General features: G+C 43.4%; 2 protein-coding genes and 1 long non-coding RNA gene across 7 annotated transcripts; 1 reads left to right on the forward strand and 2 right to left on the reverse strand.

The window, feature by feature from the left end:
* Positions 1-5377: 5377 nt before the first annotated feature.
* Positions 5378-17325, reverse strand: LOC135544255 (interleukin-13 receptor subunit alpha-2-like). Of its 2 annotated transcripts, none has more exons than XM_064971724.1 (10): positions 17024-17325; positions 16233-16338; positions 11360-11511; positions 8700-8853; positions 8357-8477; positions 8011-8195; positions 6843-6994; positions 6480-6621; positions 6165-6270; positions 5378-6069 (listed from the first exon to the last, which is right to left on the reverse strand). In XM_064971724.1, the coding sequence occupies exons 2-10, from the start codon at positions 16321-16323 to the stop codon at positions 5955-5957; spliced, it is 1218 nt and encodes a 405-aa protein (XP_064827796.1). In that variant the 5' UTR covers positions 16324-16338; positions 17024-17325; the 3' UTR covers positions 5378-5954. The 2 variants fall into 2 exon arrangements, with proteins under 2 accessions (XP_064827796.1, XP_064827795.1); XM_064971723.1 differs by having other exon boundaries at positions 6480-6624; positions 17024-17324.
* LOC135544256 (uncharacterized) lies at positions 11511-15590 on the forward strand. Its single transcript, XR_010456314.1, has 3 exons — positions 11511-11579; positions 14877-14933; positions 15118-15590. It is a non-coding gene; the product is annotated as an uncharacterized LOC135544256 (long non-coding RNA).
* A 1830-nt stretch (positions 17326-19155) lies between the features above and the next one.
* LOC135544257 (leucine-rich repeat and calponin homology domain-containing protein 2-like) lies at positions 19156-111209 on the reverse strand. 4 transcript variants are annotated; one of them, XM_064971725.1, is made up of 22 exons: positions 110947-111209; positions 81656-81800; positions 79247-79373; positions 79046-79151; positions 73901-74037; positions 73288-73418; positions 72684-72771; positions 72433-72529; positions 72216-72310; positions 71505-71572; positions 71053-71157; positions 60153-60221; positions 56858-56920; positions 56358-56406; positions 45678-45716; positions 45138-45275; positions 44154-44204; positions 43959-44022; positions 38196-38302; positions 26128-26265; positions 25897-25974; positions 19156-25529 (listed from the first exon to the last, which is right to left on the reverse strand). In XM_064971725.1, the coding sequence occupies exons 1-22, from the start codon at positions 111179-111181 to the stop codon at positions 25410-25412; spliced, it is 2250 nt and encodes a 749-aa protein (XP_064827797.1). In that variant the 5' UTR covers positions 111182-111209; the 3' UTR covers positions 19156-25409. The 4 variants fall into 4 exon arrangements, with proteins under 4 accessions (XP_064827797.1, XP_064827799.1, XP_064827798.1 ...); XM_064971727.1 differs by lacking the exon at positions 60153-60221; XM_064971726.1 differs by lacking the exon at positions 45678-45716.
* Between the last annotated feature and the right edge of the window lie 4532 nt (positions 111210-115741).

Genomic DNA, 115741 nt, shown 5'->3' on the forward strand with positions numbered 1-115741 from the left:
AGGCACTGTATATGGGGCGTTGGTGACAAAACGGATGGCACTATGATAGCAAATTGGATGCAGTCTGAGTAGAGTGTTGGAGGATATTTTGTAAATGACATGGCCTAGGTCAAGGATCAGTAGGATAGTAAATTTTACAAGGGTATGTTTGGCAGCATGAGTGAAGGAGGCTTTGTTGCGAAATAGAAAGCCGATTCTGTTGGTAAAATTATAATTAAATGACTGAACTAATCATTTTAAATGGAACTGTAACTAAGTAAAATGTATACTCTGTTATTGTATCTGATTAGCAATACGAGTTCATAAGAAGGGATTGTGTGACACGGACAAGGAGTAATTCAAGTTAATAAACACCATTCCAACTAGGAAGAAACAAATGGGTTGGGGACTGTGTAAACACATAAGGTCGTTAACCTAGTGTTGAACTTACAGAAACATAGCTCTGGGGTTTTTCGATAAGACAGTGAGTGCATTCCTAGGTTCTGTTAATTTGAACTGTCAGCTCAGTGGTGTTCGATAATGTTGAGGGGTCAAAAGTTACCTGGGAGTGTGTTTGTAAGTCAGAATGAACTTTTCACCTCACTTTGTCCCGGTCGAGAGGAGGGGATTCTGTTAAAGCAATGAAATGACGTCATGATCTGTATATAAACTGTTGCTCGTGGTTAAGTGTCAGCACGCTCCGAGAATAAATTCTGTTACCTATTATTGAAAGATTGCTCTGCATCTATTTTATGCAAACAAGAATATTATAAATTCTCATAATATAGATTAAGGGTTTTCAATTGATGAAAGTACATTGGCATAATTAAATTACAGTAACAGATTCTAGATTTAATTTTGGATTGGAGATGCTTAATGTGAATCTGGAAAGGGATTTTACAGTCTTACCAGACACCTAGGTATTTGTAGTTGTCCACATATTCTAAGTCACAACCATCCAGAGTAGTGACGCAGGACGGGCGGGCAGGTGCGGGCAGCGATCGGTTGAAGAGCATGCATTTAGTTTTACTTACATTTAAGAGCAGTTGGAGGCCACGGAAGGAGTGTTGTATGGCATTGAAGCTCATCTGGATGTTTGTTAACACAGTGTCCAAAGAAGGGCCAGAAGTATACAGAATGGTGTTGTCTGTGTAGAGGTGGATCAGAGAATCACCAGCAGCAAGAGTGACATCATTAATGTATACAGAGAAAAGAGTCAGCCCGAGAATTGAACCCTGTGGCACCCCCATAGAAACTGCCAGAGGTGCAGAGAACAGGCCCACCGATTTGACACACTAAACTCTATCTGAGAAGTAGTTGGTGAACCAGGCAGGGCAGTCATTTGAGAAACCAAGGCTGTTGAGTCTGCCGATAAGAATACGGTGATTGACAGAGTTGAAAGCCTTGGCCAGGTCGATGAAGACGGCTGCACAGTATTGTCTTTTATTTATGGCAGTTATGATATTGTTTAGGACCTTGAGCTTGGCTGCGATGAACCAATGACCAGCTAGGAAACCAGATTGCAAAGCGGAGAAGGTACGGTGAGATTCAAAATGGTTGGTGATCTGTTTGTTAACTTGGATTTAGAAGACTTTAGAAAGGCATGGTAGGATAGATATAGGTCTAGAGTGTCTCCCCCTTTGAAGAGGGGGATGACCGCAGCAGCTTTCCAATCTTTAGGGATCTCAGACGATATGAAAGAAAGAGGGGTTGCAACAATTGCGGCAGATAATTTTAGAAAGATGGTCCAGATTGTCTAGCCCAGCTGATTTGATAGGGGTCCAGATTTTGCAGCTCTTTCAGAACATAAGCTATCTGAATTTGGGTGAAGGAGAAATGGGGGAGGCTTGGGCAAGTTGCTGTGGGGGGGTGCAGAGCTGTTGACCAGGGTAGGGGTAGCCAGCTGGAAAGCATGCCCAGCCATAGAAAAATGCTTATTGAAATTCTCGATTATCATAGATTTATTGGTGGTGACAGTGTTTCCTAGCCTCTGTACAGTGGGCAGCTGGGAGGAGGTGCTCTTATTCTCCATGGATTTTTTGGAGTTTGTGCAACAGGATGCAAATTTCTGTTTGAAAAAGCTAGCCTTTGCTTTCCTAACTGCCTGTGTATATTGGTTCCTAACTTCCCTGAAAAGCTGCATATCGGAGGCTATTCGATGCTAATGCAGTACGGCACAGGATGTTTTTGTGCTGGTCAAGGGCAGTTAGGTCTGGAGTGAACCAAGTGCAGTATCTGTTCTTAGTTCTACATTTTTTGAATGGGGAATGCTTATTTAAGATGGTGAGGAAAGCACTTAAAGAATAACCAGGCAACCTTGAGGCAGTGATCGCTGAGATCCTGGTTGAAGACAGCAGAGCTGTATTTAGAGGGCAGGTTGGTCAGGATGATATCTATGAGCGTGTCCGTGTTTACGGATTTAGGGTTGTGCCTGGTAGGTTCCTTGATAATATGTGTGAGATTGAGGGCATCTAGCTTAGATTGTAGGACGACCGGGGTGTTAAGCATATCCCAGTTTAGATCACCTAACAGTACAAACTCTGAAGATAAATCGGACGCAATTAATTCACATATGATGTCCAGAGCACAGCTGGGGGCTGAGGGGAGTCTATAACAGGCGGCAACAGTGAGAGACTTATTTCTGGAGAGGTGGATTATTAAAAGTAGAAGCTCAAACTGTTTGGGCACAGACCTGGGTAGCAAGACAGAACTCTGCAGGCTGTCTCTGCAGTAGATTGCAACTCCACCCCCTTTGGCAGTTCTATCTTGGCGGAAAATGTTGTAGTTGGGGATGGAAATTTCCAGTGGCCTCCCTAAGCCAGGATTCAGACATGGCTAGGACGTCCGGGTTGGCGGAGTGTGCTAAAGCAGTGAATTGAAAACACTTAGGGAGGAGGCTTCGGATGTTAACATGCATGACACCAAGGCTTCTACAGTTACAGAAGTCAACAAAAGATAGCGCCTGGGTAATAGGAGGGGAACTGGGGGCTACAGGGCCTGGGTTAACCTCTACAACACCAGTGGAACAGAGGATAAGGGTACAGCTAAAGGCTATAAGAACTGGTCGTCTAGTGCGTTGTGTCAACAACAAAAAATCAATGTGGCTTGGTTGGGTTTCGGAGGACGCACGGCTCTCGACCTTCGCCTCCCCAAAGTCCATACAGGAGTTGCAGAGATAAGACAAGACAAACTACCAATTGGATACAAAAAAAATAACTATGGTCCACCACCCAAAGGACATTGGAGTGAACATTCACACAACTGTGAACATTCAGCCAACTTCACACAACTGTTCGAAGCATTGGAGTGAACATGGGCCAGGATCCCTGTGGAACGCTTTTGACACAAGACTTGACACCATCAGAAATCACACAGTGTCCTATCTGACAGATAGTCAAACCACATGCAAGAAAGCCTGATCCAGGCCTATTTCCATCAGCATTTGAATGAGAATAATGATCAACTGTGTCGAAGGCCTTGGAAAGGTCTACAAAAAAGGCAGCACAATGGTTTTGATTATTTAAGCAATTTAACACTAGAACAAGCGTTGCAGCTGAAATAGTGCTATGTCCAGGTCTAAAACCAAACTGGTGTTCATTTAACCTCAGCAAATAAATAAACATCCCTTTTCAGGACCCTGTCTTTCAAAGATATTTTGTAAAAATCCAAATAACTTCACAGATCTTCATTATAAAAGGGTTTAAACACTTTCCCATGCTTGTTCAATGAACCATAAACAATTAATGAACATGCACCTGTGGAACGGTCATTAAGACACTAACAGCTTACAGACGGTAGGCAATTAAGGTCACAGTTATGAAAACTTAGAAAAGGCCTCTTTGGTGTCCTACAGACTCTGAAACACACCAAAAGAAAGATGCCCAGGGTCCCTGCTCATCTGCGTAAACGTGCCTTAGGCATGCTGCAAGGAGGCATGAGGACTGCAATGTGGCCAGGGCAATAAATTGTAATGTCCGTACTGTGAGACGCCTAAGACAGCGCTACAGGGAGACAGGACGGATAGCTGGTCATCCTCGCAGTGGCAGACCACGTGTAACAACACCTGCACAGGATCAGATCATCCGAACATCACACCTGTGGGACAGGTACAGGATGGCAACAACAACTGCCCAAGTTATTGCAGGAACGAACAGTCAGTGCTCAGACTGTCCGCAATAAGCTGAGAGAGGCTGTACTGAGGGATTGTAGGCTTGTTGTAAGGCAGGTCCTCACCAGACATCACGCCAACGTCGTCGCCTATGGGCACAAACCCACCATCTCTGGACCAGACAGGACTGGTAAAAAGTGCTCTTCACTGACAAGTCGCGGTTTTGTGTCACCAGGAGTGATTGTCAGATTTGCGTTTATCGTCAAAGGAATGAGCGTTACAACGAGGCCTGTACTCTGGAGTGGGATCAATTGAGGTGGACGGTCCGTTCTGAGGCGGTGGGTCACAGCATCAATCAACGGACTGAGCTTGTCATCATTGCAGGCAATCTCAAAGTTGTGCGTTACAGGGAAGATATCCTCCTCCCTCATGTGGTACCCCTCCTGCAGGCTCTTCCTGACATGACCCTCCAGCATTACAATGCCACCAGCCGTACTGATCGTTCTGTGCGTGATTTCCTGCAAGACAGGAATGTCAGTGTCCTGCCATGACCAGCGAAGAGCCCGGATCTCAATGAACACATCTAGGACCTGTTGGATCGGAGGGTGAGGGCGAATCACCCCCCCCTTTGTTCAGGGACACATTATTCCATGTTCGTCACATGTTTTGTGGAACTTGTTCAGTTTGTGCCTCAGTTGTTGAATCTAAGGTTTATGCATATATTTAAACAGGTTAAGTTTGCTGAAAATAAACAGTTGACAGTGAGAGGATGTTTCTTTTTTTGCTGAGTTTAGAATAGAATGAGAAGTTTAAGAAAGTTCTTAGCTGTGAGTTGGCCAGGGATTTTAAAACTTGAGGCAAGATAACTACCATCCAATTTATCTAAGTCGGAAAGATCTCCTTTGTGTAGAGGGAGGACATGCTGCTTTCCAGGTCTTAAGGAGAACACCAGAAACCATTGTGAAGTTAGGAATATAGGTCAATGATTCTGCAATATGTGGGACAGAGATGCACTTAGTACATCAGATATAAAATGTTAGAAATTAAATGGTTGAAATTAAAATGTGTATCTGGGAGCGCATCATTCTCTAGTCTGTTTCGAGGTGGATAAAGGACTCCTACTGGAATTAGAGGAATTTCCAGAAACTTATTTCAAATAGATGGCCAGTTGAGGCAATGAAATAAAGACAGTTCAGCAACATGTCATTGTAAAAGCAACAATGTCTACTCAGTCGCCATGGACTGGCCACATGGTACCATACCTCTCAAGCGCTCTGAAACAGCAATCACTACAAATGCAAAACACATCTTTATAGGTATAGATGAGAAGCATAATTTTATAAAACATGACTTCACAACATCAAACACATTTAATGTTAACAGGCTTGGGAATTCTAGACAAAGGACTTAAGATACATTCAACTTTATACAATGGCATCAAACTACTACAAACAATTATTTCAGTATAATTTGTGATTTAAAATACATGTAGTAAGTAAACAAAATGGGTATAAAGAGCTGTGGCATTTTTTAAAAAGGATATACTGTGTAACTTAATGCCTGGAGTCTTACATTGCATAAACAGTATGACAAGACTACTTAATATTGTATTGAGCAGCATTAAGTTGAACACATCAGTACGTAAGAGATTAATATCAGTATACATATCAATATTACTGTCTTGAACATGACATTGGTTATTTACTGTCTCTTCCTCATTTTTTGTGCATAAAGGTGTGTGGGTGCGTAGGAGCATGTGTGGGTGCGTAGCAGCGTGTGTGGGTGCGTAGGAGCGTGTGTGGGTTAATCACCTGTGTAACTTCTATGTCATGGTTTGTGTGCCCCCAGGTAATGCTTGCAAAGGCTACTACTTGTTCCTTGTTTTATTGGGAAAAGGATCACAAGCAGTGAGTCCTTTGGAGTATTCCATCAGTTTGTGCAGGGGACAGAAATGCATCGTTTCCCCCTCTCTGCCTTTACACCTAAGAGAGAGTACATTAAGATTTGCAATGATTCTTCACCAGTCTTTCAGTGTTAGCAATGTGGATTGTGTGTGTGTGTGTGTGTGTGTACTCACTTTGTCCAGAGTGCCAGGCCACACAGAGACAGGACCACCATGGAGATGACCACGATGACCAGCGCACAGACAACCACAGCATCTGACACAAAACCAGGAGGTTGCTCTATATCAAGGGAAAAAGAGATGGGTTCAAATATCCATTCTTACAGGGGGGAGGGGTCCAAACGTGGAAGAAAGTGCATTGATCTAGTAATTAGTATGAGTTTTGTTATGTAAAAGTGAGGAATTTGCATGGAAGAGGAACAGGCAACTCTATAAATTGCATTTAAGGATATAATTTCTGTATGGAGAAATGTTTTACCACAATGTTACCTGGGTGACAGATCCAACGACTCCAATCACTCCAGAAGCCTCTGTCAGCACAGTAGTGGTGCACCCTGGACCTGACCCGGAAGCAGTGGGCTCCATCCATTGAGAGGAAAGTGAGGGTCATCTCCCTGGTTACATTCCTCTGCTTCTGGTGACAGGAACAGTATCAGATTTGAGGAACACTTCAGAAAGTTTGTTCTCTAACCTATAATAGAATTTGCTTCTACAAAGCGTCATCTAAGTACCTATCAATTATTCAATAATGTTATGCGTCAAAACATTAAAAGGTGTGAAAAGATATTGCTATATGAACTATATGAAGTTAATCCAGACATGTCATAAACACAGGGCGCGGTAAGGGCATACCAACAACTGCTGCCCGCCTGCGCCCTCACTGGTTTCCACCTCATACTCCAGGCAGTGGCTGGGGATACTTTCATGGGGTAAGTCCCAGCGCACCTGGAGCCTCCTGTCTAGACCAGCCTCCAGATGCAGTGCATCTATGGCTGCAGGCTTCACTGCAGAGTACACACAAAGGAGTCATGTTTTCACAAAGAAAATATGTCATCACCAGTATCGTTCACTGAGAAAAAACAGTTAGTAGGAAAAACAATTACTCAAGCCTCTTGGAACGCAACACCCTGCGACACTCAACTCCCCGTGGAGTGAAAGAGGTATGTGATTGTAGGTGCGGGTAAGGATGGCAGGGAATATGACTGTTTCCTGGGAATTTATTTCCTTAACATGGTAATTGTGGGGAAAAGGGGCTGGATGGAACCAAAGAAATTAGAAGTTAAGAGTCCCCTCTCCTACCTATTTTAACACCACCTGGCACGCTATCCAAAATACACAGGGTGCATAGACAGAGTACATACTAAGGGTATATGTATGCCCACAGGCCTCTTACCTAAGCACTCCCAAAGGTGCCTTCCCCCCTGGGAACAAATTAAACAAAATAATACAAACTTAAAGTGAACAGTTTCAATAACGAAAGACACTGAGTCCTATTGGCACACACATACCTCAGAAGTAGCAGCTACAAAATACTTTAAACAAGACTGTGAGCAACAACCAACACAGGACATCCAAGAAACACTCTTCCTTAATGGAACACTGGCTTTTCAAGCTATGAAGGAGTCGGTAATTGCCGACAGCTGTATGCCCTAACAAGAGTGCGGGACCAGAGCTCCAATCTGCAATGGGGCCAACCAATCAGCTGTTTGGAAATATCCAGGAAGCAATTTCCTGAAATATACATATACACAAACAAAACCAAAAACACAGAAACTGGGGAACGTTACACACTCACTGCAAAATCTGCAAACTCCCAGTTTGCAACAATAAAAAGCAACGCGAATTCCCAGTTAATAAAGTAGATGATATCTGTTTGGATATGTTAACACTGATCAAAAGACGTTATGGAAAGGAATTGTATGGCTGGTTGAACAATGTTTATGGAAAATAGCAAATATCCAAACAATAGCAGTATTGCATTGAAAAGGTGAGGCATATCATGGCCTGATGTGAGTGTTACCGTGGTTCTGAACTTGCAGGGAGAAGAACGCCGACCTCAAAGCCACCTTGGGGGAGGAGCTATTCACACATATGTTGAAAGCACTGAATTCTGGGAGTGATTCCCTGGTGAATGTGCAGCCAGTCCTGACCCCATTGGAGTGGATGTACTGAGGGCACTCCTCAGCCTGCTCCATCTCCCGATGCCTGGAGAAGCACACAGACACCCACAGAATGCAATTTAGGGCAGCATTCACAGTGATTATATTCATCCAGTGGAACCAGTCTACACAGGTACAGACATTTAGGTCGTTTATATGGCAGGAGATATGTTATGATGTACATAATGTCATGATAGGGTGACATACCAAAAGTACAGACTGTGCTTGGAGTGGGCTGGCTCCTCTAATCCCACCTCCCAGGTGCACTCCATGACCTCCTTCTGGTAGAACACGCAGCCAAATCCCTGGACCCTGGAGTCAACTGGACCTGGTAGTAATTCAAAAGAGATGAAGGGATTCATAGATTATCATGATGGCGCCTGTAGAGAATTCCATCCATACAGCACTCCCCTATCATTGATAATTTCCTATATATATAGGATAATGAGATGAAAGAAGTCTCTCCCTCTTTCTGTCAGGTTATCGGTGTCATTTCATCCGAACCAAACAACTCCATATCTACAAAAGAATATTGTCCTACTGACCTCACCTGTGTTATTGGGTGGCAGGACCATCTTTGTGAAGGGGCTCTTTAGCTCAGTGCCATTAGTGCAGGCTCCCCTCAGTATGGTTGAGATCCGTACCCTGACCTCCTTCTCCAGGTCAAACTGAGCACGGTACCATGTCCGTACAGTCCTGATCACCTATTCATACACAGACAATATTACATTCATGTTATTCATACCTCAGGAACTTGGTCACCACTCTGGTGTAATAGCTATAGACACAGATCATATTGAAAATATTGGCGAAATCTGAAAATGTAGTCATGATTCTCTCATGAACACAACAGTATAATTTAATGGAATCTAAATGTGGTTGTCTAAGTAACCACAAATCTAGAGCCAAAGGATAACATTGTAGGGAAATATTCCACCATGTGCATCATCACAGACACACTTTGATCCACTCCTCTTCCCTGGCTCCATGTCCTGGCAAACATTACTCCCCCCACATATCCGGAAACGCTAAACTACCCACAGAATGATTGGAAAGGTCCAAAACGCCCCACAACTGCTGCTCCGTAAGACCTCCTCAACCCACCAAAGATATGCCTCCCATTAAGTAAGCCAATCTGGGAAGCCCCACCCAATGACGACTTCAACACATATCTGACCTGGACACAATAATGGGGGTTAATGGACCTGACAGATAAGCACCTCATCACTATCCTCACACAACATCAGTCTGGTTTCACCCACCCCAGGAAGGAGTAGTCCACCTTCAATATTTTCAGGACTGGCCCATGCGTCGCCAACCTCCACGACGGAACATTAAATAAAGCCCCCAATGTGCCTGTGGGGTGGAGAAAACCATGCGCCACATTCTTGAAGTCTGTCCAATCTACAAACTCAGCGGAGGCCTACTCACCCTCAACACAGCAGGACCGGAAGCAATTGCTTGGCTAAGGGACTCTGCCTTCTCTAAATAAAATACAGTGCCTTGCAAAGGTATTCATCCCCCTTTTTCCTATTTTGTTGCATCACAACCTGTAATTTGAATGGATTTTTATTTGGATTTCATGTAATGGACTTACACAAAACAGTCCAAATTGGTGAAGTGAAATAAAATTAAAAATTAAAAAATAATAATAATAATAAGAAAAAATATATATTTTTAAGAAAAAAAATATGTATTCACCCAATTTGCTATGAAGCCCCTAAATAAGATCTGGTGCAACCAATTACCTTCAGAAGTCACATAATTAGTTGAATAAAGTCCACCTGTGTGCAATCTAAGTTTCACATGATCTGTCAGATCTCAGTATATATACACCTGTTCTGAAAAGCCCCAGAGTCTGCAACACCACTAAGCAAGGGGCACCACCAGGCAAGTGGCACCCCCAGGCAAGTGGCACCACCAGGCAAGTGGCACCACCAAGTGGCACCACCAGGCAAGTGGCACCACCAGGCAAGTGGCACCACCAGCAAAGTGGCACCACCAGGAAAGTGGCACCACCAGGAAAGTGGCACCACCAGGAAAGTGGCACCACCAGGAAAGTGGCACCACCAGGAAAGTGGCACCATGAAGACCAAGGAGCTCTCCAAACAGGTCAGGGACAAAGTTGTGGAGAAGTACAGATCAGGGTTGGGCTATAAAAAATATCAGAAACTTTGAACATCCCACGGAGTCATATTAAAACCATTATTATAAATTGGAAAGATTATGGCACCACAACAAACCTGCCAAGAGAGGGCCACCCACCTAAACTCACGGACAAAAAAATTATCCTGAAGGAGCTGTAAAGCTCCACAGTGGAGATTGGAGTATCTGTCCATAGGAGCGCTTTAAGCCGTACACTCCACAGAGCTGGTGTTCGCCAAAAGGCATGTGGGAGTCTCCCCAAACATATGGAAGAAGGTACTCTGGTCAGGTGAGACTAAAATTCAGCTTTTTGGCCATCAAGGAATAAGCTATGTCGAGCGCAAAACCCAACACCTCTCATCACTCCGAGAACACCATCCCCACAGTGAAGCATGGTGGTGGCAGCATCATGCTGTGGGGATGTTTTTCCATTGGCAGGGACTGGGAAACTTGTCAGAATTGAAGGAATGATGGATGGCGCTAAATACAGAGAAATTCTTGGGGGAAACCCGTTCCAGTCTTCCAGAGATTTGAGACTGGGCTTGAGGTTCACCTTCCAGCAGGACAATGACCCTAAGCATACTGCTAAAGCAACGCTCGAGTGGTTTAAGGGGAAACCACTCTGGGAAACCACCATTTACCATTTCTGTCTTATTTCTTGTTTGTTACACAATAAAACATATATTGCATCTTCAAGGTGGTAGGCATGTTGGATTATTACAATATTACAACCCCCCCACCCACCCCCCAATTTTTTTTATTTTAAATTCCAGGTTGTAAGGCAACAAAATAGGAAAAATGCCAAAGTGGGTGAATACTTTCGCAAGTCACTGTATATGGGGAAATATTAACATTACTGGTATTGGCAGGCTGTTTATGGATGGTGTACCACATTGTTTTCTGTTATTCTGTGTATAAGAACATAGTGTCCTTGGCCAGGGCCTCAGTGGCCTTAGGACACACAGTCCTGACAGACAGGCAACACGGTACAAGTGTTTCTAGAATAACCCTCCAGTGTGTCAGGTACACATTTGGCAATGTCTAGTTATGTGTCCAGTAACTTACAGTCCATCTGTTCTGGTATGTGTTGAAGTATTCCAGGTGGTATCTCATTGAGCAGTCAGTCACGTTGGTCAGGCTGACAGGAGATGTCCAGTGGATGTCGAGCTGCCCAAGGTGGCCAAGGTCATCAACCCCAACGTTCTCAGGAGGATCCACTGAAAGTCAATGAGATACACAGTATTTCCAGGTCAAAGGTTGATAGAGCAAAGGCACCAAGCTTGCGGTAAGCATTAATTGGTACATACATTTCTTGACATTTAAATTATTTTTTCTTTATTTTTACTATTTTCTACATTGCAGAATAATAATGAAGACATCAAAATTATGTAATAACAATTATGTAATCATGTATAATATTTAAAAAAGTGTTAAACAAATCCAAATAGATTTTAGAATCTGTAAAGTAGCCACCCTTTGCCTTGATGACTGCTTTGCACATTCTTGGCATTCTCTCAACCATATTCACTTGGAATGCTTTTACAATGGTCTGGAAGGAGTACCCACATATGCTGTTCACCCCGCTACCATCCAGAAGGTGAGGTCAGTATAGGTACATCAAAGCTGGGACCGAGGGACTGAAAAACAGCTTCTATCGCAAGGCTATCAGACTGTTAAACAGCCATCACTAACACAGAGAGGCTGCTGCCTACATACAGACTCAAATCATTGGCCACTTAGGTGTCCCGCTAGCGAGATAATTCCCCACAACATCCGGTGAAATTAGAGAGCGCCAAATTCAAATGACAAAATTGTAATATTAAACATTCATGAACAATTTAAAAGCTTAACTTCTTGTTAATCCAACTGCGTTGTCAGACTTCAAAAAGGCTTTACGGCAAAAGCATACCATACGATTATATGAGGACAGCGCCCTACCAAAATATATTTTTTTCAACCAGCACAGGCTTCACAAAATCACAAATAGCGATTAAAGAAATCACTTACCGTTGAAGATCTTCCTCTGTTTGCAATCCCAAGGGTCCCAGCTACAACATGAATAGTTGTTTTGTTCATTAAAATCCTTCTTTATATCCAAAAAAAGTCAGTTTAGTTGGCGCCATTGATTTCAGTAATCCACTCCTTCAACATACACACAAAGAAATCCAAAAAGCTACCGGTAAACTTCTTCCAAACAAGTCAAACAATGTTTCTACACAATCCTCAGGGACCCTAATATGTAAATAAATAATAATATTTCATAAGGAAAGAACGGTATTCAATAGGAAAGGAAAATAACGAAGAGCGTGCCCTCATTCACGCGTGCCAAAAGACTACTTTTCCCTTTGGAAAGACTACTATTACTTGTTCGTTTTTCAAGAAACAAACCTGAAACCCGGTATAAAGACTTGACATCTAGTGGAAGCTATAAGTACTGCAATCTGGGAGGGATTTTCATATATAGACCCATAGACTTGCATTGGAAAGGCTTGTGACCTCCCCAAAACAATTTCCAGATGGATTTGCCATATCAATTCTGTTATACTCACAGACATTATTTTAACAGTTTTAGAAAACACTTTGAAGTTTCTATCAAATACTACCAATTATATGCATATCCTAGCTTCTGGGCCTGAATAACAGGCAGTTTACTTTGGGCACGTTAGTCAGGCAGAAATTCAGGACACAAGTTAATAAATGGATCACTAGTCACTTTAAATAATGCCACTTTAATAATGTTTACATCTTATACCATCTATTGCATCTTGCCTATGCCTCTTGGTCATCGCTCATCCATATATTTATATGTACATATTATTATTCCATCTCTTTAGATTTGTATGTATTAGGTAGTTGTTGTGGAATTGTTAGATTACTTGAAAGATATTGATGCACTGAACTAGAAGCACAAGCATTTCGTTACACTCGCATTAACATCTGCTAATCATGTGTAAAATTTGATTTGATTTGCTGAGCACTTGTTGGCTGGTTTCCTTCACTCTGCGGTCCAACTCATTCCAAACCATCTTAATTGGGTTGAGGTTGGGTGATTGTGGAGGCCAGGTCATCTGATACAGCACTCAATCAATCTCCTTCTTGGTAAAATAGCCCTTACACAGCCTGGAGGTGTGTTGGGTCATTGTCATGTTGAAAAACAAATTATAGTCCCACTGGGGCGGCAGGGTAGCCTAGTGGTTAGAGTGTTGGACTAGTAACCGAAAGGTTGCAAGTTCAAATCCCCAAGCTGACAAGGTACAAATCTGTCGTTCTACCCCTGAACAGGCAGTTAACCCACTGTTCTTAGGCTGTCATTGAAAATAAGAATTTGTTCTTAACTGACTTGCCTAGTTAAATAAAGGTAAAAATTTTAAAAATTAAAAATGGCAAACCAGATGGGATGGCAAAGTGCTACAGAATGCTGTGGTAGCCATGCTGGTTAAGTGTGCCATGAATTCTAAATAATTCACTGACAGAGTCACCAGCAAAGCAACCCCACACCATCACACCTCCTCCTCCATGCTTCACAGTGGGAACCACACATGTGGAGATCATCCGTTCACCTCCTCTGCATCTCACAAAGACATTGCGGTTGGAACTAAAAGTCTCACATTTGGACTCATCAAACCAAAGGACAGATTTCCACCGGTCTAATGTCCATTGCTCGTGTTTCTTGGCCCAAAATTGGAATTTCGACCATGAAGGCATGATTCACACAGTCTCCTCTGAAAAGTTGATGTTGAGATGTGTCTGTTAATTGAATTTATTTTATTTGGGCTGCAATCTGAGGTGCAGTTAACTCTAAAGAATGTATCCTCTGCAGCAGAGGTAACTCTGGGTCTTCCTTACCTGCTGTGGTCCTCATGAGAGCCAGTTTCATCATAGCGCTTGATGATTTTTGTGACTGCACCTTCATGTCTTAAAGTAATGATGTACTGTCACTAGCCTGCTATTCGGTATAGTGGCTGTGTGGTCCCAAATTTGGGATTACGGAGCTTTTTTCCAAGTTTAAAATGATAAACAATCAACATTGGCCATAGTGTCCATGAAGCTTTGATTTGTGCCGCGGTCATAACAACTCGGAACTGCGACAACTTGACTTCAGTGAGTTCAAGACGCACCTCTCCGCGGCATCGCCGGACAGAGCTGGGGCTCTGCGCCTATTGTGGCCAAGAGGGACACCAGTTTCATTGGTGCCCGGTGTGTCCTAACCTGGGGTGCACGAGAGCAGAGGGGTGGCCCGTGACCTTCTGTCTCCCAGTGTAGGCATGAGTATTCCATCATCACCTTCCACCAAATCCTTTCTGATGTCAATTTCACTGGCTGGCTATCCCCCATGGATCTCCCTTTTCTGATGGATTTACCACTATTCTGGTTGTTGTTGACAGATTTATTGCCACAGGAGCCCACCTCTTGCCTTCAGAAAGCATTTATACCCCTTGACTTATTACACATTTTGTTGTGTACAGCCTAAACTCAATATTGATTAAAAAAAATCACCCATCTACGCACAAGTGAAAACATGTTTTTAGGAATGTTTGCAAATTTATTGAAAATAAAATGCATAAATATCTCATTTACATAGGTTTTCACACTCCTGAGTCAATACTTTGTAGAAGCACCTTTGGCAGCAATTACAGTGGTGAGTCTCCAAGAGCTTTCCACACCTGGACATTTGCCCATTATTCTTTTCAAGATTCTTCAAGCTCTGTCAAATTGATGTTTTGATACACCATCCAAAGTGTAATTAATAACTTCACCATGCTCAAAGGAATATTAAATGTCATTTTTTTTCTTCTTTTCTTTTTTTACCCATCTACCAATAGGTGCCCTTCTTTGCGAGCGGTTGGAAATCTTCCCTGGTCTTTGTGGTTGAAACTGTGTTTGAAATTCACTGCTCGACTGAGGGACCTTATAGATAATTGTATGTTTGGGGTAAAGAGATGAGGTAGTCATTCAAAAATCATGTTAAACACTATTATTGCACACATGTAACTTATTAAGCAAATGTTTACTCCTGAACTTATTTAGGCTTGCCATAACAAAGGGGTTGAATACTTTTTACTCAAGTTGTTTCAGCTTTTCATTTTTAATTCATTTGTAAACATTTTTAATAACATAATTCCAATTTGGCACTGTGGGGTATTGTGTGTAGACCAGTGGAGAAAAAACATCTAAATTGAATTCATTTTAAATTCAGGCTCTAACACAACAAAATGTGGAAAAAGTCAAGGGGGTGTGAAAACTTTCTGAAGATATTGCAGATAAGGGGAGGAGTTGATACTCAAAGTAAAGTACATGGGAGGGATCTGAAATAATCTATTAAATGTCTGTTAAAAAATAGTCTGCATGCAGGGATTCTGCCTCACATCCATGACCTTCACAACAATTTATTTGGGACCAGCTGTAACGGCTTTCTTTAGGTGAAAGAGAGTTGGACCAAAATGCGGCGTGGCTATTAAGATTCATGTTTTAATGAAACAAGGAAAACATGAATCAATACAAAAACAACAAACGTAACACAAAAACCGAAACAGCCTAAACTGGTGCAAAGTAACACAGAGACAGAAACAAGGACAATCACCCACCACACACAAAGAATATGGCTGCCTAAATATGGTTCCCAATCAGAGACAACGATAAACACTGCCTCTGATTGAGAACCACTTCAGACAGCCATAGACTTTGCTAGCAAACCCCACTAAGCCACAATCCCAATACCTATGAAAAACCCCAAGACAAAACACACCACATACCAAAACCCATGTCACACCCTGGCCTGACCAAATAAAGAAATAAAACACAAAATACTAAGACCAGGGCGTTACACCAGCTTTTGTTTTAGATCAATCTGATGTAGAATGGAAATCTGCCTGTGATTACAAGTTATTACAGTAAGACAATGATGAATGAATAGAAAAATACACCTGCAGAGACTAACCTGTCATTTCTTGTGGCTTGATGCACTGACTCCAGTCAGATATAAGCATTAACATGGCTGTCAGCCACCACCCTCTTCTACTCTTCAGCATTCTCTTAACTGGCCCCTGGAACATCATGAGAAATGAATTGTACAATTTAGTATTGATAAATCAATCACATATATCTTATCATGAATTATACTCTCAGCAAACACCAGTATAGTACAGTACAGTACAGTAAAGTATGGAATCTGAAGGGTATGGAATAACCCTGATAAACACAATATTATGTGGATGAAAACAAAAACATGCATTATTTAAAATAAATGTGTAATTGTCTTGATATAAACCTCAGTTACAGTGCATTCAGAAAGTATTCATAACCCTTGACTTATTCCACATTTTGTTGTGGGATTAAAATGGATTTCATTGTAATTTGTCAACCATCTACACAAAATACTCTAATGTCAAAGTGGAAGAAATCTCCTTTACTTTCTGAAGGCACTGTACCTTTTAAGTCTTTAATAATGTGAAGAAGATACATTGTAGACATGCACAAGTTATAATCTATTGTACTGAATGCCATTGAATTCTCTATAGAAATCAATATACATATACTGTTATTCATGTACAAAGTAAATGTTTTCAAGCATGTACAGTAGGGAATCAATTAAAGCATGTGTTTACAAAGGCAACCCACAACTTGCTTTATATCAACAATTTAGCAGAATATAAAAATGCTATAATTTGGATACAATACAGAGAGAACAGAGAAGATAAAAGTGCATAGCCACAGACAAGGAGTACTTACTGTGAATTGAGTGAGAGAGCTTCTGTGTAGATGTTTGACAGCCTGCACCAGCTAATCAGGGCTGTGCGAAGTGCCTGCTTTTGTATTCTCTGGTGAACTACAGCGCAGCAGAAGCAGCAGGGAAAGACTACAGTATGTCTCAGGGGTCATGTACTGTACTCTGTAAGTCTGGATTCTCTACCAAACAAGGAAGCTCATATTTAGTGTGAATCTGCAGTTTGATCAGATTCCTGATGAACAGATGTATAAATAGAATGCGAAAGCCCTGTCAGCCTGTCCACCCAGCCTGTGAGTGTGGTCATGGATGTGGTTCTGTGGAAGGGGAGTCAAATATGCTGTTGCTCTGACCTGGATGGGTGGGGGTTGCAGGCTGAAGGTCTCTCATACTAACGGATGTTTTGTTTCCCTTTTCCCTTTTCCCAGGAATCATATATATATATATATATATATATATATATATATATATATATATATATATATACACACACTTTAAGTGGCGATATCAAAAATATACAGTATACAGTTTGGACACATTTACTCATTCAAGGGTTTTTCTTTATTTGTACTATTTTCTACATTGTAGAATAATAGTGAAGACATCAAAACTACGAAATAACACATGGAATTATGTAGTATCCAAAAGAAGTGTTAAATAAAAAAATATAGAGATATATATTTGAGATTCTTCAAAGTAGCCACCATTTTCCTTGATGACAGCTTTGCACGCGCTTGGCATTCTCGCAACCAGCTTCATGAGGTATGAGGTCACCTGGAATGCATTTCAATTAACAGGTATGTCTTGTTAAAAGTTCATTTGTGGAATTTATTTGATTCTTAATGTGTTTGATCAATCAGTTGTGTTGTGACAAGGTAGGGGTGGTTTACAGAAGATAGCCCTAGTCCATATTATGGCAAGAACAGCTCAAATAAGCAAAAAGAAATGACAGTCCATCATTACTTTAAGACATGAAGGTCAGTCAATGCGGAACATTTCAAGAAAGTTTCTTCAAGTGCAGTCGCAAAAACCATCGAGTGCTATGATGAAACTGACTCTCATGAGGACCACCACAAGAAGGAAGACCCAGAGCTATCTCTGCTGCAGAGGATAAGTTCATTAGAGTTACCACCCTCAGCAATTGCAGCCCAAATAAATGCTTCACAGAGTTCAAGTAACAGACACATATTAACATCAACTGTTCATAGGAGACTGCATAAATCAAGCCTTCATGGTCAAATTGCTGCAGAGAAACCACTACTAAAGCACACCAATAATAGTAAGAGACTTGCTTGGGCCAAGAAACACGAGCAATGGACATTAGACTGGTGGAAATCTGTCCTTTGGTCTGTTGAGTCCAAATGTAAGATTTTTGGTTCCAATCCCTGTGTCTTTGTGAGATGCAGAGTAGGTGAATGGATGATCTCTGCATCTGTGGTTCCCACCGTGAAGCATGGAGGAGGTGTGATGGTGTGGGGTTGCTTTGCTGGTGACACTGTCAGTGATTTATTTAGAATTCAAGGCACACTTAACCAGCATGCTACCACAGCATTCTGCAGCGATACACCATCCCATCTGGTTTGCACTTAGTGGGACTATCATATGTTTTTCAACAGGACAATGACCCAACACACCTCCAGGCTGTGGAAGGGCTATTTTACCAAGAAGGAGATTGATTGAGTGCTGCATCAGATGACCTGGCCTCCACAATCACCCGACCTCAACCCAATTGAGATGGTTTGGGATGAGTTGGTCCGCAGAGTGAGGGAAAAGCAGCCAACAAATGCTCAGTATATGTGGGAACTCCTTCAAGACTGTTGGAAAAGCATTCCAGGTGAAGCTCGTTCAGAGAATGCAAAGTGTGCAAAGCTGTCATCAAGGAAAAGGCTGGCTACTTTGAATCATCTAAAATAAAAAATATATTTTGATTTGTTTAACACTTTTTTTGGTGACTATAATGATTCCATTGTGTTATTTCATAGTTTTGATGTCTTCATTATTATTATACAATGTAGCAGATGGTAAAAATAAAGAAAAACTCTTCAATGAGTAGCTGTGTCCAAACTTTTGACTGGTGCTGTATGTATGCATGACTGTAATAAAGTTAGACAATTATTTCAAAGAAAAAACTCTAAAGTTCGAAAGAATTTCACTTTATTTTCCTTTGCCCTTGAAACAATGTTTCTATTTCCTTTATATAAAAAGAGAAACACTCCACAATTTATAGAGGATATATATTTACATATGAGGTTCAGTCATCTGGGATCATTGCATGCATTTAGTTTCTTTAAAATACAAAACTTGTATGTACAGAATACATCAGAATGCTTCCTCGGCAGTATAACGTGTAGATGATTCTTCACGTTCTTTTAATCAAAGATTGAAAGTTTAAAACAGCATGAGCGATGTAGATGTGAGAGACTTGGGAAAGCAGACTGACCTTGTAATGTGGTTGGATGGATGGATGGGGGGGGGGGGCAGGAAATAGCTGCAGGGTTTATCTCACATACAGTACACCATGACACAAAGCTTGTACTAATGTTCGGACATGGAAACCACTAGGAAATTACAAATTAATTTGCTATTAGGCTTACAGAAGTATAAGGCTTGTTTGAAAGTTGTTTTATGTAAAGGATAAGGAACAATAGCTGATATGTTCTGTCAATAAACAATTGTACATGTTTGTGTCTTGTGTCAGGATATGTTATCAAAAAAGCTCAGAGAATGGGTTGTTGTCTCCCAAAAACAACTTGTAGAGTCTTGTCACATTGACATTGACTATGAGTTGGCTACTTGATGCCTATAATTACAAGTATGCCTTGTTGAAGTGTTGCCAGATTTTCTTGGCACTTGTCAGTAGACGAGGGGATTGGCTGTTGTTACATGTTTCTGGAATGAGAATAGAGATAGCAAAATGGCAACACAGTCACCTGTTTTTGAGTCAGAGACATCAACAGCTCTGGTTATGATAATGTCAATGCAGTAGGGTGTGGTGGGCGGTCACAGACAGGTGAATGGCCTTCTAAACAGGGGAGGCAGCAGAACTTAATACATTACAGAAACCACCAATCATCATATCATAGAAAATAAACTATACAAAGGAAATTTAAATACATCAGAGATTAATTCCCATAAACCTGTCAGAGCAGGGTTCTGTGGCCAGCTCAAATTTCAGTGTGTATTTCTGTATAAGCACTTTGTGCTGATGTAAAAAGGGCTTTATAAATAAATGTGATTGATTGATCCAAGCATGTTCCAATTGACAGACACAAAGCTAACTAAAACAATGCAATGTTCTATATTTGACATGTAATGTACTATATATAGTTCCAGCTTCATGTCATTAGTAAAATACTTGGTACATTAAAAACCAGTGATAACATTCATGAGTTGTACAGGCACTACTAATAAGAGATATGTTTCACTGACAAAGTTACATAAAAAACAGACATCAACACGGGAGTGGACACAACAGAAACACCAGCAACATAAAGTGTAGCTGGTGTGTTTCTGTATGAGGAACACAAATATAAATGCAGTGAAGCTCAAATCTATAATTTGGATCTATACTCAAGCATTTTGGATTGGAGATAAAAATGGATCATATGAGGCAACATTAAATCATTTCACCTTTTATTTGAAAGTATTTTCATACATATCGGTTTTACCGTTTAGAAATGAAAAGTACTTTATGCATCTAGTCCCCTCATTTGAAGGTGTCATAAGTACACTGAACAAAAATATAAACTCAACATGCAAAATGTTGGTCCCATGTTTCATCAGCTGAAATAAAATATCACAGAAAATGTTCCATACGCACAAAAAGCTTATTTCTCTCCAATAGTGGGCACACATTTGTTTACATCTCTGTTCGTGAGTATTTCTCCTTTGTCAAGATAATCCATTCACCTGACAGGTGTGACATATCAAGAAGCTGATTAAACAGCAGGATCATTAATTACATGCACCTTGTGCTGGGGACAATAAAAGGAAACTCTAAAATGTGCAGTTTTGTCACACAACACAATGCCACAGATGTCTCACTTTTGAGGGAGCGTTGCACCCGAGCTCTTGCCAGAGAATTTAATGTTCATTTCTCTACCATAAGTCACCTTCAACGTTGTTTTAGAGAATTTGGCAGTACGTCCAACCGGCCTCACAACCGCAGACCATGTGTATGGCATCGTGTGGGCAAGTGGTTTGCTGATGTCAACGTTGTGAACAGAGTGCCCCATGGTGGCGGATGGGTTAGGGTATGGGCAGGCATAAGATACGGACAATTGCATTTTATTGATGGCAATTTGTGGCCCGTTTCAAGAAACTATGTCTTGTCACACATCACTACTTGAAATGTGAGGGATAAAAATAAAAATAATAAAAAATGTTTTTTTTTTGGTCAGAAATGCCTTCTGGAACATTCATTTGCCTTAATAACCCACTTGTATGCAATCTGTAAATACATATATATTTTTTTAAATAACGGGCCTAGTTGGTTTAGCTACAGAAAAATACAGGAACTTTCCCTTTAGCCATGATTGGCTGAGATAATGGCTGGGCTGGACATGCCGAGAGATGAGTTTGGATTGGTCTGCCATGTAGCATGCTTCTGTCTATAAGTATGTGTGGATAATCCTGTCTACCGCTGCTTTTTTTGAAAGATATCATGAACTGAAAAGGTTTAGCTACTGCTCTCAGCATTGCTGCCCTGAAGTTAATAGCGCTATCAACAAAGCTCAGTGGGAAAATGTTGTGATAGACTACTTTCTGGAGGATGATCGTGCCATGCTGACTCTCTGACTCTGAAAATGACACTGAGACACTGAGGAAATCCCTGATTTCGGTAAAAACATTTTCATTGAACCAGACAGTGTAGTCTTCTGATGACAAAGGTGGGGAAGAAAGGGTGTAATTGTCACGGAAGAAGTTGTCAGAGTTTTGAAATCAGTGGAATGCCCGGTGGAATCAAAGAGATGATTGCCAAATGCGTAGGGAGTCCAAAAAGGGAACACAGAAAGAAGGCTGTTGTATAAAACACCTCCCTCCAGATTACATCTTCAAACTAAGCGCAACCATAGCATCTATGACAAAGGGAGAAGCGTTCATCCATGTATATACGGGTATATGTCTAGCTACATTTTCAGATATTATACATTTCTAATTTTGTCAGAAAGTCATTTTCAATGCAAGTTAAAGCATACTGTTAGCTAGCTAGCTAATGTTAGCTGGCTCGCTAGCTAACATTACGTGTATGAATTGTGCAGGAGCTCTAGAAAGAGGCCCGAGTTCAAGAGTTGGAATTCCGAGTTGGATGACCATTCAAATGGATTTTTCCCCGTCTGAGTTTTTTTTAGTTCCCAGTTGTTTTGAACGCAGCAATATAATTTGGATTATGGTTTATTGTTTAGCTAGCTAGCTACATGTCTAAACAACAGACTCCACCATGGATGTAACCATTTCGCTCTACCGTTTACACCTTCTGTATCCTGTGCATGTGACAAATAAACTTAGGCTTTATTTGATATTGTGTGGGTACACCAGAGACGGTAATGTGAAGAACAACATGACCTGCACCAAAGTCAGATTAGGATATAGACCAAGGACTAGTTTATTTTTACTATTACTTTTTGCTACTACTTTCACCACTTTTAGTCTTGAAATCTTTGGTTGTTTTCTACACAGTGAATCCTTATAGAGATGGATGGGGCTAAGGCTTAGGAGGGTGTGAATGATGCTGAATGGTTGTAGTCACAGAAGACCCCTCCAGTAGGTGTACCAAAAATATTCACAGACCATTTCCTCAAAAATGGGGTTACAAGTTTATCAACTTTCAAAGCAGAATCATTTTCTCACTGTTCCTCAACTGCAGTGTATTATATACCATTTCCTAGCTCGGAGTCTCTACTTCTATGTAAAAAACATCATTTTAAATTTTGCCACATAGGACTGAATCCAGGTGGTGGGTCACATTTGAATGCATAGTGATACCGCGACAAGAGCCCATAGTTGTGCCATTCATATGCCACCATCACCTCATGTTTCAGCATGATAATAAATGGCCCCATGTCGCAAGGATCTGTACACAAATCCTGGAAGCTGAAAATGTCCCAGTTCTTCCATGGCCTTCACACTCACCAGACATGTCACCCATTGAGCATATTTGGGATGCACTGGATCGACATTTACAACAGTGTGTTCCAGTTCCCGCCAATATCCAGCAAATGGGACAACATTCCACAGGCCATAATAGACAGTCTGGTCAACTTTATGTGAAGGAGATGTGTCACGCTGCATTAGGCAAATGGTGATCACACCAGATACAAACTGTTTTTTTTTAATCCACACTGCTACTTTTTTTCTTTTTAAGGTGACCAACAGATGCATCTGTATTCCACATCACATGGAATCTATAGATTAGGGCCTAATGAATTTATTTAAATTGACTGATTTCCTTATATGAACTGTAACTAATTGTTGCATGTTGTGTTAATATTTTTGTTCAGTATAAATATTTATCAGTGAGCAACACTGATTCAATCAAACAGACATTGCAGACAAAAATACCATTGTTCCTGTACCACACAAAAGCATATTTGAAGTCTACATTTACTGGCAGAAACAAAATGAAACTCCTTTAAGTGAAACTGCATCTGGAATTTCCTGCAATGTGAGGTTAATTGAATCAGACTTTTTGAGACAATGAACATGTAAACTGTGGCCAAGAACAAACACCAAAGCTTAAAGCAAGAAAATATCACCAGTTTGGAGCTGCAAACTCTTGTCACATAACTTAAGGGGTCGTCAGGGGTGAAAAACAAACAAACAAAGCATATAAATAGAATACATAAATAGATAAATCATTTTCCTGATTAAATTAGTTCAGTGGTCCAGATTCATCTATGGCAGTGCTTGCTAACTCCAGTCCTCAAGTACCCTCAACAGTACATATTTTTGTTGTAGTCCCAGACTAATCACCTGATTCAACTCATTGAGGGCTTGCTGATTAGTTGACAAATTGAATCAAGTGTGTTGGTCCAGGGTAACAACAAAAATATGAACTGTTGGGGAACTGGAGGACTGGAGTGATGAACGATGATCTATGGGATTTCCTCATTATTTCTGTTGTGTTCCTTACTTTACGTTTTGCAGTTGTGAATCCAACTAGAGGAGTGAGTTATAAATGTAAAGAATAAATATGTCAACATTAAAAGAGAACTGTTTCACTACATCAAATTACCAAAAGATACCATCTCAGCATTATAAGTGTATATGGTACAATATCCAAACTAAATAACCATGTGCTTTCAACAAGTCCTATTCAAATAAGCACACGTGGTATGATCAAAGCAGTGGGATGACAGTGGCAGTGGGATGGCTCTCTCGTATACCGTACAGGGGTGAGCTACTAATACCACATCTGAAGCACCTCAGAGCAGCCTCCCTTCACCACAGATGTGCTGCAGGAGAAAATCGGAATCATGGATACCATGCTTTTAAAAGTAAGCTTAGCATTCTTCCCTCGAATGGCACTGTTATTGGTAGTACAATAATTATTCTCAAATGCAGACTGTAAGAAGTGTGTATAACCTGTGCTTGGCTACTGCTGGCTCCTCTGAGGTAAAGCACCACTTAGGATGTCCCAAGCTTTACCTCTGGGATATCATAGGTATATTGTGATATAACACAATGATCTTTACAAATATATCCCCTTTGAAAACTAATTTGTTCTAAAAAGAAAAGTCAGGGTGTCAGGACCACTTGAGTGATGTGGTGTGGCTGGTTCGCCCAGCATGCAGTTCAGTTCTGAGTGAAAGAGTGAGTACATGCCTTTAAATCTGCTATCACTTCACTACCAATGTCTTCAATACTGAGTGCTGTAAACCCAGTGAATTCAGTGTTCGCACCACGAGGTTCAAAAGTGTCTGAGCATGGGCCAATCAATATCACCATGGGGACAGACAGGTCTTCATCTTCACTGTGATTCATTCCTTAGTCTGACCTCTGATCTGGCTTTGGGTTCACCAGCTCTCATAAAGTCCACACTGTGCAGGTCACACAGGTCACACAGACAGCCACACTGGTACGCTACACACACAGTACAGTAGGGTCCCCTGGGGGAGGACATGACAGTAGCTAACAATCCAATGGATGGGAGGCAGGTCCCAGCTGACATCATATAGGAAAGGTGGAGGATCTTAGTTAACCCCTCCCTCTCTTGGCTCAGTCAGCTGGCAATGGACTCCCTGCAGCCCCCAGCCCTCGCCCCCTAAGGGGTCCCTGGTCCCTGTGATGAGCGGAGCAGGCTGGAAGCCCCCTCCTCTGTGGGGTGAAGGGCTGGGTTGTGGAAGGCTGGACTGGGCTGGGTGGGGGGTTGAGGCAGTGTCCAGACTGCTGTTAGACAGCAGACAGCTGGGTGGGCTTGGAGGCCGGCAGCTCCAGTAGAGCCTGCACGGTCATACCCACCTTCACCAGCCCACGCTCCTCTAGGATATGGTGGGGTAAACACAGCTTGTCCTACCAGGGCAGAAACACAACACACAGTCATCACCGGTCCTTTCAAAACGCTTTCAGGTCAGTACAAGTGAATTGACGTTTGGATGCCAGTCTGTTTCTTTGTTAAAATACATTGTCAGCAAGACAACAATAAGGCAGTTGTATGAACCAAAAACAGTGGCACCCAAGCTCAACCTATCCTCTTGAGATTTCCACATTAGGTTCAGGACACATTAGGTTCAGGAGTTTATCTACAAATGGTTATCTGTAGATCTTCTACTGATAAGGGACAGGGACTGCACCATAACTGGGAAAAGAGGAGTATCAGATTTCTTGCTGGTAATTGAGAGGACTGATAGACCGTGGTGATTTGGTGATGTGTGTTTACCTGTGACACACCCAGCTTCTTACAGGCATCCAGGAAGTTCTCCACATTCCTGCGGCACTTGGCCATGCTAAGCTTTGGCTGGGGAACAGAATTCGTCAACAGTTACATGGAAAAATGTTACATTTTTTTATCCTTATTTGTTCTAAATATTCTTGCCTTTTTTTTCTTCTTGGCAGGTGGTTTGATTCGGCCTTAGGGATTTAAAACAACAAGTTTTCAACAGGTACTTACCACTGCTGGGGAGGGTACATGGATGCTGGCCACTGACCGAGGACGAATGTGATTGGCCAGATGGCACAGGACAACGCCATCCATCAGAGCAGCTCCCACATCGTCCGGCAGCAAGACCTTCAGTCTGGACTCCAGGTTCTGAAAGGAGTCACAGAAATAACACATTCAACATGGATCCTGTGGAATAGATCACTGTGGAATATTGTACAACAACTATTGCAACCACTAAGGTAAGATATGTATGAACAGTCCACTATAGGATGTGTTTGGAAATTATATATATTAACAATATAGCAGACACTTCTTTCCAAAGTGACTTACAGACCTACACATCCATGTATAACTGACCAAATTATGAAAGACAGGCATTGTAATTTTGTATTCCGTAAAGTGAATGTGGAAGTGGTGAAAAAAGTGTTGTTGTCTACCAACAATTACAAGTCACCTTGGCCTGACAACTTGGATGGAAAATGACTGAGGATTTTCCAAAAGAAAAATATGTGCCCTCAGGCCTGGAGGGAAGCAAATGTAATTCCGCTACCCAAGAATAGCAAAGCACCCTTCACAGGCTCAAACAGCCGACCAATCAGCCAGTTACCAACCCTTAGTAAACTTTTGAGAAGAATTGTGTTTGAACAGATACAATGTTATTTCAGAGTAAACAAATTGACAACAGATTTTCAGCATGCTTTAATGGAAGGGCATTCAACATGTACGGTGCTGACACAAATGTCGACTGAGAGAAATTGATAAAAAGATTGTGGAATGTGTTTTGTTACACTTCTGTGCAGCTTTTGACATTTTCGATCATAATCTGCTGCTGGAAAAACATATATGTTATGGCATTACATCCCCTGCTATATTGTGGATTGAGAGTTACCTTGTGGCAAAATCCTGCATGGAGCCTTCAAATCAAATACAGTTTTTATTTCTCACATGCGCCAAATACAACAGGTGTAGACCTCACAGTGAAATGCTTACTTACAAGGCCTTAAACAACAATGCCGTTTTAAGAAAAATAAGTGTTCAGTAAAAAATAGATAAGAAAAAGTAGAAAATAAAAGTAACAAATAATTAAATGGCAGCAGTAAAATAACAATAGCAAGGCTTTATACAGGGGGTACCGGTACAGAGTCAATGTGCAGGGGCACCGGTTAGTCCAGGTAATTGAGGCAATATGTACATGTAGGTAGAGTTAAAGTGACTATGCATAGATAATAAACAGAGAGTATCAGCAGAGTAAAAGAGGGGTCTGGGTAGCCCTTCGATTAGCTGTTCAGGAGTCTTATGGCTTGGGGGTAGAAGCTGTTAAGAAGCCTTTTGGACCTAGACTTGGCGCTCTGGTACCACTTGCAGTGTGGTAGCAGAGAGAACAGTCTATGACAAGGGTGGCTGGAGTCTTTGACAATTTTCAGGGCCTTCCTCTGACACCACTTGGTATAGAGGTCCTGGATGCCAGGAATTTTGGCCCCAGTGATGTACTGGGCCGTACGCACTATAGTGCCTTGCGGTCAGAGGCCGAGCAGTCGCTATACCAGGCAGTGATGCAACCAGTCAGGATACTCTCGATGGTGCAGCTGTAGAACATTTTGAGGATAGGTGGACCCATGCCAAATCTTTTCAGTCTCCTGAGGGGAAATAGGCTTTGTTGTGCCATCTTCACGACTGTCTTAGTGTGTTTGGACCATGATAGTTTGTTGGTGATGTGGACACCAAGGAACTTGAAGCTCTCAACCTGCTTCCCTACAGCCCTGTCGATGAGAATGGGGGCGTGCTCGGCCCTCCTTTCCTGTAGTCCACTATCATCTCCTTAGTTTTGATCACGTTGAGGGAGAGGTTGTTGTCCTGACACCAGACGGCCAGGTCTCTGACCTCCTCCCTATAGGATGTCTCATCGTTGTCGGTGATCAGGCCTACCACTGTTGTATCATCGCCAAACTTGGTGTTGAAGTCGTGCCTGGCCATGCAGTCATGAGTGAACAGGGAGTACAGGAGGGGACTGAGCACGCACCCCTGAGGGGCCCCCGTGTTGAGGATCAGCGTGGTGGATGTGTTGTTACCTGCCCTTACCACCTGGGGTCGGCCCGTCAGGAAGTCCAGGATACAGTTGCAGAGTGAGGTGTTTAGTCCCAGGGTCCCTAGCTTAGTGATGTGCATTGAAATCACTATGGTGTTTAACGCTGAGCTATAGTCAATTAACAGCATTCTCACATAGGCTTTAATTTTGTCCAGGTGGGAAAGGGCATTGTGGAGTGCAATAGAGATTGCATCATCTGTGGATCTGTTGGGGCGGTTTGCAAATTGTAGTGGGTATAGGGTTTCTGGGATAGTGGTGTTGATGTGAGCCATGACCAGCCTTTTAAATCACTTCATGGCTACAGACGTAAGTGCTAAGTGTCGGTAGCAATTTATGCAGGTTACCTTAGTGTTCTTGGGCACAGGGACTATGGAGGTGTGCTTGAAACATGTTGTTATTACAGACTCAGTCAGGGACAGGTTGAAAATGTCAGTGAAGACAATTGACAGTTGGTCAGCGCATGCTCAGAGTACACGTCCTGGTAATCCGTCTGGCCCTGCGGCCTTGTGAATGTTGACCTGTTTAAAGGTCTTACTCACATCGGCTACGGAGAGCGTAATCCCACAATCATCCGGAACAGCTGATGCTCTCATGCATGTTTCAGTGTTACTTGCCTCGAATCGAGAATAAAAGTGATTTAGCTCATCCGGTAGGCTTGTGTCACTGGGCAGCTCACTGCAGTGCTTCCCTTTGTAGTCTGCAATAGTTTGCAAGCCTTGCCACATCCGACGAGTGCCGGAGCCGGTGTAGTACGATTCAATCGTAGTCCTGTATTGAAGCTTTGCCTGTTTGATAGTTTGCAGAGGGCATAGCGAGATTTCTTATAAGCTTCCGGGTTAAAGTCCCGCTCCTTGAAAGTGCCAACTCTACCATTTAGCTCAGTGCTAATGTTGCCTGTAATCCATGGCTTCTGGTTGGGGTACGTACAGTCACTGTGGGGACGACGTCATCGATGCACTTATTGATGAAGCCACTGACTGATGTGGTGTCCTCCTCAATTCCATCGGAAGAATCCCGGAATATATTCCAGTCTGTGCTTGCAAAACAGTCCTGTAGCTTAGCATCTGCTTCACCTGACCACGTTTTATTGACCGAGTCACTGGTGCTTCCTGCTTTAGTTTTTGCTTGTAAGCAGGAATCAGGAGGATAGAATTATGGTCAGATTTTCCAAATGGAGGGCGAGGGAGAGCTTTGTACGTGTCTCTGTGTGTGGCGTAAAGGTGGTCTAGAGTTTTTTCCCTCTGGTTGCACATTTAACATGCTGGTAGAAATTAGGTTAAATTTAACTTTCCCTGCATTAAAGTCCCCGGCTACTAGGAGCGTCGACTCTGGATGAGCATTTTCCTGTTTGCTTATGGCCGTATACAGCTCATTGAGTGTGGTCTTGGTGCCAAAATCGGTTTGTGGTGATAGATAGAAAGGTATGAAGAGTATAGATGAAAACTCTCTTGGTAAATAGTGTGGTCTACAATTTATCATGAGATACTCTACCTCAGTCGAGCAAAACCTTGAGACATCCTTAGATTTTGTGTACCAGCTGTTGTTTACAAATATACATTACCGCCACCCTTTGTCTTACCAGAGGCCGCTGTTCTATCCTCCAGTAAGGGGTGATTAATTGCCATCCTGATATCGAGAAGCTCTTTTCGGTCAAAAGACACAGTGGCAGAAACATTATTCACCATGCGCTGCCACTTTAAGAGTGCATCAGCAGTCAGGAATGAGGAAATAAGATAGCTCTTCTGGAGTAATAGCAACATTGTTGCGAAAAATTTGAAAAACAAACCATCAGCTGTATCAGAAGGACAGACAGTGTAACTGCAAGCCTGAAGTCAACAGCTAAGACCCCGCCCCCCCTCTCATTTTCCCTCTATCGTTCCAGTGTGTTTCTCTGCAGCAGACTTCATTTTTCCCCTGTGTGCTCCTTTTGATGTTCGGCGTCGTCGGACTATTTGTCCCCTGACAGTTGTATTTGGTGTGACATTTTAGTTAAAGGGAGTATGCATGAGTTATTATTAATTGTTGTTTGAACTGTATGGATTTTCTGTCGGACTATTTACATTTGGCCGAAAAGATTCTAGGACATTTTAAGGCCTTTGTTTTGTCTATAAACAACCCCCCCCCACACACACACACACAAACCCATTCATACCCCCATGACTGTCCACGAGAATCCAAACAGGTCAGATCAAGTTTGCAATGAATAACTTCAATAAGACCCCCTCTCACCCTAGAGGGGGAAGGAAAGAACTAGTGGGGGTTAACAACTCATGCCCTGTTGTAAATCAGGGGAGAAGATTCAGGCCTGCGCTCTCAAGATTCACCAAAAGAATGTTCTTTGTTTCAACAAACTGGCAGCTTCATTAAATAGTACCCGCAAAACACCAGTTTCAATGCCAACAGTGAAGAGGCGACTCCGGGATGCTGGCCTTCTAGACAGAGTTGCAAAGAAAAAGCCATATCTCAGACTGGCCAATAAAAAGAAAAGATTAAGATGAGCGAAAGAACACAGACACTGGACGGAGGAACTCTGCCTAGAAGGCCAGCATCCCAGAGCCGCCTCTTCATTGTTGACGTTGAGACTGGTGTTTTGCTGGTACTATTTAACAAAGCTGCCAGTTGAGGACTTGTGAGGCTTCTGTTTCTCAAACCAGACACTCTAATGTACTTGTCCTCTTGCTCAGTTGTGCACCGGGGCCTCCCACTCCTCTTTCTATTCTGGTTAGAGACAGTTTTATCTGTTCTGTGAAGTGAGTAGCACACAGCGTTGTACGAGATCTTCAGTTTCTTGACAATTTCTCGCATGGAATAGTCTTCATTTCTCAGAACAAGAATAGACTGATGAGTTTCAGTATAAAGTTATTTGTTTCTGGCCATTTTGAGCCTGTTGTAATCGAACCCACAAATGCTGACGCTCCAGATACTCAACTAGTCTAAAGAAGGCCAGTATTTTGTGTTTTAATTAGCTCGTAAATAAATAATTAAACGAATTTGTGTCGAGATGAATCATAAGTAAGACGTACTGAATCATAAGTAAGGTTTTTGCAGATGCAAGGAGGTTACGACTGTTCAGAATTATGATATGACACGAGGTTATGATTAATAAATTGACTGTTTATAGATGTGATAGGTAAAGATCTTTTCGAGTTTCATTTGGGAGATGGTAACTCTTTAAAGAACCGCTCTCATGGTGCCCCTTATCCTAATTAGTTAATTGTTACATGATTAAGTTAAATCGGGTAACAATTAAACATACTTAGTTAATTAGATAAATAACAGTCTTAAGATTAATGTTAAAGTGTCACGCCCTGGCCATAGAGAGGCGTTTATTCTCTATTTTGGTTAGGCCAGGGTGTGACTAGGGTGGGCATTCTATGTTCATTTTCTATGTTTTGTATTTTTGTTGTTGTTTGGCCGGGTGTGGTTCTCAAACAGAGGCAGCTGTCTATCGTTGTCTCTGATTGAGAACCATACTTCGGTAGCTTTTTCCCATTGGGTATTTGTGGGTAGTTGTATTTATGTTAAGTGTTTGATTCACCTTGCAGGACTGTTTCAGGTTTTCCTTTAGTTATTTTTGTATTCAGTGTTCAGTTCCTTATAATAAAGATGAACACGTATCCCGTTGCATTTTGGTCTGACAACTCCTATTCTTCCGATGAAAGCCGTTACATAAAGTCAAGTCACAACACAGACTATTGCAAATACTCTCATGTTGATGACTGGATCTTTCTTGTCAATTGTTTCTATGAAGTTGCCGTTAAATTGCTATTGTATGAGGTATTATTGGTTGGGTTACCCCTGTGCTGTGACGTGTGTTTTATATGTTGTGTCTTATCTGTTCTTTCCACTTGCAATCTGGCCGACAGACTACACTGTAGGCAGTCTATTCTGCTGATGTGTGTGTGTGTGTGTGTGTGTGTGTGTGTGTGTGTGTGTGTGTGTGTGTGTGTGTGTGTGTGTGTGTGTGTGTGTGTGTGTGGTAGCCCTACTGTCACATCTTCTCCTGCTCCTCCCCTCTGGCATACGACATCGCCAGAATACTAGCTACCGGTCCTGGGATTCATCATTACGCACACCTGGCACCTATCATTACACTCACCTGTTAATTATTATGATTCACACTTGGACTTCATTATCTTCATCATTTCCTCCCTTATGTTTTGTTACGACTTCCTCCGAAGTCGGTCCCTTTCCTTGTTCGGGCAGCATTCGGCGGTCGACGTCACCGGCTTTCTAGCCACCGCCGATCCACTTTTCATTTTCCATTTGTTCTGTCTTTGTCTTATCACACCTGGCTTCACTTATCCAATTACTTGTTTATTATTTAACCCCCTGTTCTACATGTTGTATTTGTGAGTGATTGTTTGTTGTACTGTGGTCCGTATTGTGTGGCCATGTGTATATTACGTGTTATGTTTGAAATTGTGAGTAAAGTATTTTATTACTCATATCTGATGTCCTGCGCCTGACTCATCTCACCAGCTACAGACGCCTTTACACGTTTTCTCACCAGTTGGTATTGCTCTTGTTTACCGGCGTGTAGCATTATGTAATAGTCTCGTTACTGGTTTTGTTGTTTTACTAAACGTTTCACCTGCACCTGCTTCCCGACTCACAGCTCCGTATTTTACAGCTACTCTATCTATCCTACTCTTTTCCTTTCGGCAGGGTTAATACCTACTTGGCACCCCAACAAAAATGCTATCTTTACTCTCTAACAATACCACTACAACCTGTTTAACAAAACACAGAGGGTGTTCTTTCATGGAAGCCTCTACATAACAATCCAGGTAGAATCAGGATTCCCCCTTGGTAGCTGTCTAGGCCCCTTACTTTTTTCAATCTTTAATAATGACCTGCCACTGGCTATGAGTAAAGCCTGTGTGTCTATGTATGCTGATGACTCAAAACTATACACGTCAGATACCACAGCAAGTGAAATCACTGCAACACCTAACAAAGAGCTGCAGTCAGCTTCAGAACAAGTGGCAAGAAAAAAAATAACTAAACAGAGGTCGACCGATTAATCGGAATGGACGATTAATTAGGGCCGATTTCAAGTTTTCATAACAATCGGAAATCGTTATTTTTGACACCGATTTGGCCGATTGAATTTTTTTACACCTTTATTTAATCTTTATTTAACTAGGCAAGTCAGTTAAGAACACATTCTTATTTTCAATGACGGCCTAGGAACGGTGGGTTAACTGCCTCGTTCAGGGGCAGAACGACAGATTTTCACCTTGTCATCTCGGGGGATTCAATCTTGCAACCTGACAGTTAACTAGTCCAACACTCTAACTACTTGCCTCTCATTGCACTCCATGAGGAGACTGCCTGTTACACGAATGCAGTAAGCCAAGGTAAGTTGCTAGCTAGCATTAAACTTATCTTATAAAAAGCAATCCATCAATCAATCATAATCACTAGTTAACTACACATGGTTGATGATATTACTAGTTTATCTAGTGTGCCCTGAGTTGCATATAATCGATGCTGTGCGTATCGTTGCTCCAATGTGTACCTAACCATGAACATCAATGCATTTCTTAAAATCATAAGGGTCATAAGGAGAGAATCAGTCTCTTCAGTCTATTCTCCTGCGTTTCCTGTGGTGCTGGGCTTACCCTGGTTGGCCTGTCATGACCCCACTATTTCGTGCAGTCTGGAAAGTCCAGACCAGGTCTCCACCATGTGCATTCCCTCAGAATATGCCGATTTGGCTCTCGCCTTCTGTAAGAAGAGGGCGACTAAATTACCACCTCATCGACAAGGGGATTGTGCGATAAATCTCCTGGTAGAAGCAGCACTTCCTAGGAGTCACATGTATCCTCTGTCACAGGAGGAGACGGTGGATACGGAAACACATGTCTCCGAATCCCTGGGGCAGGGATACATTCGGCCCTCCACTTCACCTGCCTCCTCGAGTTTCTTTTCTGTGAAGAAGAAGGATGGGGTTCTGCACCCGTGTATTGACTATCGAGGGATCAATCAGATCACTGTGAGGTACAGCTACCCACTGCCTCTCATCGCCAGTGCGATAGTCAATGCACGGGGCGCGCTTCTTTACAAAATTGGATCTGAGGAGCGTTTACAACCTGGTCGTATCCTGGAAGGGAATGAGTGGAAGACGGCATTAAGTACCACCTCAGGGCAATATGAGTACCTCGTCATGCCGTACAGGGTGATGAATGCTCCATCAGTTTTCCAGGCCTTTGTTGACGAGATTTTCCACGTCAGTGGTGGAGATGAAGAGGGACCGCATTTCAGCCGTGCGTAATTGGCTGACTCCCACCACGGTAAAGGAAGTGCAGCGGTTTCTGGGGTTTGCCAACTACTACCGGAGGTTTATCCGGGGTTTTGGTCAGGTAGCAGCTCCCATTACCTCACTGCTGAAGGGGGGACCGGTGCAGCTGCAGTGGTCGGCTGAGGCGGACAGGGCTTTTGATCACCTGAAGGCTCTGTTTATCTCGGCTCCCGTGCTGACTCATCCGGATCCCTCTTTGGCGTTCATAGTGGAGGTGGACTCGTCCGAGGCTGGGATAGGAGCCGTGCACTCTCAGCACTCGGGCACGCCACCAAAGCAAAACTATGATAAACACCCTTTTCTCATCTGGACTGACCACCGCAATCTGGAGTACATCCAGGCGGCGAGGAAACTGAATCCTCGCCAGGCAAGGTGGGCTATGTTCTTTAGCCGTTTTGTTTTCACGCTATCCTACAGACCAGGTTCCCAGAACGCTAAGGCAGACGCACTCTCTCGGATGTATGACACAGAGGAGCGGTCCATGGATCACACTCCCATACTTCCAGCCTCTTGCCTGGTGGCACCGGTGGTGTGGGAGCTGGACGCGGACATCAAGCGGGCGTTACACACAGTGCCCACTCCCCCCCAGTGTCCAGCTGGGCTCCTGTACGTTCCGTCTGCTGTCCGCGACCGTTTGATCTATTGGGCCCATACGTCACCCTCCTCTGGTCATCCTGTCATCGATCGGACGGTGCGTTGCCTTAGTGGGAAGTACTGGTGGTCCACCATGGGCAAGGACATGAGGGTTTATGTTTCCTCTCGCTCAGTGTGCGCCCAGTGCAAGGCTCCCAGGCACCTGCCCAGAGGGAAATTACAACCCCTACCCATTCCACAACAGCCGTGGTCGCACCTGTCGGTGGACTTCCTGACGGATCTTCCTCCCTCACAGGGCAACACCACGATCCTGGATCGGTTTTCTAAGTCCTGCCGTCTCCCCGCTTTACCCGGTCTTCCTACAGCCCTACAGATTGTGGAGGCCCTGTTCACTCAAGTTTTCCGGAACTACGGGCTGCCTGAGGACATAGTCTCTGATCGGGGTCCCCAGTTCACGTCCCATGGTCTGGAGAGCGTTCATGGAACGTCTGGGGGTCTCGGTCAGCCTTACCTCAGGTTTTCACCCCGAGAGTAACGGGTAGGTGGAGAGAGTAAATCAGGATGTGGGTAGATTTCTGCGGTCATATTGCCAGGACCAGCAGGGGAAGTGGGCGACGTTCATCCCCTGGGCAGAGATGGCCCAAAACTCACTCCGCCACTCCTCCACTAACCTCTCTCCTTTCCAGTGCGTACTGGGGTATCAGCTGGTTCTGCCACCATGGCATCAGAGCCAGATCAAAGCTCCTGCGGTGGAGGTATGGTTCAAGCCCTCGGAGGAGACCTGGGACGCCGCCCATGTGCACCTACAACGGGCCGTGAGGCGGCAAAAAGCGAGTGCCGACAGCCACCGCAGCGAGGCCCCGGTGTTCGCACCGGGGGAGCCGGGTCTGGCTCTTGATCCGGAACCTGTCCCTCTGCCTGCCCTCCTGGAAGCTGGGTCTGCGGTTTGTGGGGCCCTTTAAAGTCCTGAGGAGACTGAACGAGGTAAGCTACAAGTTACAGCTTCCCCCAGATTATCGCATTAATCCCTCGTTCCATGTGTCTCTCCTCAGGCCGGTGGTGGCTGGTCCACTCCAAGAAGCTGAGGTACGGGAGGTTCCTCTGGAATTTCCACCATAATTTGCAAATAAATTAATAAAAAAATCCTACAATGTGATTTTCTGGATTTTTCCCCTCATTTTGTCTGTCATAGTACCTATGATGAAAATTACAAGCCTCTCTCATATTTTTAAGTGGGAGAACTTGCACAATTGGTGGCTGACTAAATACTTTTTTGCCCCACTGTATATGCAACAGTTTGTGCTGCCTAATTTGCCAGAATTTTACATAATTATGACATAACATTGAAGGTTATGGCAAGCTGCTCTACTATGCTGGAAAATTGCATTGTTCATCACCAAACTGTTCCTGGATGGTTGGGAGAAGTTGCCCTTGGAGGATGTGTTGGTACCATTCTTTATTCATGGCTGTGTTCTTAGGCAAAATTGTGAGTGAGCCCACTCCCTTGGCTGAGAAGCAACCCCACACATGAATGGTCTCAGGATGCTTTCCTGTTGGCATGACACAGGACTGATGGTAGCGCTCACCTTGTCTTCTCTGGACAAGCTTTTTTCCGGATGCCCCAAACAATCGGAAAGGGGATTCAGAGAAAATGACTTTACCCCAGTCCTCAGCAGTCCAATCCTTGTACCTTTTGCAAAATATCAGCCTGTCCCTGATGTTTTTCCTGGAGAGGTGGCTTCTTTGCTGCCCTTCTTGACACCAGGCCATCCTCCAAAAGTCTTCGCCTCACTGTGTGTGCAGATGCACTCACACCTGCCTGCTGCCATTCCCGAGCAAGCTCTGTACTGGTGGTGCCCTGATCCCGCAGCTGAATCAACTTTAGGAGACAGTCCTGGGGCTTGCTGGGGCGCCCTGAAGCCTTCTTCACAACAATTGAACCGCTTTCCTTGAAGTTCTTGATGATCCGATAAATGGTTGATTTAGGTGCAATCTTACTGGCAGCAATATCCTTGCCCGTGAAGCCCTTTTTGTGCAAAGCAATGATGATGGTACGTGTTTCCTTGCAGGTAGCCATGGTTGACAGAGGAAGAACAATGATTCCAAGCACCACCCTCCTTTTGAAGCTTCCAGTCTGTTATTCAAACTCAATCAGCATGACAGTGATCTCCAGCCTTGTCCTCATCAACACTCACACCTGGGTTAACGTGAGAATCACTGACATGATGTCAGCTGGTCCTTTTGTGGCAAGGCTGAAATGCAGTGGAAATGTTTTTTGGGGAGTATATGCAAATTGCCATCATACAAACTGAGGCAGCAGACTTTGTGAAAATTAACATTTGTGTCATTCTCAAGACTTTTGGCCACGACTGTATGTAAACTTCTGACTTCAACTGTATAACAGGTATATTTAATTTAAACTATTTCACTCCACAGCTACATATAAATGTGGGCATGCAATGTGCATGCCTCTGGGGAGCCCTGCGGGACCCACTGGGATGGTGTCGAAAGCCCAACGCTAACTGTAGCTGTCTGGAAGAACAAGTAGTGACACGTCGAGAATTCTGAGGAAAACATGAAATAGCCCATTCAAGTCTCATCAAATGAGGAAAACATCTTAGAATTAGAGTAATTCTCCTGTCAACTCTGCCAATACAAGAGGCATTTGTTCACACCTGATGAATAGCTGCTGATTGTCCTTAAAACTCTTGACATATTTTTTATAAAGGATTCAGTAAATTTAGTGGAGAATGAAAAGGACTGTTGCAAGTCTAATCGGACTACTCAAGGTTAGAGCATTGGGCCAGTAAACAAAAGGCTGCTGGGTCGCATACCGGAGCCGACAAGGTGAAAAGTCTGCTGGTGTGCCCTTGAGCAAGGCACTTAACCCTAATTGCTCCAGGGGCGCTCTACAATGGCGAGCCTGGCCGTGACCCCAGGGGGAGTTGAGATATGCAAAAATAAAGATAAAAAATCCATTACACACATGTGTATAACAGGACAAATATAAGCACCCCCCCTCCCCAAATGATTATTATTTGTGTTGATCTTAGTCATTGTTTGTCATCTGGTGTTTCGGGGTGTCCTGACCTGCCGTAGGACGCCAATCTGCTCCATCTCCTCTCTCAGGTGTTCCATCTTCCTCCTCATGGTGAAACTGGGGTCTGACAACTCTTGACGGCTGCTTCGACAGAATGCTACACCAACATATAAGAAACATATAGGTTGTGACCTACAGAAATCACTGAAATTACACATTTAGGGCACTTTCAAACAATGGACCTCTGGGAATACCATTGAGCCCTGCAGAGATGAGATCAGAGTCTAGACCTTTCACTGACTATACTCACAGTCTTCCTTCCAACAATAATTGTAACTTTGGAATGTTCAGACTAGGGCTGTGATGGTCATGGAATTTTGACAAGAATATGGGAAACCCTGTTTAAAAACAGTTGTGACAGTTATTTTCATGACTGTCTTCATCCATAACCATCAGTTACACGGGATATGGTAGTAGGTGCCAGGCGTACAGGTTTGTGTAAAGATGGGATTTTCACACAACAGTTTCCTGTCTGTGTCAAGAATGGTCCACCACTCAAAGGACATCCAACCAACTTGACACAACTGTGGGAAGCATTGGAGTCAACATGGGCCAGCATCCCTGTGCAGCGCTTTCGACACCTTGTAGATAGAGTCCATGCCCCAACGAATTGAGCTGTTCTGAGGAAAAAAGTTGGTGCAACTCAATATTAGGAAAGTTTTCTTAATGTTTTGCAGTGGTGTAAAGTACTTTAAAGTACTACTTAACTCGTGCCCCGACAAAGTGAGGCTGTTCTGAGGAAAAAAGCTGGTACAACTCAATATTAGGAAGGTTTTCTTAATGTTTTGCAGTGGTGTAAAGTACTTAAGTAAAAATACTTTAAAGTACTACTTACCCTGAAAAATGGGTTATCTGTACTTAACTTTTTATATTTTTGACTACTTTTACTTTTACTTCACTACATTCCTAAAGAAAATAATGTACGTTTTGCTCCATACATTTTCCTTGACACCTAAAAGTATTCGTTACATTTTGAACGCTAAGCAGTACTGGAAAATGGTCCATTTCATGCCCTTATCAAGAGAACATCCCTGGTCATCATATTGTCTCTGACCTGGTGGACTCACTAAACACACATTCTTCATTTGTAAATTATTTCTGAGTGCTGGTGTGTGCCACTGGCTATCCACACATTAAAATAACAAGAAAATGGTGCTGTCTGGTTTGCTTAATAAGGAATTTGAAATTATTTTACTTTTGATACTTAACTAAATTTTAGCAATAACATTTACTTTTGATACTTAGGTATATTTAAAACAAAATACTTTTAGACTTAATCAAGTAGTATTTTTACTGGATGACTTTTACTTTTACTTGAGTCATTTTCTATTAAGGTATCTTTACTTAGTATGACAATTGGGTACTTTTTCCACCACTAATGTTTTGTATACTCAGTGTGTAGCATTATGTACTAATTATACTATGACTACTTCTAAGGAAATCTCCTTACATGCTGACCACACTGCTCGAGAGTGTGCGCCATTAAGCACATGGTTGGTTTTGTCCACCCACACCAGATGCGATCAGGACACACAGGTTGAAATACCAAAATGAACTCTGAACAAACTATATTAATTTAGCTAGCTAGATTGCTGTTGCTAGCTAACTTGTCCTGGGATATAAACGTTGAGTTGTTATTTTACCTGAAATGCACAAGGTCCTCTACTCCGACAATTAATCCACACAAAAGGGTAAACCGAGTTAGTTTCTAGTCATCTCTCCTCCTTCAGGCTTCTTCTTCTTCTTTGGAATATATGTTGGTAACCAACTTTAAGGTGTATTTCCACCATCAACTGGACTGGAGTGTGGACCTCAGTTCATCTTTCAATCACGCACATGAGTATGTGCTCCTAAGAACCAATGAGGAGATGGGAGAGGCGGGACTTGCAGCGTGTCAAGCATCACAAATAGAACCAAGTTCTATGCAGACGCTCATTGACGCGCACGAGCAGTGTGGGTGCAATGATTGAATAACATGTTGTATACATTTATTTTGCAACGCTCGCGCACACGACACGGGCGGAGTGGTCAGCATGTTAGTGTCCTTTCTGTGGGTTCAACACCACATTGCTTGGATTTTGTAAACCATTTATTAATAGTGAAATACCATGAAAATTCCGCTGAACTCCACCATTTGTCTTGGAAGGAAAGTTGAGAAGGTTGTCTCACACATCATTGTTATCATGGCAACAGAGACAAAGTAATCAGGAACTAAGGTCAAAGGTCCAGTGATTGACCGGGAGTGCAAGACAGATTGCAACTCTGACAGGGACACCATGTTCCTGTTTGTTGGATATCTATGACACCCATTAATAGTTTGTCTTCTCTATTTTATATTTTGTTAAAAGGGAAATCTGCGATTCAAACAAAGCAGTCACCCTGCCACTGAATTGGTAAACAGCTGAAGGATGGGGCTGGAGAAATGTAACCACTCTCAAATTCATAGACAGAGCTATGGATGCAAGGACTGAGATGAGATCAAAATGATAGTTTTAACCATGTTTTGAGGCTATACAGTGTTTGTTTACGATGACATTGTTTACAAACAATGGAGTAAAAAAGCAAATACGACAGTAGAACTAAGATCATGAAGCATTTATACATTATCCTTCAAGAATTAATGGGTATACACTGAGTAAAACAAACAGGAACACCTTCCTAATATTGAGTTGCACCCCCGCCCTCAGAACAGCCTCACTTTGTCGGGGCACGAGTTAAGTAGTACTTTAAAGTACTTTACACCACTGCAAAACATTAAGAAAACTTTCCTAATATTGAGTAGCACCAACTTTTTTCCTCAGAACAGCTCAATTCGTTGGGGCATGGACTCTATCTACAAGGTGTCGAAAGCGCTGCACAGGGATGCTGGCCCATGTTGACTCCAATGCTTCCCACAGCTGTGTCAAGTTGGTTGGATGTCCTTTGGGTGGTGGACCATTCTTGATACACACAGGAAACCGATGAGCGTGAAAATCCCAGCAGCGTTGCAGTTCTTGACACAAACCAGTGCGCCTGGCACCTGCTACCAAATCTTGTTCAAAGGCCCTTACATTGTTTGTCTTGCCCATTCACCCTCTGAATGACACACATACACAATCCATTTCTCAATTGTCTCAAAGCTTAAAAATCCTTCTCTAACCTGTCCTCGCCTTCATCTACACTGATTGAAGAGGATTTAACAAGTGACATCAATAAGGGATCATAGCATTCCCCTGGAATTTTAAACAGAGCCTCCCACAAGAAAATTAAGCCTCTAGCACTGAGGCACATGCTTGACACACAGTTGACATTGTAGAGTGCCTTCATAAAGTATTCAGACCCCTTGACTCATTCCACATTTTGTTGTGTTACTGAATTCAAAATTGATGAAATATATTTTTTCTCATCCATCTACACACAATACCCCAAAATGACAAAGTGAAAACATGTCTTTAGACATTTTTGAAAATGTATTAAATGAAATACAGAACTGTATAATTTACACAAGTGAGTCAATACATGTCTTTCTAGGTAAATCTCTAAGACCTTTGCACACCTGGATTGTACAATATTTGCACATTATTATTATTTTAATTCTTCAAGCTCTGTCAAGTTGGTTGCTGATCCTTGCGAAACAGCCATTTTGAAGTATTTTCCTGCAGAAAGATGAATTTGTCTCCCAGTGACTGTTGGAAAGCAGAATGAGCCAGGTTTTCCTCTAGGATTTTGCATGTGTTTAGCTCTATTCTGTTTATTTTTATCCCCAAAAAAATCCCTAGTCCTTGCTGATTGCAAGCATACGCATAACATGATGCAGCCTCCATCGTGCTTGAAAATATGAAGGATGCTACTCAGTGGTGCGTTGTGTTTGCCCCAAACATAACACTTTTTATTCAGGACGTGAGGTTAATTTCTTTGCCACATTTTTAGCAGTTCTACTTTAGTGCCTTAATGCAAACAGGATGCATGTTTTGAAATATTTTTTATTCTGTACAGGCTTCCTTATTTTCCCTATGTCATTTAAGTTAATATTGTGGAGTAACTACAATGTTGTCAATCCATCCTCAGTTTTCTCCTAACACAGCCATTAAAAACTCTGTAACTGTTTTAAATCCCTGAGTGGTTTTCTTCCTCTCCGGCGAGTTAGGAAGGATGCCTGTATCTTTGTCGTGATTGGGTGTATTGATAAACCATCCAAAGAGTAAATAACCTTGTAAGGATACCATTTCAAAGGAAACACTTTGAAGTTTGTGGAAATGTGAAAGGAATGTAGTATAATATAACACAATAGATCTGGTAAAAAATAATACAACGAAAAAAACAACTGTTTGTTTGTTGGACCATCATCTTTGAAATCAAATCAAATTGATTTAAATAGCCCTTCTTACATCAGCTGATATCTCAAAGTGCCGTACAGAAACCCAGCCTAAAACCCCAAACAACAAGCAATGCAGGGTGGCTAGGAAAAACTCCCTAGAAAGGCCAAAACCTAGGAAGAAACCTAGAGAGGAACCAGGCTATGAGGGGTGGCCAGTCCTCTTCTGGCTGTGCCGTGTGGCGATTATAACAGAACATGGCCAAGATGTTCAAATGTTCATAAATTACCAGCATGGTCAAATAATAATGCAAAAGAAAAGCAAGAATGTATTATTCAAGCCCAGTTGTAATTTAGATTTTGGGCTCTAGATAGCATGTGGTATGGTATGTGCAAAGTTTTAGACTGATCTGATGAACCATTGTATTTCTGTTCAAATATTTGTATCAAGACTGCCCAAATGTGCATAATTTTGTTTATTAATAACTTTTCATGTTCAAAATTGTGCACTCTCTCCAATAGCATGGCATTATTTCACTGTAATAGCTACTGTAAATTGGACAGTGTAATTAGATTAACAAGAATTTAAGCTTTCTGCCAATATCAGATATGTCTATGTCCTGGTAAATGTTCTTGTTACTTACAACCTCATGCTAATCGCATTAGCCTACGTTAGCTCAACCGTCCCATGGAAGGGACACCGATCTCAAATAAGTTTTAATAACTTCACCATGCTCAAAGGAATATTCAATGTCTGCTTTTTATATTCTTACCCATCTACCAATAGGTGCCCTTCTTTGCGAGGCATTGGAAAACCTCCCTTGTTTTTGAGGTTGAATCTGTGCTTGGAATTCACTGCTCAACTGAGGGACCTTACAGATAATTGTATTTTTGGGATACAGAGATTAGATATTTGTTTATGACCATGTTAAACACTATTATTGCACACTGACTGAGTCCATGCAACTTATTAAGAACATTTATACTCCTGAACTTATTTAGGCTTGCCATGACATCGTGGTTGAATATTTATTGACTGAAGACATCACAGCTTTTCATTTTTTATTAATTTTTAAAACACTTTAAAAACATAATTCCACTTTGATATTATAGGGTATATAGGCCAGTGACACAAAATCTCAATTGAATCAATTCAGGCTATAACATAACATTTGGGAAAAGTCCAGGGGTGTGCCTGGGACAAGCTGTAACAGGTCCATACTTACACAGAATCACTCTATTACTTTCTAGAATGCCATTAATATTATACCCCGCCTCATACTTGCACAACATGTTCAAGCTCATTGCTCCATGTTATCTGTTTTAAAGTTATTTAACGGGTTAAATACCTTAACTTGAAGACATTAAAATGTGTTAATTGTATGTGCGACACTTAATAAATAAAAGCCAGATAAGGAATGACTGTAACCACTGAAAGATTTGATTAATTCAGGCTTACCTGATCTTGGCTTCAGACCAAACACTGTGAGGGTGCTGCTGAAATCAGCATTCCGCATCCCCTCCTGCAGACAAAACACATGACAAGTTTATCAGAAAGATAGATCAGACAATTTAGATATTTGCTTAAGTATGTGCTAATATAATTTGGATGAATGCGATTTTACTGTGCATTTGATTGAAAAGCAATTCACACCTCACACTCGTCATTCCCACTGGAGTTTCTTCGGGCACTCTGGTACTTGTACTGTAAGAGAAGACACGTCAAGACAGATATTTACTCCATGATCTAGCCTGGAACCTAGTGTAGGCTACTAGCTGAATCCTCTCATATATACTGAACAAAAGTATAAACACAATATGCAAACTTTTCAAAGATTTTACTGAGTTACAGTTCATAGAAGGAAATCAGTCAATTGAAATAAATAAATTAGGCCCTAATTTATGGATTTCATGGCTGGGCCTGTGATGGCATAGGCCCACCAGCTGGGGAGCCAGGCCCAGCCAATCAGAATGAATTTCCCCCTTCTTTAATTTCAGCTCATGAAACATGGGGCCAACACTGTACATGTTGCGTTTATATTTTTGTTCAGTATAGTAGAACACAGCCCTTTGTCGTCTACCTCCCTGGACAGTCTGGGATGTATTTGTTCCAGCCTGTGAAAGAAAAGTTGTTCATTTCATACAGTGGGGAAGATGAAACCTTGAGTAATATGTCCAGCCATGTAGCAGCCATATTGAGGTATGCATGGGGTAAACACTTGAGCTTGCTCTTGGCATTAGTGCTGCGTCTAAAACAGGGATCATTAAGATTCGGCCACGGGAGAATTTGTTCTTGAGCAGATGGTCAGGTGGCCAGAACCCAATTACACATAATTTGTAGACTACAAATTAACCACAAGAAGCCCAAGCTGATATAATTTTTGACTAAAACATAATAATTTCAAACCTTGCTTTACATTTTTATAAAATCACATATCTCTCAAAATGCGTGGAACAGATTTCCAAAACTATTTTTACAGTCTTGTATGTCCAACAATTAAACAAATTAAACTTTTTTAGGCAGTCTCACTAAAAACTATTTTTTTTATCACCCAGTACCTAGTATGCTGGAAAGCTGCTTTTGATGGCAAAGGTATCAAGTAAGTAAGACTGCATTGTGAAAGTCATGGTTTCATACCTTAAGATAATCTTTCCTCAGATACTTGTTCCTCCTGCGTTCCTCGTTCTGGTTGAGTACGGGTGGAACCTCTGGCCATTTTGGCTCTGTGTCAGACTCTGACTTTAGACTGCCATCGAAAGAGCAGGAAGAGGACGGCTGAAGAAAGACAAAGTTGAAAGGCCAAAGTACTGGACACTGTACTGATCAAATGGCAATGCAATAATGGACAACAAAAAAACACTTGGCTTAAGCAGCACAAGCCTTCAATATAAATAGATGAAGACTAAAGCCTCCCCTTACATCACTAAAGGTAACAAGGTCACATGCACACCAGTGGAGGCTGCTGAGGGGAGAACAGCTCATAAGAATGGAGCAAATGGAATGGCATCAAACAGCTGGAAACCAATTGATACCATTCCACTGATTCCGCTCCAGTCATTACCAAAAGTCCGTTCTCCCCAATTAAGGTGCCACCAACCTCCTGTGGTATACACAGACACATCATCACATGCATGATGATGAGGGTGAGAAAACAAAGGCATGAATGAAATGGGTGACCTCAGAGAAAGCTGTGTCATCGTCTGTGAAGTCAGGGTCCTTTTCGGAGAAAGACAGAGAGAAAGAAAATAGGAATGAAACCCACACCTAAACCAAACAACAAACACACACACATGCACCCGCACACACTTTAAAAGTGAAACTGAAAATATGACTGCAAATTTGGCAGATGAGATTAATGAGTGAAAAGAAGGAAATGATTGCTAGTATTACATACCTTAAGGTAACATTTTGACACTTGCCATATGGTTAGTGAGAAAGTCCACATTGCAAATGTACGGTCCCTTACTAGACGTCTGACAACGTTTCTAAAATTCGCGGACGGTGTCGGGCCATGCAGCAGGGCCGGATCTTCCAGGAAGTCATCAAACGAACTCTCTCGGACATTTGGTTTCTGTTTTATAACATTTTCAAATTTTGGTAATTTTGGTAAATCCCACAAGTGGGCGAATGGAATCATATTGCAAATGTACAAAACATCACCAATCACGACGTGGCCTTATCTCCTAAACGGAAAAGATTTCCAAGACGAAACTTGATGAGCATAGATTTGGCGTAATGGGCAGTTGGCCCTGAACAAGATGGCGTCTAGGCCTCAACGGTTTTTGAGTTATGGCCATTTTTCTGGGATTAAAGGTCAAAAATGAAAATAGAGCAATAATTTTTCCACTTCACGTCAAAGTAAATCATCCTACGGTGTCTATTGTAATTGAAGAGAAATCATACAATGTAAAATTGTTGATGTTCTAAAATAGTTAATTTTATTTTATTTAAGTTACAGATCCAGTTGCAGCGTGTTCAGACAAATCTTTTTAAAGTGTGCTTCAGAGCTCTGCGAGATTTCTGTGATTTTCTGAAATAACACACACTCACTAAACCCTCCGTAAATAAGTCAGTTCTTAACATAAAGACTTAAAACTCAAAATTCTATAAGTGCCTACCCCAAGGAGGATATGTGTTCACTTTCAGCTTCATGTGCCAACCGGAAGTACCTTTAATTGGGGTCATAGTTGCTGTTTTGAAGGGTTAAAAAGGTCTGATCTTTTCAAAACGTTATGTGTTATTAGGCAACCCTCATGAACTGTAAATCAGTACTTTTTCCCAACAGATGACAAAGAAAAGCACACACACACACACACACACACACACACACACACACACACACACACACACACACGCACACACACACACAGCAAGGATGGAGTGACAAAGTGCGGTGCTTAAAGACACTCAGAGCCTGCAATGGTATTACCAGAATCTCTGGGCTGTGCCGAGTTCAACGAGATGCCATGCTTGACCGTAGCTCGCTCGGGTCTAAACACAACGATCATGAGAAAAAGTAGGCCCAAAATGAAGCCTGGCCCTAAATGTAATTTGCTTTTGGGTGACAGTGAGAGAACCGTTAAGGTGAGAAGCACAATTCGACCTCAGGTACATTCCTGAGGTCCTCCCGATCTGTGCAAGGTAACCTTGACCGCGTAGCATTAACACTTAACAGTTAAAAGAAGGTGTCTACATCAAACCGCTTTCACGGACTTCTCTCCCCATAGGAATACATTGCCTGCACCCCTAAATTAAACATGAAGCCTATGTGGGTTATGAATGCCGTATGAACCTGTCTTCAATGACAATCCATCAGGCCACTATAAGGTCTACCTGTGTTGATTCTAAGCTTCCTGAAGCAACCGGGAAGTGATTAAATTCACCCTAAAAGTGTTTTGATATACAGTGCCTTGCGAAAGTATTCGGCCCCCTTGAACTTTGCGACCTTTTGCCACATTTCAGGCTTCAAACATAAAGATATAAAACTGTATTTTTTTGTGAAGAATCAACAACAAGTGGGACACAATCATGAAGTGGAACGACATTTATTGGATATTTCAAACTTTTTTATCAAATCAAAAACTGAAAAATTGGGCGTGCAAAATTATTCAGCCCCCTTAAGTTAATACTTTGTAGCGCCACCTTTTGCTGCGATTACAGCTGTAAGTCGCTTGGGGTATGTCTCTATCAGTTTTGCACATCGAGAGACTGAAATTTTTTCCCATTCCTACTTGCAAAACAGCTCGAGCTCAGTGAGGTTGGATGGAGAGCATTTGTGAACAGCAGTTTTCAGTTCTTTCCACAGATTCTCGATTGGATTCAGGTCTGGACTTTGACTTGGCCATTCTAACACCTGGATATGTTTATTTTTGAACCATTTCATTGTAGATTTTGCTTTATGTTTTGGATCATTGTCTTGTTGGAAGACAAATCTCCGTCCCAGTCTCAGGTCTTTTGCAGACTCCACCAGGTTTTCTTCCAGAATGGTCCTGTATTTGGCTCCATCCATCTTCCCATCAATTTTAACCATCTTCCCTGTCCCTGCTGAAGAAAAGCAGGCCCAAACCATGATGCTGCCACCACCATGTTTGCCAGTGGGAATTGTGTGTTCAGGGTGATGAGCTATGTTGCTTTTACGCCAAACATAACGTTTTGCATTGTTGCCAAAAAGTTCAATTTTGGTTTCATCTGACCAGAGCACCTTCTTCCACATGTTTGGTGTGTCTCCCAGGTGGCTTGTGGCAAACTTTAAACAACACTTATGGATATCTTTAAGAAATGGCTTTCGTCTTGCCACTCTTCCATAAAGGCCAGATTTGTGCAATATACGACTGATTGTTGTCCTATGGACAGAGTCTCCCACCTCATCTGTAGATCTCTGCAGTTCATCCAGAGTGATCATGGGCCTCTTGGCTGCATCTCTGATCAGTCTTCTCCTTGTATGAGCTGAAAGTTTAGAGGGACGGCCAGGTCTTGGCAGATTTGCAGTGGTCTGATACTCCTTCCATTTCAATATTATCGCTTGCACAGTGCTCCTTGGGATGTTTAAAACTTGGGAAATCTTTTGTATCCAAATCCGGCTTTAAACTTCTTCACAACAGTATCTCGGACCTGCCTGGTGTGTTCCTTGTTCTTCATGATGCTCTCTGCGCTTTTAACGGACCTCTGAGACTATCACAGTGCAGGTGCATTTATACGGAGACTTGATTACACACAGGTGGATTGTATTTATCATCATTAGTCATTTAGGTCAACATTGGATCATTCCGAGATCGTCACTGAACTTCTGGAGAGAGTTTGCTGCACTGAAAGTAAAGGGGCTGAATAATTTTGCACGCCCAATTTTTCAGTTTTTGATTTGTTAAAGAAGTTTGAAATATCCAATAAATGTCGTTCCACTTCATGATTGTGTCCCACTTGTTGATTCTTCACAAAAAAATACAGTTTTATATCTTTAAGTTTGAAGCCTGAAATGTGGCAAAAGGTCGCAAAGTTCAAGGGGGCCGAATACTTTCGCAAGGCACTGTACATTACCTGCAATTATGAAAATCACTGCATTCAACCTTGTGTAGATCAGTCAATTATAAACATAAAGACTTAAAACTCAGGATTCTGTAAGAGCCTACCCCAAATAAGATATGTGTTTACTTATAGAGTCCTGTGCCAACCGGAAGTGCCTTAAAATTGTGTCATAGGTGCTGTTTTTAAAACATATGTGTGATTAGGCAACCCTTATGAACTGTAAATCAGTAATTTTTCCCAACAGATGTCAAAGAAAAGCTCTCTCACTCTCTCACACACACACACACACACACACACACACACACACACACACACACACACACACACACACACACACACACACACACACACACACACACACACACACACACACACACACACACACACACACACACACACACACACACACAGCAAGGATGGAGTGACAAAGTGTCGGTGCATAAAGACACACAGAGCCTGCAATGGCATTTCCATATTCTCAAGGCCGTGCCGAGTTCAATGAGATGCCCGGTTGACCGTAGCTCGCTCTGAGTGCAGCGACCGTGAAAAAAGTAGGCCCAAAATTAAGCCTGGTCCTAAATTTAATTTGCTTTTGGGTGACAGTGAGAGAACCGTTAGGGTGAGAAGCACAATTCGACCTCAGGTACGTTCCTGAGGTCCTCCCGATCTGTGCAAGCCTAACCTTGACCGTGTGGCATTAATCCTTAACAGTAAATCAGTTTTTTTTGATCTCACAGATTACAATGACATTTCTCCTTACAGGAATACATTGCCTGCTCCCCTAAATTCAACCTAGAGCCTATGTGGGTTAATATTGCCTTATGAACCTGTCTTCGATGACAATCCATCAGGCCACTATGAGGTCTACTTGTGTTGATTCTAAGCTTCCTGAAGCAACCGGAAGTGGTTAAAATCACACTAAAAGTGTTTTTCCATACCCAAACTGATGTTTGATAGTATAGTGAATTCATAGTAGTGAATTCAACCCTGTGTAAATCAGTCAGTTCTTAACGTATAGACTTAAAACTCAGGATTCTGTAAAATCATACTTTTACTTTTAGCTTCCTGTGCCAACCGGAAGTGCCATAAATGTTGTCATAGGGGCTGTTTCAAAGGGTTAAAAAAGTCAGATCTTTCCAGAACTTCATATGTGCGATTAGGCAACCCTCATGAACTGTAAAGCAGTCATTTCTCCCATAAAATTTCCAAGAAAAACTCACACACACAAACACAAACACACACAGCTTGGACAGAGGGACACAATGTGGTGCATAGAGACAGACAGTGCCTGCAATAGTTACCTTTGTTCAAACTATTAAAGAACCGTCAGACCTACAGTTCTGAAACTTTAGGAACCTGTTCGAGAGCTCAGAAGGTTCTCGGACCGAGAAACAGCCTCATACATTTGCAATGACATCAATTCATTTTGACCATTACGAAAATGACGACATTTAGAAAAATCCCAGAGTCGCAAGACTAGGTGCATTGAAACCGGCTCGGCCCATAGAGAAGGACCCCAACGTTTCTGTCCGATAGCTCATTCAAGGACCCCGTAGCAAGGCATGGAAAAAAAGTGGATTTTCAGCACCAATTAAGGTCTTGCTCGGGTACAGAATGGCCTACCGAGCCGAAACTTGGGATTCGGGGTCGCCTCAGCTAGGCCTACACATAATGTAAGAACTGGACCTGCAGCTAGAACGTAACTATGTGTTTTACGTTTTTGTTATGGTTTGAACAGAAGGCGATGTGAATTTTGGGCCTGCTCTGAAATATGTGATAGTTGGCTTCTAAACGAGTTGGAAAAAGTGGGTGTGGTGTCAGTTTGTATCAGTTTGGTGTCAGAATGACATCTAATTGACTAATGGACGGTGACTTGCTGACTGACTTTTGTCCATTTGCAATATGTTTAACCTCTTGAACCTCTGGGGGCAGTATTTCATTTTTGGATGAAAAACGTTCCCGTTTAAAACCTGATATTTTTTCAAGAAAAGATGCTCGACTATGCATATAATTGACAGCTTTGAAAAGTAAACACTCTGACGTTTCCAAAACTGCAAAGATATTGTCTGTGAGTGCCACAGAACTAATGCTACAGACGAAACCAAGATGTTTGCAGCATTGTGACGTATTTGTAGGCATATCATTGGAAAATTGACCATAAGAGACTACATTTACCAGGTGTCCGCTCGGTGTCCTCCGTCAAAACTATTGCGTAATCTCCAGGTGCGTGCATTTTTCCATTTTGAAGAGAGGAGAAACCAAACCAAACCAAACTGCAACGAGTGATTTATCATCGAATAGATATGTAAAAAACACCTTGAGGATTGATTCTAAACAACGTTTGCCATGTTTCTGTCGATATTATGGAGTTAATTTGGAAAAGGTTTGCGTTGTAATGACTGAATTTTCTGTTTTTTTTCTTAGCCAAATGTGATGAACAAAATGGATCGATTTCTCCTACACAAATAATCTTTTTGGAAAAACTGAACATTTGCTATCTAACTGAGAGTCTCCTCATTGAAAACATCCGAAGTTCTTCAAAGGTAAATTATTTTATTTGAATGCTTTTCTTGTTTTTGTGAAAATGTTGCCTGCTGAATGCTAGGCTTAATGCTATGCTAGCTATCAATACTCTTACACAAATGCTTGTGTAGCTATGGTTGAAAAGCATTTTTTGAAAATCTGAGATGACAGTGTTGTTAACAAAAGGCTAAGCTTGTGAGCCGATATATTTATTTCATTTCATTTGCGATTTTCATGAATAGTTAACGTTGCGTTATGGTAATGAGCTTGAGGCTATAATTACACTCCCGGATATGTTTTTTTTTCTTAGCCAAACGTGATGAACAAAACGGAGCGATTTCTCCTACACAAATAATCTTTTTGGAAAAACTGAACATTTGCTATCTAACTGAGAGTCTCCTCATTGAAAACATCTGAAGTTCTTCAAAGGTAAATTATTTTATTTGAATGCTTTTCTTGTTTTTGTGAAAATGTTGCCTTCTGAATGCTAGGCTTAATGCTATGCTAGCTATCAATACTCTTACACAAATGCTTGTGTAGCTATGGTTGAAAAGCATTTTTTGAAAATCTGAGATGACAGTGTTGTTAACAAAAGGCTAAGCTTGTGAGCCGATATATTTATTTCATTTCATTTGCGATTTTCATGAATAGTTAACGTTGCGTTATGGTAATGAGCTTGAGGCTATAATTACACTCCCGGATATGTTTTTTTTTTCTTAGCCAAACGTGATGAACAAAACGGAGCGATTTCTCCTACACAAATAATCTTTTTGGAAAAACTGAACATTTGCTATCTAACTGAGAGTCACCTCATTGAAAACATCCGAAGTTCTTCAAAGGTAAATTATTTTATTTTAACCTCTTGAAACTCCCCATCCCGGATCCGGGATTGTGACTAAGCCTCAGGCTCATTAGCATAACGCAACGTTAACGATTTCTGAAAATCGCAAATAAAATTAAAATAATGCGTTTGCTCTCAAGCTTAGCCTTTTCTTAACAACACTGTCATCTCAGATTTTCAAAATATGCTTTTGAACCATAGAAATTGACTAATTTGTGTAAGAGTATGCAAAGCTAGCATAGCATTTTGTGTAGCATGTAGCACGCAACATTTTCACAAAAGCCAGATAACCAAATAAATAAAATCATTTACCTTTGAAGAGCTTCTGATGTTTTCAATGAGGAGACTCCCAGCCACATACCAAATGCGCAGTGTTTCCTGAAAGCGTCTGTGTGTAGGAGAAATCGTTCCGTTTTCTACATTGCGCCTGGCTACCGAAACGAACCGAAAATGCAGTCACCTACAACGTGAAACTTTTTCCGGATTAACTACATAATATCGACCGAAACATGGCAAACGTTGTTTGGAATCAATCCTCAAGGTGTTTTTTCACATATCTCTTCATTGACATGCAGTTCTTGGAAGCTTGCTTCTCTCTCTGCTCCATGGAAAAATACTGGCAGGTGACTTTTGCGCACCAATTTCGGCGCAGGACACCGGGCGGACACGTGGTAAATGTGGTCTCTTATGGTCAATCTTCCAACGATCTGCCTACAAATACGTCACAATGCTGCAGACACCTTGGGGAAACGACAGAAAGGGCAGACTCATTCCTCTTGCGTTCACAGCCATATAAGGAGATCATGAAAGACAGAGCCTCAAAAATCCTTGTCATTTCCTGGATGCCAAGTCATCTTGGTTTTGCCTGAAGCTCACGTTCTAGGGCACGCACAGAGAAGATATTTGTATTTCTGGACACGTCAGAGTGTTTTCTTTCGAACAGTAGCAATTATATGCATAGTCGAGCATCTTTTTGTGACAAAATATCTTGTTTAAAACGGGAACGTTTTTCTTCCAAAAATGAAATAGCGCCACCATAAGTGTAAGAGGTTAATGCTTTTCTTGTTTTTGTGAAAATGTTGCCTGCTGAATGATGGCTTAATGCTATGCTAGCTATCAATACTCTTACACAAATGCTTGCGTAGCTATGGTTGAAAAGCATTTTTTGAAAATCTGAGATGACAGTGTTGTTAACAAAAGGCTAAGCTTGTGAGCCAATATATTTATTTCATTTCATTTGCGATTTTCATGAATAGTTAACGTTGCGTTATGGTAATGAGCTTGAGGCTATAATTACGCTCCCGGATACGGGATTGCTCGTCGCAACAGGTTAACCTCTCTGGGCAACCCGACGCGCTAGCGTCCCACCTTGCCAACAATAAATGCAAATGCACTACGCCAAATGCTAATAGCACTCGTTAAAACTCAAACATTCATTAAAACACACATGCAAGGTACTCAATTCAAGCTACACTCGTTGTGAATCTAGCCAACAAGTCAGATTTTTAAAATGCTTTTCGGCAAAAGCATGAGAAGCTATTATCTGATAGCATGCAACACCCCAAAATACCTGAAGGGGACGTAAACAAAAGAATTAGCGTAGCCGGCGCTACACAAAACGCAGAAATACAATATAAAACATTCATTACCTTTGACGAGCTTCTTTGTTGGCACTCCTATATGTCCCATAAACATCACAATTGGGTCTTTTTTTCGATTAAATCGGTCCTGGTATACCCAAAATGTCCATTTATGAAGACTGTGTGATCCAGGAAAAACACTGTTTATAAACGCAACGTTATTTTTTTAATTTAAAAAAGTTGCCTATAAACTTTGACAAAACACTTCAAACTACTTCTGTAATCCAACTTTAGGTATTAGTAAACGTTAATAAACGATCAAATTGATCACGGAGCGATCTGTATTCAATAGCAACAAGTTTGGAAAACGTAGTCCACTTTCCCCCTTACATTTCTTCCTGCTGTGTACCCGACGAAAAGCTGTGCCTATTACTCATATGACCAAGGATTTAGAAATGTAAGCCCATCGTTATCTATTATACCTTGCAATAGACAATACAGAGACTGGCGGATTGATTTTTTCTTCGTCGAATTTGTGATCAGGTTTCCTTGCGATTTTGACCACGAAACATGTTCTGTTATAGTCACAGACATCATTTAACCAGTTTTAGAAACTTCAGTGTTTTCTATGCACACATACTAATCATATACATATACTATATTCCTGGCATGAGTAGCAGGACGTTGAAATGTTGCACGATTTTTAACAGAATGTTGAAAAAAGTAGCCCGATCTCTAACAGGTTTTAAACAGTGAGGAACCATCACCAAAATGACATTCTGAAATCAATCCAACGATCGATGAAGAAACCAGAAACACTGCCCGGCCAGCCTGAGTTCATCGGGCCAGTCAATTTCGCATTCCTGCAGGATTTTTGAGCATGACAAATTTGTGATGGTAAATGCCCAATGAAACATATTGCAAATGATTCAACAGTGAAAAACATCACCAAATGGACATGATGAAATCAACACAACGAGCGATGGAGAGGAACCACTATCACTGCCCGGCCATCCCGAGTTCATCAGGCCAGTCAATTTTGCATTTCTGCAGTATTTTTGAGCATGACAAATTTGTGATGGTAAATGCACATTGAAACATACTGCAAATACACAGCCGTGCACCTGGTGATTGGAACGGGTTATCAGGAGCACATTTTTTTGAAATGGTTTTTAATGCCATTACAGGGTAGAAAGGGTTCCATGGTTGGGTAGGGAGCACCCCCCACACGTGCCCATCCAATAGGGGGCGCCCCTTGTCATTTTGGACGTTTTTCAAAAAATCATAAAAGAACAACAGTCCCACTTCCCCCTCATCATACATGACAAATAGACCATCTAGGTTGATTCATGGCTTAACATAGTGCTATATATCATTTTGGCAGTATAAATGCCTTTTGGACATGGTTCACTGACTTTTGGGTTTGTAATCTGACTTCCATTGATCGTACATGGCAAATGGACATAACATCCTGATTTGGCAATTTCAAATCTTTCATATTGCATTTGGACATTTCTTGGACATTTCTTATGGCATCTTATACATGTGTAATTGACACAAAAATCGAAAGAATTTCAAAAAATGGTCCAGAAAGCACTTTTTTAAGGGGGTGATACGTTTTTTCAAATGTTTTTCTATTTTTGACTTTTGACTTCATATGAAATCATATTGCAAATGGACAAAACATATGCCTTAAGCACAAGTAAAACATTTGTTTAAAATGATGATAATAAAATATGACTAAAGTATGTTGATACAGTTCTTATACATGTGTAATTGACACACAAATCGAAAGAATTTCGAAAAATGGTCCAGAAAGCACTTTTTTAAGGGGGTGATAAGTTTTTTCAAATGTTTTGCTATTTTTGACTTTTGACTTCCTATGAAATCATATTGGAAATGGACAAAACATATGCCTCATGCACAAGTAAAAAAATAAAAAAAAAAAATAAAACTTGACAAAAGTATATTCATACAGTTCTTACACATGTGTAATTGACAAAAAAACTCCAAAGATTTTTGAAACACGGCACTTTTTTTAGGGGGTGATATGTTTTTGAAAAAATGTTCAGTTTTTCAAAATTTTACTTTTGTGTCTTGACTTGTGTTACATTTGCAATATGAAAAATCACGGTAGAGCGCACTCGCCATCTGTTGGATTTTTGGAGTGTTACACTTGGCATTTGCCATATTGCATTTGCAATCAAATTTGAATGAAACAACGCCAATTTGAGTGGTATTGGACACCGTGTATATGTTTCGTACAGTGCCAATGACTTCCCATTCATTTTTGTACATTTCAGGGGGGTGTTCCCTTACTTGCACAAATGGAAATAATGAATTGCTTGTTTCCTGTAGAAAACAGAAGGTACAGAAAGTCCAGTTCCTTACCTGCCCACTCAGCACTGACGGTCCACTGCTCCCTTCATCCAGAGAGGCACTGCGAGGGAGACAGGAAAACACACCGACTCACTCTGTGTCACACATACAAACTTATATTCATGTAAGCCTTATTTACAGTTTACTGGAGAAATTGGCTCATCATTAGAAGGCAGCCAACAATAAATAACACCAGACAGACACAATGGATTTTTTTTACTTTAAACACATTACTCATCATCATCATACAGTATGATTTGTGCCTACTCATACTCTTTTCATAGTAATTACTCATCGTAATAACTACACTATGACAACATCCTATGACATCAGTCATGGGGCCAGTTTCAACAGGCATGAATGGACAATGCTTTTTAGTCCATGACTAAACTTGGTTAGTTTTATGCAACCGAACCATGGTCTCGTTGATACGGTATACAGTAGTCACCTGTCAGAACAGAGTGAGGGGCAGAAGTCATGTGTTTAGGCAGAGCTGTGCTGTACGTACGTACCTGCGGATGGCCTGGCAGGGGGACCTCTGTTTGCTGCTGGAGCTGCCAGAGTGACTGAGGAACCTGGACAGGTAAACAGAGGATGCAATAAGGCCAGAGGAGGTATGGTATATGGTCAATATACCACAGCTAAGGGCTGTTCTTAAGCACGATGCAAAGTGGTGCCTGGACACGGCCCTTAGCTGTGGTATATTACCACAACCCTCGAGGTGCCTTATTGCTATTATAAACTGCTTACCAAAGTAATTAGAGCCATAAGACTCCTGAACACCTAATCAAATGGCTACCCAGACTATTTGCATTACCCCCCCCCCCGCCCTTTACACCGCTGCTACTCTCTGTTGTTATCATCTATGCATAGATAACTCTACCTACATGTACATATTACCTCAACTAACAGGTGCCCCCGCACATTGACTCTGTACCGGTAACCCCCTGTATATAGTCTCACTATTGTTATTTTACTGCTGTTCTTTAATTACTTGTTACTTTTATTTATTATTCTTATCCGTATATTTTTTTAAACTGCATTGTCGGTTAGGGGCTCGTAAGTAAGCATTTCACTGTAAGGTCTACCTACATCTGTTGTATTCGGCTCATGTGACTAATGACATTTGATCTGAATAAATGTTGTCATACCCGTGGTATATGCAATGGTGGAAAAATAACTCAATTGTCATACTTACTCAATTGTCATAACTTAAAGATACCTTAATGGAAAATTACTCAAGTAAAAGTGAGTCACCCAGTAAAATACTACTTGAGTAAAAGTCCAAGTATTTGGTTTAAAATATATTTTAGTCTCAAAAGTCAATCAAATTGCTAAAATGTACTTAAGTATCAAAAGTATATTTCCTTATATTAGCAAACCAGATGGCACAATTTTCTTTATTTTGTTTATTGATGGATAGCCAGGGGCACATTCCAACAGTCAGACATCATTTACAAACATAGTATTTGTGTTTAGTGCGTCTGCCAGATCAGAGGCAGTAGGGATCCCCAGGGATGTTCTCTTGATGAGTGTGTGAATTTGACAATTTTCCTGTCAAAATGTAACAGGTGCTTTTGGGTGTCAGGGGAAGTGTATGGAGTAAAAAGTACATCATTTTCATGAGAAATGTAGTGAAATAAAAGTAAAATTTGAAACAACTTAAGAGGTAATTTAAAGTATTTTACTTCAGTACTTTAGACCACTGGGTATACAGTCTGATATACCAACTGTGGTATATCAGACTGTATACCCAGTGGTGTAAAGTACTTAAGGACTCGAACCACCCAGTTCATAAGTAAGGATTAGTATAATTTCTCTGTTTTTTTTGCAGCTACAATGTGTTCAGACGGTCATGGTATGGTATGGGTTCAGGTGGATTTAAGACCTGGAGACCAACAAATAATATCTCTAATGCAGTGTTTCTTCATTTTGGTCCTGTTTTTGCCTTATTACTACACACCTGGTTCAAGTAAATCAAAACTTGACTTCATGACTGAGGTGATCCTTTGATTCAGCTGTGTAGTGCTAGTGCAAAAACTAAAATGTATGTCTGCAGGACCATAATTAATAAACACTGCTCTAATGGTGTGCATACATGTCATCTCACAATAAGACAAACATGTGTTGTTTCAGGCACAGAAACATTTCAAAACAATTTAACACGCACCACCTGAGTCTTGCATACTGTACATATATCCCCCTACTTTAGCTTTCAAAATCTCACTCTATCACACATACAGTACCAGTCAAAAGTTTGGACACACCTACTCATTCAGGGGTTTTTCTTTACTTGTACTATTTTCTACATTGTTGAATAGTAGTGAAGATATCAAAACTATGAAATAACACATATGGAATCATGTAGTAACCAAAAAAGTGTTAAACAAATCAAAATATATTTTAGATTTTAGATTCTTCAAAGTAGCCACCCTTTGCTTTGATGACAGCTTTGCACACTCTTGGCATTCTCTCAACCATCTTCATGAGGTAGTCACCTGGAATGAATTTCAATTAACAGATGTGTCTTGTTTAAAGTTATTTTGTGGAATTTCCTTCTTCCTGTGTCGTGACAAGTTAGGGGTGGTATATAGAAGATAGCCCTATTTGGTAAAAGACCAAGTCCATATTATGGCAAAAACAGCTCAAATAAGCAAAGAGAAAAGACAGTCTATCATTACTTTAAGACATGAAAGTCAGTCAATGCGGAACATTTCAAGAACTTTGAAAGTTTCTTCATGAGCAGTCACAAAAACCATGAAGCGCTCTGATGAAACTGGCTCTCGTGAGGACCGCCACAGGAAAGGAAGACCCAGAGTTTTCTCTGCTGCAGAATATACGTTCATTAGAGTTACCAGCCTCAGAAAATGCAGCCCAAATAAATGCTTCACAGAGTTCAAGTAACAAACACATCAACATCAACTGTTCAGAGGAGACTGCATGAATCAGGCCTTCATGGTTGAATTGCTGCAAAGAAACCACTACTGAAGGACACCAATAAGAAGAGACTTGCTTGGGTCAAGAAACACAAGCAATGGACATTAGACCAGTGGAAATCTGTCCTTTGGTCTGATGAGTCCAAATCCAACTGCTGTGTCTTTGAGAGATGCGGGTAGATCAACTGATGATCTCTGCATGTGTGGTTACCACCATTAAGAATGGAGGACGAGGTGTGATGGTGTGGGGGTGCTTTGCTGGTGACACTGTCAGTGATTTATTTAGAATTCAAGGCACACTTAACCAGCATGGCTACCACAGCATCCTGCAGCGATACGCCATCCCATCTGTTTTGCGCTTAGTGGGACTATTATTTGTTTTTCAATAGAACAATGACCCAACACACCTCCAGGCTGTGTAAGGGCTATTTGACCAAGAAGGAGAGTGATGGGAGTGCTGCATCAGATGACCTGTCCTCCACAATCACCTGAACTCAACCCAATTGAGATGGTTTGGTATGAATTGGACTGCAGAGTGAAGGAAATGCAGCCAACAAGTGCTCATGATATGTAGGAACTCCTTCAGTGAAAAAGCATTCCAGATGAAGCTGGTTAAGAGAATGCCAAAAGTGTGCAAAGCTGCCATCAAGGCAAAAGGTAGTTGGGAATACTTTGAAGAATGTCAAATATAAAATATAGTTTGATTTGTTTAACACCTTTTTGGTTACTATATGATTCCATGTGTTATTTCATAGTTTTGATGTCTTTACTATTATTCTACAATGTAGAAAATAGTAAAACAAATAAAGAAAAACCCTTGAATGAGTAGGTGTGTCCAAACTTTTGACTGGTACTGTATCTCTCTCTCTACCTGTGTGCTCGGCCGGCAACCCTCCTTCGATGAATTAGACTCTCTGCTCTACAAATTAAGGACCGTCGTCTAGTAGCCACACATCATGTGTGCATCAATCAGGTCCAAGGAAGTGGCGAGGTTGGGGAGCAGGAGATGGATGAAGCAGGGAGGGAAGAAGAGGAGAGAATGGGGGAACAAATGACGGGGAGGGTTGTTAAATGCAGAGTGAGAAGAGAGATAGTTAGAGTGTGGTGATGGAGTAACTTCATGAGAGAAAGGAGCAGTAAAATGTCTGGAAATCACCTAAGGTATGCCTATACAATGGACAAAATGCAGAGAATATACAGTGCCTTGCGAAAGTATTCGGCCCCCTTGAACTTTGCGACCTTTTGCCACATTTCAGGCTTCAAACATAAAGATATAAAACTGTATTTTTTTGTGAAGGATCAACAACAAGTGGGACACAATCATGAAGTGGAACGACATTTATTGGATATTTCAAACTTTTTTAACAAATCAAAAACTGAAAAATTGGGCGTGCAAAATTATTCAGCCCCCTTAAGTTAATACTTTGTAGCGCCACCTTTTGCTGCGATTACAGCTGTAATTCGCTTGGGGTATGTCTCTATCAGTTTTGCACATCGAGAGACTGAAATTTTTTCCCATTCCTCCTTGCAAAACAGCTCGAGCTCAGTGAGGTTGGATGGAGAGCATTTGTGAACAGCAGTTTTCAGCTCTTTCCACAGATTCTCGATTGGATTCAGGTCTGGACTTTGACTTGGCCATTCTAACACCTGGATATGTTTATTTTTGAACCATTCCATTGTAGATTTTGCTTTATGATTTGGATCATTGTCTTGTTGGAAGACAAATCTCCGTCCCAGTCTCAGGTCTTTTGCAGACTCCATCAGGTTCTCTTCCAGAATGGTCCTGTATTTGGCTCCATCCATCTTCCCATCAATTTTAACCATCTTCCCTGTCCCTGCTGAAGAAAAGCAGGCCCAACCATGATGCTGCCACCACCATGTTTGACAGTGGGTATGGTGTGTTCAGGGTGATGCGCTGTGTTGCTTTTACGCCAAACATAACGTTTTGCATTGTTGCCAAAAAGTTCAATTTTGGTTTCATCTGACCAGAGCACCTTCTTCCACATGTTTGGTGTGTCTCCCAGGTGGCTTGTGGCAAACTTTAAACGACACTTTTTATGGATATCTTTAAGAAATGTCTTTCTTCTTGCCACTCTTCCATAAAGGCCAGATTTGTGCAATATACGACTGATTGTTGTCCTATGGACAGAGTCTCCCACCTCAGCTGTAGATCTCTGCAGTTCATCCAGAGTGATCATGGGCCTCTTGGCTGCATCTCTGATCAGTCTTCTCCTTGTATGAGCTGAAAGTTTAGAGGGACGGCCAGGTCTTGGTAGATTTGCAGTGGTCTGATGCTCCTTCCATTTCAATATTATCGCTTGCACAGTGCTCCTTGGGATGTTTAAAGCTTGGGAAATCTTTTTGTATCCAAATCCGGCTTTAAACTTCTTCACAGCAGTATCTCGGACCTGCCTGGTGTGTTCCTTGTTCTTCATGATGCTCTCTGCGCTTTTAACTATCACAGACTATCACAGTGCAGGTGCATTTATACGGAGACTTGATTACACACAGGTGGATTGTATTTATCATCATTAGTCATTTAGGTCAACATTGGATCATTCAGAGATCCTCACTGAACTTCTGGAGAGTTTGCTGCACTGAAAGTAAAGGGGCTGAATCATTTTGCACGCCCAATTTTTCAGTTTTTGATTTGTTAAAGAAGTTTGAAATATCCAATAAATGTCGTTCCACTTCATGATTGTGTCCCACTCGTTGTTGATTCTTCACAAAAAAATACAGTTTTATATCTTTATGTTTGAAGCCTGAAATGTGGCAAAAGGTCGCAAAGTTCAAGGGGGCTGAATACTTTCGCAAGGCATTGTAGAATAACCCAATACAAAATAAATGATAACATGTACTTTTCACATATCACCTGCTGTCTACAACAGCTATGGCAGGCTCTCACTGACTACTGGTTTTAAGTAAGCTACACTGAACAAACATATCAAATGCAACATTAAACAATTTCAAAGATTTTACCAAGTTACAGTTAATTTAAGGAAATCAGCCCACTGAAATAAATTAATTAGGCCATAATCTATGGACTTCACATGACTGGGAATACAGATATGCATTCGATGGTCACAGATATCTTTAAAAAAGTAGGGCCGTGGATCAGAAAAAAACAGTCAGTATCTGGTGTGACCACCATTTGCCTTATGCAGCACATCTCCTTCGCATAAAGTGGATCAGGCTGTTGATTGTGGCCTGTGGAATGTTGTCCCACTCCTCTTCAATGGCTGTGCAAAGTTGTTGGATATTGACGGGAACTGGAACACAATGTCGTAAACAATCAAGAGCACCCCAAACATGCTCATTGGGTGACATGTCTAGTGAGTATGCGAGCCATGGAAGAACTGGGACATTTTCAACTTCCAGGAATTGTGTACAGATCTTTACGATATGGGGCTGTGCATTATCATGCTGAAGCATGAGTTGATGGCGGCAGATGAATGGCACGACTATAGGCTTCAGGATCTCGTCACGGTATCTCTGTGTATTCAAATTTCCATCAATAAAATGCAATTGCGTTCGTTGTCCGTAGCTTATGCCTGACCATACCATAACCCCACCACCGCCATGGGGCACTCTGTTCACAACACTGACATCAGCAAACCGCTCGCCCACTCGACGCCATCTGACCGGTACAGTTGAAATCAGGATTCAGCAGTCAAGAGCACACATCTCCAGCATGCCAGTGACCATTGAAGGTGAGCATTTGTCCACTGAAGCCGCACTGCAGTCTGGTCAAGACCATACATGTATACATGTGGTCTGCGGTTGTGACACCGGTTGGATGTACTGCCAAATTCCTTAAAATTACGTTGGAGGCGGCTTATGGTAGAAAAATGTACATTCAGTTCTCTGGCAACAGCTCCGGTGGACATTCCTGCAGTCAGCATGCCAATTGCATGCCCCCTCATGGGACCAACACTTTACATGTTGCATTTATATTTTTGTTCAGTATACAATGCATTTGGAAAGTATTTAGACCCCTTGACCTTTTACACATTTTGTTACGTTACAGCCTTATTCTAAAATTAATTAAATAATTTCCCCCCTCATCAATCTACACACAATACCCAATACCCAATACCCAATAATGACAAAGCAAAAACTGTTTTTTTTTTTTTTTACATTTTTTAAGATTTATTACAAATTAAAAACTGAAATATGACATTTACATAAGTATTCAGACCCTTTACTCAGTACTTTGTTGAAGCACCTTTAGCACCGATTACAGCCTCGAGTCTTCTTGGGTATGACACTACAAGCTTGGCACACCTGTATTGCAAACTGGTGAGGGTCCAAAAAGGTGACACTTTGTTTTGCACGTAAACGTGCAAAAAAAATCCCTGCTAGGGGGAAATGCAGGTTAACTAATTAAACAAAGAATATGATCTACATGATCACATAATTAGTCTCTGTGTGTAAAATAAAGTGTTTAAGCTAACTTGCAGCTAAAAAATGAAAATAAAGCAATCCAATGTTATTTGTTGCCTAGACTTTATTGCAAATGACACTCAAGTCTTGAGAAAAAAACAATACACTAATATTGCAGTTAGCCATGACAGCATTTATAATAGACCGCTTGTGACCACACACATACAAATATTGCACTTGGGAAAAAAACATCTTAAAGTAGAAATAGAATGAAACAAACAGGCATTCTATTTTTGCTCTATTATAGTGGCCACTATAGTAGACATAGATCAAGCGCACAAGGCTACATGTGTGCAAAAATAACGTTCACCGGGTAAAAATAATAATATTCCCCCTCACTCACACACAAGTGTTACTGTCAAATTCAACACAACAAAAGCAGTATCTTTGGACTACACATTATTATATTGCACACTTTCTGCCTGCGGACATCGGTTCTACAACGTGCCAGTAGAGCATGATACCCTTTGTTGGCATAATTGATCACTTTCAGGCAGAGAGTACACCTGGCATACCCATTTTTATATCCACTGTATTGAAAAAGTTAGAAAGAGGGAAAGTGTGTGGTGTTCCTTTCACCTCTACGGTGACATCCAGCATAAACCAGGCCCAGCTCCACTTCATCCCTGTATCCACTTGCTTAATACTGTAATGACCTGACTAGATCATAAAGGAACAATTGTCCAGACAGAGGATTGTGTTTTATGAATTGACTGTTTATTAACCCAACTTCACACAGGCTACTGTTTGGCTGTAAGGATACTCCACAAACCAACCGTGAGCCTCTCTTGTGGAGCCCAGACGTAAGAGAAAGAACAATGGCTAAACCTGGTCTTAACTTCCAATGCTCCATCCCCCTGCCCAACCCCCCTCCATGCGACTCCACCAACCACCAGGATGCCTGGCATCAGAACATTCCAGGCATTCCCATGATTGGCAGATAGCAGGTTGATTGGCATGTCGGACACCGCGAACACTGGGTACTGGTAAGTACAACACAACCAACTAATTGCCTAAACCATAACACACTGTGCGGGTTGCTACAATACTTAATTAATAACCTCTTTGGGCTGAGATCCCGCTAACGGGATCGATATGACAACAGCCAGTGAAAGTGCAGGGCGCCAAATACAAAACAACAGAAATTCCAGAATTAAAATTCCTCAAACATACAATAATTTTACACCATTTTAAAGATACTATTCTTGTTAATCCCATCACAGTGTCCAATTTCAAAAAGGCTTTACGACGAAAGCAAACCAAACGATTATGTTAGGTCAGAGCCAAGTCACAGAAAAACACAGCCATTTTTCCAGCCAAAGAGAGGAGTCACAAAAAGCAGAAATAGAGATAAATTAATCACTAACCTTTGATGATCTTCATCAGATGACACTCATAGGACTTCATGTTACACAATACATGTATGTTTTGTTCGATAAAGTTCATATTTATATAAAATAATCTCAGTATACATTGGCGCGTTACGTTCAGTAGTTCCAAAACGTCCGGTGATTTTGCAGAGAGCCACATCAATTTACAGAAATACTCGTAATAAACATTTATAAAAGATACATCTATTATGCACGGTATTATAGATACACTTCTCCTTAATGCAACCGCTGTGTCAGATTTCAAAAAAGCTTTACCAAAAAAGCACACCATGCAATTATCTGAGTACGGCGCTCAAAGACCAAAACAACCCAAACAGATATCCACCATGTTGTGTAGTCAACAGAAGTCAGAAATAGCATTATAAATATTCACTTACCTTTGATGATCTTCATCAGAATGCACTCCCAGGAATCCCAGTTCCACAATAAATGTTTGTTTTGTTCGATAATGTCCATCATATGTCCAAATACCTCCTTTTTTTTTTGCACGTTTAGCCCAGTAATCCAAATTCATGACGCGTGATCACTAGAAGCAGAAGAAAGTCAAAAAGTACCGTTACAGTCCGTAGAAACATGTCAAGCGATGTATAGAATCAATCTGTAGGATGTTTTTAACATAAATCTTCAATAATGTTCCAACCGGAGAATTCCTTTGTCTTCAGAAATGCAATGGAACTCAAGCTAACTCTCACGTGAATGAGCGTGGCCAGCATGTGGCTCTCTGGCAGACCTCTGACTCATTCCCCTCTCATTTGCCCCCACTTCACAGTAGATGCATCAAACAAGGTTCTAAAGACTGTTGACATCTAGTGGAAGCCTTAGGAAGTGCAATTTGACCCCATAGACACTGTGCATTCGATAGGGAATGAGTTGAAAAACTACAAACCTCAGATTTCCCACTTCCTGGTTGGATTTTTCCACAGGTTTTGGCCTGCCATATGAGTTCTGTTATACTCACAGACATCATTCAAACAGTTTTAGAAAATTCAGAGTGTTTTCTATCCAAATCCACTAATAATATGCATATATTAGCAACTGGGCCTGAGTAGCAGACAGTTTACTCCGGGCACCTTATTCATTCAAGCTACTCAATACAGCCCCCAGCTATAACAAGTTTTTAACAAGCAACGCCTCATTTTCACCTAATTCTCTCATTCTGAAAATTAACCACAGACTTTAGAGGGAAAACATCAGTTCACAGATAGCAGTTATTTCTTTAGCTAGTTAACATTTCACACAGATTGCCAGGGTCCAGTGAACAACTAACGTAATGCGTTATAACTTGAGGAACGGCAAGGTGTCGTACACCAGTTAATACTATAGCGAATTGGTTAGGTTAACGTTACTAACATTAGCGCATCTGATGTTGTAGCTGTCTGACTTTATTAGGCAGCTAAATTTCACACCATGAACTCAATTATTTGATCAGTTATGTTGGCTAACGTTGATCAATATTTCTCTGGCTAGCTAACGGAGAATTCAATCTAGCTAGCAAGATACTTAACAATGCTAACAATACTTGTTCCACCACACTTTCCGCCTCACCTCAAACTTTCCAAATGCCAGTTGTTTTTAGGTTAAAGCTCATTAAGTACGCTTCATCACCTTCTCGTCCCCGTCTCAGTGGTCAGGCTTCTCACCTACCTCTTCATTATCTTTCAGGGAACGCGCTGCTGTAACTGGCAAACTGCCATTCCACTCTCCTGCTGTCTTCCCAGAGTGTGCGCTGATGCTGTAACTAGCAATTTGGTTGTCTCTTCTCTATTCAGTCGCGTGCTGCATTCTGTTGTTATGTGGACGATTGGCTGAGCCTCTATCAGGTTGGATGGGGAGTGTCGCTGCACAGATATTTTCAGGTCTCTCCATAGATGTTAAATCGGGTTTGAGTCCAGGCTCTGGCTGGGCCACTCAAGGACATTCAGAGACATGTCCCAAAGCAACTCCTGCGTTGTCTTGGCTGTGTGCTTAGGGTCGTTGTTCCGTTGGAAGGTAAAGCTTCGCGGCCGTTTGAGGTCCTGAGCGTTCTGGAGCAGGTTTTCATCAAGGATTTCTCCATACTTTGCTCCGTTCATCTTTCCCTCGATCCTGACTAGTCTCCCAGTCCCTGCCACTGAAAAACATCCTCACTGCAGGGATGGTGTCACGTTTCCTCCAGATGTGATGCTTGGCATTCAGGCCAAAGAGTTCAATCTTGGTTTCTTCAGACCAGAGAATCTTGTTTCTCATGGTCTGAGAGTCCTTTAGGTACATTCTGGAAAACTCTAAGCGGACTGTCATGTGCCTTTTACTGAGGAGTGGCTTCTGTCTGGAAACTCTACCATAAATGCCTGATCGGTGGAGTGATGCAGAGATGGTTGTCCTTCTGGAAGGTTCTCCCATCTCCACAGAGAAACTCTGGAGCTCTGTCAGAGTGATCATCGGGTTCTTGGTGACCTCGGTGACCATGGCCCTTCTCCCCCGATTGCTAAGTTTGGCCGGAAGGCCAGCTCTAGGAATAGTCTTGGTGGTTTCAAACTTCTTCCATTTAAGAATGATGGAGGCCACTGTGTTCTTGGGGACCTTCAATGCTGCAGAAATGTTTTGGTACCCTTCACCAGATCTGTGCCTTGACACAATCCTGTCTCGGAGCTCTACAAATAATTCCTTCGACCTCATGGCTTGGTTTTTGCTCTGACATGCACTGTCAACTGTGGGACCTTATATAGACAGGTGTGTGCCTTTCCAAATCACGTCAAATCAATTGAATTTACCACAGGTGGACTCCAATCAAGTTGTAGAAACATCTCAAGGATGACCAATGGAAACAGGATACACCAGAGTTCAATTTCGAGTCTAATAGCAAAGGGTTTGAATACTTATGTAAATAAGGTATTTCTGTTTTTGCTTTGCCATTATGGGGTATTGTGTGTAGATTGATGCAAAAAAATTTAATCAATTTTAGAATAAGGCTGTAACGTAACAAAATGTGGAAAAAGTCAAGGGGCCTGGAAACTTTACGAATGCACTGTAATAACTGTGGTTAGAGCCCAATAATGAGTCAGAAACCCATAACTGTCAGGGGTTGTAAATCAAGTCCTTATTGTCACTGACCAACATTCTGGGAAACTGAAAAGAAGAGTCCCTCCCCTTCCCAACCCTCTCCTCCAAGAACATTCCAGGACCTTCCTGCCCTTGCAGTGAAGATAGGTCAAGGGTAGAGTGAGGGAGCAGAGGTGGGATGGGGAAGCTGTGCTCAGCAGCGGTGTGGAGGACATAGGGATATTGGGCTAGGGGCAGGGCAGAGCAGAGCTAAGCAGTGGTGTGGAGGACATAGAGATATGGGGCTAGGGGCAGGGCAGAGCAGAGCTAAGCAGTGGTGTGGAGGACATAGAGATATGGGGATAGGGGCAGGGCAGAGCAAGGCTAAGCAGTGGTGTGGAGGACATAGAGATATGGGGCTAGGGGCAGGGCAGAGCAGAGCTAAGCAGTGGTGTGGAGGACATAGAGATATGGGGCTAGGGGCAGGGCAGAGCAAAGCTAAGCAGTGGTGTGGAGGACATAGAGATATGGGGCTAGGGGCAGGGCAGAGCTAAGCAGTGGTGTGGAGGACATAGAGATATGGGGCTAGGGGCAGGGCAGAGCAGAGCTAAGCAGTGGTGTGGAGGACATAGAGATATGGGGCTAGGGGCAGAGCAGAGCTAAGCAGTGGTGTGGAGGACATAGAGATATGGGGCTAGGGGCAGGGTAGGGCAGAGCTAAGCAGTGGTGTGGAGGACATAGAGATATGGGGCTAGGGGCAGGGCAGAGCAGAGCTAAGCAGTGGTGTGGAGGACATAGAGATATGGGGCTAGGGGCAGAGCAGAGCAGAGCTAAGCTGTAGTGTGGAGGACATAGAGATATGGGGCTAGGGGCAGGGCAGAGCAGAGCTAAGCAGTGGTGTGGAGGACATAGAGATATGGGGCTAGGGGCAGGGTAGGGCAGAGCTAAGCAGTGGTGTGGAGGACATAGAGATATGGGGCTAGGGGCAGGGCAGAGCAGAGCTAAGCAGTGGTGTGGAGGACATAGAGATATGGGGCTAGGGGCAGATCAGAGCTAAGCAGTGGTGTGGATGACATAGAGATATGGGGCTAGGGGCAGGGCAGAGCAGAGCTAAGCAGTGGTGTGGAGGACATAGAGATATGGGGCTAGGGGCAGGGCAGAGCAGAGCTAAGCAGTGGTGTGGAAGACATAGAGATATGGGGCTAGGGGCAGGGCAGAGCAAAGCTAAGCAGTGGTGTGGAGGACATAGAGATATGGGGCTAGGGGCAGGGCAGAGCTAAGCAGCGGTGTGGAGGACATAGAGATATGGGGCTAGGGGCAGGGCAGAGCTAAGCAGTGGTGTGGACATAGAGATATGGGGCTAGGGGCAGGGCAGAGCTAAGCAGTGGTGTGGAGGACATAGAGATATGGGGCTAGGGACAGGGCAGAGCTAAGCAGTGGTGTGGAGGACATAGAGATATGGGGCTAGGGGCAGGGCAGAGCTAAGCAGTGGTGTGGAGGACATAGAGATATGGGGCTAGGGGCAGGGCAGGGCAGAGCTAAGCAGTGGTGCGGAGGACATAGAGATATGGGGCTAGGGGCAGGGCAGAGCAGAGCTAAGCAGTGGTGTAGAGGACATAGAGATATGGGGCTAGGGGCAGAGTAGAGCTAAGCAGTGGTGTGGAGGACATAGAGATATGGGGCTAGGGGCAGGGCAGAGCTAAGCAGTGGTGTGGAGGACATAGAGATATGGGGCTAGGGGCAGGGCAGAGCAGAGTTAAGCAGTGGTGTGGAGGACATAGAGATATGGGGCTAGGGGCAGGGTAGGGCAGAGCTAAGCAGTGGTGTGGAGGACATAGAGATATGGGGCTAGGGTCAGGGCAGAGCAGAGCTAAGCAGTGGTGTGGAGGACATAGAGATATGGGGCTAGGGGCAGGACAGAGCAGAGCTAAGCAGTGGTGTGGAGGGCATAGAGATATGGGGCTAGGGGCAGGGCAGAGCTAAGCAGTAGCGTGGAGGACATAGAGATATGGGGCTAGGGGCAGGGCAGAGCAGAGCTAAGCAGTGGTGTGGAGGACATAGAGATATGGGGCTAGGGGCAGGGCAGAGCAGAGTAAAGCAATGGTTTGGAGGACATAGAGATATCGGGCTAGGGGCAGGGCAGAGCAGAGCTAAGCAGTAGTGTGGAGGACATAGAGATATGGGGCTAAGGGCAGGGCAGAGCTAAGCAGTGGTGTGGAGGACATAGAGATATGGGGCTAGGGGCAGGGCAGAGCTAAGCAGTAGTGTCGAGGACATAGAGATATGGGGCTAGGGGCAGGGCAGAGCTAAGCAATGGTGTGGAGGACATAGAGATATGGGGCTAGGGGCAGAGCAGAGCTAAGCAGTGGTGTGGAGGACATAGAGATATGGGGCTAGGGGCAGAGCAGAGCTAAGCAGTGGTGTGGAGGACATAGAGATATGGGGCTAGGGGCAGGGCAGAGCTAAGCAGTGGTGTGGAGGACATAGAGATATGGGGCTAGGGGCAGGGCAGAGCAGAGCTAAGCAGTAGTGTGAAGGACATAGAGATATGGGGCTAGGGGCAGGGCAGAGCAGAGCTAAGCAGTGGTGTGGAGGACATAGAGATATGGGGCTAGGGGCAGGGCAGAGCTAAGCAGTGGTGTGGAGGACAGAAGTTGTCTACACTTGACACTTACATGAGACTTCTGTCAGAATACGAAGCTTGCATTGAAAACACGAGTCTCGACGCACAAAAGTCACTTTGTGGTCTGATTGTGTTCAGATCTGTCTGAACAGTTGGTCAGGGATGCATTGTGTGCTGATTTCTCCTCAGCCTGGATGCAAGAGAGATACAGTATGGGGCTAGGGTAGGGTAGAGCTCAAGGTGAGGTGATGTCAGAGAGGAGTGGCCATGGCAGGGGTCAGAGCTCAGCCTCTTACCTGTTCTGTTGCTCCTGCTGCAGGAGCTGGACAGCGATCTTTCTCAGGTCCAGCACTTCCTTCAGCTCATCCTCATCCTCCTCAACTAGCTGATCTTTTTCAGAGCTGCAGGAAAGAGGGACATGGCAATTCAGTTTGAAGCCAAAACCTATGCCAACTATGCTCCCTATAATAGCATTAACTAAGTGTGTGACCCTACTATAGTGGCAGCTATCCAACAACATAACCTTCTCAACATGTCTACTGTCTGGGCCTGTTATTATATTAGGTCACTTCTGCTATCATCTACAGCTGCTAATTATCAACTACAGTACATTAACTAGTGTTGTAAATGAGTTATTTAAGGAGACAGATATATCAGTATGATTTCACTTCAAACTTATAGAAGTTAAAAGGTGAATTTTCTTCCGTTCTTCCTTTCTTCTGTCTATTCAAGTGTAGTGAAGACTTACCCAGACTCCTCTTTCCAGTTCTCCTTATCTTTGCTTTGGTGTGACTTGTTAAGAACCTTCTCCAATTCCTGACACACAGAACAAAAAGTAAACTCAGTAAAATCATGTTATTTTTATTTAACCTTTATTTAACTAGGCAAGTCAGTTAAGAACAAATTCTTATTTACAATTACGGCCTAACCCAACCCAACCAAACCCTAACCCGGACGAAGCTGGGCTGCCGCCCTTTGTGACTCCCAATCACGGCCGTTTGTGATACAGCCTGGAATCGAACCAGGGTCTGTAGTGACGCCTCTAGCACTGAGATGCAGTGCCTTAGACCGCTGCGACACTCAGGAGCCCATAAACAGATATGTAAAAGTAAAATCCCCACACTATTATCCAAGTTCAATCACAACACATTTCATTTGAACTTCAAGCTGTGTGCTTTGGCTGATTCCACAGGTTTCCAGCCCCCAAAAAACTAACGAGACAATCTGTTCGCTTGATTCAATCAAATTAATTGCATTTGAAGCTTTTGACTCAATGAAAGATAAGATTAGTTTAAATCTTGTACCAAAACCTCCCATTCTTCAGAGCTAACAGTGGAAAAGAACAGGCATTAACTGGACACACTAGCTCACCCAGGGATAGCTCAACAGTGGAAGACTAGTGTAGTTAATGGTGTACTGTAGTGGTCATACAGCTCTCTATGGATCCCTGTTGATGTACCTTTATACATGAGATGTAGGGTCCACTCTGCTGCCCGTCTGACAGGGCAGCATCTTCCTCTGCGTTGGGCTCGATGAAGTCAAAGGATACCTGATCTACAGGAGCAACACACCAGGTTGAACCTCAGACTAATGTGCTTGTTGCCAGTTGAGCCCATCAATGCTCAAACCGTTTTTTTTTCAAACAGTCAAATCCACTGCATCCAAACAGGTCTTACCTTTGCCTGAGTCCATCTTGGAGAGGAGAGAGAGGGCGTCGGTGCGGGCCGTCTCTGAGACCTGAGAGTGCAGGCTGATGGTATCATCGTCAGAGGGCTAGAGGAAGAGAGGGAGAAGGAAGAGGAGGAAGCTCAGTGTTAAAGTGAGCATAAAGCATAGAGTTCAGGTCTACTGAACTGGCTGAACGCACAACAGTCCTCAGTACAATCTAGGCCTCAGTTCAGCCTGACTACAGTGGGTGAACTCTGACCTCTGTCGCAGACAGTCTTTTATCCCCGTTGTCACTGCCGATACCAGAGTCAGGAGCATGGTTCTTACTGGGGTAAAAATCCTCCATGCTGCAGAGACATATAAAGGGATAGTCAGTAATAAACAGTCAGACAGTTTTGATTCAGACACATTCATGACAATTTCGTAAGCACTTCAAAATATGTAGAGACCTGTGTCATTAATCTTCAAATATGTCATACCAGTTGTCATTACAGTTTTATGGCACATACTGCATATTCATGTCATTCATGATGCATATGGTCAATGGTCTTGTCTGTAGTATACTTAAGCAATGAGGCCAGAGGGGGTATGATATATGACCAATATACCACAGCTAAGGGATGTTGTTAGGCACGAAGCAATGCGGAGTGCCTGGATACAGCCCTTCGCTGTGGAATATTGGCCATATACCACAAACCCCAGAGGTGGCTTATTGCTATTATAAACTGGTTACCAAAATAATAGTAGAGTAGAAAAAATAAATGTTTTGTCATACCTGTGTTATTGGTTGTCAGCCGATTGGCATTCAGGGCTCAAACCACCCAGTTTATAAATATAATTATGATATGATATGATATGTGTACCTGTCTGTGAGAGGCTGGGGAAGGCAGCGTTTGCCCAGAGAAGGGAGGTCCAGAGAGTCAGGTTTCTTATCCATCCTACAAGCCTGGATGTTCAGGTACTTAAAGATGTGCACCTTGCCCTTCAGGCAGATCTGAAACACACAAATACAAAGTGCATGAAGTATATATCCAAGTGCTGAAATTAAGTGCCCAAGTGTTCATTCAAGCAGAAATTAAATCATGCTGCCCACTAGATGGTGCAACTGTTCCTCAGAGACCATTATGTGTATATCTTGGTATATCATAAAAACTGTCACAGCTAGGGGGAGTTGTTTCTAGGCATGATACCAAGCTGAGGTTAACCTGTGTTAAATCGTCGGCACCCAATACCTGATACACATCGAGTTGGCTGTGGATAATCCCATGCAGTGCCAAAATGTCATTTACAGCATAAACTACCACAGATGTTGCCACACACTCTCACTCACACACTCTCACTCACACACTCTCACTCACACACTCTCACTCACACACTCTCACTCACACACTCTCACTCACACACTCTCACTCACACACTCTCACTCACACACTCTCACTCACACACTCTCACTCACACACTCTCACTCACACATACCTGTGCAGGTGGGGACTGCATAGGGTTGTTGTCGAGGATGATGTGCTGCAGCTGCCTGAGTCTCCTGTAGACAGGAGGGATCTCTGTGATTTTATTGCAGGAGAAGTCCAGTCTGATGAGTGGCAGGTCAGCCAGCTCTGGGGAGAGACAAAGAAACAAAGCACAAGAGGCATGGGTTTGGATATAGAATAAGGAGAGAGATTACCCTCAGACCAGGGGAGAGGACGTAGACAGCTACCTACCCTCAGACCAGGGGAGAGGACATAGACAGCTACCTACCCTCAGACCAGGGGAGAGGACATAGACAGCTACCTACCCTCAGACCAGGGGAGAGGACATAGACAGCTACCTACCCTCAGACCAGGGGAGAGGACATAGACAGCTACCTACCCTCAGACCAGGGGAGAGGACATAGACAGCTACCTACCCTCAGACCAGGGAGAGGACATAGACAGCTACCTACCCCCTCAGACCATTGGAGAGGACGTAGACAGCTACCTACCCTCAGACCAGGGAGAGGACATAGACAGCTACCTACCCTCAGACCAGGGAGAGGACATAGACAGCTACCTACCCTCAGACCAGGGGAGAGGACGTAGACAGCTACCTACCCTCAGACCAGGGGAGAGGACGTAGACAGCTACCCCTCAGACCCTCAGACCAGACCAGGGAGAGGACGTAGACAGCTACCTACCCTCAGACCAGGGGAGAGGACCATTGGAGAGGACGTAGACAGCTACCTACCCTCAGACCAGGGGAGAGGACATAGACACCTACCCTCAGACCATTGGAGAGGACGTACCCTCCCTCAGACCAGGGGAGAGGACGTAGACAGCTACCTACCCTCAGACCAGGGGAGAGGACGTAGACAGCTACCTACCCTCAGACCAGGGGAGAGGACATAGACAGCTACCTACCCTCAGACCAGGAGAGGACTACAGCTACCCCCTCAGACCAGGGGAGAGGACATAGACAGCTACCTACCCTCAGACCAGGGGAGAGGACGTAGACAGCTACCTACCCTCAGACCAGGGGAGAGGACATAGACAGCTACCTACCCTCAGACCAGGGGAGAGGACATAGACAGCTACCTACCCTCAGACCAGGGGAGAGGACATAGACAGCTACCTACCCTCAGACCAGGACCAGGGGAGAGGACATAGACAGCTACCTACCCTCAGACCAGGGGAGAGGACATAGACAGCTACCTACCCTCAGACCAGGGGAGAGGACATAGACAGCTACCTACCTACCCTCAGACCATTGGAGAGGACGTAGACAGCTACCTACCCTCAGACCAGGGGAGAGGACATAGACAGCTACCTACCCTCAGACCAGGGGAGAGGACATAGACAGCTACCTACCCCCTCAGACCATTGGAGAGGACGTAGACAGCTACCTACCCTCAGACCAGGGGAGACATAGACAGCTACCTACCCTCAGACCAGGGGAGAGGACATACAGCTACCCTCAGACCAGGAGAGGACATAGACAGCTACCTACCCTCAGACCAGGGGAGAGGACACCCTAGACAGCTACCTACCCTCAGACCATTGGAGAGGACGTAGACAGCTACCTACCCTCAGACCAGGGGAGAGGACATAGACAGCTACCTACCCTCAGACCATTGGAGAGGACGTAGACAGCTACCTACCCTCAGACCAGGGGAGAGGACATAGACAGCTACCTACCCTCAGACCATTGGAGAGGACGTAGACAGCTACCTACCCTCAGACCAGGGGAGAGGATGTAGACAGCTACCTACCCTCAGACCAGGGAGAGGACGACCAGGGGAGAGGACATAGACAGCTACCTACCCTCAGACCAGGGGAGAGGACGTAGACAGCTACCTACCCTCAGACCAGGGGAGAGGACGTAGACAGCTACCTACCCTCAGACCAGGGGGAGAGGACAGACCACCTACCCTCAGACCAGGGAGAGGACGTAGACAGCTACCTACCCTCAGACCAGGGGAGAGGACGTAGACAGCTACCTACCCTCAGACCAGGGGAGAGGACGTAGACAGCTACCTACCCTCAGACCAGGGGAGAGGACGTAGACAGCTACCTACCCTCAGACCAGGGGAGAGGACGTAGACAGCTACCTACCCTCAGACCATTGGAGAGGACGTAGACAGCTACCTACCCTCAGACCAGGGGAGAGGACGTAGACAGCTACCTACCCTCAGACCAGGGGAGAGGACGTAGACAGCTACCTACCCTCAGACCAGGGGAGAGGACGTAGACAGCTACCTACCCTCAGACCAGGGAGAGGACGTAGACAGCTACCTACCCTCAGACCAGGGGAGAGGACGTAGACAGCTACCTACCCTCAGACCAGGGGAGGACGTCAGCTACCTACCCTCAGACCAGGAGAGGACCCAGGGAGAGGACGTAGACAGCTACCTACCCTCAGACCAGGGGAGAGGACGTAGACAGCTACCTACCCTCAGACCAGGGGAGAGGACGACCAGGGAGAGGACGTAGACAGCTACCTACCCTCAGACCAGGGAGAGGACGTAGACAGCTACCTACCCTCAGACCAGGGGAGAGGACGTAGACAGCTACCTACCCTCAGACCAGGGAGAGGACGTAGACAGCTACCTACCCTCAGACCAGGGGAGAGGACGTAGACAGCTACCTACCCTCAGACCAGGGGAGAGGACATAGACAGCTACCTACCCTCAGACCAGGGGAGAGGACGTAGACAGCTACCTACCCTCAGACCAGGGGAGAGGACGTAGACAGCTACCTACCCTCAGACCAGGGGAGAGGACGTCAGACAGGGGAGAGGACCTACCCTCAGACCAGGGGAGAGGACGTAGACAGCTACCTACCCTCAGACCAGGGAGAGGACGTAGACAGCTACCTACCCTCAGACCAGGGGAGAGGACGTAGACAGCTACCTACCCTCAGACCAGGGGAGAGGACGTAGACAGCTACCTACCCTCAGACCAGGGGAGAGGACGTAGACAGCTACCTACCCTCAGACCAGGGGAGAGGACATAGACAGCTACCTACCCTCAGACCAGGGAGAGGACGTAGACAGCTACCTACCCTCAGACCAGGGGAGAGGACTCAGACCAGGGGGAGAGGACGTAGACAGCTACCTACCCTCAGACCAGGGGAGAGGACGTAGACAGCTACCTACCCTCAGACCAGGGAGAGGACATAGACAGCTACCTACCCTCAGACCAGGGGAGAGGACGTAGACAGCTACCTACCCTCAGACCAGGGGAGAGGACGTAGACAGCTACCTACCCTCAGACCAGGGGAGAGGACGTAGACAGCTACCTACCCTCAGACCAGGGGAGAGGACGTAGACAGCTACCTACCCTCAGACCAGGGGAGAGGACGTAGACAGCTACCTACCCTCAGACCAGGGGAGAGGACGTAGACAGCTACCTACCCTCAGACCAGGGGAGAGGACGTAGACAGCTACCTACCCTCAGACCAGGGGAGAGGACGTAGACAGCTACCTACCCTCAGACCAGGGGAGAGGACGTAGACAGCTACCTACCCTCAGACCAGGGAGAGGACGTAGACAGCTACCTACCCTCAGACCAGGGGAGAGGACGTAGACAGCTACCTACCCTCAGACCAGGGGAGAGGACGTAGACAGCTACCTACCCTCAGACCAGGGGAGAGGACGTAGACAGGTACCTACCCTCAGACCAGGGGAGAGGACGTAGACAGCTACCTACCCTCAGACCAGGGGAGAGGACGTAGACAGCTACCTACCCTCAGACCAGGGGAGAGGACGTAGACAGCTACCTACCCTCAGACCAGGGGAGAGGACGTAGACAGCTACCTACCCTCAGACCAGGGGAGAGGACGTAGACAGCTACCTACCCTCAGACCAGGGGAGAGGACGTAGACAGCTACCTACCCTCAGACCAGGGGAGAGGACGTACCTACCTACCCTCAGACCAGGGGAGAGGTAGACAGCTACCTACCCTCAGACCAGGGAGAGGACGTAGACAGCTACCTACCCTCAGACCAGGGGAGAGGACGTAGACAGGTACCTACCCTCAGACCAGGGAGAGGACGTACAGGTACCTACCCTCAGACCAGGGAGAGGACGTAGACAGCTACCTACCCTCAGACCAGGGGAGAGGACGTAGACAGCTACCTACCCTCAGACCAGGGGAGAGGACGTAGACAGCTACCTACCCTCAGACCAGGGGAGAGGACGTAGACAGGTACCTACCCTCAGACCAGGGAGAGGACGTAGACAGCTACCTACCCTCAGACCAGGGGAGAGGACGTAGACAGCTACCTACCCTCAGACCAGGGAGAGGACAGCTAGACCAGGGAGGACGCAGACAGGTACCTAGACAGCTACCTACCCTCAGACCAGGGGAGAGGACGTAGACAGGTACCTACCCTCAGACCAGGGAGAGGACAGCTACCTACCCTCAGACCAGGGGAGAGGACGTAGACAGCTACCTACCCTCAGACCAGGGGAGAGGACGTAGACAGCTACCTACCCTCAGACCAGGGGAGAGGACGTAGACAGCTACCTACCCTCAGACCAGGGGAGAGGACGTAGACAGCTACCTACCCTCAGACCAGGGGAGAGGACGTAGACAGCTACCTACCCTCAGACCAGGGGAGAGGACGGACTACCTACCCTCAGACCAGGGGAGAGGACGTAGACAGCTACCTACCCTCAGACCAGGGGAGAGGACGTAGACCAGCTACCTACCTACCCTCAGACCAGGGGAGAGGACGTAGACAGACCAGGGAAGGACGTAGACAGCTACCTACCCTCAGACCAGGGGAGAGGATCAGACCAGTAGACAGGTACCTACCCTCAGACCAGGGAGAGGACGTAGACAGCTACCTACCCTCAGACCAGGGGAGAGGACGTAGACAGCTACCTACCCTCAGACCAGGGGAGAGGACGTAGACAGCTACCTACCCTCAGACCAGGGGAGAGGACGTAGACAGGTACCTACCCTCAGACCAGGGGAGAGGACGTAGACAGCTACCTACCCTCAGACCAGGGGAGAGGACGTAGACAGCTACCTACCCTCAGACCAGGGGAGAGGACGTAGACAGGTACCTACCCTCAGACCAGGGGAGAGGACGTAGACAGGTACCTACCCTCAGACCAGGGGAGAGGACGTAGACAGCTACCTACCCTCAGGCAGCATGTGAAGACAGTTCCTCCTGATGTTGAGTTCCCGTAATGAATGGAGCCTCCCCACCTGAGGGGGCAGCACCTGGATCTCATTACAGCTGATGTCCTACATGTGAGGACAGAAAGCAGGCTGTCACACACAGACACACCAGTAACAATATAGCTGCAGTGTTTTTTTATGAGCTCTGGGCTTGTGCTCACCAATTCCATCAGTTCTTTGGCCTTCCCAATCTCCTCTGGGACAGACAGTAGCTTGTTGTTGCTCACCACCAGCACTTTGAGAGGGAGGTTGAACAGGTATTTTGGCAATGTTGAGAGAAGGTTTCGGCTATAGAAACACAAAATACAATATAGGCAGTATGAAAGTTTTATCCTGTGCGCAAGGATAACATTGGGGACATCAGGAAAAGATCAAGCAATGAATGTCTCCTCAATGGGTTAACTAAATGTTAGTGAAACAGAGGACCAGAGCAGACTGATATCCATGGCTGTGTTTACACAGGCAGTCCAATACAGATTATTTTACCACTAAATTGGTCTTTTTTTTACCCCCTTTTTCTCCCCAATTGTCGTGGTGTCCAATTATTAGTAGTTACTGTCACTACAACTCCCGCACGGACTCGGGAGAGGCGAAGGTCAAGAGTCATGCATCCTCCGATACACAACCCAACCAAGCTGCACTGCTTCTTAACACAGCACGCATCCAACCCGGAAGCCAGCCGCATCAATGTGTCGGAGGAAACTCCCTACACCTAGCGACCTGTTCAGCGTGCACACCCGGCCCGCCACAGGAGTCGCTTGTGCGTGATGAGACAAGGATATCCTTGCCGGCCAAGCCCCCTAACCCGGACAATGCTAGGCCAATTGTGCGCCGCCCCATGGGCCTCCCGGTCGCGGCCGGCTGCCTGGGCTCGAACCCAGAGTCTCTGTTGGCACAGCTAGCACTGCGATGCAGTGACCACTGAGCCACCCGGGAGGCCACTAATTGGTCTTTTGACCAATCAGATCAGCTCTTTTGCCAATAATTAGAAACAAGCTCAAATTGGGGTTGCCTGTGTAAACGCAGCCTAACTGTGTCTAGGAAATGAACCGTTCAAAACAACATCACATAGTGTACACCTCTTTCTCCCACTGTGTATAGGAAATGAACCGTTCAAAACAACATCACATAGTGTACACCTCTTTCTCCCACTGTGTATAGGAAATGAACCGTTCAAAACAACATCACATAGTGTACACCTCTTTCTCCCACTGTGTATAGGAAATGAACTGTTCAAAACAACATCACATAGTGTACACCTCTTTCTCCCACTGTGTATAGGAAATGAACCGTTCAAAACAACATCACATAGTGTACACCTCTTTCTCCCACTGTGTATAGGAAATGAACCGTTCAAAACAACATCACATAGTGTAGACCTCTTTCTCCCACTGTGTATAGGAAATGAACCGTTCAAAACAACATCACATAGTGTAGACCTCTTTCTCCCACTGTGTATAGGAAATGAACCGTTCAAAACAACATCACATAGTGTAGACCTCTTTCTCCCACTGTGTATAGGAAATGAACCGTTCAAAACAACATCACATAGTGTACACCTCTTTCTCCCACTGTGTATAGGAAATTAACCGTTCAAAACAACATCACATAGTGTAGACCTCTTTCTCCCACTGTGTATAGGAAATGAACCGTTCAAAACAACATCACATAGTGTAGACCTCTTTCTCCCACTGTGTATAGGAAATGAACCGTTCAAAACAACATCACATAGTGTAGACCTCTTTCTCCCACTGTGTATAGGAAATGAACCGTTCAAAACAACATCACATAGTGTAGACCTCTTTCTCCCACTGTGTATAGGAAATGAACCGTTAAAAACAGCATCACATAGTGTAGACCTCTTTCTCCCACTGTGTATAGGAAATTAACCGTTCAAAACAACATCACATAGTGTAGACCTCTTTCTCCCACTGTGTATAGGAAATGAACCGTTCAAAACAACATCACATAGTGTAGACCTCTTTCTCCCACTGTGTATAGGAAATGAACCGTTAAAAACAGCATCACATAGTGTAGACCTCTTTCTCCCACTGTGTATAGGAAATGAACCGTTCAAAACAACATCACAGTGTAGACCTCTTTCTTCCACTGTGTATAGGAAATGAACCGTTCAAAACAACATCACAGTGTAGACCTCTTTCTCCCACTGTGAAAGAGGAAATGCTCCGGCTACCTGATCCTGTGAATACCCTGAAAGGAGAACTCCATACTGAGATAGAGCAGAACAAAAGTGAACATGGGCCCTTGTATTTCCTCTAGCCTGGTGATATCATGGTTGTACTATCTTATGATGCTTCTTAGATCGAGGACTCCAGACACTTACAATAACATTACAGGAATGCACCTGGTGTAAGCTACCTGAGGCTTTTTTGAGCACGGTTATATTAGACATTTAAAGGGCTACGGAGAGCAGAAAGAACATTTGATATTGAGTCAATACTGCCATAATACTTAACTATACCAGGTCACTACAATGCTGATATCATGTTACAGTATGAGGTCATTGGGTCAACAGATCACGCCACATACTTCCATGAGTCATCACTGACCTTATGTTTAGATAGGTCAGCATCTGCAAGTTGATGATGGCTTCAGGGATGCATTTGATGCAGTTGTGGTAGAGGTTGAGAGACTCAAGGGGGGCGAACAGACACACCTCTGGAGGGATCTCTGTGAGCCTGTTCTTCGACAGATCTGGGGGAGGCAAGAGACAGACAGCAGGTGAGGGTCATGGGTACACAGGGACGACATACTGTCATGCATGTATGGTTGAATTCTTCATCAAGTAGCACAGATCAGGTGTTGGCTACTGTGTGTAATGTAAGAAAGGATCCATACAGTCTCTCCAGAAGCTGCTGGACACTCTTAGAAAAAAAGGGTTCTTAGGCTGACCCAATAAGAGAACCCTTTTTGGTTCCATGTAGAACCCTTTTGGGTTTTAAATGGAACCCAAAAGGGTTCTACCTGGAACCAAAAATATTCTTCAAAGGGTTCTCCTAAGGGGACAACCGAAAAACCCTTTTAGATTCTAGATAGCACCTTTTTTTCCCTAAGAGTGTCGGTTGGGTCGTAAGAAAACCTCTGGGAGAGTCAATTGATTCCACACAATCTTGACTGGTCAATATGTCTGAATGAGTGATCAATGGGAACATGGCATGTTTCTCAAAGACAGCTGAAATTACACTAGGCCTGAGCACAGTTCTATTACACACAGACTCTAGCACACAGTCATATCCATTTCCAGATCCAGTCACAGTCTTTCCCATATCGATATATCGATTCAATGAGAGTAGTCTGGCCAACTCCTCTGTGTCTGTGTAATAGCTGTTGACCCATACTCTTTCAAATTCTGCATCAAACCAAAATTAACCTAGGTCCTTTGGTGTTTCGTGGACATTTGTAGCGTTGTTGCAGTGGATACTTTTATCAAGTAGATACCAGGAATTTACTAGCCACAGGTTGGTGAACCGGAGACAGTTAATCAGTCAGAGTTCAGTCCTCATCATGAATGGCACATTATAATGCCTTATAGGCTTCAATGACAGGTAATACTCTGCTAAGATGAGAGGTTAAGGCAGGGGTTCTCAAACATTTTGGGGCCGGGGACCACTTTTGTGTTAGCAAATTCATCAGGGACCCCCTCATAATCACAACGCAACACGAGTGAGATAAGAATAGCCTACAAGGAGTTTTTTTATGACTTGCCCACTAGGAGTTTTATTATGACTAGCCCACTAGGAGTTTTATTATGACTAGCCTACTAGGAGTTTTATTATGACTAGCCCACTAGGAGTTTTATTATGACTAGCCCACTAGGAGTTTTATTATGACTAGCCCACTAGGAGTTTTATTATGACTAGCCCACTAGGAGTTTTATTATGACTAGCCCACTAGGAGTTTTATTATGACTAGCCCACTAGGAGTTTTATTATGACTATATATATTTTTTTTTTTTTTATAGATTTGGCTGTGGACCCCCTGCAGTACAGCTGACCCCACTTTGAGAACCCCTGGTGTAAAGAGACTACAATTATGTTGCCCTCGTTCACAGTAATATTTTGCTGAATTAATTAGACTCACAGGGCTTACTCATTTCCTGGGTCATGAAACGGTGCGTAATGAGAAGAATGATTGATAAAGAGAGGTGGAGAGAAGAGAAGCGAGAGAGACAGCCGTGAAGAACACGTCACTGCCCCTTTCAGATAAGATTGTATGGTTGTGATGCAGTAGGCCCATCCCTTCGTCCATTAATTGATGTGATGGCGAGTGGAGTGCCTGGCACATTGTACTGTGCCCCTCCTCAGCCTCCACTCTAGCCTCAGCTCGATCCCCAGCTGTGCTATCTGGCAGCCACCACTGCCTCTCGGAGAACCAATGATGTCTGGAGGAAGAGCCTCCTCCTCTACCCTCTGGAACAGACTCACTGCAGCTCCTCCATTCACAAATTACACGGTCTGCAATAGCTACTGTACCTACCTACTGCACCACTCGGCATTCACAACAGGCTGCCTAGTTAACCACCTCCTCAATTCCTCACACACTATTCTACCACAACCACACTGTGCGTCACAAACAACTGATATTCCGTCAGATGGTTGATGGACAATGTGGAAGGATCACTATAGCTATGTTCACTGTACATTCTGTCTATTCTAACAACGTTTACATACAGTATCTTCCTGTGAACGCAAGTGTAATGTAAGAGGCCTATCAGGGTCTGATCCCATACAAGAGTAGTCTCGGCTCTGCATGTGTCCATCACTCTATGAAGGAGAGTTCTGCAGTGCTCCGTGAAGGAACTGTGAAGGCCCTGGCAACCGATACCATGGCAACCACACGCAGAGAGGAGGGGAGCGGCAAGCAACTGAATCTGCAAGACGCTCACATGAGGGGACGTGTCTATATGCCTTGATATGCATGTCTGTGTTTGCTTCAGTAGTGCATGCTTGCGTGCAAAGGAGGGAAGGAGGTTGTGCTGATACAACTGATTTCTAAATGAAACTAAAACAAAGGTCAAGCTCCTCAAACACAGAGGGAGTTGGTTCCTGAGCAATCTAACAAACTGGTCTCAGCCCTATGTCTGTATGTAGCAGTGAGTGTTCAGCATGGTGAGTAGGAGGGTGTTGTCTGCCAAAACAATGCTGGCTACTTAAATAGAGGGCAGAGACGGCAGGACTAAAGCTTTATCTCTAGGCCACTCACAGGTCTTGGCAGACTACCTGATATTATGGCCTTGTTTTTCTCTCATCACTAATCTCAAAGCCAAGACTGCATAAAGATGCCCAACGGATCCTTGCATTTAAACAAGCTCAAATCAGATATTTGATTGTCTTTCTGTACCTTCTTAACCTGTAAAAGCCCAACCAGGATGAATTCCAATTGCATCTCCTCCACTCATGAGAGACGTATTCCTTTCTTTCAGTTTTTCTGGGAATTACTAGTCAGGCAAATGATAATAGGAATCTGGGGCTACCATCCAGTCAGATCTCACATGGCAGAGACAAGACATCAAAGGAAAAGTGGGATCACAACAAGCATCAATGCTAGTCAGACCCCACTGTTTATCACACACAGTATTGTAGCTCTGTTCAGAGAGAAAGAGCTGTTTTGGACGAACATAAGGGGCCATCTCTGAGTAAGCCTGTTACAAATTGCAGCATTTACTGTGTGGGAGACATTTCCATAATGAAGTGTTTGTGTTTAACTCCGTTCCTGAGGCAGAGTTCTGAGGCGGGAAGATGGATACATCATTGCTCCATCACACAGCTAATGAAATGTGACAAAAAGTCCAATAACCTCCTCAGAGTTAGGGCTGGCACAATTACCGTATAACCGCCCGTTATGGATGTAGACGGTCATGAAATAAAATAACAGTCTTAACCGTTTAAAAATACAGTATATATATATTTTTTTTTTACAAACAGCTGACTGAAGACGGGACATTTGTGCAGTTGAGTCTGTTTCCGCTGTAACATGGGTTCTTAACAACACCACGAAACTGTTGCTGCTTGCTGAAACAAGAAACTAGCGGCACGAATCTTCGGTTGCCAAGGCAACGGCCCCCACAATGTAGCAGCAGCACACAGAAATATCATTCATTCTAATTTCTAGCATTATATTTCTATGGCAGCACATGCAGTCGGGAGCGGAGGAGAGGAGAAACGGTGTGTCTAAAACGGGTTTATTCGTACGGAGACCGCGGTCATTTTGGCTGGCCAATTACCATCATCCAAAATTCCATAACTGTCATAACCCTACTCAGAGACGAAGTCAACATGCACGCTGCATCAACGACTCTGTAGCACAGGGAACACAATCTACATTCCAGTCAGATGGGTCCTCGTGAAATTTACCTGCACTTATTCCAATATACAGTGCACTCAGAAAGTATTCAGACCTATTGACGTTTTACACATTTTGTTTCCTCCAGATGTGACACCTGGCATTCAGGTCAAAGAGTTCAATTTATTTATTTTAATTTGACCTTTATTTAAATAGGCAAGTCAGTTAAGAACAAATTCTTATTTTCAATGACGGCCTAGGAACAGGAACAATCTTGTTTCTCATAGTGTGAGAGTCCTTTAGGTGCCTTCTGGCAAACTCCAATCGGGCTGTCATGTGCCTTTTACTGAGGATTGGCTTCCGTCTGGCCACTCTACCATAAAGGCCTGATTGGTGGAGTGTTGCAGAGACGGTTGTCCTTCTGGAAGGTTCTCTCATCATAACAGAGGAACTCTGGAGCTCTATCAGAGTGACCATTGGGTTCTTGGTCACCTCCCTGACCAAGGCCCTTCTCCCCTGATTGCTAAGTTTGACCTGGTGGACAGCTCTAGGAAGAGTCTTGGTGGTTTCAAACTTCTTCCATTTAAGAATGATGGAGGCCACTATGTTCTTGGGGACCTTCAATGCTGCAGAAATGTTTTGGTACCCTTCCCCAGATCTTTGCCTCAACACAATCCTGTCTCTGAGCTCTACGGACAATTCCTTTGAACTCATGGCTTGGTTTTTGCTCTGACATGCACTGTCAACTGGGTGTGTGCCTTTCCAAATCATGTCCAATCAATTGAATTTACAACAGGTGGACTCCAATCAAGTTGTATAAACATCAAGAATGATCAATGGAAACAGGATGCAGCTGAGCTCAATTTCGAGTCTCATAGCAAAGGGTCTGAATACTTATGTAAAGTTATTTCTGTTTTTTATTTATTGACCAAAGAAATCTAAAAACACGTTTTGTCTTTGTCATTATGGGGTATTGTGTGTGATTAATGAGGGGGGAAAAATATTTTATACATTTTAGAATAACGGTGTAACAAAATGTGGAAAAAATGAAGGGGTCTGAATACGAATGCACTGTAATAAGTCAGTGTCCTCACAAATGGTGTAGAATAATGCTAATTACCTTGACAGGTGAACAGATTACTGACCATTTCGAATCCCACCATACCTTCTCCGTTATGCAATCTGGTTCCAGAGCTGGTCATGGTCATGGGTGCACCTCAGCCACGCTCAAGGTTCTAAACGACATCATAACCGCCATCGATAAGAGACATTACTGTGCAGCCATATTCATCGACCTGGCCAAGGCTTTCGACTCTGTCTGTTACTCACAACATTCGTATTGGCAGACTCGACAGCCTTGGTTTCTCAAATGATTGCCTCGCCTGGTTTACCAACTCCTTCTCTGATAGACTTCAGTGTGTCAAATCGGAGGGCCTGTTGTCCGGACCTCTGACAGTCTCTATGGGTGTGCCACAGGGTTCAATTCTTGGGCCAACTCTCTTTTCTGTATACATCAATGATGTTGCTCTTGCTGCTGGTGATTCTCTGATCCACCTCTACGCAAACGACACCATTCTGTATACTTCTGGCCCCTCCTTGGACACTGTGTTAACTAGCCTATCTATCACAGTGCCATCAGTTTTGTCACCAAAGCCCCATACACTACCCACCATTGTGACCTGTACGCTTTCGTTGGTTGGCCCTCGCTTCATACTCGTCGCCAAGCCCATTGGCTACAGGTTATCTACAAGTCTCTGCTAGGTAAAGCCCCGCCTTATCTCAGCTCACTGGTCACCATAGCAGCACACACTCGTAGCACGCGCTCCAGCAGGTATATCTCACTGGTCACCCCCAAAGCCAATTCCTCCTTTGGTCATCTTTCCTTCCAGCCCATGACTGGAATGAATTGCAAAAATCTCTGAAGCTGGAGACTTACATCTCCCTCACTAGCTTTAAGCACCAGCTGTCAGAGCAGCTTACAGATCACTGCACCTGTACATAGCCCATCTTTAAACAGCCCATCTATCTACCTACCTCATCCCCATACTGGTATTTATTTATTTATTCATTTTGCTCCTTTGCACCCCAGTATCTCTACCTGCACATTCATCTTCTGCCGATCTACCATTCCAGTGTTTAATAGCTATATTGTAATTACTTCGCCACCATGGCCTATTTATTTCCTTAACTTACCTCATTTGCACTCACTGTATAGACTTTTTGTTTTCTTTTGTTCTACTGTATTATTGACTGTATGTTTTGTTTATTCCATGTGTAACTCTGTGTTGTTGTATGTGTCAAATTGCTATGCTTTATCTTGGCCAGGTCGCAGTTGCAAATGAGAACTTGTTCTCAACTAGCCTACCTGGTTAAATAACGATGAAATAAAATTTACAAAAATAAAAACTAGACCCACTTCATCAGTGAGAGGGAATGCCAGTTAATCAGCTAGGGTGTAATTAGTGATTACCATAATAGTGAGGAGTCTTTTCCTGCCTATCACCAGTCAGCCACCAAACCCACAGCAGTACCAGCCCTGTTCCTCTCCTCCCGCCTGCAGGAAACCTGGGGACCTCATTAAATATTCAGATGGCAGCCCATTCAGTGATGTCAGAATACGATTGGAATGCATATGAGAGACAGAGTGATAGACAGGAAGAGTGTGAAAGAGCAAGAAAGGGCTATAGGAAGAATGTGAGAGAGGGGGGAGAGAGAGAGAAGAAGAAACAGAAAGAGGAAGAGAGAGAGAGAGACGGAGAAAGAGCAAGTGAAAGAGAGAGAAACACAGAGAGAGCAGGCCTAGATTCCAGCCCATCTTGGTTAGAGAGTGGAGCCAGCCCCTACACATCATCATGACAGTTGGGAAAGGGGGTGTCCCCACACCAAACTGTATTATCCACAACTCCTGCTCCCCATTCTCTATGTATATGTGAAATCCCCTTCCTGCATGCTCCATGTCTTAGAGTCCCATTGATTTTCCCCGCACCCTATCCATCAACATGGCTGTAGACATTTAGAGCACAACAGCAAGAGGAATCATTCAGAGCAACACAGGAGAAGCAGACAACAGTTCTTCCAACTAAGATAATGCTAATGCACAAGCCCCATTCTTTTCACGGACAGAAATGAATGATCTAGTAATGATATAATGCATGTTTGTTAGTGATAATTATTTTAACAAGGATCAAAGCAGAAGTGTCCTAGACCTGGCAACGCAGTCCTCGGCTTTGGCATGTGACGTGACAACGCGAATTCGACAGACATGTCATAATGTTCCTCATACAGACAGGCAGACTTGCAGCATGGAGAGGCAGTGATGGGAACCCCATGTGACAGTGACATCTCTCATCCTCAACCTCCTGTCCCTCACTGCACAGCCAGAGAGAAGGGGCCCGTGATGCCTTAGAGGACTGCTGTATAACCCTGGTCTGCCTGGCTACATCACAGAGAGCTAGCCAGGCAAATACACCAATATCTTATACCAAGCCTAATGGTGGTGGGCTAAGGAACAAACACATCAACCCCTGTTACTGCCAGTAATTTAGCTTGTAGAGAAGTCACAGTGCCCTATTTCACAGTGCCTTTCAGGTGGAGGGCTGTGTGGAGGGGCTGATGATGATGGAGGGGGCAGGGGGGAAACCTATCGTCTCAGCTGTGTACCAGAGGGGGTATAATCCCCCCGCCCCACGTCACTCCTCCAGGGACCTCTCTATCCACAGCAGGGTCACCCTCTCAGTGGAAGATGGGGAGAGGAGAGGGGGTTGGCATATATCACTCTATATCACACTATATCACTTCCACTCACAACCTGAGGATGTATCATTACAACTCCCCAGAGACCGAGCTGCAAATGGATGCTTGTAGGTCTCCTCCATTACTCCATCAGCCAGAGGGGACAAAAAGGCCCACGGTATTGCTTTGGGGCAGTAGACGCCAACAGAGATACAACCCCCTCCCCTTGTTATTCACCCCAACCTTGGGCTATGTCCTTTATTTTGAGGTGATTTAGTCTGTATGAAAAATACTCCTGACCAAGGTCAGAAGATAATGTAAAGATAATGTAAAGATAATGTTTGACCTTGCACCCAAATCGCATCAACATTTTGAAGATTGCGAGTCGATTCACTCTGACAACTGTGATGAATTAGGCCTGGTCACACACAGTTAAGAAAGATTAACATTTTCTAAAGAAACGGTGTGTTGATTCACACAAGCATTTCCATATACTCATGCCTTAAACACACACATGCACTCTGATATGTGTGTGTGTCATGTTCTGACCTTTATTCCTTTGTTTTGTCTTTATTTAGTATGGTCAGGGCGTGAGTTGGGGTGGGCAGTCTATGTTAGTTTTTCTATATTTTCCATTTCTGTGTTTGACCTGATATGGTTCTCAATCAGAGGCAGTTGTCTATCGTTGTCCCTGATTGAGAACCATATCTAGGTAGCCTGTTTTCTTTTGTGTTTTGTGGGTGGTTATTTTCAGTCTTTGTGTGTCTGCACCAGATAGAACTGTTTCGGTTGACACTTTGTTGTTTTGTATTTTTGATGTGTTCAGTTTCTTAATAAAAAGATGAACACTAACCACGCTGCGTTTTGGTCCGATCCTTCTTCCACCTATGAATGCCATTACAGTGTGTGTGTGATGGGGATGTGTCTCTGCTGATGCAGGTTTAATTGGCCCATTTGAGCCTGTGTGTGATGGAGCCTGAGCTCTGGATAATCATGGGCTAACACAGTAATTACAGACCTGTGTGAGGAGCTGTACTAGTATTTAGCAACACATTCATTGGCTTAATTGAATACGAGTCCATAGCTATTGGGAAGTACTGTATGTAGAGTCACACATGGATTCAGGAACATACACATTTTGATCTCTGTTCTCTCCCACACGAACAAATAGTCTCCTGTCTTAATCTCTGCTCTCTCCCACACGAACACAGACACATCTAGACAGACAAAAGTGCTCTCTCTTTCTCGCGCACGCACGCACGCACGCACGCACGCACGCACGCACGCACACACACACACACACACACACACACACACACACACACACACACACACACACACACACACACACACACACACACACACACACACACACACACACACACACACACACACACACACCCTAATGTGAGGCTTAAGGCACAGCTTCAGCAGCCAATAAATGCTTTGCTGCCAATTCTGTGCTGATAGCTAGTCTTCCAACATGCATCATTCATGTTGTACAGCGTAGGTGAGCCTTGATTTCAAGTACGTGTGTCTACCCATGTAACCGGCTCATCCCTATCCTGTGATGTCAGAGCGCAGGAGCGCTGTATGGGAGCGGTGAGAGAGCAGCCCCCCAGCACACAGGACCAAGCTCCCCTAACTCTGACTTTCAGCAGAACAACAAATCCCAGACAGACACATGATACTGAGGGCCCACAGACACAGACTTGGAGACAGACAGACTATAGAGTGGAGGAGACAGACTGGCCAGACAGACATGAGGGAGAGGTGAGGAGAGAGACAGACTCAGGCATCTCTCTTCTGATGATATGTGCAGGAAGACAACGGTTGGTGGATGTGCTGTGAATCTAAAGGCTCATCTCTCCCATTAAATCAAACAAACTGACAGACACGTTCAAAGTCTAAACATTGTCAGCCCTTCTCATATGTTGCCTGAAGCAGTAGTTGACTATTCCCCTTTCCCCCTGAGGGGAAGACCAGGATTGGCCCAGACCCACTTCTAGACTTAGACCTGGAGGTTATGAAGAGGACCCCCTGCTGGACTCAACAAAGGTCTGGCCACTCGTGTTTGGGGAACATTTGAAGCACACGGGTTGATGGGGAAGGGGGTGGGGAGAAGGGTGATGCTTTGCTTTTGTGATGCTGTCCATTTGTCTGTCTCCATCCTTGCCTCTGACCAAACGCCATCTGTGGCATAAGTAGGCAGCCAGGCAGACATACAGGCAGACATCTGTTAATGCCCAAAGAGCTCAAGCAGAACAGGGCCGGCAAGGCTGACTACCCTCCAGCCAAACCACTAGGCTGACTACCCTCCAGCCAAACCACCAAGCTGACTACCTACCCCCCAGCCAAACCACCAGGCTGACTACCCTCCAGCCAAACCACCAAGCTGACTACCCTCCAGCCAAACCACCAAGCTGACTACCTACCCCCCAGCCAAACCACCAAGCTGACTACCTACCCCCCAGCCAAACCACTAGGCTGACTACCCACAGCCAAACCACCAGTATGACTACCCCCCAAGCAAACCACCAAGCTGACTGACTACCCTCCAGCCAAACCACTAGGCTGACTACCCTCCAGCTGACTACCTACCCCCCAGCCAAACCACCAGGCTTGACTACACACAAGTCAAACCACCAGGCTTGACTACACCCCAGCCAAACCACCAGGCTTGACTACACCCCAGCCAAACCACCAGGCTTGACTACACCCCAGCCAAACCACCAGGCTTGACTACACCCCAGCCAAACCACCAGGCTTGACAACACCCCAGGCAAACCACCAGGCTTGACTACACCCCAGCCAAACCACCAGGCTGACTACTCCTCTGCCAAACCACCAGGATTGACTACACCCCAGCCAAACCACCAGGCTGACTACCCCCAGCCAAACCACCAGGCTGACTACCCCCCAGCCAAACCACCAGGCTGAAACCTCCTCATAAAGTCAGGAAAGGACATTCAAAGTCTAACAACTAGGCAGTGGCCAAGACCAGAGAGCTGTGTAAGGACATCAGGGATAAAATTGTAGACCTGCACAAGGCTGGGATGGGCTACAGGACAATAGGCAAGCAGCTTGGTGAGACGGCAACAACTGTTGGCGCAATTATTCGAAAATGGAAGAAGTACAAGATGACGGTCAATCATCATCGGTCTGGGGCTCCATGCAAGATCTCACCTCGTGGGGCATCAATGATCATGAGGGATCAGCCCAGAACTACACGGCAGGACCTGGTCAATGACCTGAAGAGAGCTGAAGAGAGCTGGGACCACAGTCTCAAAGAAAACCATTAGTAACACACTACGCCGTCATGGATTGAAATCCTGCAGCGCACGCAAGGTCCCCCTGCTCAAGCCAGCGCATGTCCAGGCCCGTCTAAAGTTTGCCAATGACCATCTGGATGATGTAGAGGAGGAATGGGAGAAAGTCATGTGGTCTGATGAGACAAAAACAGAGCTTTTTGGTCTGAACTCCACTCACCGTGCTTGGAGGAAGAAGAAGGATGAGTACAACCCCAAGAACACCATCCCAACCATGCAGCATGGAGGTGGAAACATCATTCTTTGGGGATGCTTTTCTGCAAAGGGGACAGGACGACTGCAAGATCTCGAGATCTTGGCCAACAACCTCCTTCCCTCAGTAAGAGCATTGAAGATGGGTCGTGGCTGGGTCTTCCAGCATGACAACGACCCGAAACACACAGCCAGGGCAACTAAGGAGTGGCTTGGAAAGAAGCATCTCAAGGTCCTGGAGTGGCCTAGCCAGTCTCCAGACCTGAACCCAATAGAAAATCTTTGGAGGGAGCTGAAAGTCCGTATTGCCCAGCGACAGCCCCGAAACCTGAAGGATCTGGAGAAGGTCTGTATGGAGGAGTGGGCCAAAATCCCTGCTGCAGTGTGTGCAACCCTGGTCAAGAACTACAGGAAACGTATGATCTCTGTAATTGCAAACAAAGGTTTCTGTACCAAATATTAAGTTCTGGTTTTCTGATGTATCAAATACTTATGTCATGCAATAAAATGCAAATTAATTACTTAAAAATTATATCAATGTGATTTTGTGGATTTTTGTTTTGTATTCCATCTTTCATAGTTGAAGTGTAACAATGATAAAATTTACAGACCTCTATATGCTTTGTAAGTGGGAAAACCTGCAAAATCGTCAGTGTATTAAATACTTGTTCTCCCCACTGTATCTAAAAAGGATCATACACAAACACAGTTTCCAAACAAGTCCCTAGTTTCAGAGGAACTGAGAGTCTTCCTTTGCAGAACAAAGTCAAAGTAGCATGGGTGTTAAGTGTGGATCAGCCTGTTTAGAAACCTCATGATCATTTGACACAGGGGTGTCTGTCTGGACTCCCCACCTTTAACGGTTAAGCATTGATTTCCTCACCCACTGTGTCTGTCTGCCCATCTTCACCCAGGGAGATAGGATTGAGGTGAGGGAGCCACGGAGGGTTGGTTGGAATGCTGCCTGAGCAGGGTGACCAGGATCTCTCCCGATAGCACTGTGTGGTTTCAAGTTACAAAGTTGATTCGCCACGTGCACAGAATACAAAAGGTGTAAAACAGTATCCTTCAATTCTTTCTTGAGAGCTCTTTCCCAACAATACAGTGAAAATAATAATAATAAATATCGATAATAAAAGGAAAAACACACAAAGTATGATATAAGTTAAAGAAACATGAGAATGCAAGTATATACAGGTCTGTATCTTATTCAATATTCAGGGGTACTGGAGTGGTTGAGGTGGGTTTATACATAAAAATGTACTGGTAGTAGATGGCGCCGAAGACCATGGCTGACGTTTTACATTTTCCCAACCAATGGTGCAATGTTGTTATTTTTGTTTGCGTTTTGTATAACTTATTTTTTGTACTTATTGTGTACATAATGTTGCTGCTACCGTCTCTTACGACCGAAAATAACTTCTGTACATCAGAAAAGCGATTACTAACCACAGACTGGAAGAAACTTTTTCCTTTAACGAGTCCGACGAGAAGGATATCCTGCTTTCACTGGAACAGGCCCAGATCCCCGCCTTTTGCGTGAAGAAAAGACGCAGGAAAAGGGGCCGCAGATTGGGGATCCTTCTGAGAATCCGGAGGCGAGCTCGTAAACTCCCACTGCCTTCCATTCTTCTTGCTAACGTGCAATCGTTAGAAAATACAATTGATAACCTAATATTAAGATTATCCTACCAACGGGACATTCAAAACTGCAACATCTTATGTTTCACTGAGAAGTGGTTGAAAGAAGAAACTAACAATACAGAGTTGGGGGGGATTTTCCATGCACCGACAGAACAGAGATGCTACCTCTGGTAAGACGATGGGTGGGGGTGTGTGTCTTTTTGTCAATAACAGCTGGTGTGCGATGTCTAATATTAAAGAAGTCTTGGGGTATTGCTCTCCTGAGGTAGAGTACATTAGGATAAGCTGTTGACCGCATCTACCAAGTGAGTTCTCATCTGTATTATTCATAGCCGTTTATTTACCACCACAAAGCGAAGATGCCACTAAGACCGCTCTCAACCAACTCTATAAGGCCATAAACAAAGAAAAATATGCTCACCCAGAAGCTGCACTCCTAGTGGCCGGGGTCTTTAATGCAGGGAAACTTAAATCAGTTTTACCAACTTTTTACCAGCATGTCACATGTGCAACCAGGGGGGAAAATCCGCACACAGAGATGCATACAAAGCTCTCCCCCACCCTCCCTTTGGCAAATCTGACCATAATTCTATCCTCCTGATTCCTGCTTACAAGGAAAAACTAAAGCAGGAAGTACCAGTGACTCGCTCAATACGGAAGTGGTCAGATGATGCGGATGCTACACTACAGGACTGTTTTGCTAGCACAGACCGGAATATGTTTCGGGATTCCAGAATAACACCACCTCAGCCATCGGCTTCATCAATAAGTGCATCGATGACGACGTCCCCAAAGTGACTGTACGTACAGTTGAAGTCAGAAGTTTACATACACTTAGGTTGGAGTCATTAAAACTCGTTTTTAAACCACTCCAAATATTTCTTGTTAATTAACAAACTATAGTTTTGGCAAGTTGGTTAGGACATCGACTTTGTGCATGGCACAAGTAATTTTTCCAACAATTGTATACAGACAGATTATTTAACTTACAATTCACTGTATCCCAATTCCAGTGGGTCAGAAGTTTACATACACTAAGTTGGCTTTGCCTTTAAACAGCTTGGAAAATTCCAGAAAATGATGTCATGGCTTTAGAAGCTTCAGATAGGCTAATTGACATCATTTGAGTCAATTGGAGGTGTGCCTGCGGATGTATTTCAAGGCCAACCTTCAAACTCATTGCCTCTTTGCTTGACATCATGGGAAAATCAAAATAAATCAGCCAAGACCTCAGAAAAAATATTGTAGACCTCCATAAGTCTTGTTCATCCTTGGGAGCAATTTCCAAACGCCTGAAGGTACCACGTTCATCTGTATACACAAGTATAAACATCATGGGACCATGAGGCCGTCATACCGCTCAGGAAGGAGACGTGTTCTGTCTCTTAGAGATTAACTTACTTTGGCGCGAAAAGTGCAAATCAATCCCAGAACATCAGCAAAGGACCTTGTGAAGATGCTGGAGGAGACAGGGACAAAAATATCTATATCCACAGTAAAACGAGTCCTATATCGACATAACCAGAAATGCCATTCAGCAAGGAAGAAGCCACTGCTCCAAAACCGCTATTAAAAAAGCCAGACTACGGTTTGCAACTGCACATGGGGACAAAGACTGTACTTATTGGAGAAATGTCCCCCGGTCTGATTAAACCAAAATAGAACTGTTTGGCCATGATGACCATTGTTATGTTTGGAGGAAAAAGGGGGATGCTTGCAAGCCGAAGAACACCATCCCAACCGTGAAGCACAGGGGTGGCAGCATCATGTTGTGGGGTTGCTTTGCTGCAGCAGGAACTGGTGCACTTCACAAAATAGATGGCTTCATGAGGGAGAAAAATTATGTGGATATATTGAAGCAAGACATTAGTCAGGAAGTTAAAGCTTGGTTGCTTGAAAATGTGTGGGCAGAACTGAAAAGGCGTGTGCGAGCAAGGCGGCCTACAAACCTGACTCAGTTACACCAGCTCTGTCAGATGGAGTGGGACAAAATTCACCCAACATATTGTGGGAAGCTTGTGGAAGGCTACCCAAAACTTTTGACCCAAGTTAAACAATTTAAAGGCAACGCTACCAAATACGAATTGGGTTTATGTAAACTTCTGACCCACTAGGATTGTGATGAAAAAAAAAGCTGAAATAAATGACTCTCTACTATTATTCTGACATTTCACATTCATACATGTGAACAGGGCTGAAAAGTAACTGGTAGCAGGAATTTATAAACACTCATGGTAATGTACTCATGGTAATACACTGAGTGTACAAAACATTAGAGACATCTGCTCTTTCCACGACATAGCTTTCACCTGGTCAGTCTATGATCCCTTGTGTCACTTGTTAAATCTACTTCAATCTAGTGTAGATGAAGGGGAGGAGACCGGTTAAAGAAGGATTTTTAAACTTTGACAATTGAGACATGGAGAGCTAGTTGATTGTGTATGTGTGCAATTCAGGGGGTGAATGGACAAGACAAAAGATTTATGTGCCTATGAATGGGGTATGGTGGGAGGTGCCAGGCGCACGGTTTGAGTGTGTCAAGAACTGCAACGCTGCTGGGTTTTTCACGCTCAACAGTTTCCTGTGTATATCAAGAATGGTCCACCACCCAAAGGACATCCAGCCAACTTGAGACAACTGTAGGAAGCATTGGAGTCAACATGGGCCAGCATCCACTTGACACCTTGTAGAGTTCATGCCCTGACAAATTGAGGCTGTTCTGAGGGCAAAAGGGGGCGCAACTCAATATAAGGAAGGTGTTCTTAATGTTTTGTACACTCAGTGTAAAAACACATGTAAACAGGTGTAATAGTGACCAGCAGATAGATACGGATGGTAATGCAAATTAATAATCAATGAACAGCAGCAGAATGGTAGTAATAAATCTAATCAATAATAATTTTCGAAGCACCGTAGGTGTAAGGGGTGTGTGGCGTCAGTAATGAGTATGAGGGTGAATGCCAGTGTGTGTGTGTGTGTGTGTGTGTGTGTGTGTGAGAGAGAGAGAGTGTGAGTAAGAGTTGAGATCAGGTGTAGACCTTACTGTGAAATGCTTACTTACAAGCCCTTAATGAACAATGCAGTTCAAGAAATAGAGTTAAAATATTTACTAAATAAACTAAAGTAAAAAAATATATATATACAGTGAGGAGAACAAGTATTTGATACACTGCAATAAAATGCAAATGAATTACTTAAAGATCATACAATGTGATTTTTTAAATTTGGTTTTAGATTCCGTCTCTCACAGTTGAAGTGTACCTATGATAGAAATTACAGACCTCAACATGCTTTGTAAGTGGGAAAACCTGCAAAATCGGCAGTGTATCAAATACTTGTTCTCCCACTGTACTTTAAAAAAAAGTTACACAAGAAAATGGCATAACAATAATGAAGGTAAGGTGAGGGTAGGGTGTCTGAGTTGGTAGAGACCTGTGGATGAGCATAAAGTCCAGGCTAGTCACGAGAAAGAGCCGTCGATTTCAGACATTTGGAAAGGCCCTGAGGACGACGATATCTGCCTTAGCAGGTGCTCACCAAAAAGAAACTATGGCAAAACACTGGGCTCGAACTCACAAGGCTCAAAGCCAGAGCGTGCTGCTTAGACCAAAGCACCATGGAAGTTCACAATTCTCTTGCAAGCAGTGAGAGTACTTGATGATGCTTAAAAGGAAACAGCGCATTGCTTTTAATTATTTTATTTCAAAACTTTCCCAAACCATTGCTCGAACCTTACCCACTCAAAATGAATACCTAAACTTAACCCTTTGAGTTATTTCTGTTTAAACCCTGTAACCACCCAGAATTAACCCCATAACCACGCAGAATTAATGGGTAAAACTATGAAATCGGGTTGTAGGGTCTCCCGAGTGTCGCAGCAGTCTAAGGCACTACATCACAGTCTAAGGCACTGCATCGCTGTGCTTGAGGCGTTACTACAGACCCATGACGCGACGCACGATTGGCCCAGCGTCGTCAGGGTTTGGGTTTGGGTCGGGATGTCCTTGTCCCATCCTGTGGCGGGCCGGGCGTATGCACGCTGACACATTCGCCAGTTGGACAGTGTTTCCTCCGACACATTGGCGCGGCTGGCTTCTGGGTTAAACGAGCAGTGTGGCTTTGCAGGGTCATGTTTCGGGGGATGCATAGCTCTCTACCTCCGTATGGGAGTTGCAGGAATGGGAAAAGACTATAACTACCAATTGGATATCACAAAATTGGGGAGAAAAGGGGGTAAAAGTACCAAAAATAAAATATAAGATCAGGTTGTAGAGTCAGAATGGATAGTCTGTGGGAGAGGGAGAGCAGTAGTTGTTAGCCATTTACCAGTCTTATGGCCAGGGAATAGAAGCTGTTTAGTAGTCTGTTGGTCTGAACCTTGATGCATCGGTACCACCTGCCGGATGGGAGCATGGAGAACAGTCTATGTCTTAGATGACTGGAATCTTTGGTAATCCTTTGGACCTTTCTCAGACACCGGCTGGCATGTAAGTCCTGGATGGCTGGGGGCTCGCTTCCAGTGATGCGCTGGGCCATCCGCATCATCCTCTGTAGGGCCTTGCGGTCGAGGTCGGTGCAGTTGCCATTCCAGGCGGTGATACAACAAGTCAGGATGCTCTCGATGGTGCAAAAGTAAAAGTTGTAAAAATTCCTGAGGATCTGATGGGCCATGCCAAACCATTTCAGCTTCCTGAGGGAAATAGGTGCTGCAGAGCCTTCTTCACAACTGTGCTTGTGTGAGAGGACCATGTCCTCAGTGATGTGGACACTGAAGCTCTTGACCATCTCTACTGTGGCTCCGTCGATGTGGATGGTGGTGTGCAACCCTCCCCTGGTTTCTGTTGTCCACAATCAGCTCATTGGTCTTGCTGACGTTGAAGGGAGAGGTTGTTGTCCTGGAACCACACTTCCAGGTCTCGGACCTCTCCCTGTAGGCTGTCTTATCGTCATTGAACAGGCCAACCACAATTGTGGCATCAACAAAACTTGATGATGGAGTTAGAATCGTGTGTGGCCACATAGACGTCGGTAAACAGAGAGTACAGGAGAGTTGAGAACCAGCGTGGCAGAGGTGTTGCTGCCTATCCTCACCACCTAGGGTTGGCCGGTCAGGAAGTCCAGCATCCAGTTGCAAAAGGAGGGGTTTAGTTCCAGGGACCCGAGCTTGGTGACAGGCTTGGAGGGAACTATGGTGTTGAGCTGTAGTGGATGAACAGAATTGTCACATAAGTATCCCGCTTGTCTACTGGTTAGAGCCTGTAAGTAAGCATTTCACTGTAATGTCTACACCTGTTGTATTTGGCGTACGTGACAAATAAACTTTGATTTGATTTGAGTGGGCAGCGTCTTTAGATCTGTTGGGGTGGTATGCAAATTGAAGTGGTTCAAAGGTGTCTGGGTTGATGGACTTGATGTGTGCCATGAGTGGTGCAGTCGCATTCGGGGAAAATCACAAATCAGAATGCAAAGAGTGTGGCAGCTTCATGTGTGTATGAGCGTTTACACAAAATGGGAATGAGAAAGTGTTAGTATTCTGGAGCCAGCGGAGTGTGTCTTCATACAGTGCATTCAGAAAGCATTCAGCCCACTTGACTTTTTCCACATTTTGTTACGTTATAGCATTATTCTAAAATGTATCAAATTGTTTGTTTTCCTCATCGATTTACACACAATACCCTAAAATGACAAAGCAAAAACAGGATTTTAGAATTTTTTGAAAACTGAAATATCAAATTTACATAAGTATTCAGACCCTTTACTCAGTACTTTGTTGAAGCACCTTTAGCAGCGATTACAGCCTTGAGTCTTCTTGGGAATGAAGCTACAAGCTTGGCACGCCTGTATTTGAGGAGTTTTTCCCCATTCCTCCCTGCTAATCGTCTCAAGCTCTGTCAGGTTGGATGGGGAGCGTCGCTGCACAGCTATTTTCAGGTCTCTCCAGAGATGTTAGATCGGGTTCAAGTCTGGGCTCTGGCTGGGCCACTCAAGGCCACTCTTGTGCTGTCTTGGCTGTGTCCTTAGGGTTGTTGTGCTGTTGGAAGGTGAACCTTCACCCCAGTCTGGAGGTCCTGTGTGCTCTGGAGCAGGTTGTCATCAATGATCTCTTTGTACTTTGCTCCGTTCATCTTTCCCTTGATCCTGACTAGTCTCCCAGTCCCTGCTGCTGAAAAACATACCCACAGCATGATGCTACCACCACCATGCTTCACCGTGGGGATGGTGTCAGGTTTCCTCCAGACATGGAGCTTGGCCTCCAGGCCAAAGACTTCAATCTTGGTTTCATCAGACCAGAGAATCTTGTTTCTCATTGTGTCCTTTAGGTGCCTTTTGGTTAACTCCAAGCGGGCTGTCATATGCCTTTTACTGACAGGTGTGTGCCTTTCAAAATCATGTCCAATCAATTAAATTTACCACAGGTGGACTCCAATCAAGTTGTAGAAACATCTCAAGGATGAACAATGGAAACAAAATGCACCTGAGCTCAATTTCGAGTCTCATAGCAAAGGGTCTGAATACTTATGTAAATAATGTATTTAAAAAGGGAGAAAAAAAATTGACATTTGCAAAAATGTCTAAAAACCTATTTTCACTGTCATTAAGGGGTATTGTGTGTAGATTTATGAGGGAAAAACATATATTTAATCCATTTTAGAATAGGGATGTAATGTGACAAAATCTGAAAAAAGTGAAAGGGTCTGAATACTTTCCGAATGCACTGTATGTGTGACGGTGGGAGTGGTGGGTTGTGCAATTAGGTTGGCTGGGAAAAGAGTGTTTACATGTGTATGTGGAGGAGGTGTTGGTGTGTGTGGGAGAGAGGTGGTAGTGGAGAGGACTGCTTAATTACCAATTTATAAAGATACCATGTTTTTTGGGGGGTTGTCAGTAGGGCTGTGAAGGTCACGAAATTTCATCATACGGTGATTGTCAAGCAAATAACTGTCGGTCTCACGACAATTGACCGCTAATTAACATAAACACATTAAGCATCTCTCAGCGACCACACCACCTCTAATAAATCAAATATACTAATAAATGTAATATATCCTACACCTTCACAATAAATCCATTATTTATTTTAGACAGGTCTAAAGCAACATGATATGAAGAAAATGCAGTCTACTCCAGAAGAACAGAATAGCATACTCTGAGTAGTCCTTATGTTAGGTCCTGATATGGCTATGCCATATGGCTGTGGGCTACACTAGTTCATTTAGCAGACAAGATTTGCTTATAATTCCATGGTATTATTTCATATTATTTTATGGTATGAAGAATACAATTGAACAATATTAATATTTTTGAAAAAACGATTTGAGGGATTTCGCACACGCGACAATTATTAAATGTGTTGAGTATTTTAAAAATAAATAGGTATTCCTATATGCTTAATTTAGAGTTATTAATGTGACTTTAGTTGTTCTGCAAATGTTGGGCTATCCGTATGTTTTGATTTTTAATACATTGTAAAGCTGCATGATGAAACTCTAATGACGATTTGAAAAAAGTCACTTGAAAAGGCATGAGCTCTGCTTTGTGTTTTGAGCAGGCTGTACATACTTCAATAGTCTTTCATTCACAATTTGACAAGCACTTGATAAGGCCTCGAATTTCAAGGCGGCATCCCCTTTTGTGGCCGTAATGCATCCTTAAAAAAAACATGATTTTTGCAGCCCAGAGTGTTGCTTTGTGCCCTTCTCCCGGAGTGTGCTGCGCAATTCGATGCGCCTCCCACTCACACAGCACTCCGTCAAGTGATCGGGTCAAGTGATCGGGCGGCAGGGTAGCCTAGTGGTTAGAGCATTGGACTTGGTTGCAAGTTCACATCCCCGAGCTGACAAGGTACAAATCTGTCGTTCTGCCCCTGAACAGGCAGTTAACCCACTGTTCCTAGGCCGTCATTGAAAATAAGAATTTGTTCTTAACTGACTTGCCTAGTTAATAAATAAAGGTAAAATAAAAAATACTTTAAAAAAAGGCTACAAGTGAAGACAGACAGATCGGGGATGCAGCTGTGCGTGTCTTTATCCAATTCCGAGGAGCATATTGGAAAAACTGTCCACTTGTACTTTTTGTCAGCCAACAAGATGAGTAGGCCTAACGAACAGCAAAAGCACTAGCCTATGTCAATCTACTATCCCCCATAGTACAAAAGTGGACCTATTCTATTCTGTGCGAGAAATAAATATTCCAAACATAGTCTGGGACAGTTGTGGGATGCAATACACCCCAAATTAATAATTTACAACCACTAGCATAAAAAAACAACGTTTTTATGCAATGTCGCTGACACAACAGATTTAGCGTAAAATATTGATAAACTATTCGGCTAGTTCTTCACATTATAACCACAGCAATGTGCACATGGTAGTAGGCTATAAGTGCAACATTTCCATTAGCTTAAAACACCATTATCAAAAGTGACTGCAAATGCAATTATGCATGTAATGCTCTACACCCCTTGCAAAGCAGATTAATGTGCTTCATTTTAAGAAGTTTTTTGGACACTTTAGTTGTGATACAAACCTTATTAAAACATATAGGCCTCTGGGCTAGGCTACATGAGATGTTTTTTTAATTAAAAATAATTAACCATTATCATTCACCTGTATCGAAACAGGGGCAGCGGGGAAAATACCTATGCCTATGCACTTAAATAGCAAATGGAGAACACTTTTCCCCGCGGTTTATTTTCATGTCAGTCAGGTAGGCTATACACCTGTTGTAAATATAAGCAATGTGCTTAATATTAGGAAAGTTGAGCAATAAATATAGTAGTCCTAGCCTATAGAAAGCTGATGGGATCCTCATCTTTTTATTAGAGGCCATCACTCTGTTTTCTCATGCAATTGCATAGCCTAAAGAAATGTTGCGCAACATGAGCTCTCATGAAGTGTTTGATTAGATTTTCTATTATATTTGCATCAATGTCAGAGTGATTAGAGGGGCAATAGTGTGCTGAGTACCTGGCAGTTAGCAAGTTTGGTAGGCTACTAATTAAAGAAATATGCATATTTTTAACCTTTATTTAACTCATGACCAGCAGTAGCATCAAAGCTTGGAGAAGCCTAATTACTGTGACTAAATGGTCATGTGGAATTTGACTGCCTTCATGACTCGTGACCGCAGGTGTGGTGGTAATAAGGTCACCGCAACAGCCCTAGTTGTCATTCAGGGATCACTTGTCAGAACGTCAAGCCACACCACTGCAGCCAAACATCAACTGCCAGTGAAATATTATAGTGCTCAGGAGTTACGACACAACCAAACACACAATCACAGGACTAAATGTTCATGTTAAAAATATAGTATGGTACGGTAGAGTAGTGTACGGAATGTACGGTAGGGTACGGTAGAGTAGGGTATGGTACGGTAGAGTAGTGTATGGTACGGTAGGGTACGGTAGAGTAGGGTATGGTACGGTAGAGTAGTGTACGGTATGGTAGAGTAGAGTAGGGTACTGTATGGTAGAGTAAGGTACTGTATGGTAGAGTGCGGAAGAGTAGGGTACGGTAGAGTAGGGTACGGTACGGTAGAGTAGTGTATGTATGTACGGTATGGTAGAGTAGGGTATGGTATGGTACGGTAGAGTAGAGTAGTGTACGATAGAGTAGGGTATGGTAGAGTAGGGTAGAGTAGAGCAGGATACGGTACGGTAGAGTAGGGTACGGTAGAGTAGGGTACTGTATGGTAGAGTAGAGTAGGGTACTGTATGGTAGAGTAGAGTAGTGTACTGTATGGTAGAGTAGAATAGGGTACTGTATGGTAGAGTAAGGTACTGTATGGTAGAGTGCGGAAGAGTAGGGTACGGTAGAGTAGGGTACGGTACGGTAAGGTAGGGTACGGTACGGTAGAGTCGGGTATGGTAGAGTAGGGTATGGAAGGGTAGGGTTTGGTAGAGTAGGGTACGGTACGGTAGAGTAGGGTATGGTAGAGTAGGGTACGGTAGAGTAGGTTACTGTATGGTACGGTAGAGTAGGGTACGGTAGAGTAGTGTATGGTACGTTAGAGTAGGGTCTGGTACGAGTAGTGTATGGTATGGTACGGTAGAGTATGGTATGGTAGAGTAGGGTACGGTAAAGTAAAGTACGGTACAGTAGGGTGCGGTGCAGTAGATTACGGAACAGTAGGGTAGGGTACGGTAGAGTAAAGTACAGTAAAGTAGCGTGCGGTACAGTAGGGTACGGTGCAGTAGGGTAGGGTACGGTAGAGTAAAGTCCAGTAAAGTAGCGTGCGGTACAGTAGGGTAGGGTACAGTAGGGTACGGTGCAGTAGGGTAGGGTACGGTAGAGTAAAGTACAGTACAGTAGCGTGCGGTACAGTAGGGCACGGTGCAGTAGGGTACGGTGCAGTAGGGTAGGGTACAGTAGGGTAGGGTAGGGTACGGTACGGTAGAGTAAAGTACCGTAAAGTAGAGTGCGGTACAGTAGGCTACGGTACAGTAGGGTAGTGTACGGTAGGGTAGGGTACAGTAGAGTAAAGTACAGTAAAGTAGAGTGCGGTACAATAGGGTACGGTACAATAGGGTAGTGTACGGTAGGGTAGGGTACAGTAGAGTAAAGTACAGTACAGTAGCGTGCGGTACAGTAGGGTAGGGGGTACAGTACAGTAGCGTGCGGTGCAGTAGGGTACAGTACAGTAGGGTACGGTACAGTAGGGTAGGGTACGGAAGAGTAAAGTACAGTACAGTAGCGTGCAGTGCAGTAGGGTACGGTCCAGTAGGGTACTGTACCGTAGGGTACGGTACAGTAGCGTAGGGGAATGCAGCAGCAATGCTGGCCTGTTGGCTCCAACATCTGGCCAGCTTGAGTCTCTGTTCTCCAGCCTCTCTCCAAGGTCGGGCATTGGCTTACAGCTCTCACACATTCCCATTGGAAAAATAACTGACTGGCGACAAACTGTCAACAGCATACTGCAAACATGCACCTTTGTGTCAGCTTACCTTCCTCTGTCTTTGTATCCGTCTTACGTAAACAATACACACACAAAGACACATGCGCTCTCTCTGGTTCACTTATCAGGACGATGTAACTTTCATTGCTTGAACACATGGGAAGAGTGTTGCTTGAACACATGGCATAGGGCTATGTTGACAGCTCCTGCAATGACCAAACATACTAGAGAACAATATAATAGGGATTTTATCTAACACTTTTAGAAACTGTATCTTGCTGTGTCAAAAGTTTTTAAGCATTCCAAAAGGATTCTTCAAAGGAAATTCATTGAACTCTGATTGTATTCTGTTTTGTGGTTCGATGTTCCAGAATTCTATCTTCATTGATTCTATTTGAGAGTTCCGATCTGTTCAGAGGATTCCATCTGGGAGAATTCTGTCTGGAACTAGAGTGGGAGGGTTCGGTCTGAGAAGGCTCTATCCACTGAGTATACTCTATACACGGTTCTGTCATCACGGAATCTGTCAGAGAAAAATTCTGTCTGGAAAAGTTTGGTTTCGAAGGGTTCTGTTTTAGAAGGTTCTGTCTGGGAGGGTTCCGCTTGAGGGTTTAAGGAAATGTGATCTACTATTGGGTTCATGTCTTCTTAGAGCATTGTATAAGCAAGAGTCTTGCATAGGACAAGGCAAAACAAAACAAAGTGAGAGTTTGCATTATGAAGATATCCTCAACTGAAAAGAGTGAAGTTCCTGTCCTTGCTTTGCCCAACCATCCATTTGTAATATGTCATCTCGCCAAAACCAGATAGAGCATGTTTTTTCTGGAGTGATGTTTCATTTTGACTGTGTGCTGTAAAACAGTGGAGGCTGTTGAGGGGAGGACGGCTCATAATAATGGCTGGAACGGAGGGAATGGCATCAAACACATGGAAATCATGTATGTGATGTATTTGATACCATTCCACTGATTCCGCTCCAGCCATTACCACGAGACCGTCCTCCCCAATTAAGGTGCCACTAACCTCCAGTGCTGTACAAGAATTTGTTACGAGCTTACAATATCAACGATAAGTCATCATCATTAAAACCTTTTCTTTAGATGATCTGTCAAGTGTTTTTCCAAGTAACTACTGATTCTTTCATCCTAAAACTAAAATAGACCCGTTTCTCTTTCTGAACTAGCAATCATGTACTTGGACTTAAAATCAGCATAGAAATAGAACAGTATTCATGCAACTGATGCATTTCTCCTTTCATCCCACCAGTGATCTCTGATCAGGACTATCTCCATCTGTCAGTTGAATTTAGGTTGAGGATTTGATGATGCCAGCTTATAGAAGATATGCCTTCCATTTCTTATTAAGGGTTTTTATCAAAGATGACAAAGTCACCATCAAGAGGGATCCCTTGAGAAAATGTCAAAAAAAAAGTTTTAAAAAAAATACTCAGCATATTCCCTTCCTGCAAAATAGTTTTCTTGGCATTCTACACTATAATGTGTGAATAGAAATACACCTGCTATAAAATGAAACAGCCTTCTTTATCCATCTGAAAGGGACTGCTTGTCCTCCCTTTATTTATCTGCACTCGTCTGCAGCATGTATTTCCTTTTATAGAGACAGAGAAGAGAAAAAAGTAAATGCAGTAGCACTGATCAAACACACCAGGCCTATAGATAGGCCCATAGATAGGCCCATAGATAGGCCCATAGATAGGCCCATAGATAGGCCCATAGATAGGCCCATAGATAGGCCCATAGCAGTGCATTTAGCCAACTGTCTTCTGGCCTTATATCACTTCTGCAACATCACTCTAAATTACAATCAACACTGCATGCATTCAATCTCAACATGGAAGGCAACTATCTGGTCTTTCACCGGTCCTCCCTATCCCCACATTGAAATAACTTGTCAAGTATCTTCTCGCCGGCAGGTCTTGCCTTTGATAGTGCCAATGACGAGATCATCACATCCCACCTGATTCATCACACAACAAGCCTGCTCTCTCACCAATACACACACTCAAACTTCCTGTCGTCTTCACAACTTCTCAAGACTAGTTCGGTATCATGCATTTTTTTTTTTTGCAAATTGCTCTTTTATACAGTATATACTTCACACAACACTGTTATCATTATGTGCTGAACCCAAAGCGCACTGTAGTCATGTCACAAAAGTCAAGTCAGTCCGATCACTTGAGGAACTGATAAACTGTGAAATAAGTATGTTTGTATGCAGTAGCTAACAAATGCATCTCGTTCCAAAAATAGACATCAAGTAGCTCGTTAGTTAGGCTGAGGGAGCATTCCATGTATAATTCAGCCACAGCACTTCAAAGTAAGCTTGAATAAATCAACATCTCAGATGCAGTCCGGTAAGCCTACTGTATGTCCCTCCTATCTAAGTAGAGGGGACTCTTGCATTTAGGACCCAATTCCTTACCTAAAAAGGTACACAATAAATCCTTTATTACTCAGTATGCGTTTTTAACTAAGACCTTAGGGCATTGATTAAATCAGGTTGCACAAACATCACAGGCTAGTATCTATCTGCAATCTGAGCCAGAGGCTGCTGTCTAGGCTGGTGTTTTTAATTTCTCCAAACATCAGGCACACTGGCCTATGTGAACTTCTCAGTGTTTGAATTTGCCAAATAGTTGCCTATCAGAGTAGCCTACATTGCCTTGCCCGGCTACCAAAACTCCTTGCTCCCCCCAAGCTATGCCACGCTCACGGACGTTAGTTTCTTCTCCGCAATGAGCCTGGATCGGAGTACCTCCCCGACAATTTCCAGAATGGAAATACATTCTAGACTGTCTGATTGGTCCCAGAAACCGATGGGTTGGGCCAGAGCCAGAACATACGTGGGTAAAGAGGCGTTTAGAAAATGAGTCTTTGGTTTGATACTCTGATTGGTTAGAGATTATCCAAATTGCTGATGACTGTTTTGTACAACACCTCTCATTTTGACATCACCCCAAATTACTTAAGTGATCCGTCTCAAACTGAAGTATGTAGCGAACAAAAGAGCAGCGTTAGAATTCAGTTTGAATCGCGAGGCAAAACATTGCCCACCAAGACCATGCAATGACATAAGTACAGACACCCACAAAGCGAATATAAATACACAGAAACACAAACCAACTCATATACCCTGTGACAGAAACTTCCTCATGAGTTAGACTCTGGGTCTGCAAAAGGAAGACTCTCAGTTCCTCATTTGGAAACTCAGTGTGTGTGTGTGAGTGAATTCAGGAGCTGACAGGGTTGACCCAGACACAACAGACAGTTTTGTTTTGGCACGTTGAGCACTAAATTCACATAAGCACTAACTCCATCAATGAGGTGCTAAATCCATCAATGAGGCACTAACTCCATCAATGAGGCACTAACTCCATCAATGAGGCACTAACTCCATCAAACAAATGTTTACCTTTATTTAACTAGGCAAGTCAGTTAAGAACAAATTCTTACTTTAAAATGACAGCCTAGGAACAGTGGGTTAACTGCCTTGTTCAGGGGCAGAACAACAGATTTATACCTTGTCAGCTCAGGGATTCGATCTTGCAACCTTTTGGTTTCTAGTCCAACGCTCTAACCACTAGGCTACCTGCCAATGAGGCACTAACGCCATCAATGGGCCACTAACTCCATCAATGAGGCACGAACTCCATCAATGAGGCACTAACACCACATGAGGCACTAACTCCATCAATGAGGCACTAACTCCATCAATGAGGCACTAACTCCATCAATGAGGCACTAGCACCATCAATGAGGCACTAGCACCACATGAGGCACTAGCACCATCAATGAGGCACTAACTCCATCAATGAGGCACTAACTCCATCAATGAGGCACTAACTCCATCAATGAGGCACTAACAGCACATGAGGCACTAACTCCATTAATGAGGCACTAAGAGCACATGAGGCACTAACTCCATCAATGAGGCAATAACACCACATGAGGCACTAACCCCACATGAGGCACTAACTCCATTAATGAGGCACTAACTCCATCAATGATGCACTAACCCCACATGAGGCACTAACTCCATCAATGAGGCACTAACTCCATCAATGATGCACTAACCCCACATGAGGCACTAACTCCATCAATGAGGCACTAACACCATCAATGAGGCACTAACACCATCGATGAGGCACTAACTCCATCAATGAGGTACTAAACCCACATGAGGCACTAACTCCATCAATGAGGTACTAACCCCACATGAGGCACTAACTCCATTAATGAGGCACCCCATATGATTAATGGACCTTTAGAATCGCTGTCATGACCCCACATTACTGACACAGACATTCACAGTAGCCTTGACATATTAAGCTCACTTCAGTCTCCAGGAAAAGAAGAAAAGTACAGCCTAGACCAAGCCAGGGCTCTACCGTGCAATAATTTTAATCACATATGCGCCTAAATATATTTTACTGTGCAACCTGGAATTGTAATTTAGAATATAAAATTGAAAAAAATCAGCCAGATAATAATTGTTGTAATGGTTACTTCACTGTACCGAATCCCCTGAGCGCCATAGAGAATACACTGAGCTCATGTTCATGACCATCATGCTTGCACCATTACTACAAAGAAAACGGCTTGTTACCTCAAATATTTTTCATTTTGCGCCTACATTTCGTTGTGTGCTCCTACATTTTTCAATTTAGGCTCCCTGTTCCCTGTAAAAAGAAAAGTCAGTATGTGGATCTGTTATCTGCCTCTACACCAGCATCAATAATTCCACCACCTGGCTGCAGAGGCCCCATATCAGGCACCAAATACATGATGTACAGACGGCTATTATATACACTACTGTGTGGGAAATCAGCAGCAGCATCATTTCATATGACAAATGAATGCTTAATTCAGCCCACCCAAAATATGCAGGCTATCTACATGGATTAAAATAAACATGTGGGCTATGGATCATGTATGCCTATAGCCTAGGCCTGCTGTGTTCAACCACATGAATAGCCAATCATCTCAAACCGCCATCTGATATTTGGCCCCTTGAGAGAAAAAAATATACTTACTAATTTTATATTTATTTACTTAACTTGGGCTATTACAATTATATCCAACATAAATTAAACGAATGGGTATGTCCAATCAAAATCTCGTATAAGAGTGAAAGGCGTCTATACACCCGTTCTAGAGGCTATGGAGACGGTGAATCTTTTGTCTTGGGCTGCCGTAGACAAAATAGCCTCTCACTGAACATGCTCCAAAAATGACATTTCATATTCATTGGGTAAGGTTCTACTATTCATCTCCCCATTCGCTGATAATTTTCTTCACCTAGTCAGGCGACTCACCATCTAAATGTAGGTTAATTTAAAGTCGCTCTATCGCCCTGACTGAGATGCGCTTATCATTTCATTCATGCATGCATATGGTCTCATCCAGAGAGCGATAGAGAAGCAGGCGACCAAGACGAGCGGTTGCCACCGCACTGCCAGCGCAATTCGAGAGGACGTGAATACTATGGCACATTTTAACACATTGAGCTCAGCTATTCTACGAAGACAATATGGTAAGAAAGAAAATGCAACACTGTGTATCTATTGCACTGTTAATAAAACAGAGCAGTTGGTGAAAACATGCAAATGGACCATAGTAATAAGGAAATGTAGTGCGCACCACGCTCAATTGTATCAATGTTGGATACTTTGTAGTATCATGCGCCTATTTGTTGAACCAGCTGAGGCCAGCAAGGTCTCAAGAGCAGAGAGCGTTTCGGAAACGAACCTGCCTGTGTTGTATCAGTAAGATCATAGCTCAATCCAGGGTAGTCTCTCAGCTTCCTCCCGCTAAGATTCAACGTTCCTGAGCACACGGAATCTTCCAGAGCGCGGTCTAAACTCCGGGTCGTGTGGAGATGATGCTGATGCTGGTTGATCCCCGGGTTCCAGTGAGGTCCGTTGGATAAGTGATGGTTTGAAAGAGCCGGTACAGCTCCCACACCTCCCTGACTCGACGCCATTTTCACAAGAGGAATTACAATAATAACAGTGGCCGTTTCTACACCCATGCGCAAAAGGCACACACTCCAGGGACGTTAGGGGAAGGGCTTCTGAGAGGGCGTGGGCGCGGAGGGGATATCTGGTATAGAGAGGTGCACGCATTTTCTTATTAGAGAGAAGTATTCACATCTGTGCAATTAAAGTGAGTTACAGACCTGTATGAAATGTTTAAATTGTAGGACCTGGAACCCCCCCCCCCAGGTCATTTAATAAAAAATTCATACAGGTCTGTTATAACTCCGTTTATAAACAGGTAATGGCACAGATGTGATGGGAAAACGGCTAACTTCCTGCAATTTCGATAGATTTTGCAATGGGCCATAGAGAAGAACGTGCTGTTTTAAAGATAATCACATGCCATTCTACAAATTTTGTCAGGAGGTTGAGAAAAAACGTTGAATTTCTAAAGCTAACTTCCTGCTATTCTACACATTTTTCCACGTGGCTGAGAGAAAATATAGCCATTTTAAAGATAATTTCCTTTAACCCCCCCCCCCAAAAAAAAGGAAGAGTTACATTTATGCTTTTATTGTTAGCTACTAGCTAAGTAGCATATTATTGCTTTATTATTCAATCTTATTGAACAATATAATTATTTTCATTTGACTCATAAGTAGGCATCTTGGTCTGATATGGACCCACATCACAGGCTACATACATCAACAGACCTCAGTAAACTGATGTCTTATTCTCCTTGAGTCTTCATGTAATATGTCACTTTCGTATGTGGTGCTTATGTAGGCCTGCTATTAAAACTCCATCCTGCTGAGATCTCAGGAGATCTCATCCATTATTGGCATATGGGGCGGCAGGGTAGCCTAGTGGTTAGAGCGTTGGACTAGTAACAGGAAGGTTGCAAGTTCAAACCCCCGAGCTGACGAGGTACAAATCTGTCGTTCTGACCCTGAACAGGCATTTAACGCCGTCGTTAAAAATAAGAATTTGTTCTTAACTGACTTGCCTAGTTAAATAAAGGTTAAACATATATATATTGAATAGTGCAGACATAAATGCCACTTTAATATTGGATCCCATTAGCTCCCCTTAATAAGGTATTTTTATTTTTAATTTTTAATAAATGTGCAAATATTTCTAAAAACCTGTTTTTGCTTTGTCATTATTGGGTATTGTGTGTAGATTGATGAGGAAAACAATTAATGTAATCAAATTTAGAATAATGCTGTAATGTAGCAAAATGTGGAAAAGGTCAAGCGGTCTGAAAACTTTCTGAATGCAGTATCAGTACCAGATCAATGTGCAGGGGTAAGAGATATTTGAGGTATATGTGTACATGAAGGCAGGGTAAAAAGACTAGGCATCAGGCATCAGGATAGAAAATAAAAGGAGTCAAATTAAGAACAGTGCCTACCCACTACACCTCTGCTGCGCCTCATCCATGTCCCTCTCCCTCCATCCCCAGGGCGAGCCCCCCAGTGAGTGGAGGACGGCAGACTTCCGGATGTTCCGTGGGGGCTCCATCTGGAGGCCGCCCCTCCTAAACCCCTCCCTCCATGGAGATGAGGAGGCAGGGAGGAGCATTTCTAAAAAACGTTTTTTGCTTTGTCATTATGGGGTATTGTGTGTAGATTGATGAGGAAAACATTTTACTTCATCCTGTTTAGAAGAAGGTTGTAGAGTAAAATAATGTGGGAAAAGGAAAGAGGTCTGAATACTTTTCGAATGCACTGTATGTGGACAGAATATGACTGATTACAATTACAAAATGTGACAAAAGGTCATTGTTTTTTTACCCTAAAGAAGTAGGGCAGTTTGGAAAACGCAAACAGTTGTTCAGAGGTGCATTTGATCAACTTTATAGATTATAGATTTTTATATCCCCCAGGAGCTTTAAGGACGTCAGACACAGCATGCTTTGCTTAATGCATTATCACAGCACTTTCGTAATGCATAAGATTCTCATAGATGACATGAATGACATGAATGGCTTTCATTCCCTCTGAGTGCATGGGGTTTACAGTATGTGTATAGTAAACATAGGATTTGCACAGCAGTTATGATGTTAAAGATGCACTTCAGGAACTTATGCACAACAAATTCATAACCCTTTATCATTCATTTTTTTTAAATAAAATAATTTCCTCAGCAATCTACACAAAATACCATATAATGTCAAAGTGAATACAGTTTTTCTGAAATTTTTGCAAATGTATTAAAAACAAACAGAAATACATTATTTACATAAGTGTTCAGACCCTTTGCTATGAGACTCGAAATAGAGATCAGATGCATCCTGTTTCCATTGATCATCCTTGAGATGTTACTACAACTTGATTGGAGTACTCCTGTGGTAAATTCAATTGATTGGACATGATTTGGAAAGTCACACCTGTCAAAATAAGGTCCCACAGTTGACAGTGCATGTCAGAGCAAAAAACCAAGCCATGAAGTCGAAGGAATTGTCCATAGAGCTCCGAGACATGATTGTGTTGAGGCACAGATCTGGGGAAAGGTACCAAAACTTCTACAGCATTGAAAGTCCCCAAGAACATAATGGCCTGCATCATTCTTAAATGGAAGACATTTGGAACCACCAAGACTCTTCCTAGAGCTGGCCACCATTCCAAACTGAGCAATCAGGGGAGAAGGGCCTTGGTCAGGGAGGTGACCAAGAACCCAATGATCACTCTGATAGAGCTCCAGAGTTCCTTTGTGGAGATGGGAGAACCTTCCAGAAGGACAACCATCTCTGCAGCACTCCACCAATTAGGCCTTAATGGTAGAGTTGCCAGACGGAAGCCACTCCTCAGTAAAAGGCACATGACAGCCCGATTGGAGTTTTCCAAAAGCCACCTAAGTACAGAGAGATCCTTGATAAAAACCTGCTCCAGAGCGCTCAAGACCTCAGACTGGGGAGAAGGTTTACCTTCCAACAGGACAACGACCCTAACCACACAGCCAAGACAATGCAGGAGTGGCTTCGAGACAAGTCTCTGAATGTCCTTGAGTAGCCCAGCCAGAGCCCGGACTTGAACCCGATCGAACATCTCTGGAGAGACCTTCAAAATAGCTGTGCAGCAATGCTCCCCATCCAACCTAACAGAGCTTGAGAGGATCTGCAGAGAAGAATGGGAGAAACTCCCCAGATACAGGTGTGACAGCCTTGTAGCGTCATACCCAAGAAGACTCAAGGCTGTAATCACAACCAAAGGTGCTTCAACAAAGTACTGAGTAAAGCGTCTGAATACTTACAGTACCAGTCAAAAGTTTAGACACACCTACTCATTCAAGGTTGTCTTTATTTTTACTACTTTCTACATTGTAAAATTATAGTGATGCCATCAAAACTACGAAATAACACATATGGAATCATGTAGTAACCAAAAAAGTGTTCATCAAATCAGAATATATTTTAGATTCTTCAAAATAGCTACCCTTTGACTTAATGACAGCTTTGCACACTCTTGGCATTCTCTCAACCAGACCAACAGTCTTGAAGGAGTTCCCACATATGCAGAGCACTTGTTGGCTGCTTTTCCTTCACTCTGCGGTCCAACTCATCCTAAACCATCTCAATTTGGTTGAGGTTGGGTGATTGTGGAGGCCAGGTCATCTGATGCAGCACTCCATCACTCTCCTTGGTCAAATAGCTCTTACACAGCCTGGAGGTGTGTTTTTGGTCAGTGTCTTGTTGAAAAACAAATTATAGTCCTACTAAGCACAAACCAGATGGGATGGCGAATCGCTGCAGAATGCTGTGGTAGCCATTCTGGTTAAGTGTGCCATCAATCCTAAATAAATCACTGTCAGTGTCACCAGCAAAGCTCCCCCACACCATCACACCTCCTCCTCCTCCATGCTTCATGGTAGAAACCACACGTGCAGAGATCATCCGTTCACCTACTCTACATCTCACAAAGACATTGCGGCTGGAACCAAAAATCTCTAATCTGGACTCATCAGTCCAAAGGACAGATTTCCACCGGTCTAATGTCCATTGCTCGTGTTTCTTGGCCCAAGCAATTTTATTCTTCTTATTGGTGTCCTTTAGTAGTTGTTTCTTTGCAGCAATTCGAACACGAAGGCCTGATTCACACAGTCTCCTCTGAACAGTTGATGTTGAGATGTGTATGTTACTTGAACTCTGTGAAGCATTTATTTGCGTCGCAGTCTGAGGTGCAGTTAACTTTAATGAACTTATCCTCACAAGAGCCAGTTTCATTGTAGGGCTTGATGGTTTTTGCGACTTCACTTGAAGAAACTTTCAAAGTTCTTGACATTTTCCGGATTGACTGACTTTCATGTCCTAAAGTAATGATGGACTATCATTTCTCTTTGCTTATTTGAGCTGTTCTTGCCATAATATGGACTTGGTCTTTTACCAAATAGGGCTATCTTCTGTATACCACCCCTACCTTGTCACAACACAACTGATTGACTTAAACGCATTAAGAATATAAATTCCACAAATTAACTGTTAACAAGGCACACCTGTTAATTGAAATGCATTCCAGGTGACTACATCATGAAGCTGGTTGAGAGAATGCCAAGAGTGTGCAATG

Source organism: Oncorhynchus masou, chromosome 8 (genome assembly GCF_036934945.1).
Source record: "Oncorhynchus masou masou isolate Uvic2021 chromosome 8, UVic_Omas_1.1, whole genome shotgun sequence".
NCBI classification, from domain to species: Eukaryota; Metazoa; Chordata; class Actinopteri; order Salmoniformes; family Salmonidae; genus Oncorhynchus; species Oncorhynchus masou.

What these genes read in the sequence shown, in the direction of transcription:
- LOC135544255 (XM_064971723.1), bottom strand. Translation starts at nt 16,323, where the DNA reads ATGCTGAAGAGTAGAAGAGGGTGGTGGCTGACAGCCATGTTAATGCTT. An exon ending in TCGTTGGATCTGTCACCCAG is followed by an intron (nt 6,271 to 6,479) that starts GTAACATTGTGG and finishes CCCTTGATATAG; the next exon opens with AGCAACCTCCTGGTTTTGTG. An exon ending in GGCCTGGCACTCTGGACAAA is followed by an intron (nt 6,070 to 6,164) that starts GTGAGTACACAC and finishes ACTCTCTCTTAG; the next exon opens with GTGTAAAGGCAGAGAGGGGG.
- LOC135544257 (XM_064971725.1), bottom strand. Translation starts at nt 111,181, where the DNA reads ATGGCGTCGAGTCAGGGAGGTGTGGGAGCTGTACCGGCTCTTTCAAAC. An exon ending in CCCTGCCAGGCCATCCGCAG is followed by an intron (nt 56,407 to 56,857) that starts GTACGTACGTAC and finishes TCTCCCTCGCAG; the next exon opens with TGCCTCTCTGGATGAAGGGA. An exon ending in CGTCAGTGCTGAGTGGGCAG is followed by an intron (nt 45,717 to 56,357) that starts GTAAGGAACTGG and finishes TTCTCCGAAAAG; the next exon opens with GACCCTGACTTCACAGACGA.